The sequence below is a fragment of the Paroedura picta genome, chromosome 16 (genome assembly GCF_049243985.1).
Source record: "Paroedura picta isolate Pp20150507F chromosome 16, Ppicta_v3.0, whole genome shotgun sequence".
Classification (NCBI taxonomy): Eukaryota; Metazoa; Chordata; class Lepidosauria; order Squamata; family Gekkonidae; genus Paroedura; species Paroedura picta.
This window is the reverse complement of record NC_135384.1, coordinates 5,081,567-5,192,763: the sequence shown is the minus strand read 5'-3', so window position 1 is coordinate 5,192,763 and position 111,197 is coordinate 5,081,567. Positions and strand designations below refer to the sequence as shown.

General features: G+C 53.1%; 4 protein-coding genes and 1 long non-coding RNA gene across 13 annotated transcripts; 1 reads left to right on the top strand and 4 right to left on the bottom strand.

The window, feature by feature from the left end:
- Positions 1–12,001: 12,001 nt before the first annotated feature.
- HSD3B7 (hydroxy-delta-5-steroid dehydrogenase, 3 beta- and steroid delta-isomerase 7) lies at positions 12,002–33,369 on the bottom strand. 5 transcript variants are annotated; one of them, XM_077314652.1, is made up of 7 exons: positions 33,133–33,369; positions 28,959–29,123; positions 23,349–23,498; positions 18,746–18,854; positions 16,812–16,911; positions 15,065–15,227; positions 12,002–13,339 (listed from the first exon to the last, which is right to left on the bottom strand). In XM_077314652.1, the coding sequence occupies exons 2-7, from the start codon at positions 29,113–29,115 to the stop codon at positions 12,915–12,917; spliced, it is 1,104 nt and encodes a 367-aa protein (XP_077170767.1). In that variant the 5' UTR covers positions 29,116–29,123; positions 33,133–33,369; the 3' UTR covers positions 12,002–12,914. The 5 variants fall into 5 exon arrangements, with proteins under 5 accessions (XP_077170767.1, XP_077170768.1, XP_077170769.1 ...); XM_077314653.1 differs by lacking the exon at positions 33,133–33,369 and adding an exon at positions 31,398–31,513; XM_077314654.1 differs by lacking the exon at positions 33,133–33,369 and adding an exon at positions 30,755–30,777.
- Positions 33,370–33,627: 258 nt separating this feature from the next.
- Positions 33,628–36,963, top strand: LOC143826145 (uncharacterized). The gene is made up of 3 exons (XR_013227012.1): positions 33,628–33,784; positions 34,048–34,102; positions 36,786–36,963. It is a non-coding gene; the product is annotated as an uncharacterized LOC143826145 (long non-coding RNA).
- Positions 36,964–40,249: 3,286 nt separating this feature from the next.
- On the bottom strand, positions 40,250–66,726 carry SETD1A (SET domain containing 1A, histone lysine methyltransferase). The gene is made up of 20 exons (XM_077314509.1): positions 66,342–66,726; positions 64,292–64,431; positions 63,017–63,169; positions 59,174–59,269; positions 58,501–58,771; positions 58,269–58,375; positions 56,799–57,019; positions 54,900–55,980; positions 52,688–53,620; positions 52,306–52,485; positions 51,407–51,494; positions 51,187–51,320; positions 50,866–50,944; positions 49,439–49,726; positions 47,329–48,789; positions 45,847–46,016; positions 45,260–45,370; positions 44,096–44,215; positions 43,167–43,304; positions 40,250–41,943 (listed from the first exon to the last, which is right to left on the bottom strand). Exons 3-20 carry the CDS (start codon positions 63,152–63,154, stop codon positions 41,770–41,772), a joined length of 5,790 nt encoding a protein of 1,929 aa, XP_077170624.1. The 5' UTR covers positions 63,155–63,169; positions 64,292–64,431; positions 66,342–66,726; the 3' UTR covers positions 40,250–41,769.
- Positions 66,727–71,530: 4,804 nt separating this feature from the next.
- On the bottom strand, positions 71,531–80,647 carry ORAI3 (ORAI calcium release-activated calcium modulator 3). 2 transcript variants are annotated; one of them, XM_077314706.1, is made up of 3 exons: positions 80,362–80,491; positions 77,049–77,235; positions 71,531–75,100 (listed from the first exon to the last, which is right to left on the bottom strand). In XM_077314706.1, the coding sequence occupies exon 3, from the start codon at positions 75,092–75,094 to the stop codon at positions 74,519–74,521; it is 576 nt and encodes a 191-aa protein (XP_077170821.1). In that variant the 5' UTR covers positions 75,095–75,100; positions 77,049–77,235; positions 80,362–80,491; the 3' UTR covers positions 71,531–74,518. The 2 variants fall into 2 exon arrangements, with proteins under 2 accessions (XP_077170821.1, XP_077170820.1); XM_077314705.1 differs by lacking the exon at positions 77,049–77,235 and having other exon boundaries at positions 71,535–75,100; positions 80,362–80,647.
- An 8,544-nt stretch (positions 80,648–89,191) lies between these two features.
- FBXL19 (F-box and leucine rich repeat protein 19) lies at positions 89,192–110,975 on the bottom strand. 4 transcript variants are annotated; one of them, XM_077314553.1, is made up of 13 exons: positions 109,679–110,975; positions 109,447–109,497; positions 101,567–101,771; positions 100,633–100,854; positions 100,421–100,507; positions 99,307–99,522; positions 98,524–98,556; positions 98,063–98,203; positions 96,422–97,146; positions 93,736–93,899; positions 92,513–92,674; positions 90,666–90,884; positions 89,192–89,468 (listed from the first exon to the last, which is right to left on the bottom strand). In XM_077314553.1, exons 3-13 carry the CDS (start codon positions 101,738–101,740, stop codon positions 89,245–89,247), a joined length of 2,367 nt encoding a protein of 788 aa, XP_077170668.1. In that variant the 5' UTR covers positions 101,741–101,771; positions 109,447–109,497; positions 109,679–110,975; the 3' UTR covers positions 89,192–89,244. The 4 variants fall into 4 exon arrangements, with proteins under 4 accessions (XP_077170668.1, XP_077170667.1, XP_077170670.1 ...); XM_077314552.1 differs by lacking the exon at positions 109,447–109,497; XM_077314555.1 differs by lacking the exon at positions 109,447–109,497 and having other exon boundaries at positions 100,633–100,776; positions 109,679–110,969.
- Between the last annotated feature and the right edge of the window lie 222 nt (positions 110,976–111,197).

The window sequence follows — 111,197 nt, the reverse complement described above, 5'->3', positions numbered from 1 at the left end:
CTCGGTAAATAAAATAAACGAATCCCCCCTCCCTCTTCACACATGGCAAGTCCCCCTCCGTCCCCTCCTCCAGCCATCTTGGGCTCCTCCTGCTTCCTCTCTTCCCACTGACCCAGACGGAAACCAAAAGCTGGATTTTCAATAACTCCTCGGAGGCCTAGGGCTGCAGCAACACAAACATAATTTAATTATTAGGAGACGGTTTCCTTCTCGATAGTTTTGACCCCCCCAAAGGGACAATCTCTCCATCTCCTTTCCAGGACTTCGCCTGCTTGCGTTCTAATTTTGTTTGTCATTTACCTCTGTTGTTTCTAATTGATTTCTAATTGATTACTGCAGATCGTGGAAGGGGGGGAATCTTTTTATTACGGGTAATTACAAATGTAAAATTAATAAATTCTGTAAGGCAGACGTAGGCACATTAGTGCTGAAGAATGGAGCCGGCCGAGGAAGATGCCCCAGTTGTGTGTTGTGCTCTTCTCCCGCAATTCTCCCGCTCCCAGCCCAAAATGTGATGCATTTAAGATAAAACTGGCTTCCTCCAGGGACATACCACAATCCACAGAGTACATTAGGAGCGGCCAAAACAACAGGAAACAAGAGGCAATCTTTCTGATCTTCTGGAACTCTATGTCGGAAGGAATGTCACAAAATAAAAAAGAGGTGCGTGTGGGGAGGGGGGGGGGATAGAGTTCCCAGGCCATGATCTGAAGAGCTTTTACCACCGGCATCCCTTTGCTCATCGCCAGCAGGCACGTAAATATACGCCGGTGTCTTTGGTTTCCGTTTGCAACGTGGTTTCTGTGAGTTAGACAAAACAAATGGTGCTTGGTATTTTTCACCCCACAGCTTCCTCAAGCAGGGTTTTGTGAAACCCCGGGGTTTCCTGATGGCCCTGGAAGGGTTTCCTGGATGGGTGGGAGCTAATTCATTTTTTAATATATATACTTTTAATTTTAAAAAAAAACATTTATCAGGTGATATGATGTATATGGTTATATTGACCTCCCCCCCCTTCAAAATGGCTAATGGTGTGCCCAGAAGGGGGGGCAGGTGGGCATGTCCACAGCTCTGCTTCCCAGCTCTGCTTCTGGGGTTTCTCGAAGCCTGAAGAACGTTCCTCTCCAGGGCTGGTGTCCGGCTGCAGATCTGTGTCTCTTGGCCTGGGCCCTGTAAGTTAACCTCCCTCCCTCCTTCCTCCTCCTCCCCCTCAGTCTCTCGCTGTCCCAGGTCCTGAAGCGGGGCTGTCCCTAACCTGAACAATAAAATCAGAGTCCAGTAGCACCTTTAAGACCAACAAAGATTTATTCAAGGCGTGAGCTTTCGAGTGCATAGTGCTTGCCCTCAAAGGCTCATGCCTTGAATAAATCTTATGTTGGTCTTAAAGGTGCTGCTGGACTCTGATTTTGTTGTGCTACTACAGAACAACATGGCGACCCACTTGAATCTAACCTGAACAATTAGGCTCTGTGGAGGGCCATCGATTCATCGTGATCTGCCAAAGCAGTGTTTAACATCGGCTGCCTGGACCATCCAGATCCTCTCTCTTACTAGGTATGTATCTATAACCAGCCTTCTCTCTTTCTCCTTCCTCAAAGCCAGCAGGGTAGCAGCGTCCCAGGACTAGGCCAGTAGGTGCTGTGCCCCAGGGGGCAGTTTTCCAGGGTCCAGTGCTGCATCTCCAGAACCTCAGCTGCCGTGCCAGAGCCTGGCAAACCAGCCAGGCAGATACGTCTTCTCCCTAAGCAGATTCCGCACTAATCGGGCCAGGATAATCTCAGATCGTTTAGGGGAAATCTCGTTAGAACAATCCCATTTTGAACGCTCTGTAATCCCGCTGTGAGAACAGCTGGACAAGTCCTGAACGACATCAGCCTCCAAGCTGGGGATTTGGGCCTCTGCCTCCGCGGCTGCCTCACCGAGGTCTTACCAAGAATTTTTTTTTTAAAATCCTGCTCTCACATGAGGCCTGCAGCTGGTGATTTCTCTCCACACCCAGCATGGAGATGCAGTGGTGCAAAAGACTCTTTCTTTCTTTCTTTCTTTCTTTCTTTCTTTCTTTCTTTCTTTCTTTCTTTCTTTCTTTCTTTCTTTCTTTCTTTCTTCCTTTCTTCCTTCCTTCCTTCCTTCCTTCCTTCCTTCCTTCCTTCCCTTCCCTTCCCTTCCCTTCCCTTCCCTTCCCTTCCCTTCCCTTCCCTTCCCTTCCCTTCCCTTCCCTTCCCTATATTTCGAAGAAAACGTGCTCAGTCTTAAAGGTGCCCTTGGACTCTAAATTTATTCAGCACAAAGAGAAAAATCCTATGAAACTAAAGCTTATTTTTATTTTATATTTTTGCGGCCACTGCCTTGGTCCTCAGGGGAGGCGTGAGCTATTTTGATGTCCCCACAAAGCTGCTGGCCGGCCATAAGATCCCTGCTGGTGACCCCGCTGTAAAACTTGTCCCCAGGAAATTGCCCACTGACTTTGGCAGGCCAAGATGCTGTCCAAAGGCCCAGGATCGGGACGGGCCATTTCCTCCCCCCCCCCCCCCGGTGGAGTCTTGGCAGCTGTGCATCCCCCAAAGTAACGCAATCGCCATCAAAAAAACAGGCCAATATTTTGTGAATGGGATTCAGCCAAGCGGTCCTCTAAGGATGGCTTCGTTTCCGAATCGAAGATGTCTTCCTCGTGCTTCCCAAAGCCAAACACCCACATGCCAGGAGGACAAAGAGGGAGGGAGGCGGGCAGAGTGGCCGTCTCTAGAATGCCCCCTTCTCTCTCCGAATAAGCCGGGCTGGTTTGTCTGCGCTGCCAGCTTTGGCCATCCTGATTCATCCACCCTCCGCACCACCTGCAGCTACCGTCTGGCCTCAACCGTCACACGCAGGCGGTGCTCTGTCTGTCCCCCCCCTCTCCTGCCCTCCTGTCCTCTCGCTATAACAAACGCGGTTTTAAAATATTGCTTTACAAAAAAAAATTCCTTGCAGCTTGGTTTTTATTTTTAGGTTTCCTAGGCCCGGAAGCCTCGCTGCTTGATGAAGTCGGCTGGCTAGAGACAGTGTCCTGCCGTCCTCTGGTGGCCATGGGTGGTTAATTAAATCTGTCCGAAAGTGTGTGTGTCCCCCCCCCCCCCATGTTTCTGTGGCTAGGCCTCAAGATCGGATAGGCCCTTCCAGGGATGCTGTGAGCCGTCTGGGCTCCCTTCGTGAATCAGGATCTGAAATGACACGCTCTTCTCTCTTTCTTCGCCCTTTACCTGAAGATGCTGGACTTTTAGGACATGGATTCAAAGAGCAACAAAACCCCAGTAAAATGTTGCAGAAGAGGACCCATGCTAGCCTGATCTTCCCAGATCTTGGAAGCTAAGCAGGGGCCATTCTGGGTTGTACCAAATAAGTCCAGGGTCGCTATGGAGAGGTAGGCCATGGCAGACCACCTTTGATTGTCTCTTGCCCTCAAAACCCTACTAAAGTAGGGGGGTTTTCCACAAGGTGCTGAAACTTTGACAGCTCTTTCCACAGCAGGGCTGTCAGCTTTAGAAACAGATTTCGGCAGCTGTGCTGCTGTGAACATTCGCAGGGGTTTCCTTGCCGCTGAAGGTGGAGAAAGTTCCAAAAAGAGGATTCTACAAATTCAGGGAGGAAGCTATGGACCGCCTTAGACAGCAGCTTGCGAGGGGGGGGGGGTAAAGAGCAGCGGCCTCTAATTTGGAGAACTAGGTTTGATTCCCCCTTCCTCCTCCACATGCAGCCAGGTGGGTGACCTTGGGCCAGGGCCAGTTCTCTCTGAGCTCTCTCAGCCCCACCTCCCTCACAGGGCATCTGTTGTGGGGAAAGGAAAGGTAGGCAACTGCAAGATGCTTTGAGACTCCTCTGGGAGGTAAAAAGCAGGGTCCAAAAACCAGCTCTTCTTTTTTTCCGGACCTACACGTGCAGAAGCAGTATATAAGCATGCTCACAAACAATTGACAAGCCAGCTTGGTGTTGTGGTTAAAAGCAGCGGCCTGGTTTTGATTCCCCAAACTGGTTTTGATTCCCCACTGCTCCTCCCCGTGCAGCCAGCTGGGTGACCTTGGGCCAGTCAAGTTCTGTCAGAGCTCTCTCAGCCCCAGCTACCTCACAGGGAGTGTTTTGTGGGGAGAGGAAGGTGAACGGAAGGCATTTTGAGGCTCCTTTGGGTAGTGAGAAGTGGGGTATAAAAAAGACAGCTCTCCTGTGAACGCCAGTTATGGGGAGGTGGGGGGCTGGGGCAGGGCTTTGCCTCCTGTGCTCCAGCAATGAGCCTTTCGGGGCTCCGCATCATCTGCCATGGGGAATGGGACGCTGGTCCATAGGCCTGATTCAGCAGAGCTGGTCTCATGACCTCGGTGCGCATCATGAAAAGCTTCTTGCTGACCAGATTGCTCTGAAAGGCAGGGAGAGCCCCACCCCGCCTATGTAGATCTCTTGTTTTCTGCTGAGCCAGCCACCTGACAGCAGAAAGAGGGTGATGCGGCAGGGAGGGGGAAGGTCATTAACATAGAAGGAAAAAAGATCCAAGCATGTAAAAGCCCATGACCTCCCCTTGCTTTGGAGACTGGAAGGACGCCTTCTACACAAGTCATTTTAGGAGGGCAGCCGTGCTGGTCTGAGTCCAGGAGCACCTTGAAGGCCAATCAATAAACCAAACAGGCCAAAATAAAGTAATAATCCGAACCCACCATTTGACCGCTAATGGCCTGTAGAGGCAGGTGATTCTTCCAGGCCTCTTCCAGGCCATCCTGCTCGTGGGTCCTGGGTTTCAGAGGTCAAAACTGGTTGTGGACTCTGGACTCAGAGGTGAAGAACCGGCCCTCAGCCACGGATGAAAATGACCCATAAATTCTCTAGCGGAGACCTGAGGGAGGAGCAGAATCAGGCCTCAGGAGCTGCTCCCAAAGGAAACCCAGGCCCAGACCGTTCAAGGCCTTCACGCTCAGAACCAAAAGACTTAATTCGGACCGGCAGCCGACAAAGTGGAGACATCACTGGTGTTTCATGTGCTCTGCCGTGATTACCGACATCTGCCGTCCAGACTGGCCGCGGGCTCAAGCCACCTTCGAGGGCCACCCACTGAGAGTCTGCAAGCCTTGATCCGCTGTGCAAATCACCCACAAACAGGACTCACACAGCTTCCGTCTCCCAGCCAGGCACGAAACCAGAGTGCCAGGAGCCAAGGGGAGCAGCAGGAACCGGAAGCGTCCAAATGGAAGGGCCCAGGGAGTTGGACAGTGCTTGGGACTCAGAGGCGGGAGAGCTCAGAGCCGTTCTGTCCTCGGTTGCTGCTCGGGATTCCAGGAGGTCAGCCCTGAAAACCACACATCCGTTCCAGACCTGTGCTTGTCTCAGACCTCAAAGGACTTTCTAAGCTTCCGAAACCAGGCCTGGCAGCCTACAGTCAGCCTGCATTGGCAAGAGAATTTGTTTTCAGTATCCGCGTCCTTCTTTTTGATCGCAGTGGACTCGTAAAGCAGCTCACAAGAAGAAAATAGTCTGCATAACAAAACTTAAATTTTTAAAGAGAAAGCACATGCCACATCGTAACCCCCAGTCAATAAAATAAAACCAGCCTCCTTGCTTGGAAATAGATCTCTGCCTCCAAAAGCAGGATGACCGACGTGGCAGCGGTGATTTCAGGACTGCCCCGTTGTGCCCTGTTACAAGAGAACGAGCCGGCTCAGCACACAGGCTCCAATAAAACCTCCATATTCAGCAGCAGTATATCTCGGAATACCAGGTGATAGGGGCACAATAACAGGAAGACTGGTGCTTTCCTGTGGTTTCTGATTGGCCATTGTTGGAGAGATGGGGCTAGGCCTCTCTTTCGTCTCTTCTTGCGGGGCTCTTGGAATCATAGAGCTAGAAAGCGTTTTGCCGGCTCCCGACACCCTGCGTGAGGGTGTTTGCCATTGACTGGGGTTTGCCATTCCTTTGCTGCATTGGGAAGATTATATTCAGCCCTCACTTGTGGGTTTGGCTTTTTAAAATCCCTTCCAGAAACAGAGTCCCAAACCGGGTTTTGAGTTGACCCCAATGAGGTGGACAAAATGATCCCCTCGCTCCCCGAGGCGGCTGTCCTGGCACCTCTCGACCCCTGGTGACTGCCTCTTTCCAACCAGGAGGCCGAGCCAAAGGACGCCCTGTAAATTCTGTCCTAAATTCTTACTCATCGCTTTCTGCTGATGCCGCCCTGCCCTGCGAAAGCTTCAGAACTGATTCTCTCATTCTGGTATCCCACCCTTCCTCCAGGGAGCTCCAGAATCCCTCCCCTTCCTTGTAGCCTCGCAACCCCTTTGTGGTGCAGCTAGATTCGAACCCGTAGCATCTTCAGAAACGATAAGATTTTGGGGGGCGTGAGCTCTCAAGCGTCAAAGCTCCCTTTGTCAAACACCTTTGATTCTCGAAAGCTCATATCTGGAAAGTTGTGTTGGTTTATACGGTGTTACGAGACGTGAGTCTAGCTCTTCTTTGGCATGCCAACATGGCTACCCTCTGGGGTGTTTATATACTTTATTATTATCCGGTACGGTGTGGTGGTTGAGAGCAGCAGCCTGGAGAAGCAGGTTCAGTTCCCCACTCCTCCTCGACATGCAGCCAGCTGGGTGAGCTCAGGCTAGTCACAATTTCCTCAGAGCTGTTCTCACAAAGCAGTTCCTTCAGAGCTCTCCCAGCCCCACCTGCCTACCAGGGTGTCTATTGCTGGGAGAGGGGAAGGAGAGCAATGCTCAGCCTCTTTGAGACTCCTTTGTGTCGTCAAAAACGGGGTACAAAAACAAAGCCTCCCTCTTTCAACTTCCTCTAGCACAATTGCCTTTCCCAGCGCTCCTGCTTCACGAGGGCTAGAAACCTGATTTTTAAAAAGACAAGTTCTTCAGGCAGCCCCATCAGGTTCCGTGCAGAGAGGCCCGGCCTTTCCCCAACGCCCCCCTGGCTGCGAACACTCCCGAAACCACGGGTCTTCTCTGGCTTCCTCTGCGTGCAGCGAGGAGAGGATGCGGAAGGACAGATGGCTCCCCCACCCATAACATTTGACTGTTCACGTATTACTTGATGTCCAGCCAGAGCGCTTCATCTCCCACTATGCCTAACTCAACAGCTTGGGGCGGCAGCTTGAGAGCCCCCTCCCATCCTGAAGGCCGCAGGACAGACTCCCTAATGCAGCAGTGCCTCTTCCCCTCTGGCTGGCCTCCAATTCCTGCAAAAGAGATGCAGAAAGCCCTCTTCCAGCCTCCCGGGTGCTGCGGCCGCCGAATGCAGCGGAGGTAGAGCGGCACTAGAGGGCAGCGTCCCCTCACATCGCAAGCCGGCTGGAGCCCTTCCCTCGCTTCCACGCTGGGATCCAAATGTGGCTCAGGGCAGAACCAAGGAGGGCTCCTTTTAGGAAAAGGAAAGGGAACCTTTACGTTAAAGTGGGCCGAAGAGTGGGTGAGAGGCTGGGATAACCGGCAGGCAAGGAGAAGGTCCAGCGGCAGCTTTTATGGTGCTTCTTAGTCACAGGACCGGCCCACAAACCACAGATGATAGAAGGAGAAGAAGGAGAAGAAGTGGAAGAGGAAGAGGAAGAGGAAGAGGAAGAGGAAGAAGAAGAAGAGGAAGAGGAAGAGGAAGAGGAAGAGGAAGAGGAAGAGGAAGAGGAAGAAGAAGAAGAAGAAGAAGAAGACGACGACGACGACGACGACGACGACGACGACGCAGAGAGCGTTCACTAAAAGCCAAATGCTAGTGGTAAAAAACTGCCAGCAATCCAAGTGCCAAACATGCCCAGATTTAGGTCAGCACGTTAAAACAACCGCTTGGTCTATTAATTCATAATCTTGAAATCCGGGCATGTGGCACTTCCTGATAAAGGCCTCGCTGCGGCCAGGGTTTGGGCCGCAGGAACTTTACTGATTATTGACATATTTATAATCCGTCGTATTAATAGTTCCGGCTATCCTAATGCTGTTTTGCAAACGGCCTTTTTTTGCACTAGTGACTAGACGATCTCTGAGTTTGGAGGTCGTTTGGCTCTTTACCTAGAAAGGTGTGCTGACCCCCACCCACTGTCTCCTGAGGCTCCAGCCGACACTATTCCAAGGACCCCTTCAGTGTCCTTGGCACCGTACAGCGGGTGGAGTGGGGAAACACATGTCCACAATGGGTGTGCGCAGCGGGAAATGACAAGCTGCACATTGTTTGAGGGCAGTTGTAATTTGGGGGTTGGAATACTTGGAATTCATCCTCCCCCGTGGGACAAAGTCAGACGACGGTCACAGGGATAAAGACTCGGTCAGATGTCAGAAGGTTTGTCTCTTTGGGGCGAAGGGCAAAGCCATGGAGTAAATTTAGTGGGTTGCTGTGTTGGCTCAAACCACATCACTGAAAAGGACACTTAGACACCAGAATAAAGAAATCACGGTGAACACAAGCAGCATCTCACTCCCCTCGCTACTCAACGGCACCCAGACTCTTGCATGGTCAGTGGCACCTGAGTCGCATTCTTACCTGGGGCCCAGGTGTCCTTGTGTCCCATGCACCTTACTCTAACATCAAGATGTCTTGCGTCAGACTGCCTGCTGCATTTTTGGGCGTTCAGGGCCAGCACTGCAGCGAGGAAGCTAGTCTTATTTTCCAAATGACCACATCTGGCACATGATTTGAACTCATGTGCACCACCTCCAAACAGAGCTCGGATTTCAGTAAAGCATGGCCATTTCTTGTTCATTATTTAAAGCACACTACAGTGGTGTTCACATGAACACTGTGGCAAAGAACTCGCCGTTGAAAGGGAAGGTGATGTGCTGGGCTGAATTTTACTATTGCTAAGCAGTTGGACACACTCAGATCGGAACATCTGGGGGGGCACGGGGTCAGCGGGCTTCATTTTGAACTCCCCGGGGGGCCAATTTTGAAACAGTGTGCAATTTCAGCCTGTTTGCAGCCAGGGAGAGCAACGCCTAATGAATTAACGTGACACATTTGCACCACGCCTCCCTCACAAAGCTGTAAGAGCATTACAGCGCATTAAAATTACAACATCACCCCTCTAAATCTTTCCAGGCACGTTCCTATCAGACTGCAGAAGAAGCCTCAGAAAGTTTAACCACCCAACGGTGAAATACAAATGGGGAGAATCTAGAAAAGTGAGGTCAGCAGGCTAGATTTTTGTTTTGGGGGGGTCTGTGTTTTTGTGCAGTCTGAGAGTCACAGTTTCAGGGTAGCTGTAAAACTAGCTGGTTTCCTTTATACAATTGGCTTCTGGATTGCCGGATCATTACAGCCTTATTCACCCACCCCTTTGCTGTTGTCCCACCCCCTCCCCCAAATTTACCTCATTTCCCCCCCGTGGCTAATAACTTCCACAAGAAGCAAAACACAGAAATTCTGCCACTTCCAGAACCTTCCCACATGTTCGAGCTGCCAGGTCCCCTTAGCTACTGGCTGGGGGGTGGGGTGGAGGGTCAAGGTTGCCAGATCCAGGTTGGGATGCTCCTGGAGATTTAGGGATGGAGCCTGGGGAGGGGCCAGGGATACAACACAGTACAATGCCGTAGAGTCCCCCTCTCCAAAGCAGCCCTTTTCTCCAGGGGAACTGATCTCTGCAGTCTGGAGATGAACTGCAATTCCAGGGGATCTCCAGGCCCCACCTGGAGGCTGGCATCCCTCCTGCACATGCAGGCATACAGCTGCTATCTAAACACCCCTCAACGACCCATCCAGCCCCCTCTTTCTGACCGTGGAGGCCTGCCTTTTGGGCTACAGCAAACGGACACACAAACCTCACTGTTAAAACACGCACAGTATTTACTTATCCAACCACCGGAGTGTTTGCAGGCACACAGCAAGCGACCGGCTCCGAGGCGGCTTCTTTAGGCTTCTCATTTCCCAAAGCCACCCCTCTAACCCACACGAACGTGGCAGCGTTTGAAAGTCCGCAGCGGGTCAGCCAAGATTATGTGGTTGGAGCAGGGCTCTGCATTCCTTAGCTCTCGTCGTGGCACTTTCCACGTCCCAAACACTGTTTTGAGGCGTATCTTGGTGGCCTGCCTTGTGTAATATCTCATGTCACACAGTGGCCAGCCAGTCGCTCTGGAGAGGCGGCAAATAGGGACCAGGGGTCATGACTCCCCCTCCCCTCTCATGTTTGCCTCTTAAAACTGGTGTTCAGAGACATGGTACCTCTGGGAACTGCAGTTCCCTTTAGTTGTCGTACAGTATCGCGTGCGTCTCCTGATAAGAGCTCTATAAGATAGGCCGGTATTATTGTAGGTGGTGGGCTGAGGCTGGAAAAGAACAGCTCGGCTCCTAATTTGCTTGATGCAAAGATGAGAGCATCTCTGGACTTTTTTCGGAGGTCTCCAATCCAAGTGCTGGCCAGCCCAAGCCCTGCTTAGCATCTGTGTTCTGATGATATCAGCCCAGGCTCGGTCCACCACGTCAATATAAAGAAATCCAGATTCTGCCCAAAGAATCATCTCCTTTGCAGCCAGCCCACAGTCGCCCGGTTCCATGTTTCGCATGATCCACTCTAGCTTTGCTAGTCGGGGGGAGAAGCAAGCAGGAGCGTTGAATCCAGCAGCCCCCTGCTCTGCGGTTTTGGCAACCAGGGCGCATGATGCACTGCTCTGTCCAAGCACCACTTTGCAACGAAGAGGGCAAACCCTGTGCTCCACACCACAGAGCAGGGCATAAGGAAAGGGGACATTTGGGATGGGGGTGGGTGGGGAGACAGGGCAGGCCACCCCTCAAGCTGCCCGTCCTCGCCTCCTTCGCCCCTTGGTCATGATCCCCGCCCAAGCCAGCTGTGGGCCAGCAGTTCTCCCATCCCCTCAGTAAAAGCAAAAAACAAGAGCCAACAATGGTAAGATATTCCTTTAATCACTTAATGCTTAAGTTAATAAAACTCTATACAGCCAATAACCTCTGTTTGGAGGAATCTGCCTTTGCGCTTCATACAAGTCCAGAACAGAATCTCTCATAGATACCGGTGAGCCCAAAGCAATAATGTTCACCTGTTTAAGGCTGCCAGCTCACAGGTAGACCTGAAGTTTCAGCATCCTTCCTGTGATCTCTGGAGTTAGAGCTTCAGGGATAAGAATTGCTGGGCCCTTTTTTAGCACTCCCCCACCCCTCAATTCCCCTCCTCTTCACAATCGACTGACTTTTATCAGGGTGGAGAGAGGAGAGGCCCCCTGTTGTCCAGGGTCACTTTTCCAGCGATCTGAAAGAATCCCCTCTCCCGTGTTTCACCCATGGGAAAAACACAGTAGGGTACAACCTATTAGCTCCGCCCTCAAGCGCAAAACACAACCAGGCTCTTCTCCCGATTGGTCGGGTCCCCTGCTAAGCCCCACCCCTCGTCCCTCGGGACGGGAAAAGCCTTCGAAGGAAAGATTCCCCCGGCCTCAGGCAGTAGCCCGCCGTGGTTGTCAGTTCTCCAGCCTCATTCCCATTGCATGAATCCACCAACATCAATAATAATCATCCCCTTGTGGGAAGACAGCGGGATTACTGGAATTAAACAAACCACATTCCTTTGTCACAACAAGCAGAGTCTGTCTGGCCGGTCGACTGACTGGCGAGGTAAAAAAATGAAAATGGGGACGTGGAAAGAGCCCCAATGTTCATGGACTACATGAACTACATCTGAAAGAGCCCCAATGTCCATGGACTACAATTCCCACGAGCCCCTGCCAGCAAACGCTGGCAGGGGCTCATGGGAATTGTAGTCCATGAACATCTGGAGAGCCACAGTTTGACTACCCCTGCCCTAAAGCATCCCAACGTGGCCAGCGATCACCTCCCTCTCCCCGCAACCTCGTGAGGTAGATGGCACCTCGTGAGGTAGATGGGGCCGAGAGAGCTCTGAGAGATCCGTGACAGGCCCAAGGCCACCCAGCTGGCTGCGTGCGGAGGAGAGGGGAAAGAAACCCGGTCGTCCAGTTCAGAGTTGGCTTCTCTTAGAGAGGAAGAGAGAATCAGGCCCGGCCTGCACACACATCCGCAAGGACCCATTTGAGGCCACTTCAGCAACAGAACAAATTTATTTTATGACACGGGAGATCGGATATCGGGGACTGGGTCACAGTGAGGGTTGGAGGTAGCATTTTTCGACTCCCAGCATCTTAGTTAAGCGGGGGGTTTTCGGGACTCTGTGACTCAGGGTCAGACTCTGTGCAAAGGTGCTCATGTGCGGAATGCGAGGAGGCAGCTGAGCCCCGCCCGCTGACGGAACCACGAGACGGCAGGCAATTCCGGACGTATTGGGAGGTGTCTTTGCTCTTCTTTCTTTCTTCTTTAGCACGGAGATACGATGTTGGAAGGGAAAACCAAGAATCTGTTGCCAATCTCTCCTGCACATCCCAGACTTTGGCCATCCCGACAGCTTGGGAGTCGAAATCCCCTCCCCCTCTTCGTCAACCCAGTTGTGAATGGCTGGTGTCCACCTGGCCCATCGGAGGACCAACTCTTGCATAGCAGGACACTAAAGGAAACCCTAGCCTTACGCGGGGACTCAGGAATTGGGCGCCAGTGCAGCCGACCAATGCCCCAAGTAAATTCACATATGACAAACAGAATTCGGGCATCCCGAATTTTTGGCTGCACCCTGAATCTGCCCCCAAAATTTTGGCCGCACCCCAAAACAAGAGCATGTTCTGGTAGCACCTTGCGTTGTGCTATCGCAGGGTACTGTCATGAGCCTGTAGGAAAATAAGGGAGGAAAGTGGGCTTACTAATCCCAAATGTTTTAGGAAATTAATGCTGAGAAAAGCAGTCCATAGACGGACACAACCGCATCCTCTGGTTATAGGAAATGTCACATTTTGCAGGGGGGCATAATTTTACTGAGCAGCTTGGGCAGCGGTGGTATCCTCAGCGGCATCCCTCTGAAACTCTGGCTGGGGTTTCCCGTCCCACTCCCCTCCGTGGGCGAGGGGCTATTTCCCAGCATGCCTCTGTTCGTCGATCTCCTTCAACCACATGACAGTCCGGTCCAGGCTCTCTTCCCAGGTATAGAGGGGCTCATAGCCGAACTGTTTCTGGGCCTTGTCGGTCTCCACCGTGAAGGTGGTGCTCACCACCCTCAAGGTGTAAGGGTTGAGGAGGGGGGCGTAGGCGTAGAAGGGCTTCAGCAGCCACTGCAGGAGGGCGTTGAAGGATGCCATGCAGTATAGGAACCAGAAGGGCAGGAGGGGCCGGGAGCCCAGGAGGCGGAAGCCGCAGGGCCTCAGAAACTCCATGTTGAATTCCTCGTAGCTTTTGTAAGGGGAGTTGTCGTAGCAGAAATACACCTGGCCCCCCATAAGCGAGGGGATCTCTTGTATCTTTCGGGCCGCCAGCAAATGCATCCAGGCCACGTTGCCTGCAGGAGAGTCGGGGGAGGAAACAAGAAAGGGGGATGAGGGAAAGCGTTAGTTCGAGGACAAAGGCAGGAGAATCCTCCTGGGTTTGTGAAAATCAACACACACTCTTTGGCTCTTTACCAGGCTCTTGGCCAGGAAAATGTCTTTGTGCCAGACCCGTTGAGTGGAGGGTAAAGGGGACTGTAGAAGTAGGCTCTTCAGTCGCAGCAAGAGCCCTGCGATGTTCAATTCCCTATTCTTTCAATAAATAGATTTCCCTTCAATGAACCCTGCTTATTGGAAGTAATCGACAGAACCTCACGCTGCCCTTCGTGACGACCTTCAATAGGGAACCCACATTTCTTTTTTTGGGGGGGGGGGGCTCTCTGTTTTCAAGAGCCAGGCTTAAGCTGCTGCAGGTGACAGAAGAGAGCAAGGAAGCCATCCCCGCTGGAATTCTTTTTTCTACACAGCTCTTGAAAAGGTTTGCAGACTTTCCTTTCCGGAGAGGAGGGGAGAAAAAAATCAATCCATTATGTTAAAATTGATCTCCCGATTAAAAACCAAAACTGAGGTGCAGCCACGGGGGAGCAGAGGCAGAACCTATGTGTGTACCTGCAGCTATCCCTCTTCCCCAAAAAGCCCAGGTGCACACACACACACAGGCAAACTGCTTGCGGTGCAGCTGCTCCTCCGAATATCTTAGCATCCTTGCTTTTCAGGTGCGGCTGCCTTTCATTCCTTTTTTTCAAAAAGGGAACTGAATCATGGTTCTCCCGGGTTATTATACGGTTCTGTATTGACTGAAAGCAAGTTATGATTCACTTTGCAACACCTGTTCTGCAAATTGGTTACAGGAAGAGAATGCAGCCTTAAAAAAAAAAAAACCCAACAGCATGCTTGCAAAATAAATAAAAACACACACCGCAACCAGTGGCAACAAAAGGACAACAAAGTCAGGCTGTCAGTGGCCACATGCCACCGACATGTGAATTCTTGCTGCCAAAAGCCTGGTGGCTTTTCTTCACTGGCTTCTGTCCTTCTTGTGGGCAACGAATCTTGTGGCTGAGTCCACGGCAAACCGAAATTAGATGGGCCTCCTTCCTCCTCCCCTTGCCCCCTGTATTCTACACCTTCTCCAGTCTGGGCGGCCAAGGGGGAATTCTTAGGTGTGGGGAGAAGGGGGAACTCATGGCTGTTCTGGGTTTTCCTTTATTACGTCTTTTAAAAATGGATTTAAACCTGTTTTATTACAGCACTTTATTACCGTAATCCACCTTGAGCCTGCTTGCAGGGAGGGAGGGTCTAAAAATCGAATGAATGAATGAATGAATGAATGAATGAATGAATGAATGAATGAATGAATGAAATAATTCCGAACCAGGAAGTCTTCTGTTTCCAATCTGCACACGCGAAGGACGGCACCGCAAGGCTCTTTCTGATTACCAGCTGTGATTTGCTGCTATCTGATGCTCCCAAGAACGCCGAGGAATATTAATCATTGCCATGTTTGCCCTTTGTGCTTTAATGCTGATATGTCCAGCTGCCTGCCTGAACTGATCCCTCATCAATCCAGGCATGCAGCCAGAACGTTCGGAGTTCAAACACCGCAAGGGGTCCTTTTTCACTTCCTCCAGTGTCTTGCGGAGGGAACCAAAAGCTTCGCCCTCTTGCCTCTGCAGGCTCAGGGTCAGCAAGGAGTCGAGGGGGAGTCCATGCACCCTGCCCAGGCCCTCGTCACTCACCCACGTAGACCCTGCCGTGCTCGGTGGAGGCCGGGATGGTCCGGATCATGCAGCGTTTCCTGGCCAGCCCTTGCTCGTAGAACTGCTTCATCAGCGGGTGCTCCTCGCCGTAGATGCCCGTCGGCCGGAGGGCGCAAGTGACCAGCTTCTTCCCACCCTGGATCTGGCGCAGGACAGAGAGAGAGGCCTGTGAGCTGCCCTGCTGTAGCACTCCACGGGTGTGGAACGGCAGCCATTTTACAGCCGACAGGCACATTTTGTGGAAAACCCACAATCAGCATTTGTGGCATACTTCCTTATGCTAAAAAGCAGCTTGGAGGGGGGCGGGGATCTGCAGAGCATGAGGAAGCATGTGTGTGTGTGGGGGGGGGGGCTTAACTCTTCCCTCCTTGCATCATTTCCCCAGGAACACCCCTGCGTGTGTGTTTGGGAAGGGAAGAACTGGTAGCCATATTGTGCCTTCTCCCCCCCCCCCCCAGGCCTAGGAGCATCAGGGGAGATTTTGATCATGGAAAGCAAGGTGCAAAAGAAGGACTGAGCCCTTCCCTCCATCTCCCCACCCTTCACAGGGCCCCATCCCTGGCTGCTGCTGCTGCTTAATGGTGGGGGGAAATGTGTCGGAGACAGAGATCAATCGATCCATCGCATTCCTCTCAACGGGGGATTTATCTCTTGAGCTGCTGCCACAAAAGGATCTCCCGTCCCTTCAAACACACACAAACACACACATGCAGCAGGAATCTTCTCGCACTACTTGGAAGCATCCAGAGGCAGGCACGACTTGCATATTTCTCTTCTGGACCAGGTCAAAAGGAAATCTCTGATGCAGAAGGGAGGGGGGACCACTGCAGATACAGCATCCGTCTGGACGCTCCACCCGCAGCCAGGGAGGGGAGGGGGCCCAGCTACAGTGCTGCTTTGCAAACAGCAGAGCCAAACTCAGCATTTCCATCTCTTCCTCTCAGCCCTTTCAGGGGCTTTTCTTCTTCTTTTCCCAGCTGAATTGCACGGGTGCCTTCGAGCCAGATTGGGGTCCGGGGGCACCTTCGGGATCAATGAGTTTTCCAGATTTTGAGAATTAAAGCTCCCTCCGTCAGCTCTTTGACTCGCGGAAGCTCAGCTCTGGAAAATCTTGTGGGCCTTTAAGGTGCTCCCGGATCTGAATCGAGCTGTTGACCAACGAGGCTACCTTTGGCAACCGTGCTTCTGTAGCCTTATAGTATACCTTGGCCGGGGGAAATAAGAAGAGTTGGTTTTTATACCCCGCTTTTTGACTACCCAAAGGTGTCTCAAAGTGGCTTACAATCCCCATTCCCCTCTGTACACCTCCAGAGAAGTCGTCCAGGACGGGTGCCCAGAGCTCCAACCCCCTGCCAAGTCTATGGAAAGAAGGGGTTTGACCCTCTCTGTGAGATCCGGTTAGATCAGCAGCCCTTGTGGACCTCAGGACTTCTCTGGCTCTGCTCCGGAGTTTAAACAGGCAAGAGCGAAACTAGAATGGCTGAATGTTGTGAACAGCCACTGCTTATCTTGTGCAGGTTGGACCCTTCCACGGAACATCCTCATGCGTTCCGTGGCCCAGTGGTCTCAAAGCTATGCCGTCTCCCCTCACACACCCACTGTCAAATGGAAAGGAACTTCACGCAATCCCTGAAGAAAGGCCTAAACCACAAATGGACATACACCTTGAAGGTGCCCCGTAACTTTGTCCCCATTTAACCCTCCCCTGGAGAAGCGTCCGGCTTACCGGCCGCCCGTTGGCTTCGATGACGAGCTTCTCCGCCTTGGCTTTGCTCATCGGGTAGGCCTCTTTGTTAATGACTTCGTATTTGCTGTCTTCGTTCTGCCTGCGACCAAAATACACAGCAGAATCAGAACCTGCTCCGCCAAGGCACGGAGCCTGCCGGAAGACAGGGAGTCTCGCAGGGTATAAGGCAGGGGTAGTCAAACTGCGGCCCTCCAGATGTCCATGGACTACAATTCCCAGGAGCCCCTGCCAGCGAATGTAGTCCATGGACATCTGGAGGGCCGCAGTTTGACTACCCCTGGTATAAGGCAATAGCATTCACCTCCCAAAGCAGCTGCTTTCTCCAGGGGAGCTCATCCCCAGGCCCTACCTGGAGGCTGGCAACCCGACCAGAGGGACACTGCCTCTGAGCACGTAGGTTAAGGTCAGCCGTCCCGGGCCACAGACGCTTTGCCCACCAGTGTGTGGGGCCCCCTTATAAAGCCTAGACACAACTTGATAGTTTGCTGGCCTCCCTGCCTACAACCCAACCAACTAAATGCTATCTGGATTATTATTATATTATCATGTGAATTATTATTATCTGAATTATTATATTATTATTGTTATTCTTTCCCCTTTTTTCACTGGGGGGGGGGAACGAGGCAGTTGGAAACCGCTCCAGCTATTTTATAGCTAATTATTAATTCAGAAACATTTAAAACCCAATATTTAATGTTTCGCTGTTTGAAATGGGTCCAACCCTGATTAGCTTCTGCAATCTGAGGATTTGGCTGGATCTCATCCAGCAGGTGCAAATGAGTAACAGCCAGCTGAGTCCCGCCCCGCCCCCAAAAAAACCCCCACAGTTGCTAGAATTAGCAGAAAACAGGACTGTGTAAATGTTTTCGATCCATGCGGGGGGCGGGGGGGGGGGCGGGTTGCCCCGCAGGCAGAACTGTGCCTTTAAGAATCCTTCCTGCGTTACCTGGACTGTGTACTGCTGTTGTCATGGCGTTGCTAGGGAGGCCTGGAGAGAAGCCCAGCTGGCTCAGCCAGGGCAAAATACCTGCCTGCATAGGGAACTGGATGGGGCAGGGATTAAGGAGCGGGCTCCCCACCCCAGTTTGCAGAAGCCCGTTTCCTGGGGAGGGGGGCTGCCTGCTTCTGCCCTCTGCCCCCCTTGCTGGCAGCCCCCTTCCCAATTGAGCCTAGGCAACCACTGGCTGGAAATGCCCTGGCTTTGGATTTCCTGCCGACAATGTAGGAGGGCCCTTTCCACTGTATACCTCTGGCACCTCGTTTGGAGCTTGGGGGGCCTAGAGAAGGCAAGGCCACTCCCCCCCCCCACATGCCCCTGAAGGTAGAAGGGGGGGGAGGCACAGTTATACCCTAATTTTCTCATCTGATGCTCCAGCCCTTTGTTGGCTGTACAAAGTTTTGAGTTCAGCAGCAGGTCTGAGCCAGCTTTGGTGCTGTGGTTAAGAGTGGCAGCTTCTAAGCTGGCGAGCCGGGCTTGATTCCCCACTCCTCCAGATGCAGCCAGCTGGGTGGCCTTGGGCTAGTCACAGGCCTGATAGTGCTGTTCTCACGGAGCTTTCCCAGCCTCACCTCCCTCACAGGGTGTCTGTTGTGGGCACAGGAAGGGAAGATATATTCTTTTGTTTTCAGCTTGGATAAAAATTCCAGGCGCCAGTGGGCTCAAGCTTTGGCCTGCTGTTTTCGACCGATGTTTTAGCGAGTCGTCCTAGTGGAGCTAGTCCCCTGCTTCTCAGAACACGTTTAGAAAGTCAGTGCTCTGTCCCCTCCCTCCGCCCCCAACACGGATCAGATTTGCACATGGGAACAGCAGGGAGGCCCGTCCAGCTGGGCCTGGTGCATGGGGCCCCCAAGAAATTGCCGGAAGGTACTCCTAGATAGCGGGAGGAGCAGGCATGCTTGGTTTGAGCCGATACCTGAAGAAGGGGTCTCCTCTGGCGTTGGGCCCCACCACTTCCATAGTGCTGGTGTAAACCAGGTACTGGGTGCCTTGTGTCACACACGCTTCAATGACGTTTTGCGTTCCTGGATCGAAACAGAGGGAAAGGCGGGGTCGGGAGGGAAAAAACACATGTAAATCACACACCTGCACACTTCACACGATTCCATGCTGGGGAGGGGCTACCTGGTGTAGCCAGCTTGGTGTAGTGGTTGGGAGTGCAGACTTCTAATCTGGAGAGTTGGGTTTGAATCCCTGCTCCACCCACATATGCAACCAGTTGGGTGACCTTGGGCTCGCCACAGCACTGAGAAAGCTGTTCTGACCTTGCAGGAATATCAGGGCTCTCTCAGCCTCACCCACCTCACAGGGTGTCTGTTGTGGGGAGAAGAAGGGAAGGAGAATGTAAGCCGCTTGGAGACTCCTTCAGGTAGAAAAAAGTGGCATATAAGAACCAACTCTTTTTCTTCAGTAATCTCAGGGCTCTCTCAGCCTCCCCTCCCTCACAGGGTGTCTGTTGTGGGGAGAGGAAAGGGAAGGCAACTGTAAGCCGCTTTGAGCCTCCTTCGGGTAGAAAAAAGCAGCATATAAGAACCGACTCTTCTTCTAAAGTTCAACATCTCTTCCAAGCTGAAGATCACTTACTCTCAGGCTGGTGCCTCTTGGCTTCTGCAAGCCAAGGGATTTAAGAGGGAGATACAACTGTAGCTCACCTGCAGCACCTTTGCAAAAACAAAACCCATGTTGTGCCTGTTTCAGTGTAACCAGGTACTTCAGGCAGCTGCAGGGAGGGCAGAGAAGCAGTTATGCAAGGCCCGAAATTCATCCCCCGCCTCCCGTTCCATCTCACTGGAAAAGTAGCGTCTTTGAGATTTCCTTCAGGGATGGCTCACGTTTTCTGGGACTGAACTCTGTAAAAAGACAGCCAGGGTTTCCAGTGTGCTGTGATTGCAGACACAAAGAATGTGTTTCCCTGGGCGATGACTGCAGACAAGACGGGATAGGGTGGTGGTGGTGGTGACTGCTGGGTTTCGGCTGCCAGTGCTGGGAGGGGACTGAGTGTCCCACAGGCAGAGGTGGCCAAAGGGTGGCTCTCCAGATGTCCATGGACTAGAATTCCCATGAGCCCCTGCAAGCAGGGGCTCATGGGAATTGTAGTCCATGGACATCTGGAGAGCCACCCTTTGGCCACCCCTGATTAGAGCAGGGAGAGGTTGACTTGGAAGGAAGGGAGAAAAAAGCACCTGCCAAAGTTTCAGGAAACCAGCTTTGGCTTCGCATGTGTCCACTGAGGAACCTCAATGCCTTGTGCAAGACTGGAGTTCATTCCAAGAATTGAATAACAACAGCCACTTAATCTTTATTGTCTGCTCCTTTCTGGTTGGCCCCGGGCAGGTAACAACCAGGCACACCCATGTCATATAAAGCATCCCTGCTAAACAGTTATTAAAAGTTTTAAACTACAACCCATTAACTAAATGATATTGCAAAACTGCCCACGTTAAACCTTATAAAGCCAAACTCATTATTTCTGAGTGGGAGGCCAAGGGCTTTCTCAGTATTAGATGCCTGGCCTCAGTCGCAGGCCTGGCAGGAAATGCTCCTCCTAGGGCTGGCCAGACCCATGTGGCCTTCCTTGCTACGGAGCGACAGCCAAAATTCAGACGCAACCAATAACCTCATGCCAAAAGGCAGTTCTGGTCCAAGATCTCCCCCCCCCCCCCCGGCCTCCTGTGCAGCAGGCACATGTGAGTCCCTCAATCCCTGCGTGGTACCCAGTTCGAATCCCGCAATGCCACAGTCGTAAACCAGGCACCTTGTGGACAAGAACTGGGAACTCGCATATCACTAGTATAAACGACAGGCACCCACCTGTGTCCTCAGTAATGTGGGAATCAGCTCTTTAAGGAACTGGGAGCCATTGGAGGAGGCAATCTAATCTGCAAAGATGCCGAAATTCTGCACCTGTCCACGCTACTCCCCTCCCAGAAAGGCTTGGAGTTTGTTGCACAAGAAGCTTCAACAGAAACCAACTTTCTCTGGGAGGAGATGCAAAAGAATGTGGAGCTGGCTCTTTAAACACGTGCTGCTCCAGATGTTCCTGATACATCACGCCCTCCTGGCAGCTGCCCTGCTCCTCCCCAGGACATATCTGGAGCTGGTAAAAACAAGGGATACCCTCTGCACGGACATAATTGCACTAACACCCTGGCTGACTTTTGCTTGGAACCACTTCCCATCGTTACACCCAAGAGGGGTTTTCTAAAGCCCGTCGGTTGTTTTAGAGGTCTATCTTTGAGCAGGCAGCCACGTTTCATAGCAAGGAGGGGCGCGTCAGCCGTAAACACGAAACGGCAAAAACCCAAATGGAAAAGAGAGGTGTTCGAGAATCACTGAGCTGTATGATTTTAAGAAGAAAAGTTGGTTTTTATCCCCCGCTTTTCACTGCTTGAAGCTTCAAAGCAGTTTACAATTGCCTCCCTTTCCTCTCCCCACCACAGACGCCCTGGGAGGGAGGTGAGGCTGAGAGAGCTCTGACAGGACTGCTCTGCGAGAACAGGACTGTGACTAGCCCAAGGTCACCCAGCTGGCTGCACATGGAGGAGTGGGGGATCAAAAAGCAGGCCGGCTCCAACCCTGCAAGTTGAAAGGCCGAGTCATCTCCCTCCCTCTTTCCCTTTTCAAAGAAAAGTGGTTTTGGAGTCTGAGCTGAAATTCCGAGTAGGGGACAACAGCCGCTCTAGGGCTGGCAATTCCTGGGTGGCCACAGACGGATCCTCCGCTCTGGAATGGAGAGTCAGCTTTCATGCTGTTAGAACAAACATGCAAATCATTGTGACATTCTGCAGCCATAAACTCTCAGCCGTACTAGGGAGCCTATGGTTTCCACCCAACTCTGTGGTAAAGAACAAGGAGGCCCCTCCAGCCAAGACCGTCAGAGGGATGAAGTAGGGGCAGGATCTCCTCCACGTTGCTCCCTTACTCTTTCAAAAGGCAGCCATGTTTGCTTGCAGCTACGCTTGGGTTCAGGAGCTCCCGCCATCAGATCCAAGCAGGAATGGAGAGTCCCCAAGTCCTTATATCCCAGCCAGAAGGTGGGAGGGCGTGTTGCAAAGAAAAGAAACATTGACTCCCAGCACTTTTCTTTGCAACACCCCCTCCCACCTTCTGACTGGGATCTTGGTTCCTGCTGGTGTCTGAGGAAGAGAGTGTTGACTTGCAAAGACAGAACCCGGAATACGAATCTAGAGCTGTAGAAATGAAATGCTGCGTTTAAACAGTAAGCGCTGTTTTTAGTCCTCGGAAATTATTACCGCTCTCGGAAGACATTAACTCAACAGTTGGCAAGCTTCCTCTCCCTTGCCCTTTTCCAAGCTCCAGCTTCCTGACTGTCAAGTTTTCCCTCCCAATTACTTTGATGGGCAGCTCCTATTTTCCCACCCCCACCCCCCTGCAAACTTGTTTTCATTTAATTTTCCACAGAATAAACTGACAAGCCAATGATCTATTTAGCCTGGAAAAAGCAGGCAGAATTTTTTCCCCCCTAGAAAAGATGCCCTTTCGGAGGATTGGAAAGACAAAAGAACTTTAAGTCTGCAAAGACCTTAAAAGACACAGAGGAAAACCACAAGTAGAAACACAGCAATTAACATGTACCTGGGCTTGACTACATCAAGACGGTGGTGGCGGTGGTGGTGGTAGTGACGGGGGCTCACATGATTAAATGCTTTTCCATGCAAAATAAAATTCCCTGCACATAGAAAACTCTCAGGAGGGGATTACAATACAGCGGGGGTCGCCAAACTGTGGCTCTCCAGATGTTCATGGACTACAATTACCATAAGCCTCAGGACTCTTCCCCCTTCTCTCAGTATGCTAGTTTTCCATATGCAAGTCATGAATACAAAAAAACAAAATAGAAGCATTCAGTGCCAGTCGACACCTGCAGTCTGAAATCGGACAGTCTGGAAACAGGTTAAAAACCTCACCTGTTTAGCAGAATTAGACACAAGCCCCTTATACTGCCCACCTCCTTCAGATCTTCCCTGTAAACAGTCCCAGCTCACCTGGAGCTGTATTAACAGGTCTGGAGATCCCTTCCTTTGGATTCAGCTTCAGAACCACTCAGCATGTACAGAAAGCCTTCTCCCCACTTTGCATTTAAACACAACCTCAGTATCAGGACAGCTAATGGCAAATGGACAGGGGAGACCCCCCTGTTAGATAGAAAAGGAAGCCCTTTCTGCAGAGCAGAAGTAAAACAAGCCCATTTCCTACTAGGCTGTGCCAGATAAATTTCTGGAGATTTGAGGGCAGTGTCTAGGGAGGCCAGAAGGAGCTCAACAGAGCCAGGAAGCCAGAAAAGCTGCCATTCCGATCTCCGCAGTCCTGTAATGTTTACTTAGTCCTTCTATGGATATATATATATACTCCTCCTGTTTAGGTGTCACCACTACTCTACTGTATTCTCACAGTTTTCCTTTGCCTTGCGTGTCCTGCCTTACCTCTGTGGCCTCTGCTTATTTCTGAATTTTCCCATCTGGGGGGTCGGCAGCTGTGTTTCCTGCCACAGTTCTTACCATGCACGTTGACCTCTTCAATTTTGGACGAGGGGAACCGGCCCCAAACATCCACCAGGCTGGCTGCGTGGATGACCGTGTGGGCTCCTTTCACGGCGTCCTCCACTTCCGGCAGGTTACTGATGTTCCCCTTGATCAGGACCACCTTATCTGCAGGGAGAGTTTCAAAAAGAAGGTGGGGCTTCACATCATGGAGAGGAGCGCAACATACACAACCAGCACAGTCGCATCCTTAACAGACCAGCAGAGTTACGCTCATGACCTTATTCACACTGATAACGCAAACCGACGTTTCTCCAGTTCCTGGTCCCGTTCCACCACTGCCAGAGGACCCCCTCCCCCCAAAAAATCTTAAGATAGCCAGAATGTTGCATGCCACACTTTGCATGTGGGGGTCACAAACAACAATGAGGAAGCTGTAAGCGAGCCGGGGTGGTGCAGGGTCGGATCACAGCCGACTTACGGCGACCCTGTAGGGCAGCCTTGTTTCTTATGCCTGTTCTTGCACATCCCAGGCACAAGCTGGGATACAGAAGAGCTGAGGCACTTCTGCCGTTTCTCTCCCTGAAAACTTCTGCCTTCCTTTTTCTCACCCTGCTGCAATGAAGTCCCGCTTCCTACCAAACAAATGTTTTCTTCGCCTCCCTTGTGGTTCCCTTGATGCATCATTCCGGCAGCTTCGAGCAACCGTCTGCAGCCGTCCAGGAGAAAGAATCTAAACGGACGGCATTCTTTAGGGGAGGAATGAAATCCAAGCGCAACTAACTACCTTCTTATGCAACCAAAACATTCCTTCTGGAAATAATGCTCCCCCCACAGTAGAGTAAAACCAAAAGCAGCCTCCCTGTTTCATCTTCATATTGCCTGTAAAAAAACAATTTTTTTTTTAATGATGGAAAAAGTAAAGCAATAATTGGGCTTGTGTGCTGATTAATGGGGAGGCGTGGAAAATGCAGAGGAATGATTTCAATGTAGGAGATGGAGTGGCCACCAAAGGGCAAAAAAGAAAAACAGAGGTGGAGGGGGGAAATCTGAGGGAATCCGTGTGCTTCTGAATTATCTCCAACTTGGATGCAAAGAAAAGGGGGAAACTGCCACTAAACCACTCTCAGAAAACACAGGGAATTTAGGGGGAAATGAACCGAATGCTGAAGAAGAACAAAAACAACAAGTAGAAGTACAAGAACAACAACAAGAAGAAGAGTCGGTTCTTATATGCCGCTTTTCTCTACCCGAAGGAGGCCTTCCCTTCCTCTCCCCACAACAGACACCCTGTGAGGTGGGTGAGGCTGAGAGAGCCCTGATATTCCTGCTCGGTCAGAACAGCTTTATCAGTGCAGTGGCGAGCCCAAGGTCACCCAGCTGGCTGCATGTGAGGGAGTGCAGAATCAAAGTCCGCACTCCAAACTCCGCACTACACCAAACTGGAAGAAAAGCAATGCAGAACACAAAAGAAAACCCAATAGAAAGAGAGGGATAAAAGGCATGAGAGAGAGATGGTGTCTCATTTCCTTTTAGACATTTCTGAGAAGTGCAAATGCTTAATTAGAATCAGAAAGGCGCAAAAGATGGCTGTATCAGGACTATCTTACACTCAGCAATTCACTGTAAGTGTCAACATCCTGCAGAATTAAAAAAAAAAAACCCACTTCCAATCAAGCAAGGAGACTTGTATGTGGATGAGGAATATGTGGAATTTGTGAGCACCATATTTTTTGACACCTGCCTCAGAAAAACCATAGAACCAGAAAGTACCCAGAGAAATCTGGCCTTAAACCCTAAGGCTGAACCCCCCAGGATTAGGGTGTAAACCAGGGGTAGTCAAACTGCGGCCCTCCAGATGTCCATGGACTACAATTCCCATGAGCCCCTGCCAGCATTTGGGCCGCAGTTTGACTACCCCTGGTAAACACAGTCAATTTCACTTCATATATTTCTTCTCCCAGAGTTATTTATTGTTTATTGCATCACTAACTTTCCCATTTCCAGGAATGCAAGGCTACCCATGAGTCAGCCAATCTGACTCTGATGCAATCTGATTTTCTCCCCCTTCCCCATCCCCAGAGCCCTGCTCTGACAGCGGCCACTGGAGGTGCATGACCTTGCTCTTCGACCTCTTTGCCTCTGCCGCTATGAAGTACTTTGCTCAGGAACGGCGCCAAGAACAAGGAAGCCCGAGATGGGCAGAGAGCACAAGGGGACGCAGAGAAACTTCTCCATCTGTGAAATAATGGTCCACCGGAAATTAATTGTCCAGAGTACACATGCCCCACCCCAGGGGGGGCTCCGTGACCTGACACTCACGATTCCAGCATTGGGGGTCTATAAAACACCACAAAGCAAGCATGGCTGAGACTGGAAGACATCACGCATGCCTGAGGGAGGACCAGCCTAACTGTGGCCAAGAGGCCCGACAGCGACCACGCTAAGAAGCCATGAGCAGAGACCACGGAGACGCAGCTGGCCGGTCCTCAGCCACTGACCTGGCTCGAGTCCCACCCGGCTGGCTAGCGGCAAAGGAAATGCCACCCCAAAAGCCAAAGAAGGAATTTCAGGCGTCATGTTCTCTTTCACATGCACATTGCCCGCACAGGAAACCCTGCGTCACCTTCTCTGGAAATCCGGCGGTGACGGAATCCATCTTAGGAGAAACACCTGCCAGGAAAGGTTCCAATTGCATCAGCTCCCCTTCCGGTTTGGGCTGGCTCCACAGCCTGGCCTCCCCCCCCTGCCCAGAGCCTTTGCCTCCCCCTACCTCCCTCTCCCCTTCTACGCAAGTTGTCTCAGGGCTGCTGTCTCAAATAAACATGGGAGTTTGAATCTGGTTCCGCGGAAATCGGGTCCTGAGTCTTGTCTTCCCGGACATCTTTTGGAACCTTTAAAAAAGTTATATATAATTACGAATTGGTCACCCTGGAACCCCTTCCTCTTGAGGGCAACTGCCCAGCAGCTTCAGTGGGACCCGACTCGGCCACTGGCTTTCCGGGGAGAGAGGGGGCTGAGAGAGGCTTCTGGCTTTAGCAACGGAGCATCAGCATGGCCTGTGTGGTCTAGTGGTTAGAGCAGAATCTCTCAACCGGGCTTTCACAACCAGGGTTTCTTCTCCTCATGTCGACTGACATACCAGCTCATCATATTCCATCCCTCCAGCATGTGCAGTTTTCTCCCTGTGGGTTTCTTTCTTCTTTTTTTGGAAAGGGGGAGAAGAGGGTATTCCCTCCCCCCCTTTGAAACCCTGGTGGAGGAAGCCTGTTTTTAAGCCTCTCCCCCCTTTTTCCCCTGACCAAAAAGAGCCTCTTGCTACCATCTACGCTGGCCAAGCTCAGGCAAGCCAGGGATATTTTGGCAGCGGAGGCCGGGAATGCAGCTGAACCGAGTTGGTAGCCGGGGCCAATGCAGTCACGCATTCCCTCTGCCGTGACCCACGGCCCTTCCAGATAAGTTCTCAATGGAGCAGCAGAGCTTCCAAGTTTGCCCAGTGGCTGCTTTAAGCTACCCCCTTGGAGGGTTGAGCTTTGTCGGTGTTGAGAAATGGCTGCAGTTGGGACACTCTACCGCATCGCCTGTCCGGCATCCAACTGGAAGGGTTCCACGGCTCAGCTGCTACCCTACGGAAGAGAGCGCACGTGAAGCTGGCCTGCCCCAGAGAAAAGCCGACGTGACCATCATCTTGAACCTCCAGCCGTAAGGAAGGGAACAGCTGGGCAGGCAGACTCGCAGCCAGGGCGGGGAGAAGAGAGGGAGGTTTAAATCCCGCTCGGCTTTGCTAGTCAAGGCCAGGGGACCTGTGCGGTTAATGTTTAAAAACAGGAAGAAGGAAAAACAAAGACCCGTCCTTGAGAAACTCTGGCCTCTTTCCTTTCACACAGCAGCAGCGACGAGGACAACCCAGAGCCGATTTGCAAAGCCGAGCCGAGGCCGAAAGGCAAAAGGCCCTCCCCGCTTCCCACACGGCCCCTGATTTGGATCGAGGTTGCGTGAGAAATTCGCACACCAGCAGAGGAAGCCCTGTCTGCTCACACGCGAGGCCTGGACGCGTTAACTGTGAATATAAGTCAGTCAACGTGCTGGGCGGTTACTCAAAGAAAACGGCGTGATCGTTTTGAGAATCAGAATAACTTTTGGTTAAGGCAGCAGCACACATCCCTGTGTTCACTGGGACGAAACGTCTGACGCCGGAGTTTCATGGGACCTTCGCTAGTCCGGGAAGGTGCTCAAATCCCTAAGCAACCGTCTCTCCCTTTCTCTCTCCCCTCAGTTCTTCCCACCCACCCACCCACCCCCGAGGCTGCCAAGATCAGCTTTCAAGCAGCAGCCCCTGGAGACTTTTCAAAATGTCAGGACGTTCAAAACATGCAGCTGCTGCTCTGGGTTTCCAAAACTTGCTCCCAAGTCTTCCAGATGCAGCTCAGCAGTCAGACCCACACGCGCCACTCATTATGGCTCTCGGAAGCCAAAGAGAAACGAAAAGCAAGCAGCTGTTGACAAAAACCAGGAATCTCTAGATCAGGGGTTAGTCAAACTGCGGCCCTCCAGATGTCCATGGACTACAATCCCCATGAGCCCCTGCCAGCATTCGCTGGCAGGGGCTCATGGGGATTGTAGTCCATGGACATCTGGAGGGCCGCAGTTTGACCACCCCTGCTCTAGACCCCCTCCTCAGGAAAGAGGGGGGCTCTTTCAGATGCTGGATTGTGCAAACAAAAGAAAGCACATCGCTGGCTGACACTGGCTTCCCCCTGGAATTCCCCCAGCCCTCCCCTCTACCAAGGGGCTCCGATTAACCAAAAAACACCAGGAGGCTCCAAGAAGACTCTTGTGATGCATTCTGGAGAGTTGGAGTACTGGAGAGAGATAGAGCAGAACCCCCCCACACCCCCACCCCTACCCAGATTCCTTTCGAAAAATGCGAGATCCAATTTCCTCTTGCGGCATCTGAAGAAAAATCAGGTGCGCAGCCGTGTCGGTCTCAAGTAGCAGAACCAAACGGGAGTCCGAGGGCACCTTTAAGACCAGCTTTCTTCTAAAGGTGTGCAGGCCCACTCCCTCAGAGACTATGAAATAGGAATCGTCACAGGGCAGCTACAAGGACACAAGCGGGTTTGCCTAGTGGACCAAATGCCACTTCCCAGGTAGGGACTGGAGATTCATTAGAATAAGCCGCAAAATACTATGCTATTCAAGCCAAATTGCCCATCCCTGCACTTTAAATGGGCCGAATCAGCAGTCACCGAATTGCTATTCAGCCAGTTTAAAGGAAGGGGGGAGAGAGAGAGGAGGCCAAATAACTGATCTGTCATAATCAGCTGATTGGCAGGATTTTTACATGCCTTCCCCTCTCCCCCCCCCAACCCTCTCTGGAAGCATCTCCGTTTTCCCCATGCACCTGCCTACTCCCAGGTGCGTTTCAGGTGAGCAGAGCGGGAATGAGATGGCCCCAATATCCTCCCCACCACGACCACTTCAGTTCCCTCCGGCAGGGCCTGGGTATTTCTGGTGGCCCCAAATCCCTCCGCTCAGTACAGCCAAGTGGCGGGGACTCACCGTCAGCCAGGCGAAGGATCCCTGGGGACACATGAGAGCACGCAGCATGGAATGCCACCCTCTTACCTTTGTCCAGCCGCTGCATGCTTTCGTCTAGGTGCAAGTCGAAGACGCGCACTTCGGCCAGGTCAGACTCCTTCTCTAGAAGCATCTGGACCAGGCATTTCCCCAAAAACCCGCAGCCACCTGTCACGAGGTAGATCTTGCCTCCAGTGTACGACATGTTGCGTCCTGGGGAGGAGGGCAGGAAGACAGAAGGAACCAAGCTGTTAGGGCAGGCGGGAGAAGGCCGTGAGAGGAACGGCAGCTGATAGAGGGTGGGTTCTGGGCTGAATTCAATAATAATAATAATAATAATAATAATAATAATAATAATAATAATAATAATAATAATAATAATAATAATAATAATGAGGAGGAGGAGGAGGAGGAGGAGGAGGAGGAGTTGGTTCTTATATGCCACGTTTCTCTCCCCGAAGGAGTCTCAAAGAGGCTTACAGTCGCCCTCCCTTTCCTCTCCCCACAACAGACACCCTGTGTGGCAGGTGGGGCTTAGAAAGCACTGAGAAAACTGCTCTGTCAGAACAGCTCAACTGTGACTAGCCAAAGGTCACCCAGCTGGCTGTGTGTGGAGGGGCGGGGAATCAAACCCGGCTCTCCAGATTAGAAGCAGCCGCTCTTCTCCACCAGCTGGCTAGGAGTCCCCGTGGGCATGCAGTTTGGCCCCGAGCAGGGCTGGGCTGGGCGGAAAGCGTTCAAGCGAGGAAGCGGATCGGATTCAGCCTCACGCAGCTTCTCAGATTAAACTTCTCAAAGCTCTGGCAGAAGGATCCACAGAAAGTAGAGTAATACCATTCCCCAGACGCTTGGGGGAGAAAAACAGTTATTAAATTACTGAAGTGCGTTTGTAATTTAAACCCTCAAGCCTATGAGGCTTCTGTTCACAAAGGATCTCTCCTGATTCCTCTTCCCCCACGCACAAACTCTGCCCAAATTCAGACCCCTGCTCACTGTTCCTAAGAAGAGTTGGTTTTCGTACCCCGCATCTCAAAGAGGCTTGCAATCCCCTTCCCTTCCTCTCCCAGCAACAGACACCCTGCGAGGCAGGCAGGTCTGAGAGAGCTCTGAGAGAACTAAGCCTGGTCCACCAAGCAGGCCTCGTGTGGTTGGGCGTCGACGGAAGAGCAACCTGAAGCGCATGGGAAGAGCGATGCGTCTCCTTTGCTACCACACAAAAAGGGGCGTGGGAACTAAACATGCAGCTTCCTTCTCCCACAGGTTGCTCGGCTAAGGAACTGAGGACAGGGGCGACTTCAAACGATTCACCCTGAACTGGCAGCACCCTGGCAAGGAGGCACGGCCAGGGCTGGTACAAGAGGCGGCGTACAGCACACGGTGTGCAAACGGTCGGGTCGCTCCGTTAGCCTGCAGAAGCAATGTTCGCTGCCAGCTCCTAGAAAGCAAAATGAGCACCCAGGTTTGGGTGGATGCCAGCGCCCCAGGCAGCCCGTTAGAGATCGGGGCAGGTGTAGGGCCGGCCCTTGAGCAAACCTGGGGAACTTTCCAGCAGGTTGCTGGCCTGGAGGGCCCCCGGGGAAAGCAGGGCCAAGGGGCACGGCTCGGATCGGAGGAATACCGAGACCTCCCCTGCAATGCTGATTAAGAAGAGAAGGGCCTGCATTTCATGCTCAGGCACGAGAGAAGTGGGATTCATTCGGGCAGGAGAAAAGCGAAGGACGGCCGGCACAGCATCCAGCCCGGGAAGGCCCAGTTTCCAAGGCGGTGGCTTTCAGGAGGAAGGAACCCACCCCACCCATCCCCATGGAGTGATGAGGCACAGCAGATGGCCGAAACAGACCCACCAGCTTCCTGACACAAGAGAAGCCGTCTGGCTCCGAATCGGGCGAGAGCAGCGGCAGCTGAGGGGCCGTCCGGCTCAGAAAGGGGCTTTGTTTCGTTGATCCGGTGGCATCAGGTGCGCGGAACAGAGCCTGCCGAACCCAAAGAGCGGAGGGAGCAAAAGGCCACCTCGCAGCCTGATGAGTCACAGGGGGTGAAATGCAGCACTGCAGTTTTAAGCTCAGACTGTTTCACGAGGCGGGGGGGGGGGGCGTGCTCTGCCCAGCACTGGGGCCAGAGCTGGCAGGATATTTAAATCAGGGGTTAAGGGTGAAACGCTCAGAGACGTGAGCTGCCATCGAAAACCGGGCTCAGCTCTTTCGGTGAGCATGGGCGGAGGGGCGTGGCTCCTCCTAAATTGCAGTTCCCAGGCAGTGAAGAGCCCTGGCTGTAGGGATGCCAACCCTTTGGGGACCTGAGGATGCCCTAGAATTATAGCTCCTCTCCAGGTGGCTGGGATCACTTCCCCCGGAGAAAAGGACTGCCCTGGAGGGCGAACTCCGTAGCATTAGATCCACTGAGGTTTCTCCCGTCTCAAGTCCCACACACTCCCGGCTCCACCCCTGAATTCTCAGGTGTTTCCCAACCCGGAGCTGGCTGCCCTACCTGGCCGGGCTGTGCACGAAGGAGCCTGGATTATGCTTCCGCTCACGCCCTTCACAACTGGGTTTCACCGCACAAAACGGCAAAATCCACCTGCAAAGCGATTGCTAAAGCGCATTCTTCGGCGTGTCCGAAAGCGCTCCTGTGGTTGCCGATTCTGAGACACCGAGAGATTCCATAGAGATCTCTCAAAAGGGGCGGGGACGACAGGACGGGATGGGAGACGGATGTCTCCGGGATGCCAAGTTTACACGGAAGGGCTGGCTCTAAGAGCAGAGGACTGGCGTGGGGTTGGCAGGCGTGCGGGATCCGTTTATCGCTGAGGTTCTCAAAACTGTGGGTCACTGTTCTCTCCTGGGAGGGTGCCAAGCGGCCTCAAACACGGTCCCTGTTCTCTGTTTATTGAAGCACGGAACAGTAAAGCCAAAAGCTGTTTGGCGTGAGCCAGTGCCAGATCCCTGCGTTTTATGCTGGAGAAGATAAGGAAGCCACCCTTAACGACTCTGCCCGCAGGGCTCAAGGTGCACAGCGCGTTCAGAAGCGGGTCCTGCGTCCAACGGGTTTGAGGAACCCCTCGGCTTCACCGGCCCCTTTCCGAGGCCTCGTCCTATTGAATTCTGTACTGTAATTCCCGAGGGGGGATCCCCAGGTTCCCCCTGGAGGTTGGCATCGCTGGCATGTGAGACGTACCAACAGGGTAGTTTTTGAGCCAAAGGCCTCTGTGCTTCCCTGATACCTGTCCTTAGGCTTTCCTCTTGGAAGGGTTCCTGTTGATAAACAAACAAATCTAGCAGAGGACGTTCCTTTTTGTTCTACCTGCCTGCTGAGAAGGAGAGGGGGAGGGGGTGAAAACCTGCACTGAAAAAGCCGAGCGAAGCACTTCTCCGGAGACTCTGGCCTGGCTTCCCTCTGCAATGAGGGCAGCAGCAAGAGAAAAAAATGGCTGAAGAGCACCTGAGCCAGAATTAGTCCTCTCTCGCTCGGGACATAGCAAAGCCGGTCAAGCCAGGCCAAGGCAGCTTCAGATTTCCTCCTCAAACATCCCTCAAAGCAGATTATCTCAGAAAGCAAAGAGACATGGCAGGTCCTCTCTGTTTTGTCCGCACAGCCACCTTGCGAGGTAGGCTAAGCTGAGTGGGGGGCATTGAGGGGCCCAAAGTCACCTGGCAAGCTGAGCAGGGAGTCGAAGAAGTTGGTTTTTATATGCTGCTTTTCTCTACCCCAAGGAGTCTCAAAGCAGTTGACAGTCGCCTTCCTCTCCCCACAACTGACACCCTGGGAGGTGGGTGAGGCTGAGAGAGCCCTGACAGGGCTGCTCTGTAAGAACTGCACTATCAGGGCTGTGACTAGCCCAAGGTCATCCAGCTGGCTGCATGTGGAGGACGAGTGAGGAATCAAACCCTAGAAGCTGCTGCTCTTAACCACGACACTAAGCTAGCTCCCCCGTCCTAAACCTGCGTTCACACCTTGCCAGGTACACCTGCAACTCGAGACTGCCCACTTTGCAAAGCCACCGCTATAGCGCAGCCATCCGGCCAGAACCCAAGCGGGGGTGGGGGGCACAGCCTCCCTCCCCCCCCCCCCAACTCCACTCGTCCCAAAACTGGCTGCCTTCTAGGCTCACGCCTCCCTGCCTTTGGCAGCCGGTCGTCCAACCGGTGAAGACAACCGTGTACGAAGCCAAGCCGGAGTGGGGGGCATAACCTCCTTCTCGACTCCCAAAAAACCCTCCACTCACCTTCCAAAGCCGTCTGCCTTCTCAGATCACGCCTCCCTGCCTCCGACAGGCGGCCGTCTAACCGGTACAGGGTCCGTCCTCCAGAGGAGCGGGCACGGGCAGCGCGTTTTAAGCCCCCGACGAGGGCGGGCTGCAACTCCCATCAGCGCCGGCCGGGGCAGGGGCGGCTCCGAAGCCACTCCCGTTTCCCCGCCTCGACCCGAGCGCCGCCTTCCCAAGCGCGATCCCGGGGCGAGGAGAAGAGGCAGCCGCGGAGCGCCGCCGAGATGCACTCTGCACATGCTCCGGGGAACCTTCGTCTGCAGAACCGGAGAGGCGGGGGTCGTGCACGCGGGGCTGAGGGCTGCCCGGGCTGGGGAAGGGAGGACGGCTGACCTGGCCAACCCGAGCCCTCCTCCACCTCCGCTCCTCCTTCTTGCCGGCCGCCTTTGGTCCTCGGAGAGTCGCTGCCGCCGCTCTCCCCGCCCTCTCCCGCTCTTGCCGCCTCCGCTTCCCCGCCGGTCCTAGCACCGGGCGGCTCTGCGAAAATGCCGCCTGCCCCAAGGAGCCTGCAGAGTTGGCTTTCCAGGGCTGCGCGCCAGCGAGGCAAAGATCCAACCGGTCAAGCAGCGCCACCCCACCACCCTCAGGTCCCAGCGAGATGCTCAAGCCGGTGAGGCCTTGGCTGCCAGGAGTGTTGCGGAATGTCAAATTTAATAGGCGGCTTGAGGGTCAGCGGATAGAGGGATGGTGATGGTCACAAAGGGTGCCTACCTTGCAAGGCTGTTGTCCCAGAGCACCTTTAAGACTGTTTTATCGACAGCTTTATCGACTGTTCTTTGGGGTGCGTGCACACTTCTTCAGGTAGCCTCCTGAATCTATTGACGGGGCTGTGTCTTTTTTTTAAAGCAAGTTTTATTAAATGTTTTCATGCAGGAAAATCAAAGCGCGGAAACTAGACAAAAAGGACAGAAGCCGAAGAATAGGCAAGGTACGTTGATCCTGGTAAACCTTTGAATTCCCGGGGGGACTGAGACACAAACATCTCCCAGATTATAACAAATTCATCAAATTGCGAAGCTTGCTGTATTTGAGAGCCCTGCACAAATGCCCTCCTATGATTGGTCCCCTTTTGCGTGGTGGAATTAAGGGCCTTCAAGTCACCGTTTACAGCCAACCCCACCCTGTTTTCAAAGACAGAGACGCTCAAAGAGGCATTCCGCTGGGCAGCCCGGTTGGTCTGAAGCAGCAGAACAAAACGTTGAGTCCTTGAACAGCTCCAGTTTCTTTCCTTCATTAACTTTAATATGCTGTACACCGCTCAGAGGCAAGGACCAAACCGGAAGGACAGGTTTCGTTTATACGATCGCCCTTAGTTTGGTTTAAATCGGGGCGGGGTGAGGGGGTCCGTCTTACCTGCAATATGCAATTTAATATGCAGTAGGATAATTTGCGGCTCGCGCTCTACCTACATGTATGGACCGGCACCTTCTGTTTCGGTGTAACGGAAGGAGCATGCATACATGCACGTACACGTAAACATACACCTTAAGTAAAACTTGGTTTGCACCACTGGTCTACATTCAGAGGGGGGCTGCCGTTCCTAAGAGACCCTGGACTTCTGCGGTAGCTAGGAGCTGCTTAGCTTCTGAGATCCGGCTAGGCTGGGCCATCCAGGCTGGGAGTAGCTTTAAAAGGTCACCGGGAAGGGGTGGGGGAGATAAATCCGAGATTCCGCCCCCCCCATAAAAAAAAAAACATTTTGGAATGACTCTCGTCTCATCTCCTACAACTGCAAAAATTTTCCAGCCAACACAGCTTGCTGGAATTTATCACACTCCACCTATCCATATAAAAACATTTCTGCCAGACATGAGTCATTCAGAGCCATATATTATATTAACCTCCTAGAAAGCTACTTGGATCGTATTAGTGAGTATCGATTCCATTAATGGCCTAATATAAATTATCTCAGGGGTGCTGTTTTGCAAAGTAGGTGTGCTCCGTGATTGGAGCATTTGCCCCCCTCCCTTTTGAACTTTAGGAGGCAAGGGAAAACATTTTAAAAAAATTATTGGCAGTGCTAATTGATTTCAAACTGTATTTAAAAAAATAATTGTTACTTTATTAAATCTGATTATTACTTTTTTAATTTATAGGCTTGGGGCAGCTTAATACTAACCTCAATAGAAGCTTCTTTAAAAACATGACCATTTAAAACCATCGCAGTTGCTTTGTTTACATTGTAAGCAGTGTAGATTTCCACAAGGCAGGAAGACAGCTAATAAATGTTTTAAGGAAATAAGCTAATGTGATCCTCATACTCCCGTGACATAGGAGGAAGATGGGGATAGAGATGCCAGCGTACCAAAAAAGCGAAGGCAACTGTAAGCCGCTTTGAGACTCCTTCCAGAGAAAAAAGCGGCATATAAGAACCAACTCTTCTTCTTCAGTAATCACAGGGCTCTCTCAGCCTCACCCACCTCACAGGGTGTCTGTTGCAGGGAGAGGAAAGGGAAAGCGATTGTAAGCCGCTTTGAGACTCCTTCAGGTAGAGAAAGGCGGCAAATAAGAACCAACTCTTCTTCTTTTAAAAATATGCTCCTAGGCATCTTTCAGAGCTGAGACTCCAGGACTGTCCAAGCGAGGCCTTGGAGCGTACAAGTTAATGTTTAAAAGGGTGTAAAGATAAGGCCACTTGGGTTTCCCTTGGCAGGACTCTCATCTGTGACCCTTATTAAGCAACCAAGGGACAGGCCCAAGTTCACCCTGCCCAACCCTGCCCTCCCGGCAGCCCTGAACACGTGAAGCGAAGCGGCTATAGCAGTCCGGTGGCAGCCTGGCCTGCTTTTAATGGCGGCTCGTCTCCAGAGTTTCAGGGCCCTCTCTCCCAGTTGAACTTGGACCTGTGTCTGCCACAACTGCAGGCAGGTGCCTGCTCTAAGCTGAGCTGGTTCTTGTGGATTTGTCATCCTCTTCAGGGCCTTTCATACCTTTCAGGGGTGGCCAAACAGTGGCTCTCCAGAGGACTACAATTTCCCTGAGCTCCTTAAAGGAAACAGGCAAGAAACCTCTTCCGGTTGCAGAGGAAGGGTGTCTGCTCTGCTCAGCAAGGCCTGAGCCAGTGGCGTCCCACAACTTCTTCCGTGGCCCTTCACCGTGGCGGGTCCCGATCCCCACACCAGGCCTTCCCTTGGGACGTAGCCTCAAGGGGGAGCTGTTTTTGTTGGCTTGCTCCCCCTCCTGGGTCCTGCCATCTTGGAGACAGGGTGGTGGGTGAACAAGGTGAGGAACTGATGGGGAGGGCCTGGGCAGCTCCACCCTCCACCAGTGGCTGAGGAGGGACCCGTGGCAGCCCCGGAAGGAAGACCATGAGGCTCTCCTGCCCCATCTCCCCATAAGCTCTGAGAGGCACACAGGCCGATTTCTCTGCCCTTTAACTGACGTGCTTGTCGGTCCCTCACTTGTAAAGGCTATTCAGGCGCATTTCTTTATTTTCCATCTGTCATAGAGGAATGTGCTAGTTAAGCCACTGGCGCCAGCTCTCGCACAGATGCAAGTGGAGAACCGGCCTTCAATCATCGGGAAGGGTTTTAAGGGAATTGCCCAGTCAGAACTACAGAAAGCTGGTTTGGGCCTGCTGAATGGATCTGTTTACGCATTGTACCTCCTAGGGGAAGGCAGGCACCACTACGCTCCACTTGACTTGGAAACGTGGCCCGTGGGCAACTGCACTGTCTCTCTGCTTCTGCTGCTCAGAGCCAGCGCGGCCTCGGGGCTAAGAGCAGTGGCCTCTAGTCCGGAGAGCCGGGTTCGATTCCCTACGAGCGGAAGAGCAAGGACAAAGACACCCGAAGCTGTTTGCTTTTGTACAATAAAAGTTTAATGACTTTTATAAAAATGTGCTATCTGGCACCAAGTAATGAATCCACAAATTATTAACATATTTACAAGTAGGAAGCCAATAAGATCAAATGAAAATATATTTATATTTATATATATATTTATATATATATATATAATATTTATATAGACGGACAGAAGAGTAGGTATGCGAGCGTTGGGAGACCCCCTCCGTTGGGCACGGAGGGAAGAGGGGAGGGGGACAACGACCCAAAGATTTGTTCCACCAGATGTGCGCATTTCTACCTTCTGGGTTAAACACAAGGTTTTCAGCAAACTGCTAAGGGAGGATAAAGACGGTAACCCTCCCCCATAGAGAGATTTTTCTCTTTTTTTTTGTATATCGTATTTTACACACGTATCTACATAGGTGAAAGCACATTGAGAAAAGAGGCAGGATACATTTCGAACCCGTCACATTTACAAACTTCAAGGCGGCCGTCAGCTTTGAAAGATGAAAGGGGAAAAAAATTGGGCTGGGGTGTTGTTAAAAGCACCTGGGATAACCTTTTTCTGATCTTTGCTTCCTTCTTTAAAGCCAAATACCTCCCCTGTTTTGCCAAGAGAGGGGCTGTAGGATACGGAGGCCTGTAGAGATGATGAGTTCACGGGGTAGGATAGGGTGGGGAGAAAAATCATTTCCCAGTTTCACAAAGGGGGAAAAAAATCTTCCCAAGCAACCGACACTTAACACGTTTCAAAATGAGCAGAGGGTACCTAAAGTGGAAAGGTCATTTTACAGTCTGCAAATATTTTTTAAAACGGGGGTGGAGAACACTCAGAAAGATCTGGGTCACCCTGGAAAAAACAATCCCATCGATAAAGGAGCCGGAGTGATCCTTAATGGGCAAGCGGATTTCAGATGCTATCAGGAAGAACACAAGCTTACGTATGGAGGGGGGGGGGGGATGGTAGGACCAAGCATCTCCCCTGGAAGAGTCAGGACTGCTTGGGAAATGAAAATGTCACAAAGGCTAATAAGGCTAAGAAGTGTGAACTGCGGGTGGAAGTTGGTGCCCAAATCTATCAAGTACCTACGGGATTATCTGCCACTCATTTATACGAAACACCACCGCCACACCTCCTTTGGTGGCATGATTTGTAACCAGGAGTGGGCAAACTGTGGCTCTCCAGATGAGCATGGACTACAATTCCCATAAGCCCCTGCCAGCACATGCTGGGCACGGCTCACAGGAATTGTAGCCCATGGACATCTGGAGAGCCACAGTTTGGTTGCCCCTTGTCTGCAGCAAACAGACACAACTATAAAAGAGGCCGAATACTGCCTCCTCTCTCCCTGAAACTTTGCCGTACAGCACATGACTGCAGCAGGATCATTTGAAGTTGATTGAGACAGAAGCTGGGTCTGGCCATGCGATTTGTTGAGATTCAGGCAGGGTGGGCATTGTTCTGGCCGGAGCATCTGGAAGCCTCTAATATCTTTGAGAGATGAGGATGCTAAAGCAGAGACATTGAAGCAGCCTTGAGATAGAAGCGGGGAAATTGTGACAACAAAATACCCCCTAAGGATGATGCGTGCGACAACCGCAAACAGGACTTACCGCCTATCTTGTTAAGAGGCAGGAGAGCACCGTATGAGCAGAACTTGCGTCAAATAAGGGGCTTACTCTTGGAAAATTATTCAGGGAGGTTTGTATCAGGAGCCGGGGGGAATCCAAGAGTATGAATCACTGAGAACCTCTACCAAAACAGAAAAAGTATTTTTTAAAGACAAGGATTATTCAGAAGCTGGGAAAGTGCCATTTACCTTCCACAAAGGCAAGTCTGATCCAGAAAGACGGGGATGGGGGAAAATGACCTATCCTAGGGAGAAAACCAGTTACCCTTGTTTCTCACAAAAACCAAAAATTAAACTTGCCTTTTGTCTTTCTTTCTTTTGGTTAAATAATCCACCAGCGTCGTCATATCTCTTTACAAAATTCAGGGAATGAAATGGCCTGATTCAAATGTGACAAAAGAGATGAGGGCTAGTTCAGAAAGCAAAAGAAAAGGAGAAACAAACAGGTAAGGGTGTATTTTAAAAGGACGGCGGCTTCTGCTTTGTTACACAACAGGATGAACCTTGACAGCTGAGGCAGAGACGAAATATGATGAGAAGAGGAAGGAAACCAAGGTCAGCCTCAAATGCAGTTTTTCCAGAGCGAGATCACAGTGCACAAACAAATCCCTCTTTGCACGGACTTCCTCGTTTCCTTCCTCAAGGGATGTGTCCTCTCCAATACTAGATCTGCCAAGAAGTTTTGTGTGTAGCAAGCAAGTAGCACGAACAAGCAAGCGGTGAAGGGAAAAACCCACAAGGTCTTGAGAACAAGCTGGCAGATGGGAAACCAAGGCTTTGAGTTTAGATTTTTAAGAGCGGCAAGTGCTTCTACTACTTGGAAAGTAACCACAACATCTCCCCCCCCCCCCCAAAAAAAAATTCCAAGCTCTGCTACAGCCTCTTATGGTCAGAAACGAAATCTTCCAGGGTTTTCAAGGGAAGTGCTGAGACCCTGTCTCCTTAAAACGGAAGCCCCTTCGAAATGGTTTCCGGTCAGCTACTTCTGAAACCCCTCAAAGGGCTTGGGGAAAAAAAGTACACATGTAAGAGGAAGATGTGATTACAGGGCTGGTTTTGCATCTAAAGGCCACTAATGCAGGAAAAACAGACTGATACTGTCCGTCTCAACAATTGCCCCAGAGACGCAAAACGCAAGAGAAACGGTGGTCATGCAGACCCATGGGAGAAGAAGTCCAACTAGCCTGTGCAAGACTGAAGGAAAATGCACATTTACTACTTAGTGATGGGGGCAAATGGAGGTAAAGAGTGTGTGTGTGTAGGGGGAAGGAGTATTGCAATTTTTTGTCCCTCTCTGCAGCTATTCAGGAAGTTCTCTCCCCATAGGTTAACAAACTAAGGTGTTTGCTTGTTGGCACACTGTACACTTTCCTCCAAGGTTTCTGTCCCGCATCAAAAGAACATTCAGAGTGCAGAGATTTGAAGGCATCTGATCTCTCCTATTCCGGGACAGTGAAAGCACAGGGGCGCCAACATCATGCCCCTGATGGATGCTGTTGTTTCTCAGAAGACAGAAATTAACCAGCAACATCCCCAAAACAAAACTCGGCCGCTAAAATAATTTTTGTGCATCCGGTCCCCGAGTGTTTCATCTTTCAACGCTGACTCCCGTTTAAAAACACACCTTTTTTGACCTCTAATCCACCACTCTGTTGGTTTCATCCCGCTTTGTATTTTAAAAAAAAACAAACAAAAAACAGCAGGGTACACAGGATCAAACAAAACATTCGCAACATTATTTACAGCTTTCTTTTTGTTTCTTTTTTAGTATGAAGAGGAAAACAAAAAAAAATATTTACATACCAATAAACTTGTGTGTTTCTACAAGAAACAGCCAATCCATCTGGAATAGATATATACACAACTTTCTTCTCCTAAAGAAAAATTATTAAGGTTGGGTGGGGGGGGGGGGAGGATGGGGGAAGGTTGTAGCTTATGCTGCAAGTGAATTCTGCTAAAGTCGCAACTTGTACTAAGGAGGAAAAAAACTCAGATCCCCCCCCCCTCCCTGTTATTATTTTGGTTAGTTTCTTTATGCCCCTTCAGCATCTGTTATGGGGGGGAGACGATGGGAACTGAAAAGGGAGAATACAGCATTAATTACATCACCCCACTGGTTTTCAAGGCCTTTGTTTCTGCGGCCAACAAGTGCTAGGAAATATTAGCGAGGTGCTACTTTCGTTATGACTTTGTGATTATATTTGAAAAGCAAGGAGGGTTCTTCTTGGTGACCAACATCTAGCCTCACTGTGCTGCAGGCCGGTGACCCCAGGGCTTCCTGCCCGTAGACCGCTGAGGGCGGGGTGCCCTAGCAGCCATCTGCCCACCTCTTCTTCCTGTCCCAAGCAGGAAAGGCGGGTAGGGGCTCTACAGCACAAAGCCTCTGTGTAACAGAAGTCAACGCCATCAACCCCAGAGCAGAGTTCCTTGAGGAAGGGGCTTCAGCCAGAACTCGCTCATATATATATATACACACACATACATACATACCCTTTCGTCCACAAATCCACTTAATGTTTCCAGGTGCTGGCCCAGCTCCTACAGCTGGCCCAGAAAGACCAAACGTGACCCTGCCCCAAAGAGTTTAACTGGGAAATCTTGTTCACAGCTGGCCAGTTTTGAAGTCCTGCTACCGAAGGCGGCACGTTGGAGAATGATAATCCAAACGAAACGCTTAGAAGCGCCCTGCGTCGTCTTCCTCCTCGGCCTCCGCCACGGTGGTTCTCCGAGTCCGTGAACAGAGACAGATGACTGTGTAGAATTAACCACAAGTAGTACCTGGGACCTCTTGAACTGGGTGACGGAAGGGGGTTTTGTAGCTCGTGGACGGTTGCTGGACCCCAAACCTACAGGTTGTCTCTCTCTCCGAGCCTGGTTTATTTTCCTAGGGAGAAACTGGGGGCTGGAACCATGACGCTGAACAGACCAAGAGAAACAGCCAGCTGGAGGGGGCTGGAGTGCTTCTGATTAGCAGGGCGGAAGGAAAGGGAAACGTCCGTGGGTCAGAACCTGATGAGAGAGGCGTTCCCTCGTCCGTCCGTAGAGGGATCTCGGGGCACTGAGTTTTTCCAGCACGGCCCCGTGGGAAGAGGCGCTGAGCCGAAGCCAGTGAAGGGCACGAGCGGGCGAGGGGGACAAGCACAAAACGGTGGGCGGGCGGGCGGGCGGGGTCTGTCTCAGTTCAGGGTGCCCCGGCAGTTCTCTGTGCCGCAAAGGCAGGGGATCTTGTTCTCCTCGATAGGGAACTTGTAGTCGTACGTGATCTCCTCGTTGACGCTGATGGGCTGCTTGGAGTAAATGACGATCTTCTTCTGGGACTCGATGGTGATGACTTTGGCATAGCAGTTGGGCTGAGGAAGAGAAGAGAAACAGTGAGCCCCCCCCGTGAGCATGGCCGTGGTGCTTAATATTCGGGCGGGCAAGAGGGGGACTGCTGACGTTCTGCCCGTCGCTGCCCTGAAGGGCGGGAGGGTCGGCTCCGTTCTGCAGACTCTTGGTGCGCCCGGCAAAGGCCGAGGGAGGTCAAACACCAGGAGAGGCAACTGGGGATATCTGGGGAGAGGCAATGAGAGGCACCGGGCGGCCTCCAAGCTGTGCTTTAAGACTGTATGGCGAGGACTGCAGGACTGGACCACCTCGTCCAGTATCCTGCGCTGCAAGGCCAACCAACGGGGCAGAGAGGCCCTGGCTGTGCCCCAATGCTTCATACTGCTGGCATTCAGAGGTTTCCTGCTCCTGGGTGTGGAGGCTGACCTTTCGTCACTGATGGATGTTTGGATACAAAACCTCCTCCCTTCCCAGTGTCGCCATCTCTGGTCCTCTCTTGGATCTCCATAGGCAGCTCCAGCATTACACAAGTTAGAGAGCGGAGTTTACCTGAGTGATACTGGTATGTTCTTTGGGGCAGAGACTTGGGAGTCCCCCCCTCCCCCACCAGGCTGTTTTGCACATTGCTCCAAAGCAGAAATTTTCAGCCATCTGAATGTGGAGGAGGCCCTGAAATGATTTGTCAGGCTCTGAGGAACCCTGGAACTGATGTCAGCTGGCCACACCTCCCTGCCACGCCCCCGGAAGTGACATCACCACCTGCATTCAGGCAGGCTTAAGGAGGACTGAGAGGGGGAAGTGACAGGAGACAGTGTAATGCGGGAGTAGGTGTGCAGGCTTCCAGGTGAAGAAACCACATGAGAATTAACTCACAGTTTCCTAGCTTGTGGCTGAGTCCACTAGGGCAGGGGTAGTCAACCTGTGGTCCTCCAGATGTCCATGGACTACAGTTCCCATGAGCCCCTGCCAGCAAACGCTGGCAGGTCATGGGAATTGTAGTCCATGGACATCTGGAGGACCACAGGTTGACTGCCCCTGCACTAGGGCAAGACTGGAAATGCCATGGATCGCCTCCAGAGCTCACAAGGACCCCTGGTCGAGAATCCGTGCTCTGACATGCTGCGTTCTCTGACACTGCCACGTAAACAAAGGCACTCAGCAAGCGCGGCACCGGAAGGACCAATGGCAAAGGGCCAGCTCATGGAGGGAGCTGGTTCCTTGGCCCTTCTTCTCCCGCCCCACTCACCGTGCAGCAGTGGTTGATGAAGCGGGCGAGGTTGCCGCACTTGGTGGCGTCGATGATCGTGTCGTGGTCCACGCGGAAGAGGTAGCTGCTCCCGATGCCCTCCTGGGCATACCGCTTCTCACGCATGTCGGCCACCACCTGCAAGAGGAGAACGAGGTCGGTCGGGAAGAGAGCGGCGGCTGCGGGGTTGGCCCCGCTCAGAGGAAGGGACGGGACCGACCAGCTCGAGATGGAAAGCGGCAGGCCTCTGGAAGGCAGTGGCTACTCTGTGAGAAAAATAGCCACCTGCTACAGCTCACGAGCTGAGGGCATTCTCAAGGAGCTTTCGAGCAGGCTGACACGGGAGCATGGGTTAGGTGGGGACTGACAACCATCTGTCAGAGAAAAACGCTCTGCATTTTCCAGGTTTAAAAAACAAAGGAATTTATTTTCCTGGGGATTTATTTATTTATTATATTTATATACCGCCCTCCCTGGAGGCTCAGGGCGGTTTACACTGAACCTACGAACCATACATGAAACAATCTTCGTTAATAATCATACAATATAATATTAATAATAGTGGAATAGCTCAGACTTCCCAACACTACGTTGAAAAGGTTTTCCTGCTGCTATTCTACACTTAGCTCCATCTCGCCCCCTAGTGCCAACTGGCTGCTCCTGCTCCAGGGAACGCAAACCCAGGTCCCAAAAGGGAAAGTTTTATTTATTTTATTTTTTATTTGTTCATATTTATATACCGCCCTCCTCGAAGGCTCAGGGGTACATAAAGTCACGAATTCCAGGCTTTTTTTTTTAGTGCTTGATTTTTATCTTACCCTTTGGCCAAAGAGCTCGAGGTGATGTACATTTTCTTGACAACAATCCTATGAGGTACCAAGGTAACACGACCGCGGCCCCTTCCCTGGCCTCAGTCAAGCGCTGCTCACCTGTCGGATATTCTGGCCCACGTACTCGATGACCATCTCGTCGGCGGCTATCGGCTCCATGGCAAAGAGGCCCCACTCGTGAATCCGGCTCCGGCCAAAGCGCAGCTTCTTCTTGCGGAACTGCCAGAAAGAGGGCGGTCAAGACAACAGCAGCAAGGGGCAGGGGGGACGTGAAAGGCCAGCGGACTGGACCGGGCAAGCACAGAAGCCCGAGGCTGCACTTCACTCACGTGTCTCTTCCGGATCAAGTTTAAGGTTTCGCTTCTAACCTTTAGGGCCATCTACAGTCAGGGTCCATCCTATCTGAGGAACCGCCTGACTCCCAAATGGCCCACGCAGAGCATTACGTTCTGCGAATCGGAAAAGGTTGATGGTTCTGGACCGCGAGAAGTCCACCAGGGCCAGGGCTTTTTCGATCCTGGCTGCAACGTGGCGAAATGAGCCCCCAGAAGAGTTGAGGGCACAGTCAGAGCCCTCACAGTTCTGCAGGAGCTCTTCCACCAGGCATTTGGTTGAGGCCGGGTGGCAAAATAGCAATCGGGTCCCTCCTCTGAATCCCGCTCCGTTGGGGGCTCGGGAGGCATGTGCAGTCCAAGGAGTGCCAGGAGGGGAGAGGGGCTGATGAAGAAGAAGAAGAGTTGGTTCTTATATGCCGCTTTTCCCTACCCGAAGGAGTCTCAAAGCGGCTTAACAATTGCCTTCCCATTCCTCTCCCCACAACAGACACCCTGTGGGGTGGGTGAGGCTGAGAGAGCCCTGATATTCCTGCTCGGTCAGAACAGTTTTATCAGTGCTGTGGCGAGCCCAAGGTCACCCAGCTGGCTGCATGTGGGGGAGCGCAGAATCGAACCTGGCATGCCAGATTACAAGTCCGCACTCCGAACCACTACACCAAACTGGCTCTCTGATGAGGATATGGGCTTGCAAATTGTATTTGTATTCAACTGCTGTAAATTGCCTCAAGCCTCAGCGTATCACAGAAGTAATAAATTGCTACAGTAAAAGCATTCCAGCTTGAGTAAGCCCTCGGGCCCCGTCTTAGGATGGCAGAGGTGGGCTGAGCTAGATGGCCTAGTTTTCCAAGGGAACCCACTTCCTCTCCAAATACAGGGCAAGCATCTTTTGCCACACTCCTCAAGGGAGCAGGTGGGCCTCACACGCTACCTTCAGTTGGTTCAGCTTCAGGAGGTCGCTGTCGAGGATGGCAGAAGAGCCGATGGCACTCAGAAGACGCCGTTGTTCAGACCGCCGCTCCGACAGGATGCGGTTCGTGCCCTGGGAGGGAGGGAGGGAGGAGCTGGTTAAGAATGAATGAAAGGAAGCCTCAAGCCCTCAATGGGAAGCCACAGCTGAGGCAGCCCTGGAATTCCAGCAGTGGGTTTACCCCGCTTCCGTAAGGGGGCACGCAGCAGGGTAAGCCTATGAAGCGACAACGTAAGGCATCTTCACAAATGGCAACATCTCACACTTATAAAGCTAAAAGGGATTGTCGCCTTGGCCAGAATTGTGCATTTGATTTTACAAGGAGCAATTCAGCCTGCTACACATTGTTATCAGCATTTAAAAATTGCTCTTGGCATCATCTGTAAAAACACTGTGAACTGTGCATGAACACCTGTCTCGAGAACTGGAATTATCCTGACGTAGAACCAGCATTTTCATTTTAGCACAGGAAGACCCATCAAACCTGCACGGCCAACGCAAGCGGGCTTAGTCGCTTGCGGGAGGGAGGGTAACATTTTGGATCTTACCTGTATATCAGCCGGCTCCAGCTGCTGTACAGTCGCCGGGCAAATGTCAAGGTACTTGTCCTTCTCCTTCTTGCTGATGTGATAATACCCCTCGCTGCGAGCACAGCCCGTCTGGTGCTCCCGCAGGTCCGACGACTTCCGTTTCCGCTTGGGGTTGGCAATATTCGTGAGTGGAAGCAGGTGGTTAAGGACAGAAAAAGGACACACGGTGGGAAACGGAAGGCAAGAACCTGCCCGAGCCCAACATCATTCTTAGAGGTGGCCCGAGAGACCATCTTTCCCGGATTAGAGGACTCGGATGCAAAAGGGAATAGCAGAATGAGAGCCCGGGCCTCAGGAAAGGAGCTGGATCCGGGGGCAGAACGCAGCGGCCTTGGTGCAAAGCCAGAGACACTAAATACCACTCAATCTATCAGCCCCTGTATTTTTTAACACTACTGCATTTTAGAGGTCTCTGACTCTCGAAACCTTACGCCTCCTCATATCATGTTGGTCTTCAAAGGTGTTTTGGGACTTGGAGCTAGCTCTTCTGTTGCAGGCAAACATGCCCACCCTTCTGGAACTACACTCTAGAGGTGCTTTTCATGCCTCCTGCATTTTGATTTAGACCACAGGCCCTGAGCTGTTCAGAAGGACCATACGGAGCACAGTAACAGCAGTCCCACGCTTTGCCAGCCACTGCAGTCGGGCTGTTTGCAGGGATGTACAAGCACACACAAGCACACACACAGTTCCGTTTCACACTCTCAACAACTGTAAAAAGCCAAATGCTAGGAGTCTGAGCAACGGCACCCAATCAAGGCCACCCCTGTCCACTTCTGACCAAACACTGCTCCCCTGGAGCCTTGACACCCCTTTGGTGACTCTGTCAGAATCCAATTTTTGCATCATCATCAGAACGAGAATTTTGCAGAGAATGTGGCACAGCTCTGGTCAGATTAAGACTCTTAACTGCAGAATCAGGGGGACAAAAGTGTGCCAACCCCCGCCTCTCCCCTCAAAAAATTACTGACAGGAAAGATGGAAAGTGCCAAGACTCTCATTAGGGAATGGAAGTGGAAGGAGGGAGGGCGGCAACAGGCCCGAGGATTGTAGTCAGAGTGTTAAGTAGCTCCCAAACTACAACTCCCAGGATTCTTTAGGGCAAGAGGAAGAAAAAGAGTTGGCTTTCATACCCCGCCTTTCACCACCCAGAGGCGTTTCAAAGCAGTTCACAATCGCCTTCCCTTCTTCACCCCACAACAAACACCTGGTGAGGCTGAGAGAGCTCTGAGAGAACTGCTGCGAGAATAACACTATCAGGGCTCCGACTAGCTTAAAGTCACCCAGGTGGCTACATGTGGCAGAATGGGGAATCTACCCTGGCTCCCAACCACTGCACCACGCTGGTGTGGGGTCCTTATAAAGCAACATAACAATGATTCCAGCAAGCTTGTAGTTCTGATCAGCCCCCTGGGGCATCTACTCTCCGGGGAAGGATATTAGTGTGGTGGACCCAGTGGGTGTCGTTCAGCCAGTCCGTGCTGTTGTCCTCATGCAGCAGGCGCTCGTAGGTCAGCCGCAGGTACTTCATGTCCTCCAGATCCAGCCCCGAGTTCCAGATGTCGTACAGGATGGTCATTTGCTCAAACTCGCTCCGCGTCTCGAAGACGGGAGGGGGCGGAGGGGGCTGGGCGGGGGCGTGCTTGTGCGAGTGGGAGCGGAGGGACCTCCGGCGGATCTCCCCTTCGTCGCTGCTGTCGGCGCTTTCCTCCTCGTCCTCGTCGTCCTCCTCGCTCTCTGAGGGAAACAGATCCTCGGGCCCGAAGGGCAACGGCCCCAAGTCCTTCATGACCTCTTCCTTGAACAAGTGCTGCTTTTTGGCCGCCTGCTGCTGCTGCTGCTGCTGCTGGTGCTCCAGGACAGCTGCCTTTGGCTTCTCGGTGGGCAGGGAGGGTGGCGGGGGCAGTGCAACGAGGTCGCCCACCTCCGGCTCCGCTTTGGCCTCGCTGGCGTCTGCCACCACCTCCTCCGGAGCCTCCAAGACCTCCCCCATGGGCTCGCTGTACAAATCCACCCGCAAGAGGTCGGCGGAGGCCGGCGAGGGTGCCTCGTCCAGCTTGCGGGGAACAGGCACCTGGGCCGGGCGGACGGCCATGGCGTAGTTATGCTCCAGGAGAATGCTGCTGAATTCGATGGACCGGGCGGGGGGCAGGGGGGCCTTGGGCTCTTCGGCCTCGTCGGAGGTCTCCGTCGCCTCCGAGTCCTCGCTGCCCGCGCCGGCAGGCATCTTGAGGGCCACGTCCGCCAACACGGACAGGTCCGGCTGATTCGCCAGCTCGAGCAGCGACGAGGCTCCCAATCGCTCGCGCAGGCGTAGCTTGTCTTCTTCCGGGGGGGGCGGCGGCACCCGCGGGGCCTCCGAGCTACGACATCGCGAGCGGTTCCGGGACCGGCCTCCCGGCAGCGGCTCGTCCGACCAGCATTTCACCAGGGAGGCGTGGTCGGCGGGCAGATTGCTGATCGTTCTTTGGCTGGCTTTGGGGGGCTCCCGCTTGCGGCTGGCGGCCACCGGCGGCCTGGCGGGGAACGTCATGGGGGCCAGGGAGGGGGCCACCGGAGGTGGGGGCTCTGCGGTTAAGGACACTTGGGGTGGTACTGTGGGTTCCACAGGCACTAGTGGGCGTTGTGCTTCCTCTGTGGGGGCAGGAGGGGGAGGAGGGGGCGGGGGCAGGAGAACTGCAGGAGCCAAGTCGGGCAGCTTCTCCGAGACCCCTTTTGTTGAGTCGTCCTCGCCGGGGGTAGAGAAGGAGACCGTTTTCCGGCGTTTCTTGGGCGGCGGCAGGAGCGGGATAGGCGAGGACGGTCGCTCTTCTGGCCTAGATCCTGTTCCGGCATCCTTCTCCGATGGCAGGACTGGCCTGCTCTCCTCCAGGAGAGCAGGTTTCTCCTCTGCTATGTGGCCTGCATGGGCGAGATAAACTGGGTCTCAGACATATGGACTGGAGTGAATCAGTGACGCTCCTGAAGTCCTATCACTGCGTTGAGAGCAACCCTCGCAGACTGTTCTTGCTTGGTCAGTCTCCCTGACCGACTGAGGCAAGGATGGGGGATGGCTCAGCAATAAGAAGACACACTTTGGCCACAGGAAGGCCACCTGGGTCTCAGCGAGCCTCACAAACAGGCACAGGGAAGGCGTCGAGAGCCACCATCTGCTGGACCAGACACCACTGCACAAAGCACGTGTGAAGAGTGCCTGGGCACACCAAAGCTTGAACCCGGAACCTTTGGCACGGACAAGCACGCCCTTTACACATCCCCTGTCCGTCCCTAAATCTGGGAGATACCTTTTGATGATTTCGGGGTGGAATCTAGCTCTCTGATGCTGGGAGAGATCCCATTCATTGGCTACAGTTTGCTTCAACCGGGTAAGAGCCCAGGTCATAAGACATGTTAGAAGCAGCCCTTTGTGCCCAGAGGTGGCAAATGGGACCCAACAATTCCTGGAGGCCACTAAAGATCCGCCTGTTAAATCTCCCGTCGCTGTCCCTCCCGTTTGCCGTGGCAATGCTTGCGTGGCTCTTCTGCACAAGGCCACGGCTGCGCATCTCACCTTGGATACCCGCTGCTTCCGGTTTCTTCTTGGCCAGCTCAGCGTCAGCGGCTTGCTGCGCTCTTTCTTCTGGGCCCAGCAGCGGCTTGGCGGGACAGCTGCCTGTGGCCGATTCCTCCATTTCCTCCATGCTCTCAGCCTCCTCCTCGTCTGACGAAGAGGAGGAAGAGGACGACGAGGAGGAAGAGGAGGAGGAAGAGCTGCTCTCGGAGTCAGAAGTGCTGTCGCTGTCCTCATCAGACTCTTCGTAAAGAGAATATTTGGAGGAGGCATCGCTGTCGGCATCGTCTGGGGAAAAAAAGGGGGGAGGGTATCTGTAAGCTGGGCTGAAGGAACAGCAAGATTCTCCGAGGGTCTGGCCCTGGAATTTTCTGAGCATTTCCCTGAAGCTTTTCATGTAAGTAGGGTGTGTTTCTAGCCCTCATGGCTGCTAAGTTCGCATGGTATGGTGTGGTCCAACGCACGATGAAATCAAGACGCCTAGGAGTCCGCTGAAGACTTCACGGACCAACAAAAACCAGAATGCAGAGAGTGGCAAAACTGTGCCAAGGAGAATGATGCGCATTTGCTCAACCTACACACTTACGTGCTGAGTTTAGAGGGCCTTGGCTATAGCCTCACAGCAAACCTGCCCCATGACGTGCACAAAACAAGACCGCAATGCGCATCACGCAGCGTGGCCTTTGAAAAAGAAACACTCAATAGCTTGTGATGGCAAAAAACTGTTACCGTACTACTGGCTTTCAAAGACCGTCGCTAGTTGTCCGTTTCCAGAGGCCAGTTTGCCTGCGAGGCCTGAATGAGTCTAGAACCGGAGCGCATAAGAGGCCACCCATGTGATCCTGCCAGGGAACTCTTACCTTCTGCGGAGCAGTCAGGGTTTACTGTTTGTACTGTTTTATTGGAACGTTATCTACACTGAGAATTTAAAATGCTGTCCACTGCCCCGAGCGGCCCGGAAGTTGAAGAATAAATAAATATAAATAAGAATATAATAATAAATATGATTATTACCCAGGGTAAAATTATTTGTACAGTAGCCACACTGAGCCAAACTAAACCTGAGCCAGACCAAACTGGTGAGGAACAGGGGATAGCAGGAACACATTTTCCTTTGACACCTGCCCAGCCTGTTTGTGCAACCCGCAGCCTTACTGCCTGCTTGTCTAAGTGCCATCTGAAACGGGCCAGGTCCTGGGTCAGAAAGAGCCAGGCAGGGGAGTTGTTTCCTGTTATTTTATCAGGCCAACCAGTTTTTCAAACCAAGCAAATGTCCTGCCAAGCTCAACACGGCATTACCGCCTGAACAGCCAGCAGGCATTGCCAGAAGAAGTCAGGTTAAGGCACATTCTTGTCCTCCTTCCGCACCCCAATGCCCAGAACTGAGCATCGCTCAAGACCACCGTACTGTATCAACTGGGAAATACCTTCTGATTCCACACCCTTCCTGCGACGTTCTCTGGCACCTTCCTCTTCCTCCCTTCGCCGGTCTTCCTCCTCTTCCTCCTGAAAACAACAAGCCCATTTTCAGGCGCTGGACTGTTCAATGCGCCAGGGGCTATTTTTAAAAGCATGTCTGGTGGACATGAATGGCTACAGCACAGAACAGCGAATTTGGGCGGACTCAGCAGGGGAAGAGCCCTTAATATGAAGGAAACCTCATCTGTACAAGAACTCCAGCTGCAGATCTCTGGGGGAACCCCCAAATTTTAAGCATTCGAAAGTATAGCCACAGCGTGACAACTGACCTTCTCAGAAGATGAGTCCTCGGACGCCTCCTCCCCTTCGCTGTCCAGGCAGAAGAGTTTCCGCCGTTTGCCCGGGCCCTTGATCCGCTCATCGTCCCTCTTGGGCACTTTGGGCATCTGGGAGGGCTGCTTATCTGCAGAATGGAAAACAGAACAACGTTGATTCATTAGAAACATTTAAAAAACACATCTTTGGAGGGGAGGGGAGGAAGTCGCTTACCCTCCTCGTCCTCTTCGGCCGGAGTAGATGGGCGGGGCTCCTTCACTTCACTGTCGTCAGAGATTTCGGATGGCTCTTTCCTTTTCACCTGCAAACAGAGAAGCCGTGAGCTCCCTGGAAAGAGAGGAACTTGGACAGAGAGATGGTTAGTTCGAGGGAATATTCAAGCCACTGCCCTTGATCGTGCTGAGGAATGGCCTCCTACTCTACTGCATAATCTGCTCTTTTTCCTTTCACATCTGGACTAGGTCTAAAAAAGCCTGGTCTACAAACCAAGTGGAGTGGGGCAATGGAAGGTATCCACATCCCTTCAGCTGCAAGATCACACCACGGGATGCTGCACGGCGTTTATTGGCTGCCCGAAAATACTGGGCAGGCACAGCAAGGACTGGACTAACAATAAATAAAGAAGTGCCATCTGGTCTTGACCACAGTCAGGGCCTTTTTGGCCTTGGCCCCAGGCTTAGTGGAAAGAGCTCCCGAGTGAGGTCAGGGACCCTGCTGGAGCTCCAGCAATGCTGCAGGGCCTGCAAAAGGGAGCTCTTCCGCCAAGAATTTGGGTGAGACCAGTGCCTGGCAGCTCATTCCACTAGGATGGGGGTCGGGGCCAAATTTTCTTGTTGTTTAGATAATTTCGTGACACTAATTTTATAGTGTATATATATAAACCCTGTCAACAAGGAAACTCTCCAAACTAAGCTGACTCACAGCTAGACTGACTGACCTCCACGTGGGGCCAAAGGACACCTGCTCTCCAAGACTACAGGGGTCTCCCTGAAACAAGGTGGCTGCTCCCGTGTGTGGACTCTGTGGCATCCAATCTCTACTAGGCTCCCTTCCCAGACCTCCGGGTCATTTCCCAAGCCAGAGTCGGCAAGCCTGTGCACAGTCCTTCTCACCTTGAAGGACGGGAGCCTGAGAACTCCTCGAAAGCCGGTCCCAAAGCCAAAACCCTCGAGGCTGCCACCGGTGCCTCCGCTCTTGGCCCAGTCGACAAGGGACAGCAGGGCAGGGTCCTTCAGCTTGGTTTTCTCCTTCTCCTCCTCCTTGGCCAGCTGCTTAGCGGTGCTCTGGAAAGGCTGCAGAACACAACACCAGGACATTAGCGGCAGAGGACAAAGGAGACGGGGCTGGCGAAGGAGAGCGCTGTGCTCCAAGACAACCCAGGCAGTGAGAGGAGGACGCACACAAAGGGGATTCTGGCTGTAACTTACTGGGACCCCGCATCCCTGTGGGGGGGGGGTCTTGGTATCTCCCCTCCCTTCCCCTCCCCCGAGGTACCTTGACTTTCTCCTCCTTGCGCTCCCACCACTTGTCAAAAGTGCTGAAAGCCACGTTCTCCACCATCTTGCGATTGAGGTCCCGCTGCATGATACTCTTCATCTCCTGCATGAGTGCGGAGAGGACGCTGTCCACTACCGAGGCGTGAGGGTCCTTGGGGAGAGGTGGGGGCTGCACGGCTTCCTCCTGGTACCCCCACTGAGTCGACCGGAAATCCAGGACGTGCTGTGGTGGCGGGAGAGGGGGCTGCTCCGAGGAATGCTGCTGCGGCTGCTCCGAAGTGCCCGGGGCGGCCGGCTGCTGCATGAAGAGCTGATCCCTCTGGAAGACGGGGGCACCCTGGTCCATTAGGTAGCCGTGGCCGTAAAGGGGCCGGCCGCAGAAGGAAGCGGCCTCCCGGTGGTAGGAGAAAGGGTCCTCGAACTGGCCCTTGCTCTGGCGGAGCTGCTGCAGACGGCTCAGCATCTGCGTCTGCATCTGGAAGGACATGGGCATCCCGCCCCACTGGTTGCCCAGGCGGTTCATCAGTTCCATGGAGTTCACAAAGTCGTAGATGTGCGGGGCTCCTCGGCCCCCGCCCGCCACGCCTGCCACACCCGCCACGCCCCCCACGGGCGCCCGCCCCCTGAAGTCCGACAGGCGGTGCGCGTGCCGCGGCCCCACCTGGCCGTAGGTGGACAGCGAGTGGGTTTTGCTCGCCAGGTGGGGAAGGGAGACGGACATGAGAGGCTGCAGGGGGTAGGCGGGGGGTGGCAGCGGCGGCTCTGGCCGGTGGTGGGGAGTGAAGGAGGACACGCCCAGAGCTAAGTGGCCCAGGGCTGAGGGCATCACCGAAAAATGGGGTTCAGACACTCCTGCCACAGGTGTTGGGGGCTCCACCTCTGCTTCGTCGTCTGAGATTTCCATGTCTTCGCCTGAGGATTGCTGAGACGCCTAGGGATGGGAGAGGAAGACAGCGGACGGCAGAGTGAGCCAATTGTTCAGCTTTTCAAAAGATACCTGTCTCCCGAAATATGACCCAGCAACCTCTTTCTCCCAGTTCCCAGCCACCTATCGCCGTTCCTTACAAACCATCCCCTCGCCAGCCAGCCACACGTGGGGAGGGTCTGTGGATTAGTGGCAGATCTGCCTGGCATGCAGAAGACACCGGGTTCGACTCCAGGCGTCACGCGTTCAAACATGGCGGAAGGGCTCAGCCTGCCGTCCTGGAGAGCCACTGCCAGTCTAAACGGACAACGCTGACTCTGATGGACAAATCAGCCGGCAACGGGAGGGCAGTATACAAATTTAATAATAAATAATAACAATAAACGGTCTGATGCAGAACTCAGCTTCCCGTGTGCAGGTCCTGCTGTTCCCTTGGCCTCCGCCGCTGCTGTTACCACCTGCCTTCCTCAGCTCTGTCAGCTGTTTTCCATCCTACGTTATCAATTGTAAGCGGTTTTGAATCTCTCGAAAAACTGGGTGCAGGGAGGGGGGAAAGCAGAGCCAGCTTGGTGTGGTAGTTAAGAGCGTCAGGCTCCAATCTGGAGAGCTGGGATTGATTCCCCGCTCCTCCACATGCAGCCAGTTGGGGGACCTTGGGCTAGTCACAGATCTCTCAGGGCTGTTCTTGCAGAGCAGTTCTCTCAGCCCCATCAACCTCACAGGGTGTCTGATGTGGGGAGAGGAAGGGGAGGCGACTGTGAGTCCCTCTGAGACTCCTTCGGGCAGTGAAATGTGGGGCATACAAACTCCACTCTCCAGCTCTTCTCCAGTTTCCGTTGTTGGGTGTATGAATGAGTCTGTAAGCTGCATTGCTGCCAGAGTTGGGGTTATTTAGTTATAATGGGAGTGGGGAATTTTTAGACTTTTATGGGGTCTCGTATGAGGATTTTAGATTGTGACCTGCCACAAGCTACTCTGTGAAAGTGGCAGAATATAACTCATACATACATTATTACATTACATAAATAAAACAAATATAGAACTTGCCTACATGAGGCTTGCTTCCCTTCCTATCTCTATAAACAACGATGCTTCAAGCCCTTACTGGCTTACCCAAAAAACGTTAAAGAGCTGGAATTAAGCTTTTTGCCTTGAGACACTCAATTTACGTGTACATAACCCCCCACACACACCCTGCTGCCGCCCCATTAGTCCTTAATGTAAAGCATTCTGAAGTTTTTGCAAAATGTTTTTAAAATGCAAATTCCAAACTCTATTAACTTACCCTGTCTTGCCCGTTGGCTTTGGGGGATTCGGCTCCGAGGCCCATGTCCAGCGCAGGCACCACATCCTCAAAGCTGACTGGAAGGGGGGGTGGCGGAGTGCACGGCCCGTGTGGCTCCGCCCCCTTGGGGGGCCCTCCCTTCTCCTCCTCTTCCTCTTCTGTGTCCGAATTGAGGAAAGAGAACTTGGACCTCTGCTCCTTCAGCAGCATCTCGATGCGGGAGTCCAAGCTGCTGTGCTGGGCAAAAGGGACGCTCTCATTGGTCGTCTCGGGGGCCGGAGAGCCTGACCGAGCCGGTGAGGTCTGCGTGGCGGGGGAGTGGGACCGATCGTCAACCCCCAGGGCGGCCGTCACCGCGGGGCTGATGTTCTCCTTGGATTCCTGAGCGAGAAATTCCGTGGGAGGTAAGGAATTGGCAGCAAAAGTCTCGGCCGTGGGGAGCAGCCGGTAATCCTGGTCCACAGGGTGGGATTCGGAAGGTAAACCAAAGGGCTCCGGAGTGGCTGTGTACGTTGGGTAGAGGATGCTTGGCGCCGGGAAATGCTCGGCGCTCTGCTGAGCAAAAGCGTGGCTGTTCTGAAATTGAGCCCCGTCGGATACTGTGGCCGCAGATGAAGAAGAGGAGGAGGAAGAGGAGGACGAGGTGGTGGTGGTAGTCGTGGTGGTGGTGGAGGCAGCCACCGTGGTGACGACGGCAGTGGAGGAAGGAGCAGGATCCTCCCGCTGGGAGCGCTCCCGGTGCCGGGACTGGAAGCCAGAGTCCTCTCTTTGGTGGGAGCGGTGAGAGGAAGAGGAGGAGGAGGAGGAGGAGCGCCCTTCCGAGGCGGATGAATGGCGCTGGTACCGGTTGCCGACCGCGGCGGCGCTGATGCCGTCAAACTGCTGGCCGAAGGGCGGATAGTGATGGTCATTGCTGCGGTAGTGAGAGGAGGAGGAGGACGAGGAGGAGGACGAGGAGGAGGAAGACGACGAAGCGGAATAATGCCGCCGGGAGTAGGAGTCGGAGAAACTGTTCTCGTGCCGGCGGGATTTGTACGACGTGGATTCCGACTGGTAAGTAGAGTAGCCTGGCGTCCCTTGCCTGGGGGAGGAGGAGAAGCAGCAGTGCCATGAGCCCCAATTTCCAGTTAGCTAGCCCAGGAGGGAATCATAAGAGTTGGAAGACACCTCCAGGGTCCTCTAGTCCTACCCCGTGCACAATGCAAGCACTCACAAATGCCTGCCCACCCACAGTGACCCCAATTTCATGCCCCAGTGATCCCCTGCACACAGCAAAAATCCCCAGAAAATTTACCTACCATCCCACAGTTCCTTGGGTATGCAAGGAAGGGCCACAGGAGACAAACGCTGGTATATCCCTTCCTGCCCACCCGCTCACCATCTGCCTAAGTTCATAAAATCAGCATTTCTGTCCAATGGCCATCTAGCCTCTGCTCAGAAACTTGCAAAGAAAGAAAACCTACCATCTCCCAAGGAAGCCTGTTCCACTGAGGAACCGCTCTGGCTGTCAGGAACTTCTTCCGGATGTTTAGCCAAAAATTCTTTTGAATTAATTTCAACCCACTGGTTCTGGTCCGACCCTCTGGGGCAACAGAAAACCACCCTGCTCCATCCTCTATGTGACAGCCCTTCAAGTCCTTGAAGATGGTTATCGTATCACCTCTTCGTCGTCTTTCCCCCATGCTGAACAGACCAAGCTCCCTCTACCTTTCCACATACAAGTTGGTCTCCAAACCCCTCATCGTCTTCGTAGCCCTCCTCTGGGCACACTCCAGTTTCTCTACATCTTTCTTCAGTTGCAATGCCCAAAATTGTACTTCAAGTGAGGTCTTACCGGAGCGGGGAGGCTAGGTTCAGGACACGACCCTTTTCCAAATTCCTTTCTCCATCACGACCTACCTGCTGGAGTAGGCGGAATCCTGGGAATACGGTGTCCCTCCCCGAGGGGTGTACGGCGTTCCCTGGGATGACTGCGGTGTGTACTGGCCATAGGAAGAGGGTGTGTCTTGCCGTCCGCTGGAATACGGGGTGTCCTGGGAGCACGGCGTGCCGTTGCCGGGTGTTGAAGGCATTGTGTTGCCAAGGTAAGAGTCAGTTGAGTGTCGCCTTCGAGACTCCGACTACGGAAAGGAAAGGAGAACAGCTTAGCCCCTTGCATGGCACCTCTCTTGCCTGCAGCTGAAAAGTGGCACAATTCGGCCACAAGGTGATGTTTGCGCTGGCCTGTCTGGAAGGCGACCGCTTCATGGTAGTGAACTTTATTCGGGGTTGCAAGTGGAGAACAAGGGTGTCACTTGTGACTTCACTAAAGTGCCATGAGCATCAATAGTGCTCCAGAGGCAGAGAGTGCAAATGTCTAAAGGAAGGACCACATCAGACTAGCCTGTGTGGGAATGACGAGCTGGTGGTAGAAGCCTAGCCAAGCAGGCTGCAAATACAGGGCCACTGAGACATGGATGGGCGGTAGCATGGTCACCGAAGAATGGAAAGTATGGTGTCATCTTTTCATAGGAGGGGATTAGCCAACAGGCACGGCTGTAAAGGGTGGAAAGATCATGGGATCCTGCTGTGGAACATTTAAGAAGAAGAGCTGAAATTCAGCATGGTGTCGTGGTTAAGAGCAGTGACTTCTAATCTGCCAAGCCAGGTTTGATTCCCCACTCCTCCACATGCAGCCAGCTGCGTGACCTTGGGCTCATCACATCACTGGTAGTGCTGTTTTCACAGAGCACTCCTGCCAGAGCTCTCTCAGCCCCACCTCCCTCGCAGGGTGTCTGTTGTGGGCAGAGGAAGGGAAGGCGATAGTAAGCCACTTTGAAACTCCTTCCGGCAAAGAAAAACGGCATAGAAAACCCAATTTTTCTTTTTCTTCTTTTTATTGCCCGCTTTTCACTACCTGAAGGAAGCCCAAAGCTGCTCACAAACATCTTTCCCTTTCTCTCCCCACAACAATCACCCTGTGAGGCAGGTGGGGCTGAGAGAGCTCTTAAAGAACTGCTCTGCAAGTACAGCTCTAGGAAAACTGTGACTACTAGCCCAAGGCCACCTAGCTGGCTCCATATGGAGGAGTGAGGAATCAAACCAGGATCTCCAGATCAGAGGCCGCTGCTCTTCAAACCACCACACCACGCTGGCTATCTCTTAAACAATAACGTGAAGCCTGACTGCAGATACATATGCCCGTCTAAAAACAGAAGACCAATTAAGTTCAACCCCCCCCTGCCCTCCCCAAACAAGATCCTCCTCTTGACCCACCATCCGTGGCTTCGGCAGGGCAGAACCCACAGAATAGGCACGCCGTGGAAAAAGAGGCTGAGAAACAAACAGCATGGGGAGGCTAAAAAGAAGGACAACTTAGCATAGGCTTACCGAGTCCGCTGGGAACTTCTCGTTCGGCATTTTACCCCCTGTGGGGACAGTCTGGGGCGTGTAGGAGCCGTTCACAATCAGCTCATAGTACTTCATTCGCTGTTGACCTGGGGCGGGGCGGAGAGAGAAAGCAGCTTGGATTGGAAGCGGGCACCACTGTGGCTCAGGGCAGCAAGATCAGAAGCAAGAGGGAACCGGGTCAAGGGAGGTGGGAGGGTGGGCCAGCAGCTACCTTTGATGTCCAGCTGGGCGTGGATGATGTTGCCCATGACCGAAGTGTTGTGCAGGTTCTTGACCGTCTCCTTCGCCCCCCGTGTGCTGGTGAAGAGCACCTTGGCCAGGCCCAGGTGCTTGCGGTTCTTGGGGTTGTAAAGGATCTCAATCTCCTCGATGTCACCATATTTCTTGCACATCTCGGCCAGGAAGGGCTCCTTGATGTTGTCATTGAGCCGGGCAAAGGTCACCTCCTTCAGGGGGATCTGGCCCACGTAGAATTCATCCAGCTGTGGCGAAGATTGAAAGAGAAGGGGTGAGAATTCGGCTGGACTTCCCCCACCGACCGACAATTTAAAAAAAAAAAAAAAGCATCTTGACCTAACAGCAGTAGGGAGATGCTTACAAACATGCTGGCAGCAATTGGTTGAGAAGTCAAAGCATCAGAGGATAGAGGTTCCATCCAGATACCCCAAGGGCCTGCCTCCCATCCTCTCACCATCCACCTGAACACTGTTCTAGAGTATGTAATTTTTTTACTCTGCCACCATCTAGGGCAGGGGTGGCCAAACTGTGGCTCTCCAGATGTCCAAGGACTACAATTCCCATAAGTCCGACAGCACATGGCACTTATATCGTGCCTGGAAATGTTACAGCACAAAAGGATGCACAGCCAGGTGAGTCCAACCTACCTTAAACTTTGGGACAGGGAGGGAAAGGTCTCTGTTTTTGGACCATATCCGGTGCCTGGGATCCCGCAGGTCACCCACAGGAGCATGACCCGTATCCTTGAGAAAAGAAGTCTCTTATGAGGCAGCAGTAAGAATTCAGACTCTCAGTGGAAAACAAATGTCCCATCGGCCAGTCCTCCTTTGGTTATGACCCACAATACATTTGGGGACACGACCATGCGCTGTAATTCCCTATACTTAAGATCTTATTGGAAGCTAGTGAACTGTTAATAAAGTACAATAAACTGTTAATAAAGAACAATGGGTATCAACAAAGAATACAGTAAATATTATATAGCAAATACTATTATGCAAGTTTTATCAAATGTTATGGAGGATGCATTTTAGACTTCTTTCTTTACCAAATAAAATGTAAAATAAATAAATAATTCCCTATACTGTCAACCAGCCTAAAAGATCATACCCAAACCATCCAAAGGGATTCAATCAGCTTGGATTAATCAAAATATCGTAAGAGGGCCAAACTAGGGCCAATACACAAGGGGGAGTAGCTTTACCATACAAAAAAAATTTGCATGAGCAAGACTTGTGGATTTTGCCAGTCTTCATCAGCAGCAGCCTGGGTGCATAACTGAGCTCCTTTTTTAAGTGGGCAGCTGTGTGAGTTTGCCGTAGAACAGCTAGACTGGAGTCCAGCAACACCTTAAAGACCAAACACGTTTCCAGAGTATAAGCTCTCGAGAGTCAAAGTTCTAGAAGTGGGATCTGACCAAGGAAGTGTTGACACTCAAAATATTATATTACAAGAATCGCATGGGTTTCTTAAGGTGCTACTGGACTCAAAAAGGTGGTATACCTTTTAGTCAATGCCCAGAACCCAAGCAGTAAGTAGATGCGTAGGTCCACAGCAAGAAAGATATTATTGGAGGCCTACCCCTGGGGAAGACAATTTATGCTAGTGCATGACAGCGGGCAGAAGGTAGGGCTTTGTCCAGATCACGGACTCCCTGAACAAAACTAAGTAATTTGTTTTCTCTTAGTCACCCACATGTTAGCAACACAGTGGCCCATCCTCAAAGAGTTAAGAGGGCTGGATCTAAAGGGGGACAAAGGGACTCCTTCCAAGAGCAGAATGACGTCTTTGGATCCAACCCTAAGACTTGAAAGCATTCTGCAAATTAACTTTGTGCTACACAGGCCATTCGTAACAGCAGCACAGGTAAGCCAAGGCAGGTGCATGGACCATGGTGCTCTAGCCAAGGCACCAATCTCCATGCTAAAGTTTAACCACACACGTCAGTCCTGGATTTCAACTATTTAGAAATAAGTTCCACTGACTTCAAATTAAACACATCCAACCAAAATGCAGCTAGGCAATGGCGGGTATGATACGTACAGTCTTTACTAAGTGGGTTTTAAGCTCGGCCCTCACACCCACCCCTACTTACAGAAACAAAAAGAATCCAAATCCTAAACTATTAATCTAGCATTGTATCAATCACAGCACCGCCCTCTCCCCACCACTTGCACCCAAGATGTATTCAAAGCTGAAGTGTTTGGTTACCACCACCTCTGTTGCTCGGGGGAGTGCACAAACAAACAACGACAACAGAAACTGATTCACTGTCTTCAAGAAAGGGAAACCAAACATGGGTACCAAACCGTGCAGGAAAGAGGGGAAAATATATATATTGCACTGAAGACAATCCAGCTCCCTTTTAAACTGCCGATTTTTTTCTTTGGGGGGAGGGAGAAGGAGAGCAGGATTGTTGGTTTGGGGTTTTTTTTTTTGCATCCCTCTGTGAACTGATACCTAAAGCATTTAGCTTCTGTGCGTATTTCATTACTGGAACCTGGAGTGCCAATTATGTATTCTTCATATAGTAAGAATACCGTAGCATGACATGAGTCACAACCGTTCAAAGGGACAACCCTACTGACCCAAATGGGAATCATTCCTAGAAAGACTACTTTGACTATAGCACCAGAATTTCTGCAACAATTGGTCAAGAACAGGCGAGAATATGGTGAATTCTGCTTTTCGAAAATTAAATTCTACTGTGATCTAGGCACGTGTGTGCGTGCGGGGAGGGGAGTTCCTTTCAAACAGGCTATTTCAAAATCCCTCTCAACCATGCCTGTGAAATGGTAGGATGACCTGCTGCCACAACATCTAAATCTTCAGCATACTACGCAGGCATTAACTCCACTGATTCCAGTCAAGCTTACTTCCAAGAAAAGAGACTTACAGGGCAACAGAAAACAGTTCAGAGTAAATTCTGATTTTTTAAAAAAAGTTTTATTTATTATATTATATTTATATACCGCCCTCCCCGGAGGCTCAGGGAGGTTTACATAAAACGTAGAAAACAATACAAGAAACAATCCGTAACATCTAGATAATCTTTGAAATAATGTAACCTGCGAGCAATTTGTTCATGGGCTGTCATCTGACAGCGATCTTCCTGGTGGAAAGAGCTTCCTGCTGGCTGAAGAGGTTCCTAGTGCCAGTGAAAAGCTCTGCTATCAGCTGAGGGATACAACCTCATGGGCCTTTTCCCAACTGAGTCTGGAATAGTCAACTCTTCCTGCAATGTACTTGAGGGGAGAAAGGTGACTGGCTGAATAACCTGCACTAAGAGCTCATGAGCTCAGGCACCTTGACCCCGTGTCCAGAAGCTCTGTCATTTCACCTGCTGGACTGCCAATCGGCTGGGGCCTGATAAGCCACAAACCACCTTCTCTTCTATTCAGTTTTCTGTTCCTCCTAGTTGCTGCCAACAGCTGGAGCCCTGTTTTCATGTTCTTGGATAGAGCTATGCACATCTGACATTTTTTGAAATGCCAGGGAAATATGTATTTCAGATTCAAAGGGGCAATCGCAATTCTTTGGCACCGTCTTCTTCCCTCTCTCTCTCCCCTCCGTGGAACAATCAGATCAGGTAGGCCCAAAGAGATAAAACTGGCCTCAACTAGGGGCAGGGCCCAGCCTGGGAGGAACGCTCTGCCTGAAGAGATCAGGGCCTTCTTAAACAGTTCCAAAGGGCTGTTCCATCAAGCCTATGGTTGAGGCCATGAGATGCTGGCCTCCCTCCTTGGAAATTCATCTACAGACAAGAAACTTCTCCAAGCTCTGCTCAAGCCTCACAGGGTTGAATTACAAACAGGAAGCAGATTTTATACTAACGTAAAATCGTTTTTACTGTGGATTTTTAAGCTGCTGTTAACCACCCTGAGCCAACCAGGATAAGGCAGTATAAAAGTAAGATATTTATTATTTATAATGGCTCAAAAGCACGTAACAAAATTTCAGGCAACAACCCTAGCCGGAGCTGTGCAAAACTTTCAGAGCTCTAGGGCCAATGTACACAACAGCACAAAAGATGAAAATAGAAGACTGGGGGTCAGTATAACACAAAAAGCTTGGGGACAATACAGTTTAAACCTGACGCATCTGACCACTGAGGTAACACTACCTGCAACCTTGCGGTACTTTCGGAACTGGAGAGAAACCCCCAAGCACAAAGAACCACAATACAGAACAAAGATCTGAGAATCTGAATGACTATGAAACAGACAATGCTTTAAAGTAGCGTAATTGTAAGTTCTATTTTATGATCTGTTTTAAATTGTATTATATTAAATGACCATATTCTTTTGGTCTTTTATGTATTAACTTCATATAACTTGGTCTGAACGACAGTAATAAAGTTTGAACTGAACTGAACACTGCTTTGAAAGGCATATGAACTGGAATATTGCATCTTCATTAGGATATCTTCCAAATCCTCTCCACCCGCAAAAAAATAAAATTAAAAAAAAAAAACAGTTCTGACCACTTACATTAGGGCTGAAGTGCACCCCATCATAGCGGTAGATCTTGTGGGGGGCTCGCTTGAGGACGGGGTCAACAATGAGCTTGTAGTTTCGCCACTGAAAATTAGGGGTTTTTTGGAAGTCACCCCCACCTTCTTGATCCATTCTGACTCATTTACACTGCAGGGGTGGAAGTGGAACGAGACAAAGAGAAACAAAGTCATCATCTGCAAAAAGGTTGTACAACATACACATATAAGACCAGGGGTAGTCAAACTGCAGCCCTCCAGATGTCCATGGACTACAATTGTCATGAGCCCCTGCCAGAGACTGTATAAGGTTGTAAAATGGATCAGCTCCACTGGAGCCAACTCTGAGAACTAGGTGTCCGTCCAAAGAACAGTCATCCTCCACTAATTAGTTCAGTTTTTATAATTTACACGGCATGTAGCATTTTATATTACTTGAGCGCAAATTGCAGTCCACCCTGGCTTGGTTGTCAGCACAAGCAGCTAAGCAGGATGGTGGTATCAAGAAGAAAAGTTGGTTTTTATACCTTCCTTCTCTCCCTCAAAGAGTCTCAAAGAACCGCAACTGACCCAAGTCACCCAGTTGGCTGCCTGTGGAGGACTGGGGACACAATCTCGATTCTCCCAATTAGAATCTGCTGCTCTTAACAGCACCATACACGAGAAAAATCATACAAAGCGCTGTTAAGTTTGGAGGAAAGATGATGCCAGGTAATAGGAAGAACTTTATAGATCTACAAAATCTTAAGCACTGCTATCCTATTTCAATGTCCTCCTCTAAAGGAAAAATACCCTACAAATACAAGTAACCCAAACAAATGCTCAACCAATATTTCCTTTGAAAAAGCCCGCAAGAAGATAATTCCATAAGCTCCTGAAGGCAGCCTTTTTCTTTAGTTCATTCTTTAGTTGGAAGCTTTATAATTAATTTGTGAGTTTATTCTTTCTTGGCCTACCCTCAAAGTGATTTTCCTCCCCTTCTTCCTGAACCCTTTTAGACACACTGCAAAACTGTCGCTTTAACACACCCAATTCTCCCACCTATTTGTATTCTGCCTTCTATTGGCCCTCAAGAAAATTAATTAAGCTGCCATAATCAATCGGCAGTGCAAGTCTGGAAATACCTCCTGTCAAAATGACTGCTATATGTGTCTTCTTTTGAAGGTGACTGATATATAGGAAATAATATATTTAACAGGCACACCAGGCAATAACGAGCATTGATTTCAAAATCAATACATAAGAGGAGAAGGCGGCATGAGTTAAATCTTACCTGCTGTGGATTATCTCTTCTGTGCTTTAGCTACTGGTGAAATGCAGCACAGAAACACAACTGTATTTTTTTTCTTGCTAGCCAATAAAGACTAGGTGGGTGTTACTTCAGTCCATAATGAAAACAAGATACCCAAATAACTAGGGAGAAAGCAGAAAAAGGGGGAAAGGATTAAGAATACCCCAAAGAGCAAGAAGAAAAATACTTTAAAGTTGATCTGAATCCAGTTTTATGCTGATGAACCCATATTAAAATTATGACATTCCCGGACTGCTGCACAATAAGAGTAACGAGAACTTGGGCAGTCCAATTACAACATGCAGGGGATGTTAGTGTCAGGAAGCTCATATTCTACACCCTGAGGGCACGGCTGCCTCCTTACTCAAAAGAAAGGTAATAGCCTATTCGCAGAATAGAAATGGAACAAGACTATGTGAAAACTTACTAACATAAAACAGAATAAGAAAATTAAAAGATGCAACCAGAACAAAAATGCTTTCAACAATAGGAACCTGGCATATTGTTCATTCAGGTTGCAAAGAAGAGATACAACTGCCTGCCCCACCCCCTTTGGTTTTGGGAAGGCCCAACCCATTACCTTCATCCTAAACTCTTCAGAAAGCATCACACATACATACACACCACTTCTGTTAGCAGCCATCAAACTCCCCTGTTAGGACTCTGCTTGACCTTCACAATTTGGATAGTCTCTTCCCAATGCCCAAGTCCTCCCCAGATTAATTTTGCAATTAAACACCTCATGAAATTATCAGAAAATTCTTTATAGTTTGGTGTCATTCATGTCTTGGTTCCATCCCAAGCCTTAAAGGCCTCGTTTCTTAAATTTAAACATTATTTTCACAACACTACTCCATTCAACTTCTTGTATGCTTCCAAATCAGTCCCAGCTTCCTCCAGTCTTTTGGTGGGGAGGGTCACCCTTTCCATACTCTCTTCACATGTTCCTGGTTCTTCTCCATTCCAACTCCTCCCCTCCTTTTAATATTAGGAAAACACTGGCTGTCTACAGGTGCCTGCAACCACAGCAGCCTTTTCTCCCATACTAAAATCTCAGCCACTTCTCTTTTGCATCTCACCCTCAACTTGTCGCATCCCAGATTTGTATTCTGTGTTTCCACCCTCCGTTCCAGGGACCTAAAGCCTCCCACTATGATATCATAGCCCCCATCCCCACAGCATCAGTTTCCTAAGGTCCTTTCAATCCATGCCCCTCCCCCCTCACAAGTGTATTCATATACACTTCCCAGAGGGTCTTCCTCCATGAAGCACCAGCCCCCATCTCTCTTGAGAGGCCTGGCCAATTGTGCTCCGAGGCAACATCAAATGCTCCCCACCTTCTCAAAGCCACTGCTAGCCGCCCCAAGCTCCCACTTTCCCCAGGTCCCTCCATCCAGCATGCAGATACATGCCTGTGGGAAGGGTGCATTGGCCAAGACCTCACTTCTTAACTCCCTTTCCAACAACTCCCTTTCCAATGGCCAAACTGTGGCTCTCCAGATGTCTATGGACGACAATGGCCTCTGCCAGTTGGCCATGCTGGCAGAGCCTCATAGTCGTGGTAGTCCACGGGCCTCTAGAGAGCCCCAGTTTGGCCACACCAACAGTTGGCCATGCTGGCAGGGCATCATGGTTAGGGTAGTCCACGGGCCTCTAGAGAGCCCCAGTTTGGCCACACTAACATGCCATGGCTGGGGAGAGCCTGGAAGAGGCCTTAAAAATTTTAACACCCCCCTCCTGCAAACGTCCCCCTCCTTCCCAGAGGCCGAGCTGCCCCCACCCCACCCCCTCAGCTGCAGCCTCCCCCATCAGGTGTCCCGGCCCCGCCCACTCGTCACCCCGGGTTCTCCCGCGGGAGCGCGAGCGCTTGAAGGGGGCCGGGCGCGCGCCTCTCTCCCTCCCTCCCCCTCAAAACACACCGTCACTAGCTCGCGCCCTGCCTCCCCCCCTTCACCACCACCTCGCCAGGCCGCTCGCGCTCAACCTCCCGCCCTTCAGGTCCCGCGCGCGCACGCGCGTCACCGGCTCCTACCCGCTCCTTCTCCTCCTCCCCCCCCCTCCGCCGCCTCTCAGGGGGGCGCACGCGCGCGGCCCCCTCCGCCTCCTCTCCTCCGTCGGGGTCGCGCGCTCGGGTCCTCTCAGTCGCGGCCCCCCTCCTGTCTCCCTCTCTCTCGAGTGCGCGTGCGCGCGCGCTCTCCGCCTCGCGACCTGTGAGAGGTGGGGGGGAAGGGAGAGCGAGAGAAAGAGAGAGAGAGAGAAGGAAGGGAAAGAGGTGACAACCCGCTGCCGCCGCCGCCGACAGGGACCAGGGGGCGGGGCCAAAGCGCCCGGGCGAGACTCTCGCGCCGGCTCTCGCGAGAGGTCGAGCCGCGCGCACTCTCCCCCCCCCCCCCCGCTCTTCTTCTTCTTCTCCGCCCTGCTCTATGGCGACGGTTTTTTGCCGGCTCGCGCGTGCCTTCTTTTACCCGTCGGCACTTTCGGCGCGGAGAAGACCCCCCGAGGCGCCCACCCGCTGTTCGTGAAACAGGCGGACGGCTTGGATTATTGTCGCCGGGATTATTATTAATTTATTTGTAAAAAAATATAAGGCTGGAGTAGGATTTAGAACGCGCTTTCCCTCTGTGGCGAATCGTTCGATGCGAACCGGCCGCTGCGCTCCCAGAAAGGGGCAGGGCGCTCCCGGGGGGGCGGACCTAACCGGCGATTCCTGATTCGCACTTTCGCGTTTCGCCGGAGTGAAAGCAGAGTTTGCGCGAGCGGGTGGCTCGTGCGGAGGTGGGAGATTTGAGGCCGGAGTGAAGGACTCCCCCGCGGTTTGTGTGCCGCTCCGAATGACAAACGCAACTTTGACGAATCTGCGGCGTCGAAATCCAAGATCGTCCTGAGGGAATGGCGGAGTAAATGTCCCCGATCGGCACTTTCGCCGCAGAAGAGAAATTTCTTCAATGTTAAATAACCAGCCGGCCATAGGAACAGAGGTAGGGAGGGCATCGGGAGGATGTCTCCGGCGTATCTCAGCCCTGGAAATGGCCCCGTAGAAATAGCGCTGTTGGAATCTGCGGCTGGGTAATCACAGTTAGCGCTCAGGGGGGACTGAACCTAGCAGAGGTGACCTGGGCGCTTTGGTCATCCCATTCTTGCATTCCGCTTTGGTTGAAATCATGACAAGACGGAAAACGAGGAACCGGGCTAATGCACGGTGATTGGATTATTGCCCCAATCTTTTTATGAACGACAACTGAACCCAAAGGACTGATTTGCTTTTCTAGCAAAGCTTTATCATCATGCTTCTTATTTTGCACATTGTGATGCCGTTCAGTAATTTGCTACTGATTTACTTTCTCCTTAGATCTGTTCACTTACGATTGACAGAGGAAGCATGCCTGCCCACGAAAACTCACACCTTGAATAAGACTTTGTTCGTCTCAAAGGTGCCATCGGATTCCAATTTTGTTGTGCTACTTCAGACCGACTACCCACTTGCAACAGAGATTGGATTCGTTTGCAAGGTTGTCTGCTGCCAGAGAAACTGCCAGAGAAAGAGCTAATTCAGTGGTTCTAGTTGAAGGAATTTGGCTGCCTAGTACAATTTTTGAGGGCCTGGGGAGAGGAGGCAGTTAGGATTGGTCCCAGCTCCATGGCTCAGACATTTTAATTTAAAAACAACAGCACCAGCACCAAAGCACTGTGGATTCTACTGGGTCAAGAATTTTCTCCCTCTCCAGGGAGTACAAAGAGGAATGCCAAGCTGGTAGCTGGATTGCCTCTCGACCTTTGCTCATGGGTAAGAACAAAATAACATTAAATAGAAGTTTCGGATGCCCCCTTAACACCTTTTAGCCGGCAAAAGATCTTCCAAAAGTGGCTGTGTAACAGGCAGAAATCTAGCTAGGGTGGCTTTTCTGATTATGCATTCGCTATACCTAGAAAAGCCATCTCTGTGGAATCTCTGCAACATTTCTTGGGTTAAAAGTGACCTTAATATTCAGGATATGGCCTGTTGCTATGTTGGGAGCACCATTTTATGTGGTCCAAACTGACAAGTGACGGAGGGTTCATTTCATCAGCTGTGGAGCAGGAGCAAGTCCGGCACCACTTTTTGATGACTCCAATGGGGCAGGTACAGTCGCTGACTCCAGCTTGGGAAATACCTGGAAGATTTGGGGTGGGTGGAGTTCAGGGAGGGGAGGGATCAGGTTTGCTTTCCTCCAGGTAGGCCCTGGAGTTCTCCTGGAATTACAACTGATTTCCAGATCAGACATTAACTCCTAGATACAGTGGCTGCTCTCAAGAGTAGATTCTGTAGCAGGGGGTGGCTGTTTCCCCTCTTGAATGTGCCTTTGCCTGGCTGCGCCCTTGAATTTCCAAACCCAAAGCAGGCGACCCTGTTAGCAAGCTCAGAAGGAATATGATGCCCTAGACCAGCCTTTCTCAACAATTTTACTGTTGAGAAACCACTGAAACTTTATTCAGGCTTTGAGAAACCCAGAAGTGATGCGATTGCACAGAATATGGTTGGAAAGCATAGCAATGCCTGCACCCAGCCAAGGCCCCTCCCCTTCCCCTCCAGGTCCATCAATCAGCTTAAAGTTTCAGCTTGGAATGTTCCCAGAATGCAACTTTCCTGTTCAGGTTGGCACTGGATCGCCAGGGCTAAACAGGAGCAGATTAATTTCTAACAAATCCATCATTACATTTTATTACATTTTTCCCCCCTTGGAACCATAGTTGCCACCTGAAGAGTTGGTTTTTATATCCTGCGTTTCAATACCTGAGGGAATCTGAAACTGGCTTACAGGTGGGGCTGAGAGAGTTCTCAGAGAACTGTGACTGGCCCAAGGTTACCCAACCGTCCTTGTGTGTCTACCCTTCCTCCCCACAATAGACACCCTGTGGGGCTGAGAGACCTCTGAGAGAACAGTGACTGGTTCCAGGTAACCCAGCTGGCTGCATGTGGAGGAGAATTCAGGAATCAAACCCTGTTCTCCAGATTAGAGGCTGCAGCTCTTAACCACTATACCACAGGTAGGCACTGACCTAGTAAGAATTAGTCATGTATACATGGGAGTTAGAACTGCAAAGCATCTGTTTTAACCCCATCTGTTTTGTGGTCTGAAAAACAGCATGCAGCTCCCACTTGACGCCTCCAACGCCCCACTCGAAAACTGCAGTTGTAAACTGAACTGATCTTGGAATGTTTTAAATGAATGTCTTAATATGACAATTATTCTTTGTTGTTTTTATGTATGTCGTTACCTGCCTTGAGCATTTGGGGAAGAGTGGGTTGAAACTAAAAAATGTATTATTTCAAAAAGCCTCATTCCGGCTCCGCTTGAGCTCTTGGCACCGTTTTGTAGAAAAAGAACAATGTCAATCCTCAAAACTTGGTTTCCTGTGTGTTAAAGGGAAAGGTTTCAGGGGTATTTTCCCCTTTGCAAAACGCCACTGAGCTTTGTTTTCCTCCAGGGGGCAGCACGTGCCCAGGCCTGGAGTATAACTCCTGGCTGATCCCGGTTAAAAACTTCCAATCTATGGAACAACTTTGGCAGCAACCCGAAACAGGACGATGGCTTTGACCCCCTTCCACTTGGCATCTCTCAAAGCTACGTCAGATCTCAAGATGCATGAAGGGCTCTGTCATCCCCAGAGCCCATTTCCCAGGCTAGCTGCAGCTCAGGATCTGCCTTCTTCTGTGTTGGTGTCTCTCTTGCACCACAAGCTGGCAATGAAGGAGTGCATGTCGTTCTGTGGGCACTGTTTGCTTTTGTTCCTTCCCCTTATCCCATAGCCAAAGGCTGTTCTCTGGCAGGGTACAGAGGGCGATGTTCTTGGGGGTGGGGGACAGCCCCGATACCATCTCCAAACGTGTGCGGATGTGTGTTTTGTAACAATCTTCCTGCATGTAATAGGAGACCAGCGTATCTAGTATTCTCTTTTCCAACTGGGGGGACATAAACCTCCAGGGGAACGTCAGCCAGCCTCCTCTATCCCCCCCCCCCCCCAATCCTGGAGCTCGGACAAGTTGGCCTGGCTCACCAGCAGCTGCCCTTGACCTTCTCCCTCTGTTTCCCAGGCCTCCCTGGCTCCTCCCCAGCTGGGATTTTGCATATTCCCAGACAGCATAAACATTTCGCCAACCCTTGGAGCTTCGCCAGAGCCAGAGAAGGATTATATATAGTCGAGCTTGTCCCAGAAGGGGAGGGGAAGAGAAGGCGTCTGTGCAGCAGGCTTCACAGAGGCCTCGGAAGGAAGACAAGGGCTTTCCGAAGCCAGCCGTTCGGAGAGCAGACCCGAGGCCTGAACAGGGTACTCCGGATGGCACACAACACCCTTAGTACAGAGCACGATTCGCTAGGGATTTTCCCGGACCAAGTGCCCGGTGTGCTCTGCTAAAGGGAGCCTCCATGTTCAGAGGCAGTAAACCTCTGGATCCCAGGGTCAGGAGGCAATCTGAGACGAAGGCTTGATGCCCCGCAGTTGGTCACTAGGAGACAGGATGCTGCCCTAGGTGGACCGCTGGTCTCATCCAGCAGGGCGTTGAGATTCCTTCGGGGAGTAAAAAGCTGGGTACAAAAGACCCCTAGGTTCAGTCACGCTCGAGGCAGGAGTCCTTCCTGGTGGATGGAGCCCTTGCCTGCATCGCATACTACCACCGCGTCCGTTTCTGCGAGGATTTCCCGTTACGATCTACGAAGCCCCTCGAAACCACCCGAGGACCCTGCAGTTGGTAGTTATCCTGGTTTGTCAGTTTATGGCCAACCAAGCCCACACGCCCCCCAGAAGCACACGTGATGGGCCATGATTGGTTTTCTTAAAAGCTCTTCTTCCAGTAGAGTTCAAGGCAGAAAATATGATCTTCGGCCCTATGAAACCACCCAGCTGAGGGAGATTCGGGTGGGTCGCTGGGATGGCTTGAAGCACCAGGACAAAATTCAAGTCCCAGGGCACCTTTAAGACCGACATAAGTTGTGCTCAAAGGATGAGCTTTAAGTGCATGGATCGCGGTGTGGGTGCACACACAAGCTTCCACCCAGAATTAAATGCGATTGAGTTTAAGGACGCCACTGGACTCTGAGACCTTGTTCTTCAGCCAGTGCATGTTACGCTGAAGGCCTGTTTGTTAAACTTTCCTCAACCCTCCCCCCACCCCCCTCAGGACCTCTGACTGAAAGCTCACACTTGGGAATTAAAATTAAACCATCTAACCAAGTCTGCAATCCTTTGTGGCATTTTAGCAAAAACAATTTTTTGAATACTTTCGCTTGTTTTTTTTTCCCCTTAAAAACTTCTTTAATGTTAAGAATAGATCCAGAATACAAATTGCCGGAAATCGTAATCCGTGACTCCGTCGGTGGAGGACAGACAAAAAACAAAAACAAAAAATGCATGGTGCAAGTGTGCCAAGCCAGAAAGCAAGGGCCACCTATGTGCGTTGAGCCCTCTTCTCATGTGGCTAAAATGTAAACTAAAACACCAGCTGCTGGAAGGAGGTGGGTGGGTTACGCCAAGGCACAAGAGGCTGCTCTACTGAGCTAGTGTGGTTAAGGATCGGCTCCACCACTCAATATCAGACTGGGTTATGCTCAGCTGGGTGTCGTGGTTTAGAGTGGCAGCTTCTAATCTGGTGAGCCAGGTTTGATTCCCTGCTCCCCCATGTGCAACCAGCTGGGTGACCTTGGGCTTGCCACAACACTAATAAAGCTGTTCTGACCGAGCAGCGGTATCAGGGCTCTCTCTGCCTCCCCTCCCTCTCAGGGTGTCTGCTGTGGGGAGAGGAAAGGGAAGGCAACTGTAAGCCGCTCTGAGACTCCTGGTAGAGAAAGTAGTATACATAACAACCAACTCTTCTTCTTTTGGCAGATGCTGGTTCCGTCTCTTACCAGCTTCAGCGATGCCACTTTTTTGGAAAGTTTATCTCACAGGGATGTCCTCCATCTAGCATTCCTAGTGACATAAAGCATTTGGGCCCCAGCTGCAGGAAGTCTGGGCCCCCAGCCTAGTGTGCCTCTATGCACAGGAAGCTGTTCTGATGCACAACCCCTGAGACAAGGCCCGCAGGGAAAGAACGGGCACAGCTGAGCATGGCTCAGCCTCCGATGTCATCCTGCCCGCTGCTTCCTCCTCACCCAACAAAAACACACCATTTCCCTTCAGCCTGACAGCTCGGAATGAACTGTCCTTCTATAGAAACAACACCAACCACCAAGGACATGAGTCATCTTTGAAACATCCCCTGCGCGATATCTCAAAGACGAGGCCGGCTCTAAGAATCTGACTGCTGGATCAGGAGCAAAAAAGGAGAGTGTTTTTTTGTGTCCCGCTTTTCCCTACCCGGAGGAGTCTCAAAGGGGTTTATAATCACTTTCCATTCCTCTCCTTACCACAGATACTTTGTGAGGTAGGTGGGGTGGAGAGAGCTCTGAGAGAACTGTGATATGAGACAGCTATGAGAGAACTGTGACACAAGTTTGTTCAGCTGGCTGCATGTGAAGGAGCAGCGGGAAATCAAACCCGACTCTCCTGATTAGAGGCCACATCTCACATCCCCCACTCAAAAAACACCCTGCATGTACACTTTCTTTGTGGCAGGTAACCAAGTGCCCCACAGCCAGGGGGGCAATATCCTCCATTACACCAACCCTTCTGAGAGAAAGAATAGGATTGCTGATACCTAGCAACTGCTGCACCTCCTTCCCCCTGTTGGGGGAATGTTTCCTGCTATTGCTAGGCAACTGCAAAGTACTCCCTTCTTTTTCCAGAATCGTTAATACAATTTTTGAAAGGCAGAGTGTCAAGGGCCCATAAAGGAATGGGGGTTCATGGCCATCGGTTTTGCTGAAAGCACAAGCCTTGTGCAAAGCCTGCAGTCAGATCCTCTGACATGTAATTGACCCCCCCCCCCAAAAAAAAATAAAGCTGGATTTGGGCTGCAGTCCTGGCAAACAGGGGTTTCAGCTACCCCTATAAACTACTTTCCCCCCTTTTAAGGCAGGACTGCAGGGTTGGGAGGGGGATGACACACAATTCTGGAAGTTCTGGGCATCCCAATGGCCCATGGTGCTGGGCAAGCCATTCAGTGGGCTGCCATACAGTATCCCCCCCCCCCCCACCCGCAAGAGCATTAACCCTCTGGAGAAATAAAAACAGCCTCAACCAGGGCCTTTCTGACCTTGGCTCCAGACAGCTGGAACGCTGGGGGAACTGCGGGAACATGAGGGCTCCCCAGACAGACCTGTCCGGCCAGGCTTATGGTCGAGGCCTGAAGATTACATCTAATGTCGGCGGGGGTCCCTGCCTGAACCCTCCCATTTACGTCTACTGGAGATATCCTCCGTGACTTGCCGCTGTCCGTCCCCTGGAAATAGGAGATCACTTAGTGAACTGGTGCCACTACTTTTAAATCACTGTAACTGCATTTTCAAATTTCAAATTCATATTCTACTGAGTGTCTTTTTAATCCTGTGGGCTGCCCTGAGCGGCTGGGGAAAGGCAGCCTGTGACTGTGATCAAGATAATAATGCAGGGTGGGATCTGCATTCTAGCAGGCAAGAGGTCCTGCTAGAATCGGCGTGGGGAGCCAGGCGCGCTACGGAGGCCGAAAGTGTGCCGTGAGGGGATGCTGGGGCTCGGGGCACTTTTGGTGCTGATGCCAGTTTGCCAGAACCTCGAGCGCACACAGCTCTCTGGGCCACAAACGGGCAACAGCCGTCTCTCCAACAATCCCGAGGCTTCGCAGGGGACTTCTATGTCCGCACTACCTTCCAAGGCTTAAGCACAAACATGAGACCAGGTAGTTCTCATGGGCCTGCGTGCAGCCATAGCCTGAAACAGGAGCAGGTGCAAAATTTTTGCAGTTTGTTAAAGGGCAAATGCGACTTGCCCCAACCTCTGGACGACGCAATGATGGAAGTTTGGGTCAGCTTCAGAGGCCCACAGCGGCTTTCAGGTGTCCACCAGGTACCCTTTTGACCTTTCTTTTCCGCGGAGGAAACTTTGCAAAAACTGGCAAAAGAAATCCTCCCTTCCAAAAAGTCCCGGCAGCTCTTGGATGGAGTCCCGACCGTACCGGTTCCTTCGCGGTCTCCCTACGGAGTCACAGCGTCGGTAAAGCCCCCTCCTCGCCTTTTCGTTTTCTCTCGATAAAGCTGCCTCCTGGGGAAAAAACCCCAACAACGAGCCAATTCACTCCCAAGCCAACGTTGGCGGGCCTCACACCACCTGCAGCGCCGTGGCTTCCCCGTCCAGCTGATACTTGATCTGGTTCAGTTCCTCCAATTCCTGCTGGTGCCGGTCGGTCTTGTGGCCCACCAGGGACCGGTAGAAATGCAGGGCGAAGATGATGAAAACCACGCCGACCGGCACCATGATCACGGTGGAGGCCAGGGCGGCGTTCCAACCGGAGTTGTCCGGGGGGCCGGCCGTGGGGGCGGTGACGCTCCCGGCGAGGTCCGTGGCGGTGGCGCAGCATGTCCTGGCCGGGGGGACCCTGCCGATGGGCATGAATTTCACCCAGCAGATGAGGACCACCTCGGCGAGGAAGAGGAAGATGCCCAAGGCGGTGGAGAAGCCCCAGGCCAGCTCGATGTAGTGGTGCATGCGCTCGTGGGGCGACTCGTTGACCGAGTTGAGGTTGTGGATGTTGCTGACGGCCTCGATGTTGGGCAGGATGCAGGTGCTCACCATGAGGGCGAAGAGGTGGACGGCCACCAGCACGGTCGTGCAGGCGCTGAAGGCTACCAGCAGTTCCCGGGGGTAGTTGTAGTCCTCCAGCTGGACTTCCACCATGGCCACCTTGGAAAGAAAACGGAGGGACCCTTGAGGACAGCCTGCCTCGACTTCTTTATACCCTCGAGGAGCCCCCCCGAAAAGGTTCTTCGGGCTTTGAGGAACCTCAGATGGTGCAGAATGTGGTTGGGAAGCACAGCTGCGGCCATGCCCACCTGGAGCCCCTCCTGGGCCATCGCTGGTTATTTGAGGAGGGAGCCAACATGACCATAATTTTTAAAATATATAGAAATTTAACTCCCACCCATTTGGGAAACCCCTCCAGGACCGTCACGAATGCCCGGGGTTTCACGACACCCTGGTCGAAGAAGCCTGCCCGAGGACTTACAGGAAGAGAAGAATAAGATGGAAAGGCAACCGTGTGGGGAAAGCTGAAGGCAGCAGGAAAAGAGGAAGCCCTAGTGTGAGATGGGTGGGCTCCATGAGGGAAGCTGCGGCTTTCCGTGTGAAAGGCCTGACCGAGGCTGCTAACAGCAGGGCATTTCACAAGGCCTTCCCAGGAGGGGGGGGGGAAGTGCCCACCCCCCCTTTCAGTTGCATCGGGAACAATCCGCACGCTGGCATTGATTCCAGGGCCCTGGCAGTTTCCCCAGAGAATTGTGGGGGGGGGGGGAGAGAGAGGAAAGATTTAACTCGTCATAAAGTCATTCTTTGCTATCTGGCCAAAAGTTTGGGGAAGCAGCAAGCCTCACGGGCAAGGTGGAGACACGCGCAGGTACGCTTTCCCCCAAAATCAAGCCTGCCCAAACGCCAGGCAGGGATGTGTCTGCAGTGACCTCAGATCTCACCCCTCCTGAGGCACTGAGTCAAGTTACTTGTGGGGAGGGGACGGGGCAGGCAGGCAGGCAGCGAGCAGCCAAGGCTTATTTTCAGAAAGTGGGCCACGTTACCCGCTGCAGTGACAGAAGACTGGCGTCGGCCCTCACACTGGCACGTGCTGGGACTCAGGAAAGGGCTGCCAGGGGATGAATGGAGGGGAGGGGGGGCCATGGGATGCACCCTGGGCTCAGCCCCCCCCCCCCCGTTTCTGTTTGGGGCCTGAAGGCAGTGCCAACAATCCGTAGTTCGTCAGATGTTATGTTCGTCTCAAACTATCAGGCCCGAGGGGAGAGTGCCTCTGAGCCTGAGCAAAGTGGATCTCTAGCCAACTCTGGCCTTGTGGCTCAGAGGGGTAGAGAGTTTTACTTGTAAGCAAGGAATCTTGAGGACAAGGAGGTGCTGAGCATGGGCAGAGTATCCCTGTCTTCTGAAAAGACACGGGTCTATCGTGAGTAAAGTTGGCCTCTAGGCTGTAAGACCCGAATAACCATGAGCCCCTGCTAGCATGGCAGAGGCTCATTCATGGGAATTGAAGTCCGTGGCCATCTGGAAAGCCAGTTTGACACCCCCCCCCCCGCCCGAGGGGGTCACTATAAGTCACCCATGACTGGGTGGCACTTTCCACTGTGGAGTTATTTTTATCCTGACCCGGATGGCTCAGGCTGGGCTGACCTCGTTGGAGCTTGAAAGCAAAGCAGCCTCTGCCCCGATTCGTACTTGGATGGGAGACCACCAAGCAAGTCCGGGGTTACGATGCAGGGACTGCCTCAAGAATCTGGCGGCGGCCTTTTTTCACCCTTTCGACCGTGGCAGAACCCCTGAAATATTTTCCGGGCTTCGAGGACCCCCGGAGGTGTGGTGCCATACCCTGTCGGAGAAGAGGGTGCAGAAGACACAGGAGCCAGCCGATCGAGCAAACGGGGCCACCATGAGTTGGCGGAGACTTTTATGGCGCTTTAGACTCAGACACCCATCAATGCTCCTTCCATTTGCTTTGGGGGTAAAATTTGACGGCTGTATATCATTTCTGTCTTTTTTTACTCTTATAAGTAGTCTTGGGGGCACTTGTGCTACAAAACAGGGCAAAACCCCCGAGGTTAAAAAAATATAGTAGGGAAACATCTCCCACACATACCCCGAAGCCAGCTTGGTGTCGTGGTTAAGAGGGGCAGCTTTGAATCTGGCGAGCCGGGTTTGATTCCCCGCTCTTCCATATGCAGCCGGCTGGGTGGCCTTGGGCTAGTCACAGTCCTGTTAGAAGCCGTTCTCGCAGAGCAGTTCCCTCTCAGAACTCTCTCAGCCCCACCTGTCCCCCAGAGTGTCTGTTGTGAGGAGAGGAAAGGAAGGTGTTTGTCAGCCGCTTGGAAACTCCGTTGGGTAGTGAAAAGCTGGGCACAAAAACCAACTCCTCTTCTTAAGGTTAAACCCTGCATGCTTCCCCTCCAGGTGGCACAGGACTTGCAGCTGGTCTCAGTTCTCTGCTTCTCCCTCCCTTCCCTAAACTCTCTGTTGCTTTGGTTACAAGCCTATGAGCTCACATGGCGTGGAATGCAGCTCTGCCTTGGGACCTGACTGGGCAGGAAAACAGGGACTCGAGGATGAGGAGTTATATTTTCTTCCCACCCTGCCTCTGAAGAGCTCAGACTCGGCCTTACACATGGTGCCCCCCTCCCTTTGTTTTTCTTCACAACGCCCTCGTGAGGTGGTTTATGCCTTTGAGCCTGGGCGGGGACTCAAAACACAGGCCTCGCTAGTCTTGAGCCCAACGCAGAAGCTGCTGTCCCGGAACAGACAGAACGAATGCAGAACAACAGTTAGGCAGTTACTTACGGCCCTCTCTTTCCTCTCTCTATACCAAGTTTACTTTGCTTTTTAAAATAAAGCTATTTCATGCTTGCAACCAGCCTGGTGCTCAGCTCCTCTCGTGCACACTGAAACTCTGCCACGTTTCCCGAGGTCACGTTTAATAGGATGGTGCTTTTGTAAACAACTCTGGACTCACCGGGTCAGGCGTGGCATTAATGTTTACCTTGGCGGTCTAAATCGGATGGCGAGGGTGGGGGCTGCAGGAGGAGACGGAGGCTAGGAAAGCTATTCCCGGGAGGCCAAGAATTCTTGGGGGGGGGGGTGTTGGGGAGATGGCATGGATCTTAAGTACGATGACATTCACCCAAAGAGGGGAAATTGGCCTCAAGCAGAGCTCAGCTTTGCAGGCCTGGCGGAACGCTCTTCCTGATGAGATCAGGGCCCTGAGAAGACTTAATCAGTTCCACAGGACTCTCCAGCTCTCCAGCTCATGGGGATTGTAGTCCATTGACCTGTGGAGAGGCACAGTTTGGCCACCCCTGCTATACACAAAGGTGACTCCAAAAGGGTGTCTGCTTGCTTTAAAAGTCAGCTTTAAAGAAAAGATTGAAAGAGGAAAGTTGTCTTATTGCAAACACGGAGGCCATAAACAAAAGCTCCCCACAAAATGTTTTTGCCTGGCCACATCCTCGGAGAGCCAGCTTGGCGTAGTGGTTAGGAGCTAATCTGATAAGGCCTGATAGAGCTGTCCTGACGGAGCAGTAATCTCAGGGCTCTCTCAGCCTCACTTCCCTCACAGGCTGCCTGTTGTGGGAGGAGAAAAGGGAAGGTGATTGTAAGCCACTTTGAGACACCTTCTAGTAGGGAAAAGTGGCATATAAAAACTAACTCTTCGTCTTCTTCTCTTCTGCTCTGGCTGGGGGAGAGCCAGCTGCCCGTCAAGGGCGGGGCACCTCTCTTCCCTCGGGAGCACACGGCGAGTGGTTCGACCGCATTCAAGGTGATGCTGCATCCGGGTGGCGGCACAGAAAGGGGAAGTGAAGGAGACGCTTGGTTCTGGGTGGGGGTGTTGCACAGAGCAGATCTGTTTCTGCTTTTTTTAATCAAAGCAGGCCTCAGTCTAAAGTTTTGCAGAAGTCCTTAGGAAACTAGCAGTCGAATGTCAGAGAAAGCATGGACATGGCTTGCAGAATCTTTTTTTCTTTGCTTGGGATAGGATACTTGGTGTTGTGGTTAAGAGCGGCGGCCTCTGATCTGGAGAACCAGGTTCAATTCCCCGCTCTTCCATATGCAACCCACTGGGTGACCTTGGGCTAGTCACAGGCCTCTTACAGCTGTTCTCTCTGAGCTCACTCAGCCCCACCTATCACGCAAGGTGTCTGTTGCGGGGTGGGGAAGGGAAGGCAATTGTCTGCCACTTTGAGACTCTCGTGGGTTGTCAAAAGTTGCATGTTTTCAAAACCCGGGCACCCAGCTGGCTGCTTGTGGAGGAATGGGGAATCAACCCCAGCCTCCCAGATTAGGGGTCGCCATTCTTAACCATGACATCATTGGATTCTCTAATCTAGTAAACTGCTGGGTTCACCTCTAATGTGCCACGTTAAAAGACGGCAATTTTCTTCCCATAGTGGGGAAAACATTCCAGGTTCAAGGGTGTGTGTGTGTGTGTGATTTTGTGGTTACGGTGTGCGCACGTGCACACAAAAAGGCTCTTTGCACATCCTCAGAGGGCCTCCTTCTCTTTCCGAGGCAGTGAGTTCCCTCTCAATGGCCATCCTCTAAGAGCAGCTTGGCAAATGCTCATCATGGATGTGGGGGGGTGGACTAGATGGCCCGGAGATCCCCTTCTGACTCTACGATGCTCCTGACAGGTAGACAGCACCTTTTGAAGGGAGGTGGAGAAAGGGCCAAGCAGACCACACCCTTTAGAAGCGGATCTCCCTGTTCTGCACAGGAAACCCCAGCTGCAAAAGCACACTGGATGCAATTATCCAACGTGTACAAAATACTCGGACAGTTTGGGCCATCCTGGTCGGCGGATATCTTACATTTCTTGTTTGCAGCCTCGTCTAGGGGGCCCCTCCCCACCTTCTCACTCCAGCCAGGCCCTGCAAAGAGCAACCGCTGAGCCAAAAAAAGTTTCCACAGCGTTTTGGAACCCAGAAGAGAGTCTCTGTCCAAAACCAGCCGGGAGCGGACCCAGGAATCCCGGCTTCCCGAGCCCTCAATTCCCCCCCCCCCTTGCCAGGGCAAGACCTCCTCTCCCTGGCGGCAAGCATGTAAAGACCTGCAAAAAGGAGATGCAGATCTGTCCGAACATCTGGATTCTATCCAGAAGAGCAGCGAGAGGAGAAGAAAAGTTGTGTCCAATGCCGGGGAGGGGCCTCTCCCTGGTCCCTACTACAGAGGAAAACATTGCTTTTGAGTGAAGAATATTCACACACGCTTGGCTGAGCCTGCATGCCTTGTTGGCTTCCCGGAGGCTGTTTGTGAAGAAGTTGGTCCCCCCCCCCCGACTTCTCACTACCCGGGGGAGTCTCCAAGCGGCTCAGGGCCGCCTTCCCTCAGGCCACGCTGCGAGGCGGGTGAAGGCGAGAGAGCCCGGACAGAACTGCTCCGCGGGCACCGCTCTAACCACTCACCATGGCGAAGCCGGAGAGGAGCGCGGAGGTGCGGCTGGAGGCTTTGAGCTTGGCCCGGCTGAGGTAGAGGCGGCGCCAGTTGAGGGCGTGCAGGGAGTGCTGGTTGGCGCTCATCAGCTCCAGGTAGCTGCGCCGCACGAACTCGCGGTAGGTGGCCGACACGCCCAGGCTCTCCGGCGCCGGCTCCGGGTTCAGCGGCTCCCGCTCCCCCGCCGACGCCCCCGCCGCCCCCGCCGACGCCCCGCTCGCCCGCATCGGGCACCAGCGCGGCCGCCCCGCAGCCCAGCCCGGCTCCAACTTGCGCTCGCTCGCCGCCCGCCCGCCCGACGCGCCTGCCGCCGCGGCGGCCGCGGGGGGCGGGCGGAGGGGCGGGGTGGGGCGCGGGGGGGCGGGACCCGGCGCGGGGGAGGGGGGGCTGCCCTCGGCTCCGGCCGCCGCTTAAAGGGGAAGGCGCGGGAGGGAGCCGTCTTTGCGCCTCGCCGCGCGCTTTGGAGAATCTCGGGATGCTTTTATGGCTCAGGGATTGGTGATTGATGGGAGCCGCCGCGAGCCCGCTGGCTTAGGAGCGGCGGCTTAAACATGAACAACTCCGGTTTCAAAAGAAGCTTTTTGATAAAACATCGCTTGCGTGTGTGTGTGTGTGTGTGTGTGTGGAGGGGGGGGGGAGAATCCTTCCCGTGGAGACGCTTGCAGCGCTCTGATAAAGAAACTTTTCCCGGGGTGAACAAAGAATCACACCCACACCACTTTGCAAACGGTTCGGCTGTTCCCTTGTTCTGCTGCGTCCGCCTCCCGCAGCTCGGAATGGTACAGTCCAGGGAGGACCGGATCGGCTTGTCGCTCTGGGCACGCTAATTTAGAGCAGGGGGTGGCCAAACTCTGGCTCTCCAGATGTCCAGGACCACAATGAGTACACATTGGCTTTCCAGATGTCCGTGGACTGCAATGACCATGAGCCCCTGCCGGCAGGGGCTCATGGTCATTGTAGTCCACGGACATCTGGAGCTAGAGGGAAGTCGAGCCTGCAGGCGAACCGGGTGGAAGAAAAAGGCAGGCTGCATTATTTTATCTGCAGATTAAAACTGTGCGCCTTATATTTTTCAGGAATCGTTCTAAAACGGCTGCCTGGCGGCCTGCTGGGGTCAGCTGTTTGGGGAGAAAGCGGGTTCCTCGGAAATGCAGGGTCAGAGGAGAGTCTGACGGAGTAGATGCCCACAGAAGGACCGCATGTCACGCATGGGTGCCAAAGCTTCCTCTTATGACTCCCCCCCTCCCTTGTAAAGTTGCACAACAATGTTTTAAAATCTCTTCAAGAAATCTGCAGGGGGAGGGAAGAAACTTGAAGGCTTATTGTTGATCTGGATTAAATTAAAAGCTATGGTCTTCCACCAGAGAAGATTGGTGGGGAGGGGAGGGGAGGGAGAGACTTCTTCTGTTTATAATTTTATCCAGCCATCCACGTAACAGATTTGCAGTTTGGAGAGTTGCTGCTTCTTGCCGGGGCCCCGATTCAGTCGAACAAAGGACTGGGTCGCAAATTACGTAGTAGCGGCGATGCAGTGCAAACTTTACTGGTGATGAAAATCGAAAAGACACAATGAACCCGAAGAGCATGATGGCGAGGGGAAAGGAAACCGATCAGACTGGATCGATCATAAAAAATGACATGACCACAAAGGAGAAAATGACAAATTGGAATCAATTTTTACCTTTGGGAAAAAAGAGCATAACCCCAGCGGATGCTTCAGTGCATGCTGGGTAATGCATGGGTCAATTCGCTTTGCAGCTTGGCTTTCCTGTGGACAATAGCAAAATCCACTTCCAAATTCACTGAAATGCATTGGAAACGGACTGAAGATGCGCATCTGAGGGGCCGCCTCTCCCAATATGCTCCCCGGAGAGCCTTGCGCTCTGCCAACGTTGATTTGTTGGTAATCCCTGGCCCTAAAGACATTTGCCTGGTCTTGAGCTGAGACAGGGCCTTTTCGGCCCTGGCCCCAACGTGGTGGAATGAGTTGCCAACTGCCAAAGTTCCGCAGGGCCTGCAAAATGGCACTCTTCCGCCAGATTTCCACTTGGAAGCCATAGCCATCTGAAGCCGCCTCCTCGGCTCCCCTGTGATTTTAGACCATCTTGTATTTTATGCCATGCCATCTGGGTCCCTGGTGAGGGCTATACAAGGTGGGGGATTGTTTTCTAGCTGTGCTTTTAACTGTGCCCAACAAGTTAGGGCTTGCCCGGCCTCTTCAGGGGCCCGGCCGTAATGTCGAGAGGCAACAGGGAAGCCCACGGGCGGGGCTCACAGGTAACAGCCTTCACCTACTGGCAACGCCCCAGCATCAGAGACTCAGAAGAATTCCACCTCTGAAACCCTGATGGTGCCACTCAGTTATCGCAGCTAATAGTGGATGAGAAACTTGCCTTCCACGGATCTTTCCCAACCCCTTTTAAAGCCCAGCTGTGACCATCATCGCATCTCGTGGCGGTCAATTCCACAAGCCAGTAGCAATTTTGGGGGGATGCCAAAAGGTCACGGCCGCCTTACGGTGACCCTGTACGGTTTTCAAGTTGAGGGATGTTCGGAGCTGGCTCGCCATCTGGTAACTCTGCATGGTGACCCTGGACCTCCTTCCAAGTATGACCCAGGCGTGACCTTGCTTCACTTCCGGGTTCTTATGAGATCAGGTCATCCGGGTTCAGGCAGGTGGGCGGTAATGGCAATTTTGTTTGTCTACCTGGAGCAACATAGTTTTCCTAGATTGCTTGTATCAGGAGCCGGAGAGAAGGGTTTATCCGTTCCCCTTCCCTAATTGCCACAGTACAGAAGGCGGGCTTCTTGCTCACTCCTGAACTGCGTTCGAGCAGGGCACGATCCCCAAGGAGAGAAATCTTTCAGAGAGCTGGACTAGGGATGCTGGGGACTGATATGAGTTACCCTGTCTCAGAGGAGGCTCTCTGCTGTATCTCTGTATGACTGAGTGCTCTGGTCTTTTCTCCTTTCTGAAAATGGGAAGCCTAATCCTGCCCCGGGGTCGGCAAGGGCTTTGCTTGGAGCAGTGAAATCAGCCAAAGACTCCAGTTCTCTAGCAGCTCAAAGACCAACAAGATTCCTGAACACGTGGAGAAGGAGCGGGTAAATCAGAACATTTGGTGGATTTATTGTCTTTTTAACCAATATTAATACGGCACGAACGGCCCCGAGCCAGTCCACAGAGTGGGGCGGTACATAAATTTAATAGAGATGTAAATAAATAAATGAAATGGATATAAATAAATAAGCTTAAGTGTCAAAACCTTGTTGGTCGCCAAGATGCTATTGAGCCTCACTCTCCTAGTGCAGGCACAGATGGATGCCCTCTGGAAGCCTCTGACTGCAAAGACTCCGTAGAATTACCTGCTCGATGAAAGCCAGAGAACAGACCCTGAGCACAGGCAGCCCTTCACACTGAAACACGGTCCGTGGAAACCTTTTTAAGAGTAAGGCTGAAGCAGGTTTCTAATTCAAGTTCTGGAAAAAAAGGAAGGGTGAACATCAAGGTGCTGAGGATTTTCGGAGGTGTCGGTCGGCCTCTGGACTGCACCCCACCTCCCCCCCCTGCCCACCCCAGAAGGCAACGCCAAGAACCAACGCAAACCGAACAGAAAAGAAAGCAAAAGAAAGACTTTGAAAAAAACCAAAAGGAGAGTTTATAAAAAAATATTTCCAGAAACCATAACAACAGAACCCAAATAAAATAAAATAATTAAAAATAAAAAAACCCCAACAATTTTATTTGCAACATTTTTTTTGATAGGAAAATAAAGCCAGGGTGGGTGGGGGGGAAGGGTAGGGGGTGGGGTGAAAAACGGGCTTCAGACCAAAACACATTTTCCTTTTTTTTTCCTTTTCTTTATATAGCAAACAGATATTGTACAATAATAGAACCCCTGAAATTCAGATCGGAACCTGGTCTCGCGTCCCTTCCCCCCCCCCCCATCCTCTGAGCAGTCCCATGGGGCTGGGATGGGAGGGGGGGGTTGCAGGTTGAACTTCACAAAAGACGCATTGCTCCAAACTGGATTTTTCTTTCTTTTGTTTTCTCCCCGTGTCCCCCCCTCCCCCACTGTCTTTATCTCAATGGTTAGGTGTGGAGGAGAAAAAATGGGGGGGGGGGCGCATGTGCTATTGAACTGGTAGCCAAAAGGATGAGATTCAGCAGGGGAAGGAGTATAGCTTTGGTCCACTAACTTGGGGAGGGGGAGGCATATGTATAGGGGGGGGTGTCCACCCAGATGTCCCATGGTCCACCTGGGAGAAAAATCCCTTGGAACGTATGACGATAGGCAACATCTGTCCTTGGGGGTCCGGGGTTGAGAAATAACTCCCCCAAGTTTTCTTCTTCCCCGTGTGTCTAAGCCAGTTGTCCCGTGAACGTACAATGATTATGTCTTTTTGAGTGACCGGAAAATGGAGGGAGGGCGGCTTATCTCTGTGTCCCCCTGTCCGCATGGACACGGATGCCCCTCTGAGTCCGAATCCCCTGGCCCCGATCCCTCCCCCTACACGCATCCACCTTTCCCAAAGCAGCAGTCTGTGGTAACGCATCCATGGATGAATATTCGCAACGAAAAAAAAATTCTTTTTTCTCTTCACCGTTTCTTTTTAAAACCTGAGGTATTTTTCTTTTTTTTTTCAGTTAAAACATCCATTTAAAAATTAAAAAAAAAATACAATCCTAAAAGATATGTTCGAAACAGCACCTTCTCGCCCGGCGTATCACCACCCTTACAGAAGGAAAGCTGAAGGGGAGGGCCCACCGTGGCAGAGGGAGGGAGTCCCTCTCCTCCTTTTATAGGACCTTTTCTTGCCCCGTCCCACCCCGATAAACCACGCAAAGAAACCCAATTGGTTAAAGGTCCAGGTTTCTGTGGTCGAATAGGACAATCTGAAATGGGGAGCGGGGGGGGGGGCTGGCTTGGGCCCATTTCCCTTGTTTGCACCATGGAGTGTATATATTGGGGGGGGCACTAAATAAAAGGGGAGGGAGGAAGCCATACAGTACATAGTGATGCCAAAGCACCTGTGCCCACAAAGAAACATGCAGAGAAGGAGGTCATTTCTGCAAACCCCCCACCCCCAACTGCAGAATACCAACTCATAACCTCCATCACTTGGCCAAACAGCCCCCCCCCCTCCGCCCCCATTTCGGACCTCCCCTCCCAAATCTGTAATACTTGTTTGGAGAATTCTAGTGGATGACTAAGGATGCAAGCAGCTGGAAACTCCGGCAGGAACGGAAAGAAACAAACAGACCCCTCTGCAGCACAGGGGAGGGGATAAAACACCTCGGCCCTCTTTGGCTAATGGAGCGAGGGAAGGATTTCTGTTTTTCCTTTATCGGACAAATTAAAAAAAAAAAACAGAAACAAAAAAAAAAAACGAACTCAAAATCAAGACCAACGAAGAAACAAAAGTTGTCTTAAAACGAATAAAAAACAAAACAAAACAAGAGAGCACCCAACAGAACCTCGAAAATAAAAAATTAAAGATAGACACCGAAAAACCTCGCCTCCGATTCCACAACCTCTCGCTGCGTTTTTTTTTTTCAAGTAATGCTTTAGTAATAAATGAACGTTCAAGTATATATATTAAAAAAGAGAGTTATGGTTACCAATTTTAAAATCCATCTCATGCCATCTCCCCACCCCCTTTTCCCGGCGCATCTGTAGGGGCAATAGGCTCTAGCCCGAGGGCGGGGTGGGGGACTGAGATGAAGTCTGAAGTCGATGGGTGATATGGAGGGGGGGGGGACCAGGCTCTGGGACATGTTTGTAAGGGGTGGGTGGGTTGTCACTCTAGATAATGGGAAGCTAGACAACCTGCCCCTCGGAAACCTGGAGGAAGGCCGTCTTCACCTCTAAGGAGTCAATCAGGAAGCAAACTGGGGGGGGGCAAGGGGGGTGATCCACGCGGGCAGAGACAGGCACCCAGGGGAGGGAGCTGTAGCTGCATCCTTCCTTGGGGGAAGGCAGGTGGGAGACACAGGAGGGACCAAGAGTTGCCCTAACCGCATTCAAGGAGGAAAAGGGCCGAGGACAGAGTTGCCTTTGGCCCGGAACATTCGTTTCCCGCTTTTCTTTTTTCTACAGTAATTCCCTCTCCTCCTCTTTAAAAAGAAAGAAAGGAGGGGGGGGGGAAACAGAAGGAGGGGTTCAAGTCTGCAAAATCGGGGGGCAGGATTAAGCCTACCCTGGGCCGAGCTGAGCGCGGTGGTAAAGAGATGCAGGCCTCTGTGCCGTCCCCCCCACCCTGTTTCCAAAAAGTGGTTATTAAAGCTTTATGGATCCAAAAAATATATATATAAAAATCAAAGGGGAAGCAAGGGTTGGAGTAAAGAGGTCAGGGCAGACAGACAGCTGCATCTCCTCCCAAGATGGGGCTAAAACAGTTTTGGGAAAGGATACGGGGAGATGGCATCTCCCCATGCATGCCCTAATGCTCATACAGATGCATCTTGGGAGAAAACAAGGGAGGGGAGATGTAAAGTATGGTAAAAAAAAAAAAAAAAGAGCCGATCCACCCACACACACAGGTACACACATCATCTGAGGGAGGGAGAAAGGGAGAGAAAAGAAGAAAACCAGGAGCTTAGAAGGGTGGGGAGGACCTCAGGGGAATCCTTTACAAGGAAGAGGCAGTGGGCCTGGAGTCCTGGCCTTGTGATACGGGAATTCTAGGCACAGGGACATCACAGGGGGCAAAATATGTAAGAGGGATGTGTGTGTGTGGTAGGGAGACACAGATGTGCAAGGATGCGCTTCTCCTGGAGGGCAGAGCACATCTGGGTGTGGGGAACAGGCGCCGCATGGCTGCCGTTCCTGATTGCCTCGGTTTTAGCACCAACTCCGGGGACCTTTTCCCGTTCCCTCCTCCAGCACAGCCCAGGGGCAGCAGCAGCAACACCAAGAATAGCCACGGAGTTCTCCCGTGGTCTGGTCTCCACATACCGGGAGACGCAGGGCCCACACCCCACTTTGGATCGCTGTATGCAAAAACTCCTATGGACAGAAAACTAAGCTCAGAAAAGGTTCTCACCCAAACACTTTTCTTGTGAGGCTGGCTTTCTATTGACAAGGAGTTCTTGACATACCAGAAATGTTCAGTTTTACGTCCCTCCCTGTTAGCCTGAAATGGCACAGTCCCACTTCGGCCATCTCCGGCCTGTACCGCCTTCATTCAACTGTAGGAGCAGAGTAGCCCAAGTGACACAGAACTGAAGCAACAGAACTCTGAGGAGGGGAGTGTGGTATAATTTTATACCACATCAACACATTCCTGGCACCTGCTAAACTAGGGCACAAAAAATTAATGTGGCCCTCCCTCCATCATGTAGAGGAGTTTTCTGCTGGAAATGGAGGGGGGGGGCAAGGCCTTCAAAAATAAGGCTCCGTGCACACCCCTGTGAAATCTGGAACTCTGCCGTCAGAAAACTCCTGCTTCATTCTGGGTCTTGTCACCTTTACGGCTAGGGGAGCTCGAAAAACGGGGTCCTTCTGGCTCGATCAGCCTCCAGGAAGATTGTGGGGCTGGGCAAATCCACCGCTCCGGAGCGTGGCATACGGAAAACAAAAAAGGACCCCCTGCCCAATTCCCGGGATGCGCATACATACGCGTGCGTGAGCCACGTCAACAGAACCATCAAAAAAGGAACCGTATCTGCAAATGCAGAAGCGTTTTTTTGGAGTGTACCCATATAACACTGTGCGTACAAAAAGTAAGACTCCTGAAGGTGTGCGGGAAAGGGGCGGTCGGGGAAGGGGGGCAGGAAGGGTGGGGGTTGCACATTCGCTGGGGAGCGGGGGCCGTGCGCACGCGTGTCGTTGGCGTGGGCAGGTTGATTCCATGTGTAAACAATACAGCAGCGGAGAGAGCACTCATACAGACGGCAGCTTGTGCATCTGAAGGTTTGGGTGGTCGGCCACCACGGGACGGGGCGGAGGGGAGGTCTCAGAGGGCCGGGTGGGAGCCATGCACCCACGCCGACAGGGAGTGGCGCTACATCTCTACAAAGAATGTCGCCTCCTGGTTCTCCGCAGAGCAGATGCTGGGCACACGTGGGAACCCACACTCTGCGGGGGAGGTGGACGGAATTTCAGCGGGCCTGCAGCGAGGAGGGGCAGGGGGGCGTGTAAGTGATCAGCTGCCCGGCTCCCCTGACCCACTCCCCCAATGATGCCACACTGCAAAAACCAAACCATTGGGAGAAGGACGATGGGGGGGGGGAGAGAGAGATGAGGGACGAGAGACCGACAGAAACACATTCACACAGCTTTCAGAAGTATAAAGGCAGCATGTGGGGTGGGGGGATGGATGAGATTAGAGTGCAGATGTGTGGAGAAGGGGGGGGGGTGAGGAGAGAGCGAGAGAAAGAGTCCGACACCGTGCAATAAGCTGCCTATCTTGAGAGCCAGCATTTCAAGGCTGGGTGTCTCTCCCCAAATTCCCCTCCCCCAAAAGCGTGTGGTACCAACTGTGGCACGGACGAGTGGAGGGGGGGGGGGAAGAAACGGCGCAGTGCATGATGGGAGGAATACACCTTCCCCAACATTGTAAAGCGACAAGGCTACCCCCGGGCCCCACTTACTCCGTAGCTCCATCCTGGAACGAGGGGGGATGGCCGGGGGGGCGGAGCGAGGGGTGGCCTGCCCCCCCTTACAGGCCAGACGGGAGGGGGGGGGGAGCGCGGCCCTCCACCCTCTTCGCTGCGCACCTCGAGGGGGTGGAGACGCCACTCCGGTTCAGTGCATGGCTTTAAGTAAAAAGGTTCTCTCAGAGTCCGTGTCCGGTCTGGTCATCCGACTGGCGAGGCCGAGTCTGCTCACGCCTCCACCCCAGGGCGGGTATTAGCTGTCCTTCAGCAGCAATTTCTCCTCGGGGCAACGGAACAGAGGCCCGGGGGGCACCGAGCCGGGGGCGGGAGGGACGGAGGTGCTGTTGGAGACAGAGTCCTCGGCAAAGCGGGCGCAGGCCTCGGGCGTGACGTGGTGGCAAGAGCGCAGGTCGATGAGGGAGAGGCGAGGGCAGCGGCGGAAAAGGGGTAGACACTGATCTGTCAGCCGGTTGCACCCTGCAAGGAAGAGGAAGAAGAAGAAGAGTTGGTTCTTAGATGCCGCTTTTCCCTACCCGAAGGAGGCTTACAGTCGCCTTCCCATTCCTCTCCCCACAACAGACACCCTGTGGGGTGGATGAGGCTGAGAGAGCCCTGAGATTACTGAAGAAGAAGAAAGTTGGTTCTTAGATGCCGCTTTTCTCTACCCGAAGGAGGCTCAAAGTGGCTTCCAATCACCTTCCCTTTCCTCTCCCCACAACAGACACCCTGTGGGGTGGGTGAGGCTGAGAGAGCCCTGATATCACTGCCTGGTCAGAACAGTTTTATCAGTGCCGTGGCGAGCCCAAGGTCACCCAGCTGGTTGCTTGTGGGGGAGCGCAGAATCGAACCTGGCATGCCGGATTAGAAGTCCGCACTCCTAACCACTACACCAAACTGGCTCTCTAGAAAGAGGGGGGAGCAGATGAGTCAAGGGTCTTTCTGCAGTTGTGGTCACCTCTGAGGGACCTGTTTCACAGGGAAGGCGAGGGTAGAGGCACGGCCTCTGGGAAGGCCCCATCCCTCTCCACAAAGGCTATCTGCAAGATCACGAGTGCAACGCAAACTAAAGGGCGGGTGAGTATCTAGTCCTCAGGAACACAGAGAGACGGGGGCTGCTCCAGGGTCCCTCTGGAGAGAAAGGTAGGGTACACAGTGAAATCTAACAAGTAACGTAAACCATTCCCCCCTGAATGCCAGAGGGGACATGATAGTCCTCTTTAAGTATTTGAAAGGTTGTCACTTGGAGGAGGGCAGGATGCTGTTCCCATTGGCTGCAGAGGAAAGGACGCGTAGTAATGGGTTTAAACTACAAGTACGACCATACAGGCTAGATATCAGGGGAAAAAATTCACAGTCAGAGTAGTTCAGCAGTGGAATAGGCTGCATAAGGAGGTGGTGAGCTCCCCCTCAGTGGCAGTCTTCAAGCAAAGGTTGGATACACACTTTTCTTGGATGCTTTAAGATGCTTTCGGCTGATCCTGCGTTGAGCAGGGGGTTGGACTAGATGGCCTGTGTGGCCCCTTCCAACTCTATGATTCTATGAATGTTCTGAAATGTTGGGGTTGCAAAGCAGTAATAATATCAACGGCGGCATCTCTAAAATTTTGGATCCGGTCAGAGGTGGACTGAAAACAGACCTCTGGTGTCCGCTTCAAAACGGCTCCCTTGACTCACCGGCAAGGTTGACCTCCGTGAGGGTTTCTCGGAGCGGGGAGTTAGCAGCGGTCAGCAGGTTAACAGACTGGTCGCCCACGTGGTTGCAGTGGCTCAGGTCCAGTTTGGCAAGCTGGGGGGTGTGCCGGATCACCAGACGCAGCGAGGAGTCCGTGATGTCCAGTCCGGAGAGACGCAGCTCGGAGACGTTCTGGAGCCGGCCCCTACTGTCGGTCTGGCCTGGGGGGGCGAAGGGTCAGGAGAAAGGAGAACGAGAATGAGCCGGAGATGAACCAGGTCCGGCAGTCTGTTTCTGGCGATACGTTTTGATCGCCTGCTTGAAGAACGCTGGAGGAAAATTATTCTTTTGAAATGTTAAACGGCCTGGCTTGGACCATTTTTATCTATACATTTCTCTTATGGGATTTATGCCTCGCCTTTTGGTCCTCACAAGGGCCACCAAGCCAGCGAAAAAAATCAAAACATACATTTAAAAGAAAAATCACATCTTAAATGCAACTAAAACAAGCAAAAATGCATAATTAAAACCAGAATTAAAGGACCTACGAGCACATCTCAAACCATGATTTTTCCCTGAGCGGGAAGGAGGGGCCTTATGGGGTGGGGAACCCTGAGCACAGCTTGGGAGAGGGGAAAATGAGGAAATGGGCAGAAGTTGTCCCATTTTGAAAATGTGTCCTTCAGTGCTGCAGTGCAGACGATTCCGTGGCTGCTGGTTCTCCACCCCTAGTTACTGAATCGGCCTGTTGCTATGGAGCAAAGGTTCCCTCTTGCTCCCTCTCCATGGCATCCATGCAGCGTTCTGCCACTATTTCCTGGTCCCGTGTGCACGGAAGTTTATGTTACACTCACACTTAAAAAGAGAATTCTGGCTGCTGATGCTGTTTGCCGTAGTTCTGATAAGTGTGTGTGTGTGTGTGTGTGTGTGTATGCATACACACAAACACACGTGCATGCCATGATTTCTATACAATGTTTTCCTGCCTTTTGGGAGAGGAAGGGGGAGCACAATTATTCTCTGGAGGTGGAAGTTCTCTCTTGTTCATAAAAATAATCAATCAGTAGTTATCAACCTGACTCTGTTTCCACACAGAGACATGGTTTCCAGTGAAAACGGGAGTTGAATTAATCCCCAGTGGGGCACAGCCGTTGTCAGAGTGTGAGGCAAGGGTTCGGGAGTTCCAGGTTCGAATCCCTACTCTGCCATGGAAGCTTACTAGAGCAAGTCACACACTCAGCCTAACTGGCCTCACCGGGCTGCTGCAAAGATAAAATGGAGAGGGGAGGGCAGGGGGAAAATACTGTACCCTGGTTTGGGGTGCCCAGTGGGGAGAAAAGCAGGTTAATAAGATAGGAATAAATAACTGGAATGGGTAAGAGGAGGGATCTTGCCATAATTTTTGCTTCCTTAAAATGCACGCGAAGGAAGATGGCAGGGGGTAATCCAGCCTTGCCAGATCTTGGAAATTAATCGGAGTCAGGACTTAGAAGGGATTCTGCTGCAGAGGATGGCAATGGCCAAACCGCTTCTGCTTAATCGATTGTCCCGATGGGGTCGTCGTAAGTCAGCTGTGCCTTGATGGCATTTGACCCGCACATGAGATGCATGCCTGCACAACCATCCTCCACCGGTTACGAATGCAGCCAACCGTCCGACCACGAGAACTACGGACAAAAGCCTTTCTCCTCCCCTGCCGCACGGGCGGCTTGTTTATCTGTATTCCGGCACACGTGGAATAAACTGGGTGCCGAAGAAGGCGGGCCTGAGGGTGCAAGTCGTCGCACGCCGCCTCCCTCCCCGGACGCCCTTCCCCTGCGGCAACTTTGTGGGCTAGATCCAGCTTTACCCGGCTTAGTGTCTGCGGCAGGCAGCAGCAGCTCACGGAGGTGCGAGTCCTTGACGTCCTCGATCCAGCGCAAGTCCAGGAGCTGCAGAGAGGGGAAGCTGGCGGTGCTGAGCGCCGACACCGAGCACCAAGAGCAGCCCGTCAGGATGAGCTCCTTGAGGCCTGGGTGGGCAAGGAGGAGACACGGGGTGGGTGAGCCTCGGAGAAGCCTGACCCCTGGCTCCTCCCCTCCCCTCGGATGTCCCTCCCCTTCTTAATCGACTGCCCCATGGAGGTCCTCCCCTCCTTCTCCCCGGGAGCTATAAACCCTTGCTCCTCGCTCCTCAGTCCTGTTCCTCGCGCAAGACTTCCTCTCTTCCTTCCCCGCCTGTTTTCCAAGCTAACCTTCCCCGGATGTCTACAAGCACAAAACCTGAGCCAGGATCCAGAAAGCTCTTAGATGCACCAGAGCACCAACTGTAGCCCTTATAGGCCAATGACAAGCTGCATCTAAGTGCTGGGGGAGCCTTTAGAGCAGGGTGAGGTGCAGCGCAGGGAGGGGAAATCGGTGACACTCTCTTAGGGGTACCGAGAAATTCTTTCCCTGTTAATATGTGGGGATCAGAGTGCCCAGCACTTATTTTTTTCTCTCTAAAAAAAGAGGCAAATTGGGGGGGGGGGTCAAACTCAGATGGGGATCCTATTACGGGATTGGGAATGCAAGCCTTCTTCGCTATGGGGCTTCCCCTTACCTGAAACAGCCCCAGATGGCCTTTATTGGCTCTGCTGGGAAGATTTCAGGTGAGGAAAAGTACCTGGACCTGAATTTTTAGCAAAAATGAGTGGTTAAAAGTGGCGGTCACTCATCTAGTGAGTCAAGGATATATATATAATTATAAAACTCAAAGATTCCAGGGGACAAAAACCACCGTGTCAGAAAAAAAATCTAGTCCATTATGTTCTGAATGGAGGAAGACCACCATCACACGAACGGCCCAGAACCATCTAAAGTGGAGCTGCTCAGGTGTGGATCTGCCACAGCAGTGAGAAACGGCCCTCGGCCAGTCCAAGAATCCTCCTCTGGGTGACAAACGAGGCCCGGACATTCTGGTCATCGCCCCTTTCCTTTTCCCAATCCCATTTCCATTCTCCTTCCCAAGAGCCCAGGCCTCCCGCCCGGCTCCTACAGAGGCCAGGAACGACCAACCGCCTCCTCTCCCTCTCCCCTGGTTCCTTCACAACACCTTGTAGCCGGTTCAAGAGCCACATGAGCTGCTTCTTGGAGATGTTGGTCCAGCTGAGGTCAAGGCTGGCCGGCTGCCGGCGGATGATGCCGCTCAGCATGGAGGGCGTGATGGATTTCCGACGGCTCAGGTCAATGTGCGTCCAGAGCCGCTTGTCACAGCACCTGGGAGGGGACAGAGGGAAAGAGCGCGTTCAGGAGGCGTGTGGAAGCACAGCCACAAGCACAGGAGGGAGCTTTGACGGAGGCAATCTCCAAAACTGTGTCCCGAGGAAGCTCAAGGGAGAGGGGGCCCTGACTTCCGTGAGCAAGTGCTCCCCTCAAGCCGGTCTCCTGCAGAACCTCCCGGCCATAGGACATGTAGTTGCAGCCTGAATTTAGGATCACGCCAGGCTGGGCAAATGAATCCGCACAATGTTTGTCATTGCTGAATAGTAGTGGTGTGTTTCTCTGTGGATGGAATCTGGTCTAAGTGGGGGGTGGTCACACAACAGAGTGTACTCGCGTGTTTTATTTGGGGGACCCCTCAGTGGGGCAAAGAGCAGCCAGTTGCGTTGCCAGGGAAGGAAAGGGTTCGCTCCTTCTCCCTCCGCCCCGCATTCTCTTTGGACATGTGTATTAGAGACCCCAAGGATGCTGGAGATCTCCGGCATTGACCCTAATGCGATTCTTAGTTCACATAGAAGTTCCAACGGTGTACTGTCTAGAGCAAGAGTGTCCAAACTGTGGCTCTCCAGATGTCCGTGGACTGAAATTACCACGAGCCCCTGCCGGTCAAGGCAGAAATTCTCACTAATGCATGCTTGAACAGGATTCCGGAAGAACGAAGCTTGTTTCATGATTTTCTTCAGAACAGGAGCTCTCAGCATCACCTGGCTCACAATGGCTTGTGTCTCACCTCTTAACTGAGTGACTGCAGGAGGTGTTTTCTCTTGTCTCGACTGATCCTCCATGTGGATGTACCAGAATCCCGTTCACCATGCATGAGTGAGAATTTCTCCCTTGACGCCCAGGGGCTGAATAAGAAGCAGGACTTTGAAACTTTGATCGACTTATTGTTGCATATATGTAGCTGCACTATTTTTTGCTGCTCTCTTCTTTGTGAGCTCCAGCCGTTAGGGGGAGAGAAGCCAGCAGCCCCTTGGGATGGCAGTTTCCTGGAGCGCTTGCTGAGAGCGAGCGGAAGCCAGGAGAGAAAAGGGGTAAACCGGAAAAGGAAGGCCCCCTCCTCGCCCCCCCCCCAGTAGCCAGAAGAAAAGCTGCTGAGCCGAGGCAACCAATTTGCTCCGTGCAATGCGCTGTTGCCTGCCATGAGGCACAACCCCATGGGTGCCAGGGTACCCCTTCTGAATCATGTACGGGAAGCCCGGCGGAAGGTATAGGCGGGCCTGATAAGAGCCTGATAAGAGACAGCAAATGCAGGCAGGACAAAATGGCCCCTGATCTGGGGCACATGCGTCAGCCTCAAATCTCTATGCCACAATTCTCATGCCAAGGATTTAAAAATAGGGGGGGCACGATTACCCTTGTTTGCCAGTGCAATGGATAGACTGCATGTTAACGGCATGCATATGCACGCTTCCCTTGTCGATCTCTGCTCTTTGAGCTTTGTGGCTCTCCCCCCCAAACGCCAAAACGTAAAACACATGTTCCTCTTCCGTCATTCCACAGGGCACTGTGCGATAGCCATTCACCCCAAAGGCAGCTCCCAGCATTCTGCCACACTCCAGGGTGATCATATAATCATAGAATAACAGAGTTGGAAGGGACCTCCTGGGTCATCTAGTCCAACTCCCTGCATGATGCAGGACACTCCCAACCCTATTGCTCATCCACTGTCACCTGCCACCCCCTTGAGCCTTCACAGAATCAGCCTCTCCGTCAGATGGCTCTCCAGCCTCTGTTTAAAAATCTCCAAAGATGGAGAACCCACCACCTCCCAAGGAAGCCTGTTCCAGTGAGGAACCGCTCTGACTGTCAGGAACTTCTTCCGGATATTTAGACAGAATTTCTTTAGAAGGACAAGAGCCTATGACACGGCAGGCGGTGAAAACTCGGCGCGAGCTCTATTCTCACTGGCCGCCGTCACCAGGCGCAGGTTTAGCCCCGCCCCATGGTAACCCCTCCTCCCCTTATCAGCAAACGGCAACAGAGTGAAGCAGCGTATCAGGAGCCTCCGGTTCCAACATCGGCCGGGCTGGCCTGCGCCGACACGGACTGTGCATGCGCGCTGGCAAAGCATCTCCGACAGGGCGCACAAAGGCACACTTCCAAGCCTCAACGGTCCGTGTTAAAAGCAAATCCTTCGCCAGGCTCAAGTGCCTGTCCTAATGACAGGAACCCTGGTCACCATCGTTACTGGTGGTGCTTACTCCTTTTGCCTCTTTACCCTCTCCGCTTGCTCGTGGGCTTCGAAGATTTTGCGTGGGTTCAAAGTGGAGAGCAACGCGGCTGCCGGGCAGCGGGATAAAAAACCGCGGAACGAAACCGCGCAACGAAACTGCTCAGACGAGGGCTAGGCACCACACGGGAGCGCCAACCAAGACGCGCTCATCGGCCGCGCCTCCGCCGATCTCCCCCCACCCGCCGTTCACACAGAGCCTCGGGTACCTCTCCGCCAACAGCGCCCCCTTCGTGCTTCTCTGGGGCACCCGCTCAGCTCTCCGCCGGCAAACGCGGCCACTCACCAACGGCTCCACGTCCGGCATACCCTCATGCAGACGCACAGCTCCCGATAGCTGAGGTATTGGAAGACGGCCAGCCAAATGTCCCGCTGCATGATGTGGTCGGAGCCGCTGTCCAGGGGCAACGAGTCCGGTTCGGGGCTGTCGGGGGGAGGTCGGACCACGTGCCTCTCCAGCTGGAGCAGGGGCTTGGGAGGGGAGGGCACCAGGGGCCAGTTGAGGAACTGAGTCCGGGCCACCATGCGGAGTCCCGTCTGCCCGGCGGGCCGGCCCGCCTTGCGGCCGCCCGCCAGCTGCTTGCCTCGCTCGCTCCCCCTGCTGGACGGACGGTGATTGTTCTCTTTCTCCTGAGAGTTCCCCCGGGCTTTCGGCTGCTTGCCGTTGCGGGCCGTCTCCGAGCTGCCGTTGCGCCTCCCGCCCTCCTCCTCCTCGTCTTCCTCCTCCTCCTCCTCCTCGTCCTCCTCCTCGCTGGCGCTGAAGCCCAGGGCAGCCAGGCGCTGGGAGCGGGTGGCCGGAGAGGCGGCGTGGCTCGAGACGCCCCCGCTGGAGCCGTCAGAGCCCCGCGAGTCCGTGTCGGAGTCGGAATCCGAGCTGGAGCTGGAGCTGCTGCTGTTCTTCACCCGCTCCAACATCTGGCACATCTGCTTGAAACGCTCCAGCTTCTCGCGCTGGTGGGTCTTGTCCGACTGGGCGGAGGGCTCCAAGGGGCCTGGAGGGACCTTCGGTTTCTGGCGGGGAAAAGGAAGGGGGTGTCGTCAGACAGGTACCGAACTGCTGGCCCCAGATGGGGATAGCAAAGATTGACCAGAAAAGCAGCTCAGAAGGTTCCCAAACCCAGAGGGTGTCCTTGCTGTGAAAGCCAGTACACCTTCGTCCAGCCAGGCCTTGAGAAGTGGCAGGTGCCCTGATATCGTGGGCCCACATCCCCACCTGGTGGCCAAGGAGAAGCATGACAGAAGCGCCTGCTGTTTATGGGCGCTCCCACGCTCGCTCGGCAGAAACCAGTTTGAAGCTGGTTTTCTGCGACTTCTCACCAAGTGTTTTGGGAATGGCAATTCGGTGAGAGTTTTTCAGGCAGGGAATCCCTCGCTATCCCTCTTTTCTAAAATCCAGCGTACGTCTTCTGTCCCTTGGGGCCCCAGGTGCAGCCTGCCCCCTAGCCCCCCCTTCAACGCCTGTCCTCGTTGCTGACCCCTCTCTCCGCAAGGCCATGCAAGCAAGGCTGCCACCGGCTGACCTCCAGCCTAAGGACACAGCAAGGGCCCTTCTGGATCAGACCAGTGGTCTGTCTAGGTCAACCAGCCTGTCTCCCACCGCTGCCGAACCGGGTCTTCTCGAGGGGCCTGTCACCACGCTCAGAGCCTGGAAAACATTCCAGGGGTTCCTCCACCACCCAAAGGCAGTACTCTGATGGAAGAGAGCAGCCTTGCAAGCCCTGTGGAATTGGAACAGCCCCGCGAGGGCCCCGGTCTTAGGCGTCCAGCTCACTCCAGCAGGCTGGGGCCAGGCGACTGTCTTTGGAGCCAGGGATTCCCAGTCAATTTGCACAAGATGACCAAAGTGCTGCCAGTCACTATCGTGGCCCGCCTCCCTGAGTGGCCTCGTGTCTTCCCTCCCTCGCGTCTTCACGCCCCCCTTCCTCACCTCTAAGTCGCTAGCCGTGATCTGGTTCAGGTGGATGGACGGGTGGGAGATGGTGCCCTTCACCTCGAAGTCCCCGCTGCCCGTGCGATTCCAGGTCTGCATGGATTGCAACTTGTTCCCGTCGGGGGGCTGCTCCGTGGCCTGCAAGGAGAAACAAAGTCTCACTGGGGGCGAGGGCACAGACGACGACAGGCGAGGACGTTCCCTACAGAAAAGGCGCTTTGTCGTTCTTAGAATAAAAAGCAGAGGGACGAGCCTTCATCTGGATGTGCCTGCCTGAGATGGGCAAGGACTTTGCACAGAGCACGTGCTGGCAGGGGCTCATGGGAACTGTAGTCCATAGACATTTGGAGAGCCAACCCTGCTCTAATGGCTGCCCAAGACCTCCCTCCCCGGCTGACGACCCCCCCCACGCCCCAAAAAGAAACACCCAGCTGGGTGGAAATACCTAACGGGCTCACCTTTTTCAAATGCTTCTCCCGCGTGCCTTTTAACTGAAAGAGAGAAACAAAACAAGAGAGAAGCTCGGTGGAACAGCTGAGCCAGCATGCCTAAGCAGACGGACCCAGGAAGCTACAGAGCTCTGGGTCTTGTCTTCGACCCCCTTTTTGAAGGGCCTTGGGGGTTCCCTTTCGATGGGGGCCCCGGTCACAGGAGTAGCCCTGACGGCGTTTTACCGTCTTCGCTGGATGAGGCTACTAGCACCCTACCCGTCCCTGGACTGTCTGGCTACAGTGGGCCATGCAACAATCACCTCTAGATTAGATTCCTGTAGCTCGCTCCACATGGTCCCACCCTTGTCCTTGACCTGGAAAGTGCAGCTGGTGCAGAATGCAGCTGCCAGGGTCCTCTCAGGCTCATCTTGGAGAGCCCGTATCCAGCCTGTGCTGAGGCAGCTGCATTGTTGGTTTTAACCTTTAAGGCCATTCGCGTCTTGGGCCCTGCCCACCTGAGGGACTGCTGGTCTCCTTATGCCCCCCCCCCCAGGTTGCTAATCTGCTTGTGGTCCCTGGCAAGTGTGTCTGGTCCCAACCTGGGCCTTTTCGGTCCTGGCCCCAACCTGCTGAATGGGCTCCTAGAAGAACCGAGGGCCCTGACAGAGCTGCCAAAGGGCCTGTAAAAGTGGAGGGAGCCCCAGGTGGGAACTGGGACACTTGGGTTCTGTAGGAAAAGGAGCCACGTGATTGGAGGGAAACCGTAGAGACTCCTCCCTTGCCTAGTTACTGCCACAAAGAGGCACTCACCTTCTTCTTGGGCCCTGTGTCCAGGGGCGGCAGCTCCTTCTCCTTCTTGCGCTTGTGGACTCCGGCTTGGACTTGGGTCTCCTCCGTGGGCGGCGGGGGAAGAGGTGGGGCCGGTGCCAGCTTCTTCTTGTTCTGAGCAGGCTCGTCGGTCAGCTTCCACCGGACCCCTTCCTCGCCGTTGTCGGACCGCCGCTTCCCCGTGCCATCGCCCGAGTCCTGAAAGCACAAGGACGGCAGGCGTGCAAACCAGTGAGGTCGCTGCAAAGTGGACTGAGCAGGCATGGTTTGGATCCCGGGCGGCAGCTCCCCTCCACCCCTGCCTCCTACGGGGGTCCCGTGACCGCGGAGGGGCTGAGCAGGGGAGCCTGTCGCCCCCTTCTGCTTTGGCAACGGAAGCAAAAGCCAGGCAGCAACTCTGAAAGGGCAAGAAGGAAGGCTGCCCCAGGCGGGAGCTCCTGCGATTCCCTGAATGGCCGACGCAAGATCGGGGAACAGGTTAATGAAACGATATTTTCCTCTGCGTAGGGAGTAGCGAAGCAGGGTTTGCAAGATGGTAGATGGCAAACCAGATAAGAGCGCCTCTTCGGGCGGCAGGACATGTTACAACGAAATCCCGGTCCTCCCAAGCCGGTATGTTATTCGTAACGTTTCCTGCAGGGACGGGGAAGAGAACCCTTCCCTGGCCCCTGCAAAACCCTCTCGTCTCCCAAATCGCTTTCCTTCCCCCCCACCTCACCCAGCTGTCAGGTTCTAAATCAAGAAGTGGGCCCTTGCTAAGGGGAAACGGCAGAGAGGGGGCTGTGGGAGAGAACGGGGGGGGGGGGCATAGGAAGGGAGAAGCACCCCCCCACACACATCTCGGGTCACACGTTTGCCAAGAGAGCATGTTGCACCATTCTTGCAGGTGCCGGCCCAGCGCACCACGAGGCCTCAACGTAGAAGCATTCCACCTGGGACCTTGGGACTTTGGCATCCCAAAGGGGTTTTCCGAAACCACGTGCGCACCTTGGTGTGCTTGAGCCCATGGGTTTCCGCGCAAGGACGAACACCAAAGGGCCCCAAGACCGTTCGCCTACCCCCCACCCCATCCCTCCTGGCACCCCCAAACACCTACTTTCATCGATTTGCCTTCTCTCTTGCACTTGGGACATTCCCAACAGTTTGGGATTTCGTTGTTTATGACTCCTTCGGCTCTCCCCATCTGCAAAGGGAGGGGGCAGCAGAGGTTACACACACGTGTGTGTGGGGAGGGAAGAGGGGGAAGATTTCACAGGGCTCACTCCCCCCCCCCTCCCCGTCCCGACTCCTTCCCTGCCCCGACCTCACCTTTAAGCAGCCCGGATGTACGATCTCGTTGCAGATGGTACACTCCATGAGCGACAGGTTGAACTTCTCCTCTTCGCCCTCCACCGTGTCTTCTTTCCCGGCCTCCCCACACACCAGGCACACAGCTGTGTGAGGTAGAACTGGCTGCAATGACAGCAGATCGGGAGGTGAGCGTGGAGGTCCGTGGCTACCGTGAGAGAGCGCGGCCGGATGGAGGTGCTCCTGAGGACGGAACCCGCAGGCTGTGTGTCGCACAGCGGCTCCAAAGGGAAGCCCAAGTGGAGTGCTTTGTAGAGGCAGAGTTAGAAGGGGCCAGAGAGGCCATCTAGCCCAACCCCCTGGTCAATGCGGGATCAGCCTAAAGCACCCAGGGTACAGAGCTATCCAGCTGCTGCTTGGAATCAAGGAATCACAGAGTTAGAAGGGGTCCCAGAGGCCATCTAGCTCAACCCCCTGGTAAATGCGGGATCAGCCTAAATTACCCAGGATAAAGATCTATCGAGCTGCTGCTTAGAAGGGGCCACACAGGCCATCTAGCCCAACCCCCTGGTCAATGCAGGATCAGCCTAAAGTACCCAGGATACAGATCTATCCAGCTGCTGCTTGGAATCAAGGAATCACACAGTTAGAAGGGGCCACAGAGGCCATCTAGCCCAACCCCCTGCTCAATGCAGGATCAGCCTAAAGGCCCTTTAAGACCTCTCTAATCGAAAGATCCTTGACAGATGCGGGGGGGGGGGCATCATCTGGGCATGGAATTGGGGTCACGGTGGGCAGGCAGGTAGTTGTGGATTTCCTGCATTCTGAAGGGGGTTGGACTAGATGACCCTGGAGGTCCCTTCCGACTCCACAATTCTATGATGGCAACAATGAGGACCGGAAATGGCCAGGGACCGCTTCCCTCCCCCGTCCACCGGCCCGGCTCCCCACTTACCGCCGTGCACTGCCTCTGGAGGCACGACTGCTTCATGCGCCCGGGCCCCCCGAACTTCTTCATGTCCTTGCAGAAGTGGCACTCTCCGCACTCCGACCGCAGGCAAGCTTTACACTTCCGGCACCGCGTCCGCCGCCGGCGAGCTCCAGCCCCCGCCCCTTTGCTGGACGACATTGGCTAGGTCCCGCTTCAGCTACTAACAGGGCTGCAGAGGGGACGGGGGTGGGGGGAGGAGGGAAAAGAGAAGAACAGACAAGCAGGTGAGGATCGGGACTTGGGGGGGGGGCGTGGGGTGCCGGAGGAGGAGGGGCTGGAACACAGACTAAACGGACGTGGGGACCGGCGCTGGGTCCTAAGCCTACGAGGCACCCTGAAGATGCTGCAGGAAAGCTGCGGGATAAAATCTCTTATTGTCGACAGAGCAGAAGAATCCCCACATTGGGGACACACACACACACACACACACACACACACAGGCTGCCAGTCAAAATGGGAAGTACCGAAGCTGATCGGCCCGTTCTTCTCCCTTCAACAGCCCCACTCGTTCCTGTGCAAAGTCCGGGGAAACGAAACACAGAATGCAGATGCCGTCAAAACCGGCTCCGGGTGAAAAGAGTCTCGGGCCCGAGCGGGAGCCGACAGACCCTCTCGACTGCTCTCTACAGACCCAGGACTCCTGGGTCCCACCCCCAGCCCTAGCAGGAGGTGTTGCCCGTGTTCACAGAAACCTGAGGCTGAAGTGGGCCCAGAGATCTGGACTGTGGGGCTGACACAGCGGCAAGACACGTTACAAGCCAGCTGCAAGAGAAATCCCACCCTCTTTAAGATCTTTGCTGTAAGGGACCAGGTTCCTTGGCCTGAGCAGCCGTGGGGACTCCATGTGCCCTGACTCTCTACAACAGACTGCCTTGTCCATGTTCACCCACCGCCTGCGCCTTTCTTGTGCTGGGCATAAGACTCCCATTCCTTTTGTGAGCAGAGCCGTGCTCCGAGTCAAAACCAGGGAGCTACCAACCTGCTCAGCCAACGAGAACCCTCATCGGACAGAGTGGACAGCTCCTTAGGGTGGCCAGGGCACCAGGTTTTTATTTTATCTATCTCGGAAATGTGCCTGGCTGCTGGAGACAGCTCACAAACATAAAGCAATGCGTTGAAATCACAAGAAACGCTCCGAAAAGGGCCAGTCATCGGTGGCCACGAAACCAGCTGTTTAGAAAAGGGCACAAAGCGGCAAGCTCCACGAGCCAGAAGGAGTCCGTGACGACGGCGCTAAAAGATGGAGGGTCTTAGTTAGTGAGCGAGGAGCCCGTGTAAAAGGCAGCCAGGAAAGCAACTGGAAGACCTGGAAGGGGAAAGATATTCAGAAAGGAAAGAGCCACCGCTTGGAAGAGCTTCACCCCCGAAGGCACAAATTTGGGAAGATTATGGTCACTCGCAACTGGGACACTGTGGGATGAGCTGGGCCACGCAGGGGCTCCAAAAATAAGGACCGTCCGCTTGAATTCTGCCCAGAAACAGAAAGGTATCTGGTGCCGAGCTTTCGGCACAGGGGCGACACGATCCCGCCTGCGACAACAGCACCGCTGCGACGCTTTGAGCCGAATGGAGTTCCCAAATGGGGAGCCCCAGGGAAAGTTCATTGCAGCAGTCTAGCCGGGATGTATTCCCTGAGGCAGGGTCACCCTTCTTGGGGAACGGCTGTAGCTGCAGTACCAGCCAAAGCACTAAGTGTTGTGGGGGAGACCTGGACCTCCGCTGCAGGCCACAATCCAGCGGCACCGTCCAGCTGCTGAGAGGCTTCTTTTGGAGAGGGCAATCTCCCCACACCCCTGGACAGACTGACTCCTGGTTCTCGCTGCTCCCCACTCCCACCCCAGCACCCCTGCTTTGTTGGCTTTCCCTGGCCCTCATCTGTCCCATCAACTTCTCCAGGCAAGTGTTCAGGACCTTCTAGAGCAGGGGTAGTCAAACTGCGGCCCTCCAGATGTCCATGGACTACAATTCCCAGGAGCCCCCTGCCAGCGAATGCTGGCAGGGGGCTCCTGGGAATTGTAGTCCATGGACATCTGGAGGGCCGCAGTTTGACTACCCCTGTTCTAGAGGGCCAGCAGAGAAGGAGCATTACAGCTGGGTGCCGTTGGTGTCTTCTTGGGCCTTCCCTCCAAATCCATAGAAATCTCTCCTGCTGGTTTCATGTTAAACAGCATGGAGCAGCAGAAACAAGCCCTGCTGGGCGCAAAGGCTGTTCCCATCCGGGGTCTCACACTGGATTAAAACAGATCTAGACAGAATCCGTCCCCTCTCCCAAAAAAACCACCTGAAGCGGAGTCACCACCACCAGCCACTCAAGCATCTTGCCCAAGAATGGAATCCTAGCCATTGGCTGGCAGTTATTTAGACCGTTCAAGTCTAGGGAGGATCCCCCAGATGACCCTTGTCTTTGGTCGGATTCACGCCCTACCCCAGAGAGGTGTTTATGACCTCCTGGACACGACTGACCAACCCCCAAGGGCAAGGAGCTGAATTACGATGCTGTGGGCCTCCCGCATCCAGGACGCTCACCACGCTACCGGGACAAAGACTGTCCTCTGAGAACTTCGGGTCCAAAATGCACAAGGCCGGGTCCGGAGGAGCCCTCCTGCTCACAGCAGGCGAACTCCAGATCCAACCTTTGCTCTGGTAGTGCTCTGTCTTTGAGTGCGCCCTCTTTTTCACATTATATTTTACGGCTCTCTCGGGAAACCCATTACGCCTCGGAGAAATGTTGCAGAGCAATCAGAAATCACTCTAGCTTAGAAGGCCGGCGTGCCCAATGCGGAGCGAGAGAGTCTCTCCGGCGAACCCTTGAGCAGGGAAGTTAACCAAACACTATGCATATACACACACACACACACAAAATAAAACTCCTGGTGAATAAATTAAAAACTCTCCTTCCCGGCACTGGGGTGGGCTGACCCTACTTCTTCTCCCGTGGTTCTGTCCGGACTTAATGAAGCACCACCACCTCGGTGTTTATATTAATAAGAGCATGGATGGAGCTGTGTGCCGGTTCTATTCGTTTCTCCTCGGAGTCACTGCCAACGCAAGAGCTGAGCAGGGGACATGTCCGGGAGGAGGTCCTCTGCTTTGCACCGCCTTGTCGCACAGTTAACTTTGGGGGTCGGGGCAGCTGCAGCGTAGCGCCGGACTGAGACGCGAAAGGCCCAAGTTGGAATGATGGATAATCAATAGTAAACAATTAACAATAAAACACGCTTTAGAAGCCAACTGAATAAGCAGAGTCTGCAGCAGTACAAGCCCCAGCAAAGGACAATTAATATTAAGTCGCCCTGGCCTGAATGACCCGGCTAGATGATCTCGTCAGGTCTCGGAAGCTAAGTAGGGTCGGCCCTGGCTGGTCCTCGAATCGGAGACAAGTGAGGAAGTCCGGGGTTGCTGCTCTGAGGCAGGCAACGGCAAACCCCCTCTGAACATTTTTTAACAAGGGGGCGGTCATGAGTTTGCGACTCAACGGCAAAAACAAAAGATTAAGTCCTAATTAAAAGTTCTTAGTCCGACTTCTGCAAGGGGATGGTTCCAGGAGACTCTCCTTGGAGAAGGAATTCCACTGTTGGGGGCCAGCACAGAAAAGTCCCTGTTTGGGGGGGCCAGAAGTCATTCCCCTAATGCTCCAGAGTTGAGGTCCATCCTGTGAAGATAACAGGGGAGAAGACAGACACCCTGACCCTCCTGTGACTAAACCCTTCATCTTCTTCAAGTACAAAGCAGCAAGTCGTGAATTGAGCCCTGGAGCGAAGAGGGGGAAAGTGACGCTCACAGGAAATGAGTTCCCGTCTTCTGATCAAAGTATTAGAACGGCAAGAGAGCTGGACCCAGATGTGGATTGGAGGCATTCCTCCCGATACAGGCACAGGTTCTGGTATCTAAAAACGTGCTTGCTTCGGCAGCACATACTAAAGGAGGAGCGATATTGAAAAGGTTAACGCGGACCCCTGCGCAAGGATGACATGCAAATTCGTGGGGGAAAGGGTAGCTAAAAGACAAAAAAAAAGGTAGCCAATCTAACCCGCAAAGCAAGTCACTCAAGACAGCATTGTGAAAGTTAAAAGAGATGTGGGGGGGGGGAAACAAGAGAGGGTGGGTTGTAAACAGGGCTAACCTGATGGGGTCTGTTGGGATAAAACCAAGGGATTGAATTTTCTGACCTAAGTCTTCCGCCTCCTCCGTGTACTGACGTTACAAAAGACACATGCATTTACAGCCCCGGTAATGACAGGCATTCGCAGCCGTTGGTTGCGAGTTCTAGAAGCCAACGTGTACATAAAGACAGGGTCCAAAAGAAGGCAGCTGTGTGGGAATCCCAGAGGCAAGAGATGCCCAGGGGGCCTAGAGAGAAGCAAAATCTTAGAAGATGGGAGAGCTTTGCTCCAGGTTAGTTCTTCATACAATCGTCAAGAATTCACCGCTTTAAAATGGCAAGTCGAGGACCGATTTCACCCGAAAAGCGCTCCCTCCGGGTGACTGGGGCACGGAAACAGGACAGGGGGGAAATATTCTGTCCTCTTAAGACAACACTATCGGATTTTTTTAGAAAGAGGAAATGTCGTTCGGAACAAGCTAGCCTCCCTAGCCCTGTTGCGATTTAATGACAATGAAAAAGAGTCAGGATTTTTGCAGCCTGATCCGGAAGCCCCCTTTTGCAAAATCGGAAGCTGTGATCTGGATGCAAGAATGACATTGATGCGCAACCCGAGATCTTGGGGCCCGGGCTTCCCGAAAAGCCACTGAACGTGTGTGGAGGAGACTCTGTGGAGGAGACAGAAAAGCAAACAGTGCTGAGGTGTATTTTGAGGGGGACGGGGGGTGGTCTATGCCATAGAGGCACAACTATGCCATAGAGGCACACCCCCAAAGAGAGAGAGAGGAGAATCAGTCATTGCCCCAACTTTCTGCGCTTCGCTATTTAAGTAACCTAACAGCGATCGTTTTGGACACAGCGTTCTTTGGGAGTGCAGAGAAAAGCTCAAGGGGGAACATAAAAGGAAGAGGTAGTTGTCTAGGGCAGGGGTAGTCAACCTGTGGTCCTCCAGATGTTCATGGACTACAATTCCCATGAGCCCCTGCCAGCAAATGCTGGCAGGGGCTCATGGGAATTGTAGTCCATGGACATCTGGAGGACCACAGGTTGACTACCCCTGGTCTAGGGGGCAGTTGGGGTTGGGGGCACCTGACCCGGCCTCTCCTTCCACCCAGTGGAGGAAGATGCCGCATTAGCCCTCCCTCTTCCCTCCTCCCAGTTCACCCAGTGGAGATCCCAGCCAGGGAGGAAGAGAAGTCTCAACGGAGGCTGGCACTCAGAGCAGTGGTCCTTGCTGCCGCCCGCAAGGTGCCAAGACGACCAAGAGGCAACGGCCCAGCTGGACGTCCTGCAAGAAGGGAGGCCGGAAAAGGCCAGCCAGGTTGGAGAGGGCCAGTTAATGGCATAGTGCCCCAGCTCCTAGCCCAGGTGCACAGGTTAGGCCAGGGGTCAATTGAAGAACGAGGAAGGATGCATTTAGGGAGGCAAGAAGAGGGGCCTGCCTTAGCTAAGGGGGCAACTTTCTGGGGGAGAAGAAGAGAGACCTGGGTGCCATTCAGCCCTTGCACGTGAGATGCAAAAAAGCGCAAAGAGAAGGCGTAGTTAACGTTAATTGTTCCGGTGCTACCTTCGATCTATACACAGCAGCGTACACAGGTAGAGCGGGATAGGTTCGCGTGGGACAGGACTAAGGTCCCTGCCCTGAGGCACTTGCAATCAGAGTCACACTCCTGGGCTTCCTTCCACAACCAAAGTTCACTGCTGAACACACAACAGCAATTCCAGGCTTGCCCGCATCGTACGTGGCTGAACATCCCTTGTGTCGTGATATCACAAGCCGGGAGCCAATGATAGGGCGCGGGGGAATGTGGGTCATCTCGACTTCAGAACACGGGCAAGTTCTACCGAAAGCGCCAGCAAGAGGGGAGGAAGGAGAGCAGGAGGGGAGCTGCCCGTTTCCGCGGCAGCCGCGCGTTTCAAGGGCCTTCCAGCGGGATCCTCAGCTTCGACCGCGGAGGATACGACCATAGGAGAGAGGCAAGCAAAATGCAGGTGAAGGCAGAAGCACACGTTCTCCGCTGGAGAGCAAGGCGTGAAACGTAAGCCAAGGGGCTGCACAGAAAAAGCAGGTGATGCTGAGAAAATTTCAGGGGGGGGGGGGCAGGACTACAGAGGTGCTGCCGAAAGGGGACAGCTCAAATCAAACGAAAGCGCTGGAGATCGGGGCGAATATTTCCATTCCCTACGAGCAGGGCTGGGCAGAGGGGAGACTCCCGAAATGCATAAGCACCTAAATCACTTCGATGTTTTGCAAAAAAATATTTTCTTAAAAAAAAAAAAATCCCCGTTCTAACATCCCTTGATTTCTGAAATTTCCATCTGGGAGATCAGACTGGGACAAAGCAAGGAGAGGGTTCAGGAGGGGTGTCGCACCCGGCACAATTTCCAGGGGCATCCATAAAGTCCATCTTGTTGCACAGGTCCACACCACCAGTATTAGAATCCCCGAACCCTGCATGCACAGCCCCCTTCCCGTGGAAAGCCCGGTGACAGCGCCTGTTTCCCTGGCCAAACCCTGCTTCCCTGTACGATCCCTCCCTCCCACCTCTCTCTCGCTCCCAAGCATGCCGTCCCGATGCTCCTGCCTGGGGGGGACTTGGCTCCGATACCTCATAATGCCCCAACTTGGCCTCCGAGCTGACAGGTCCGGTCCTGGCGAGGGATCCCGCACGCCTCAGCTGGGCCCACCCGGGTGCCGATCGCCGGATCCCTGTGAATCCTCTACGCCATCTGCAGCCTGCCTGACACATCTCCTCGGCTCCCCCCCCCTCCCCAATCCCTTTAAAAGCCTTTTAAAGGCAGGCGGCTTTCAGGAGCAAGCCCCTTCCAGCAGACCCTTCTGGACCCTGCAGCTCTTTGAGGCAGGGAACCGAAGCCATCCTCGGGCTGGGTCCCCCCCCCCTGAAATCGGCTGACACGGCCCATCCCCTCTCCCTCCCACCCCCGGGGGTTAAAACATGAGAAACACACACAGAGGCAAGAGGCTTTTACGGCCAGTAATTCCTTCCCCTGGAAATCGGAGAGGAGAAACTTTGGTTCCACGTTGGTCCCCCCCACAACGTACACCGAAGCCATCCTGCTCCTTACAGCATGCCCCCCTTCCCCGTCTCTCAATTCCAGCCCACCCAGAGGTGAACCCCCACCCCCTTCTTTCCAATCCACCTGGCAAAAAAAGATGCATTTCAGAACCGGATTTTTTCCCCTCCCTCTTATTTTTTTTTGGGGGGGGAAGGAATACCCAAATCATCCAAACCCAAGGTGAAAGAGAAGAATGCCAAAGAAAACAAAACAAAGGAGATAGGGAAGACTTGCAATGGGTTTGGGAGGGGGGCACACAATCCTATGCCTTGCATTTCAAGATGGGGGGGTAACACTGGCTCTTGACTCCCTCCCCTCCCAAACAAACATATTCTAGCTACCCGCCAGAGAGCTCTCCAGAGCCTTCCCCCTTCCCTGCAACCGAGTTGTTGTGATGTATTCACATGCCGTGTGCGTTCACACAACCACCCCTACCCACACCTGCACACGCTTGTTTTGGGGAGGGTGGGGGGCTCATTTTCGTGCCAATCAACAGTCAGACCTCTCAAAAGCATGAGATCGCTGGAGACAGAATTCCTTTTGAATGGGGAGATTCAGGGTGGGGGAAGAGTTTGGATTTGGGGGGAGGAGGTTTTGGGGGGGGGTCCAGGTTTCATTCCTGGAACGCGTTCTTCCGCCAAGCTGAGAGAGGCGGAAAACTTACCTTGGGGGTGCACAAGCGACCACGGGAGAGCCTTCCTCACCCATCAGCGGTCTTGGAAAGAGAAAAGATGCTCTACAGATGCCTTACAATCGCTACACACACTCGCACACACACACACACACATCTCTCCACACACATCCCAGCGAAAGGTGCCTGAGGATGAGAGGAGGACCCCCCCTTGCTTCAAATCAAGAAGGGTCGAGGGGAGGCAAGCGATGATGGGTTAACTCACCTGCTGTGTAGCCATGGGGTAGATGGCGATTCTAGTGCTGGATTTGTTGTCATGGTGGGGGGGAGAAAAGATGCCCAGTTGCTGAAGGGTTGGCGTGTGCGTGTCTCTTTCTCTTCGTCCCCCCCACGGATACGGTGAGGGGGGGGGGTTGTGTGAAGAGGATGATGGGCAGGACGCTCTCCCCAAAGAGGCTATGCCCGACCCACGGCAGCTGTGCCCCCACGCCTCGCCCCCTCTCCGCTTTTTACCCTTCACTCGTTCCTTCCTTGCCCTTGGGAGGGGAGCAGCGGGAGGGTTGGTGGGGAGGGGGCGCTCCTGCCTGGGATCATGGAAGGAGGGGGGACCCTTTTCCGCCACCGCACACCTTTACTTGGGGAGCACCCCTAATCTGGGACGGAGCCCTGGCATTGCCTATGCGCGGTGCAGCCCTCCAGTTACCCCCCTCCCTCCCTCCCCACCTTCCCTCCTGGCTCCTCCTCCTCCTCTCCTGCCACCACTGAGCGTTCCCACAATTGCCCAAACACCCACCCTCCCCTTTTCAAATGCAGGCAGACCACTCCCCTCGCGAAGCCCACTCCCCACTCTTTGGGCTGGCTGGAAGAGGAGGAGGAGGAGGAGGAGGAGAAGGGGGGGGGAAGACTTCACCCTTTCTTGGCTTGTTACTCTAATAACTCCATTCACTTCGGAGCCCGGAGGAGAGGGTCGCGAGGGGGGGTGTCTCTCCTTGCCCCCCTCCCCAAAATAGTGTGGAGCCCTTCTCCTTCCCTTAATGCAGGAGGGGCATCCCTCGCCTCCCCCCTCCCTAGCAAGCCCCCTCCCCCGGCCCAGGAAGCCAAGGGGGCAGCTGTTCACCTTGCAGCCCCCTCCCCTGTGCTTGTGCAATGGGGTGGGGTCCTCCAAGCTCCCCCCCCCGGCGAGAAGGCAATTGGTTGGAGGGGAGGGGGCGTCCCCGGTGCCCCCCCTCCGCCCCTTTCCTCACGGGGGCTCTGAGCTGCCCAGCTGCCCCTCCCCCCACATAAGGGAGGGCTTCACGCGCGCCCACCCCCCTCCAGGCTGGGTGCGGGGCTGGGGCCCCCCCCGGGCCTCCCAGAGGGGCGAGCGCGGGGCCCCGGGGCGCTGTGGGAGCCCCCTCCCCCGGCCCCTCTCATCCTCTCCCCTTCCTCCCCGCTGCCCTTTCCCAGCCGCCCGCTCACTGGCACATACTGACGCACGCACCACATTCACTCCCCTAGACACACACAGACACACACACACAAAAACCCATCATGGCGGCCCCAGGAAGCCCGACCGGGAACAGCGCCGCGCGGGGGCCGACGGGAGCCGTAGTTCCGCCGGGCCCGCCGGACGCAGCCGGCTCTATAGGCGCCGGGGAGGAGCGGGGACTACGGCCAAGATGGCGTCGGCAGCCGCCGCGCGGGGCGTTGTGGGGCGCGTAGTCCGGCTCCCGCGCCTCAGCGCCTTGGGTTGCTCGGGTCGCTAGGGCCGGAGAGGAGATGTTTGGACTACGGCGGCGATGGCG

What these genes read in the sequence shown, in the direction of transcription:
- FBXL19 (XM_077314553.1), bottom strand. Translation starts at nt 101,740, where the DNA reads ATGTCGTCCAGCAAAGGGGCGGGGGCTGGAGCTCGCCGGCGGCGGACG. An exon ending in ACACAGGGCCCAAGAAGAAG is followed by an intron (nt 98,557 to 99,306) that starts GTGAGTGCCTCT and finishes TCTCTCTTTCAG; the next exon opens with TTAAAAGGCACGCGGGAGAA. An exon ending in CACGGAGGTCAACCTTGCCG is followed by an intron (nt 89,469 to 90,665) that starts GTGAGTCAAGGG and finishes TCTTCCTTGCAG; the next exon opens with GGTGCAACCGGCTGACAGAT.
- ORAI3 (XM_077314705.1), bottom strand. Translation starts at nt 80,616, where the DNA reads ATGCGGGCGAGCGGGGCGTCGGCGGGGGCGGCGGGGGCGTCGGCGGGG. An exon ending in TCCTCTCCGGCTTCGCCATG is followed by an intron (nt 75,101 to 80,361) that starts GTGAGTGGTTAG and finishes TTTCTTTCCAAG; the next exon opens with GTGGCCATGGTGGAAGTCCA.
- SETD1A (XM_077314509.1), bottom strand. Translation starts at nt 63,154, where the DNA reads ATGGATCAAGAAGGTGGGGGTGACTTCCAAAAAACCCCTAATTTTCAG. An exon ending in AGAAGTTCCCAGCGGACTCG is followed by an intron (nt 57,020 to 58,268) that starts GTAAGCCTATGC and finishes TCCTTTCCGTAG; the next exon opens with TCGGAGTCTCGAAGGCGACA. An exon ending in GAAGGGTGTGGAATCAGAAG is followed by an intron (nt 49,727 to 50,865) that starts GTATTTCCCAGT and finishes TTTTTTCCCCAG; the next exon opens with ACGATGCCGACAGCGATGCC.
- HSD3B7 (XM_077314651.1), bottom strand. An exon ending in TGAAGAGGTCAACGTGCATG is followed by an intron (nt 18,855 to 23,348) that starts GTAAGAACTGTG and finishes GTTTCGATCCAG; the next exon opens with GAACGCAAAACGTCATTGAA. An exon ending in GCACGGCAGGGTCTACGTGG is followed by an intron (nt 13,340 to 15,064) that starts GTGAGTGACGAG and finishes ACTCTCCTGCAG; the next exon opens with GCAACGTGGCCTGGATGCAT.